Source organism: Delphinapterus leucas, chromosome X (genome assembly GCF_059928025.1).
Source record: "Delphinapterus leucas isolate spDelLeu-1000000601 "Yukka" chromosome X, BTC_Dleu_Yukka2, whole genome shotgun sequence".
NCBI classification, from domain to species: Eukaryota; Metazoa; Chordata; class Mammalia; order Artiodactyla; family Monodontidae; genus Delphinapterus; species Delphinapterus leucas.
In genome coordinates, this window is record NC_143150.1 from 17,251,691 (window position 1) to 17,395,869 (window position 144,179).

At 37.6% G+C, this 144,179-nt stretch overlaps 2 protein-coding genes and 1 non-coding gene across 8 annotated transcripts; all 3 read right to left on the reverse strand.

Annotated features, from left to right (window-relative positions):
• Window positions 1–3,177: 3,177 nt before the first annotated feature.
• On the reverse strand, window positions 3,178–35,048 carry HPRT1 (hypoxanthine phosphoribosyltransferase 1). 3 transcript variants are annotated; one of them, XM_022554280.2, is made up of 9 exons: window positions 34,867–35,048; window positions 25,464–25,570; window positions 23,876–24,059; window positions 13,744–13,809; window positions 10,401–10,418; window positions 8,239–8,321; window positions 4,654–4,700; window positions 4,431–4,507; window positions 3,178–3,914 (listed from the first exon to the last, which is right to left on the reverse strand). In XM_022554280.2, the coding sequence occupies exons 1-9, from the start codon at window positions 34,891–34,893 to the stop codon at window positions 3,867–3,869; spliced, it is 657 nt and encodes a 218-aa protein (XP_022409988.1). In that variant the 5' UTR covers window positions 34,894–35,048; the 3' UTR covers window positions 3,178–3,866. The 3 variants fall into 3 exon arrangements, 2 of the variants coding, with proteins under 2 accessions (XP_022409988.1, XP_089760197.1); XR_016391273.1 differs by lacking the exons at window positions 3,178–3,914; window positions 4,431–4,507 and having other exon boundaries at window positions 4,669–4,700; window positions 10,401–11,802; XM_089904071.1 differs by lacking the exons at window positions 3,178–3,914; window positions 4,431–4,507; window positions 4,654–4,700; window positions 8,239–8,321 and having other exon boundaries at window positions 8,339–11,802.
• Window positions 35,049–52,930: 17,882 nt separating this feature from the next.
• PHF6 (PHD finger protein 6) lies at window positions 52,931–105,490 on the reverse strand. Of its 4 annotated transcripts, none has more exons than XM_022554249.2 (11): window positions 105,327–105,490; window positions 101,218–101,401; window positions 100,880–100,981; window positions 87,255–87,388; window positions 86,945–86,988; window positions 68,882–69,051; window positions 68,569–68,712; window positions 67,098–67,202; window positions 64,486–64,619; window positions 56,413–56,542; window positions 52,931–53,560 (listed from the first exon to the last, which is right to left on the reverse strand). In XM_022554249.2, exons 2-10 carry the CDS (start codon window positions 101,353–101,355, stop codon window positions 56,413–56,415), a joined length of 1,101 nt encoding a protein of 366 aa, XP_022409957.1. In that variant the 5' UTR covers window positions 101,356–101,401; window positions 105,327–105,490; the 3' UTR covers window positions 52,931–53,560. The 4 variants fall into 4 exon arrangements, with proteins under 4 accessions (XP_022409957.1, XP_022409956.1, XP_089760198.1 ...); XM_022554248.3 differs by having other exon boundaries at window positions 52,931–56,084; XM_089904072.1 differs by having other exon boundaries at window positions 52,931–56,542; window positions 68,882–69,048.
• Window positions 86,707–86,813, reverse strand: LOC115803328 (U6 spliceosomal RNA). Its single transcript, XR_004024022.1, has one exon. It is a non-coding gene; the product is annotated as a U6 spliceosomal RNA (small nuclear RNA).
• Window positions 105,491–144,179: the final 38,689 nt, after the last annotated feature.

Genomic DNA, 144,179 nt, shown 5'->3' on the forward strand with positions numbered 1-144,179 from the left:
GGAGTTTGGCTTTTACTCGGAAACTGGGAGCCACAAGAAGGATTTGAGCCCAAGAGTGACTCAACCTAATATTTTAATTAGGATCACTTAGGCTGCTGCGTTGAGAGACTGTGTGTGTGTCGGTCAGGGGGAAGGGGGACAAGAATGGAAGCTGCTATTGCCATAATCCAAGGAAGAAATGATGACCAATTTGTCCACGGCAGCCTTCCCTCCACGAATTTGGCAACTGAACCTCTGAGATTGTCTCTTCTGTGAAGTGTGCTTACAATAGATAAAAATAATGTATATAAAGCACTGTAGCACAGCATCGGACACATGTTAAACCTATTAAATAGTAGGTATTATACTGGCTTTGCCAGTTTTATTCCTGAATCCTCTGCACCCACTTTCAGAACAGCTCCTAGAGGTTCTTGTACCTTTAAAAATGCAAATAAAACCTTATCACTCTCTACTTAAAAACCCTGAAGTTCCTTCCGTCTGTGGAATGCAGAAAATCCACCCTCCTGGTCACCGCCTACCAGGTAGGTGGTCCAGGGTCTGGCCCTGGCCTTCCTCTCCAGTCTCAGGGCCTGCCCCTTTCCTTGCTGGCTGACACTCTGGCCTTCCTTCTCTCCCTCCAACATCTCAGATGGCTTGTCACCATCTCAGTGCCTTTTGCATTTGCTGTTCCTACCATGAGAACTTTCTACTCCAATGCTTCATGCGGCTGGTTTCTCTCCCATTCAATCGCAGCTCAACCATGAGCTTCCCTGGCCTCCTTATCTAACATATGGCACCTACCCCTCATCCTCCAGTCCCCAGCACATTGCTGGTTTAGGTCCTTTACAACCTGCCACTATTGGAAATTATTTTGTTTACTGTCCCTTTCCCCAACTAGAATGAAATCTTCACGAAATCAGGAACCTTGCCCATCTTCCCCAGCACCTAGCACAGAGCGGATGCTCAGTGTATTTCTAGGATCTCAAATGCAGGGAAGGACATTAATTGATTAACTTTCCAAGCTAAAGAATTAAGGCAGTAGCCCAGGTTATCTATAAATCTTTTATACATGGAATTAAAATGGGGACCTAACTATATTTACAGGTATAATACATACAATATTCTAAGCATTCACAAAATGGGAACATATGAAGGGTTTGACACATGAATTTTCCAGGTTGCTAAGGTGTGCTTCTTCTTTAAGCATCAACATTCCCCTGGGTGGTAATACTCCTAAAACAGGGTCCACGTTGTCCTAGCTCCTAAAATCAAGCAAATGAAATTTCATTTTCCTTTCTTATGAACATCCCTATTGTAAGGGGTTGTAATGAAAGAGCAGCCCTGAGGGATTACTGGAGTGTGACATTTATGACCATTTGCGCCAATCCTCAATGACTACACGGCCCCAGAAGGCTACAGCTTTTTTCTTTTGAATACTTTTCCTCCACCTTGACAGACTGCTATCCTACAAATTACTGCTATTCCTGTCAGTATCTCCCCTCCCCTACCTTATAAACGGACTATATCTGATCTGTTGAAAATTGGTTAAAGAAATAAAATTGTTAGAACTGTATGCCCCAAAAGCAGGTTAAGTCAAGTCTGTCTGCACAATATTCTTAAAAGTGTGTGAGCTTCAGCAGGCCTTTCCTTCCTGGCTGTTACCTGGGTTTCTTGCTGGGTTTGTCAACCAGCTAAAACAGAACCACAAACTAAAGAGTCTGCACAAGTCAGAAGGGGAAATAGTTCAGCTTCTTCATGATATTGTACCAACAATCAGACCGATCTTGGTTTAATCCCTGACACTTACTAGCCATGCACCTATCTTCTCGAAACATTCATTTTTCTCAGCAGCGACTTACGTTTATGGAGCACTTGCTAAGCCCCAGGCCGCTGTCGTGTTGCACCTGTACTCTCCCATATAGTGAATCCTTACAGTAAGCCTGTGAAGGAGACAGCATTATCCCCATGAATCAGTTGAGAAAACAGGTTCCAAAGTTAAGTAACTCAATGTCACATAGCTAATAAGCAATGGTCAGGACAGTCTAACCCAGAACTCTTAGCTATTCATTCATTCAACAACCATCATCTGAGCTGCTACCACCTTTGAGGCACTAGGTATACACCTCAGTGAACAAGACAGATAAAAATTCTTGCCCTCCTTTATTTTATACATAGTAGCTTGAACCTCTTAATCTCCTCCCCTTATCATGCCCCTCCTCCCTTCCCTCTATACTACAATGAAATGAAGCAAGTCTTGCCCTCCTTATATGGAGCGTACATTCTAGAGGACATGAAAAGAAGAGACAAACAGTGAGCAACAAATACAAATGTAAATTATACTGCATGTTATTAGATTATACCACTCAAAATTGCCAACTGCCAACTATTTTGACCTACAAAAATGGTAATTTCATACGGTTCGACCTAAGAGAAGGTGGTAAGTGCAACTGAGAAGAGGGTGAGGAGGGTCCGCAGTCGGAGGCGGGGTGCAGTGGTGAGTAGGGTGGCCCGGGAGAGCCCAGTGAGGTGGCGTGCTGAGGAGAGGAAGCGGAGTTACCCTGGATGCTACACTCACACGGGGTAACACCCACCTCAGCCTCAGAGGGCACCAAGATCAAATGAGATAACAAAAGGGAAAACTTTTTGTAAACTAGGAAGTTCTAGGACTATAGCAAATTATTATTTAGTATCATTTAAAGTTCCCTGTTTTGCTGCTGGGAATTACAGCAGACTTTGTAAGGCATAAATATAGCTGGATGGCCTGCAAGGTTACTAGTCCATACCTTACCTGGAGCAGAGAAGCAATGAAGAGTTTTGGCTTAAAACTTTTCTGCCTGCTCCCAGAAAACAAAAGGTTTTGTTGTTGTTCTTTAGTCGATAGAGTATTCTCTACCCAAAGAAGGTAACAGTGTATGTGTGAAAAACTGCTGAACTGCAGGTGAGGTTGCGATGGAAGCAATTTAACAGAATTCCAAGAGAGAGCCATGTTATTTTAGCATCAGAAAATGTAATAAACTATATACCATGTGTCTAAAATCTGAGGTCTCTGAAGTAGGCAAGAATCTCACTAGCTCCACCAACCCATTCTACCAGATAATCATTATTTGCTCTGCTTGGTAAAGATTACAATTAAACTAGCTACTGAAATTTAACAGACAAGGAAAAGGTAACCAACAGAAAACTACACTAGGTTAATTTGTAGAGAAATAACAGGTATGCATAGTTTCTTTTAAAGAGACAGCCTTTATTTTAAGAATTTTTACATTGAAGACTTCAAAAAGTGGTAGGTTTTTAGAACATATTGACCTGTATTTAAAAGGAACTGTTGACAAAGATTCTCCAGAAATAATCTGAACAAGCGGGAAAATACAGTTAATACTACTGAAACCTACTAAAATAACTCCAGGACATATGGTTTATCCGACATAACAATACCTCTAAATGCTGTCACTGATATGAAACTGACTGCTTCTTTTCTAAACACACAGTGGTATAATTAACAATATTCAATCACTTCTGTTCTTTCCTGAATATATAAAAATTAAAATACCAATTAAAAAACTAATATATTCTCCTCTTTCAATGTTTCTTACAGATACAATTTCAATATTTTCATTCATTAGTGGTGTGGTTTAAGAGATTTTTCATTCACAAGTCAAACAACAATCCATCCAAAGGGAACTGATACTCTATAGGCTCATAGTGCAAATAAAGAGTTAGGGAATGCAGCAACTGACCTTTCTAAAATACAGAACGGATAAAATTCTTAGAAGATACATGCAATAAGCTCTACTAAGCAGCTGGCCACAGAACTAGAACATCTGATCATTTTCCTGGTGACTTCAAGGGGACTCCAGATGTTTCCAAACTCAACTTGAACTCTCATCTTAGGCTTTGTATTTTGCTTTTCCAGTTTCGCTAATGACACAAACATGCTATAAAATAAAAATCCAGAGATTCACATTAGAAAAGTATACTGTGAAGTGAAAGGCGACAACAGTACTTGGCATGTCTTCTATGAACAGTATTCTGCTGCAGGGGTTTTTACAAAACAAACGGCCTTCCTCATCTTCCTCACCCGCGTTCACAAACGCATTCTCGGCACCCCTGCTTCCAGAGGAGGTGGTGGGTATTTGAAGGAGAGTGAATTAAAAGACTTAAACTAGTTCATTTCTCGCTTACTTATGACCACATCTATCATCTGAAATAATAATGGGACAGTTACTGTATATTAAACCTGTTCAACTGTTTAGCCAGCAAGAAGTGTTACCCTAGCCTGGCCAAGTTACAGCTTTAAGGACGTCTGTACTTGACTACATCTTTATGTGACTAATGGGAACCATCAGTCTGTTCAAATTATGAGGTGCTGGAAAGAGAAAACAATTCTTCCCTTTTATAAATTTTTATATGGGTTCTGAAAAATGAGAATGAGGAAAAGAAGCATTACTTACATTCAAATCCCTGAAGTATTCATTATAGTCAAGGGCATATCCTACAACAAACTTGTCTGGAATTTCAAATCCAACAACTAAAAAGAATCACATCATTTAGATACAGAAAACATCACTTTCAAATCTAATACGTGCAAACATTCTCTAAAGTGACTCTAAACCATTTCATATAAAACTTGTTGGGTTAAAGCTGGTTAAATGATTGACAAAGTATTTCACTTACAGTCTGGTCTATATCCAACACTTCGCGGGGTCCTTTTCACCAGCAAGCTGTTAATTATAAAATGTGACATGTGACACACGGAGACACTGCAGGGCATTACAAAAGAGAATATTCATGGTTTGCAACACGGTTTCATCTGCAGTTTAGAATACTATGGTCAGTTTTAACAAACCCAAAGAAACACTCTGAAATGGAGAGAGCTAAATCACAGGGCTCCCTGGGCAGGGGCAGCAATGAGTTCACACTATAGATGAGGCCCTCGATTGATCTTCACCTGGAACACGATGGACTGTTCTGAGAGCTGCCCCCTGACTACCCACATGCCCATCAAAGGGCAGCTACTTGGGGAGGATGAACGGGTGGGGAATGCCAACGAGCAAAGATGACAAGTAAAGGCTTTCAGTCCAAAATCCCTGGAAAACAATCCCTAAGCCACAAATGGTGTGGGAGAGGTGAGCATCACCTTTCAAGACTTCTAGTAAATAGCTTACAAAGAGGAATGTTAGCTTAAAAAAGAAGTAGCATGCTAAAGGAGCTACTATTTGTTTTTGAGAGCAGAAACTGCAGGTAGGATGTGTCAACTCTAACGAAAGCTAATTTCATAATCCAAGTGCTGCCTGCTGAAAATTTTCAGCCATTAAAAAACCTGTAATGGTGCTCTGAAAGCCTTTACATATGATAAGGGCAGTCCCAATAAAACAAGATTTCATAACTTCCTAGATAAGTATATTAAAAGGGCTGGAAAGGACCTAAAGTGATTCTCAACCTTCACTGCACATTGGAATCATGTGGGAACCTTAAAAAATATATAAAACTCAGATACCCGGGCCATACCCCTCACCAATTACATCAGAATCGCTGGGGATGGGACACAGATGTAGGTTATGTTTTGTTTTTTAAACTCTCAGATGATACCAATGTGCAGCCAAAGTTGAGAAGCACTGGCCTAAGCCTTAGCCTCCAAGGGATCGTAGTCCAGGCAAGTCCCTTGAGATTCTCCTTCCAGTAATTAGAGGACACACTTAGACTCGGGATCCATTTAGAAAGAAAATAACAAACCAATCGCAGCAAAACCCCTTCCATCTACCTGAACTCATTCAGGAACAATCCAAAAAAGGTATCATTAAACTCAGTGAAAGCTGTACTAAGAGTTCAGGGGAACTCGGCACCTCATATTCCTATAGATCTCAATGAATTATTTTGAAATAATTGCAGATTCATAGGAAGTAGCCAAGAAAAAAGCACAGAGCGCCCGTGTGCCCTCTCTCCGGTTTCCTCCAGTGAACATGTCACATAACTGTAGTAGATTACCACAACCAGGACATGGACATTGGTGGACTGACCTTATCCAAATTTCATCAGCTTTCTGTGCTCATATTTATATGTGTGTAATTCTACGCAATCGTATCACACGTGTGGATTCGTGTAACCACCACCACAATCAGGATACAGAACTTTCCATCACACACGGCTTTCTCTTGCTACCTCTTTATTTATAGTCACAGCCACCCACCACCCCCTAACCCCTGGCAACCACTAATCTGTTCTCCATTCCTATCATTCTGTCACTTTAAGAAGGTAGTATAGGGGCTTCCCTGGTGGCGCAGTGGTTGAGAGTCCGCCTGCCGATGCAGGGGATACAGGTTCGTGCCCTGGTCTGGGAAGATCCCACATGCCGCAGAGCGGCTGGGCCCGTGAGCCATAGCCGCTGAGCCTGCGCATCCGGAGCCTGTGCTCCGCAACGGGAGAGGCCACAACAGTGAGAGGCCCGTGCACCACAAAAAAAAAAAAAAAAAAGAAGGTTGTATAAATGGGATCATACAGTATTTACCCTTTTGAGATTGGCTTTTATTGGCACAGCTCCGTTGAGTTCCTCCAGGTCGTGTGCATCAGCAGTTTGTTCCTTTTTAGTGCTGGGTAGGATTCCATGGTAGGGTGGACCACAGTTTGTTTAACCAGTCACCTACCAAAAGACATTTTGGCTCTTTCCAGTCTGGGGCTATTGCAAATGAAGCTGCCATGAACGTTCACACACGGGTTTTTGCGCGGATGTAAGTTCTCATTTCTCTGGGAGAAATGCCCAGAGTGCAGCTGCTGGAGTTGTATGGCAGTTACAGGTTTAGTTTCTTAAGAAACTGCCAAACTGTTTTCCAAAGTGGCTGCAGCACTTGACATGCCTGTCAGTTAATGGTTTTTTAATTTAACTTTTAAGTTAAAAAGCTTTCTAGTCATTCTTAACCCTGCTTTGTACTTAATCTTTTTAGGTATAAAGCACAGATACACATACATTACATAAATAGATACACAATATATCTGTGATATTAAATTTAATGGCAAGGAAGGGATTAGGAAAAGAAGGTTGAGAAACAACCCACTTGGGCCACAGCCCCATCACTAATGACCCTCACACCTCCAGCTACAGGAAGTATCTCTCTCGTGAGGCAGTCTATCTCAGTTTCACAGCATACTCCAGGAAAGAGGCACACAAGAATATCTGGAGGAGTATATGCCACAGTAGGCTGACATTTAAAAAACCCTGAAAGCATGTAGAGAAATGAGCAAATGCACTGATTGGTCTGCAGGAAACTGCTTAGTGCCCTAGAATGCATCATTTCTACACTCTCATCATGCCTGTCCCAAATCCATTTAAAGTAAAAACTCACTGATGATACACTGGCACCAGCTATCAGAAAAGCCCCAAAGGACAAACTGCTGACACACGACTCAGTAGAAGGCTTACTCTGATTCAAAGATGTTCGACAAATACTTTGATCCTTTAAAAGGGGTTTATAAAAACCAGTTAATCGTTTAGGAAATAAAAGTTAGATCATTATCTGACCCCTACATAAAAATTGCAGATTGGTCAAAAATTAAAAAGAAAAAAAAAACCCAAAACATCCAGGGACGTCACCTGACAAAAAAAATAGTAAGGCATGAACTCTGAGCCAGGTTGCCTGGGTTCAAATTTTACCTCTATAGTGATCCAGCTCTGTGCCTCTGGATAATTCCCTATGCCTTGGTATCCCCATCTGTGAAGTGGGAATAATAGTCTACCTCTGAGTTGTTGGGGAGTGAAACTATAATTAGGGATAAACACAGGTAGAACTAATAAGCCAAACAGCATAGGTAGGACCAGGAAGTGAGGCTGGCTTAGAAGAAAGGAAGCAGGCATTGTACATTTTCAACATGGCTACAAAACAAGATGCATCACACAGGACCACTACATCACTCAATTCCAGGAGCTCAGGATCTCCAGGGCCCACTCCCTCCTACCACCTCCTAACCCGTCTTTGGGATCCTTGGTCTCAGTTTTGCAAAGAGGCCCCAAATCCTCTGCCATGCTACCCAGGACAACTTTGATATCACTATTAGATTGGTGAAAAACCAAAGAGTAATAACATTGGGCAATAAGGTGACTGCACTGAAAGGCTTTAACACACGACAAATTATTTACAAAGGACACTTACTGAGTCTTACTTGAGATTATACTACTTTTTGGAGATAAGAAAATTTACCCTTACAAAGAAGCAATTAATCTTTTTTCAAATGAAGAAAGTATCCTATGTCAAAATGTTATTTACATACCTTGCAACCTTGACCATCTTTGGATTATGCTGCTTGACCAAGGAAAGCAAGGTCTGCATTGTTTTGCCAGTGTCAATTATATCCTTTAAAAAAAGAAAAGACATTTAAATGGTAAATAAAACTATCGTACCTTTAAATTCAGTCATCATATAAACACAAAAAAACAAAATCCCATGTATAACTGGAATAATGCCATTTTTTTTCGGTGCAGTGATTCTCACCACAATTCATACTGAGATATTCTGGAATCTGTAAGTCATCTGGCTCTCAGCAAGCAGTAGGAATGCCAGTCCTCAGGGCTGGATTTTATAGGCACCAAGAGATCAATGACAGCTAATTTAAGTATATATATGCAAGTATGTACACACATATTTTATTAGAGAGTTGTGGTGCTGCCCTTCATTATAAAAGATATTAGATTTTTTTTTATAAACTCAAGATCAGGATGCTCCAACTCTCGGATGCAGGTGGTTAAGAGACCACACCAAGAAACACTGCTTTATACCATCTTAAAAGTATCCAAAGTATTAAAGTTTTACCATATAGAATACTTTACATGAAAGTGAATCTTAGCTATTTAGTCAAAAGTAGGACATTATTCAAAAAAATCCTATCTCTAATTGGGAAAACATTTCTTAAACCATAACCCTAATGCTCTTCAATGAAAATATTCTCTACAGATGGTATAAAGCAGCGTTCACAAAGTGGGGCTGTAAGTCATCAGAAACATCAGGGCTGGGGATTTGTGAAAAATGCAGATTTCTGGGCTGTGGTAGACAGAATTCTGATGGCCCCCAGGACTCCTGCCTCCTGGTGTACACACTCAGAATAATCCCCCACTCCCTGAGTGTGAGTGGGACTTGCGAAATGATGGGGTTGTCAGTAGGTTGTGTTACACAAGACAGCTGTAGCAGCCTGGAGAGAGATTCTGCTGGTTTTGAAGAAGTCAGCTGTCATATGAGAGGGCCATGTGCTAGGACATGAGGACAGCCTAGCAAGAAAATGGGGCCCTCAGTCCTGCAACCACAGGAACTCAGTTCTGCCAACAACCTGAATGAATTTGGAAGAGTACCATGAGTCACAGGTGAGACAGGAACCCCAGCCTTGATTCAGCCTGATGAGACCTGGGGCAGAGGACCCGGCAGCTACCCTGTATTCGAGTCCTGACACCTGAAAACTGAGATAATCAGTGTGTGTTGTTTTAAGCGGCTTAGTCTGTGGTAATTTGTTAGGCGGCATTACTGCAGACAAAATGAAGCAATCTGAAGTGGAATTAGTGAATCTGCATTTTTAAAAAAGCAACCAGTTCCCAGGGATACTCATGTACACAAACCCTGTGAAAAGAGTGTTATTTGTTTATTTTTTAATCTATGAGCTAAAGTTTCTAAAAACCTTGGTAACAACAAAAAGTGAATCAGGGGTTACTGTTGCTCTTAAGCCTTACACCATTTTACATAAAAGAGTAAGAACTCATTCTATTGGTGGGAATATAAAGTACTTCGATGAGTAATTTGGCAACAATAGTAAAAGTGAAAACGTACAAATTCGAAAATCCAGTCATTCCACTTCTAAGTGCCTGTATCCAGAGGGAACTCACACACATGCACACAGGACAATGCAAAAGGATGCTCTTAGCAGCCCTGTTGTAGTAAGAAAAATTGGAAGCAAACTCCCTATTTGTAGGGCAATAAATAGGTTGATTTGTACACTGAAATGCTATGAAGGATTTTAAGGTCAACTAACTCTATATGTTTCAACATGAATAACCTCAAAACCAATTTTAAGTGAGAATAACAAGCTGCAAGAGAGAATATATACAGTGTAGCACTATATAAATTATCAAAAAATATATTTTGTATATGGTTATATATACGCAATAGAAGCATAAAAAGCATGGATGGGAATGATATGTGTAACTTTAAAAGGAACAAAAATATTTCAAGCCAAAAAGAGAGGGGTAAGAAATATGCCAAAATGTTTCCACTATCCGGTAAAAGTAAATTACTAAATATTTCTTAGAAAAAAAACAATCTCACTCCCTTATAACACAAGCCCACCATTAAAACTGATGAAAAGGAATTTCTTTCCCTGGGTTACCTCTAGGACTGTGCATACCAAGTTAGAAAATCATAAACACTATATTAAAAGTATGTAAAACTTACTTCAACAATCAAGACATTCTGGAAGAAAAAGAGAAATGAAAATCAGTACAATGAATCAGACAGTGTTTCCAATTATAATTCAAGTCACATCATAACAAACTCTAAGGATTTATCCAAATTCTTGCTTTAAGCTACTTTACTACATTGAACTCTGATTTAAACAAATGGGCCATCTGTTGGGATTTGGAACTCTTTAATATAAAATTTTCACTGCAGTGGAATTTTTAAAAATAAAATTTGACCCATATGTTCATTTTTTAAGAGTTTTCATTACTTAAACGGAGGTCTAATCTTGGGCAAGTCACGAAATTTCTCTGGGCCTCAGTTTCCCATGTGGAAAATGAAGGACTTCAACTAATATGTGTATTCCAACTCTAACATTCAAAACTATAATTTGTACAATAACTCCAAAATCATGCATTTAACTTACCATATGGAATCCAATTCAAAATGCATTTTCTCAGTAGGCTGAAATTGATCTGCATTTTCTGGATGTGTTCATATTCTTGGACTAAACTAAAAGATACCAATGCTTCCTCCCACCATAAACCCTTACCCCAATTTCTACCTCTCAGAATTTTATAGCTGTTAGAACGCTTAGAGAAAATACCATCTAACAATTACCTCCGAGGTAGAGAAGAGTCCTATGTCTATTCCTGGGAATGAGGCAGCATTTCACATACTGGTTATAATCATTGTCACAAGAAGATTCATGTTATATTGCTTATTTGTAGTTCTCATTTCTCTATCACATACCTACAAGCATCAGAATTTTAATGTTCTATATACTCTTCTAAGTCAGTGGTTATCAAGGTAGGGCACACAAGATCCACTGGGTTGAAAGAAAGAAAGATTAGAACTTTTTTTAAACCTCACCTTATGTAATCTATAATTTTATAACTGCATGCATTTTATAATGTACATTATATTACTACCATAGTTCATATGCAATTTACTCCTTTCCTCATATCACAACTAATTTCTCTCTTTTCAAAAGATATTGTAACCTAAATCTTCAGGAAAATTGAATATACAGTTGATGCTTGAACAACAAGGGGACTAGGGACACTGACCCTCCACACAGTTGAAAATCCACATATAACTTTACAGTCAGCCCTCCATATCCACAGTTCCTCCGTATTCACAGATTCAACCAGCCACAGATCGTGTAGTAAGGATTTATTGAAAAAATTTGCATATAAGTGGACCCACATAGGTCAAACCCATGTTGTTCAAGGGCCAACTGTAATCAATTAATGGACCAAATAATTGTTTCACCACCTACCATGTGGTTCTTTCCCAGCATTTCCTCTAACCCAGCTAGCACATCTGAAGGACATTTTCCCATCAGTGACTTTGGCTCACTGATGCAGCAATTTGCACCATGGGATGGAATTATAGTCTGAAAAGAGCACTGAATTATGAGACAAAGAAACTGGATTCTAGTCTTGCCTATAATACTAAGTAGCTGCAAAACCTTGTCTAAATCATAATCAAAGACTTTTACTACTATGAGGCTGAGAGATTAAATATTTGCCACACAAAATTATAGTATCCAGAGTATGATGTCATTAATGTTTAAAAAATAAAAGAATGAGAATTGCTACCGTTACCGAGAGCTTAGTTTACATCAAATAGCTACATCCTTACTTAATAAATGAAAAAAATGAGGTTCAGAGGTCAAATGACTTGCCTGAAGTCATAAAAATAGTCAAGTGGTAGAGGATAGATTTGAAGAGGGGTTTTCAGGGTCCAAAGCCCATATTCTCAACCATAACTGGAAAAAAGGGGAAAACTATTCATATATATATGTATCTGCACACACACAGTATCTGCCAGAGATAAACTGAAATAGAACGTCTAAATAATCCATAATCTCACCACCAAGAAACAACTTCACCCAACTTCTGCGTCTTGTTTTTTTTCCACAATAAATGTGCTTACTGTGACTATCATGAAAAGAAAGTTATTTTAGAAGCAGAGACCTTTTAAGATCACAGAGCTATGTAGTGGGACAGAGCCATTAGGTGGGAAAGGCAAGGTCAAATGGAATCACAGAGAGCTTTGAAGGCTAGGTCCCTTCCAGCACTAAAAACTGATTATAGGAGTAAGGTCTTCAAATGACTTCTAAATATGGGCAAAGCACGCTGAAAGGGAAGGAGGATAGGTCTGGCAGGAAGGGAAAAGAGTCAACAGATTATAATTTCTCCTTTGAAGTTTTCAAAAGATGTTGAGGAAGACAACATTAGTTTGGCACGACCCTGATATGGGACCATAGAATTTGACACAAGTGTTGCATGTTAAAGTCGCCTTACAGATACTCAGTGAAGTAAGCTATAAACATTAAAATCTAAAAACCAGAGGAAGAAAAGAGCTTTGGAGCCAGATAGACCTGCATTTAAATTCAAGCTCTACCACTTAACTGGCAGTGTGACTTTGGACAAGTCTTTCAACCTTGCTGAGTCTTAGTCTCCTGATCTGTAAAATGGGGATGATAATATCTACCTCAAGAGGATTCTTGTGAAGCTTTTATGAGATTATGCCTTTATATCTGGCACTGTGTCTATAAGCAAAAAAGTAACTGGCAGCTGCAAAAAAAAAAAAAAGCATTCCATCATTTATCATTGGTTACTCAAAAACCATTTCAGTGTATCTGAAGAATAATATTGTAAATATTCAAGTATTTTAATAGCTCTATTATCTCAGCGAAATGTCTATGCTGGAAGAATTTTGATGTATTTTAAACTCTTTTTTGGGATTCCTTAAAATAACAGTATGTTATAACATACTGAGTGTTCTAACTACCAGAAACTGTTTTAAGAGCTCTACATGCATTATATCACTCAATCCTCTTAACTCACTGAGATGACTGCCGGTAGCATCATATGGGAGACGAGAGGTTAAATAACCTGCCCAAGATCACATAGCTACGAGGTACTGAGCCAGGCTTTGAACCAAAGCTCTCCAGCTCTAGAACCCACACTTTCAGTCACTACATTATACTGTTTCTCTATCTTTTAAGAAACTATGTGCTATCTCTTTTTAAAAAGAAGACTGTCTTTTCCCCCATATATTCTTTTGAAGGATCCCAAATTAGATCCCCACAGAAGCATACCAGCAGTACTTGGCAACACAGACTTGACGTTTAACGTTGGATTTTGCTGCCTCTTTGCTATATGACCTAGAGAAAGGTATCTAACTTAGGTTGTTTCCAAGGGTTAAATAACCCTTGTTTGAGTGCATAAATAACTATCTAAACTGCCTCTTGGTGATGGATTGAAAGCACAGTGTTACTAATTGACTTGGTATGGAATGTTTTTTTCTTCCCCTTCAAGATACATACCTTTCCAGTTAAAGTTGAGAGATCATCTCCACCAATTACTTTTATGTCACCTGTTGACTGGTCATTCTAGTTAAAAAAAAAAAAAAGATAAATATGTATGTATATCTTTCCATGTATACACACACATTTCAAATTATCAAACACGAACTAGAAGATTTAAGAAGTTAGCTATCTAATGTCATAGCATTATGATAGTCTAAATGATACAAACTGTAAGAATTATGTCTCTAGAAATGAATGACTAGGTAACTTTCAACTAGAGATTAGTAAAAATTAAGAATTTCTAATTGGTCATTACTGATTTGATGCTTCAAAGAGTCCTAAAAATGGGGTACACCCATTTTTGAGTGGGCAGTATTACAGAGGCCACCCATCTTCAGTCTCAGTAATTTCTGAACCACGAAAGAAGTTATTAGCATGACAGGTGTCTGGTTCTGGCCCTGGACCATTCCCATGAGTCAATCAAGTTGTAGGGTCTCGTCTATATCACACTTGACTCCAAAGATATTTCCCTCAAAAGTCTAGCTCAGGCCCAGGTCATCTTCAGCACAGTCTGGGAAATCAGGTCTGATCAGTAGTCCTTTAAAGCATACCTCTTAGGCTCCCAGTTTTATGCTATCACAGAATCTAGTAGAAACCCTTAAAAGAGTTTCAAAAGGGAATGCTCCACACCCACTGTAGTTGGTGGTGATAATGATCATAATTTGCTGTGCTGGATTCAAGACAGAAAACTGGAGTGAAAGAGCAGGTGAATGAAACAGCTTAGACTTGCCCTACCAGAGAGCAAACCATACCAAAGCTGTGGCAATTACAATGGTGCTGTACCAGCACAGTAACAGACAAAGAGATCAAGGAACAGAATAGAGCCCAGAAACAGACCCAGAAATATATGAGGATTTAGTATATGATAAAGATGGTATTTCAAGTCAGTAGGAAAAAGATGAATTATTCAATAAATGGTGTTTCATCAACTAGTAATCCATTTGGGAAAAAAATAAAGTATGATCCCTACCTCACAGCATACACAAAAATAAATTCCAGATGGATTAAAATCTAAACGTAAAAAATAAAGCCATAAGCAAACCAGAAGAAAACGTAGAATATTTTCACATTCTCAGAAAGGTAAAAACTTAGGCATGACATGAACCTAAACTGAAAGAAAAGATCTGTAACGAGTATTTCTATTATACATTGGGCTCCAACAATAAGAATCCAACAGAGAAATGGAGAATGAACACGAGTAGGTAATTCACAGAAAAGAATGTCATAACATATAAAATGATATCTGAGAAACAAATAAACAACATGATTCTACTGTTCACTCATTCACACTGGCAATATATATATTTTGGCAAGAGTGACAGGAAACAAGCACCCTTGTTGGTGGTGAGAGTATAAATCAGTACACTGTCCTTCGAAAAATATATAGCCATACCTATTAAAATTGTAAACACGCATGCCATTTGCCCCAGCAATCCCACTTCCAGGAATCAAAGCTACAAAAACACAAGTGTGCAAAGGTACATACAAGGATGTTCACTGTATCAACTGTTATAAGAAACAAAAATTGGAGACAACCAGCATGTTTATTAACAGGGAACTATTTAAATTAAGTTCATCCACACAATGTAATACTGTGGAGCTATTAAAAAAAATCTGATAGGGCTTCCCTGATGGCACAGTGGTTGGGAGTCCACCTGCCGATGCAGGGGACGCGGGTTCGTGCCCCACTCTGGGAGGATCCCGCGTGCGGTGGAGCGGCTGGGCCCGTGAGCCGTGGCCGCTGAGCCTGCGTGTCCAGAGCCTGTGCTCCGCGGCGGGAGGGGCCACGGCAATGAGAGGCCCGCGTGCCGCAAAAAAAAAAAAACAACAACAACAAAGAATCTGATAATCTATACACACTGACATGAACAATGGTAACTAAAAACACCAAGTTATAGAGCAATGTGTTGCCTACGGAACCATTTCTGTTCAGCATTTTTAAAAAGCTTCTAACTGCAATTACCTCTGAGTAGTGAGAAGGGATAAGAAGACTTTCTACTTTTATATACAGGCATACCTCAGATATTTCGGGTTTGGTTGCAGATCATCACGATAAAGTGAGTGTCACAATACAGCAAGTCACAGGAATTTTTTGGTTTCCCAGTGGACATAAAAGTTATGTTTGTACTGTACTGTAGTCTATTAAGTGTGCAACAGCATTATGTCTAAAAAAACAATGTACAATACCTTAATTTAAAAATACTTTATTGCTAAAAAAATGCTATTGTTTATATGTGTAATCTAAAAAAATGGTACAAACGAACCTACTTACAAAACGGAAATAGAGTTACAAATGTAGAAAACAAACATGGTTACCAGGGGGAAAGGGGCGGGGATAAATTGGGAGATTGGGATTGACATACACACACTACTATATATAAAATAGATAACTAATAAGGACCTACTGTATGGCACAAAGAACTCTACTCAATATTCTGTAATGGCCTATATGGGAAAAGAATCTAAAAAAGAGTGGATATATGTATATGTATGACTGATTCTCTGTTGTTCAGCAATAACTAACGCAACATTGTAAATCAACTATACTCCAATAAAAATTAATTTAAAAATAAAATAAAATAGTGACGTCAAATACTGTGGAGGATGCAGAGAAACTGGATCACTTATACTTTGTTTATGTGAACGTAGAATGGTACAGCCACTCTGGAAAACATTTCAGCAGTTTCTTTAAAAATAAAACATGAAACTATGGTAAAACCCCACCCCACCCCAAATAAATAAATAAATAGATAAAAAATAAAAATGCTAACCATCATGTGAGCCTTCAGTGAGTCTTAATCTTTTTGTAATGGTAACATCAAAGATCACTAATCACAGATCACCATAACAAATATAATAATAATGAAAAAGTTTGACCTATTGCGAGAATTACCAAAATGTGACACAGAGACATAAAGAGAGCAAGTGCTGCTGGAAAAATGGCATCAACAGACTTGCTTGACCCAAAACTGCCACAAACCTTCAATTTATAAAAAATGCAGTATCTGCAAAGCACAATAAAGTGAAGTGCAATAGGGACTCCCCTGGTGGTCCAGTGGTTAAGAATCCATCTTGCAATGCAGAGGGCACCAGTTCGATCCCTGGTTGGGGAGCTAAGATCCCACATGCCGCAGGGCAACTAAGCCTGTGTGCCACAACTACAGAGCCCATGCAGTGTGAAAGATCCTGCATGCCACAACTAAGACCCGACACAGCCAATAAATAAATATTTTAAAAAATTACTTAAAAAAAAGTGAAGCGCAATAAAACGTGGTGCGCCTGTACTTCTAATTTTGTCATACACTTCTATATATGTGTCCGTATTTTATGGAGTGTTATTTTTGAAAATCACAAATGGGCCAACAGTATACAGTGTTGCAAACTAAACGTAAGATACATAAGTATGACTACCAGTATCAAAAAACTCTTGCATATTACTTCTCATCTTAAGGAAATGTCGGACACCTCTTATTCTAACTAACTTAAAACCTAGAGTTTCAAAGACAGAGAATTAATAGCAAAAAAAAAAAAAAAAAACCGTATGAAACCTGAAGCTTTCAATGAGAGCGAATCACAGTAGTAAACGATTTACACAGTAAATCAAGTTAAATAGCGACATCTTCTGTATAAATTTGGTATTACAGTCGACTTCAATTGACCCTTTTTTTTTTACAGAGAAAAGGAGTAAAGATCTGAGAACTGAAAAGTATGGAAAAAACCCTGTGATCCAAAGGCGATCGTGAGAGGGTAAGAGACAAGAGAACTACAAGCACGCAAGACACTGCTGCTGCACTAGATCTAAATCTCCATATTTCCGTTCGCCCCAAGGGTTTTAGCTTCGAGGTTCCTTTTTCTGGAAACACAGCCACCTTTTAAATGAAGGGTAATACAGAAGATTCATTTAAGAAAAATGTTACAGTCCACTGTGCTAGAATACAGGTATAAGTGCCCAAATTGCATACAAATGGCACCCATGAATCAATTACCCCACCAGAGGATTTTCCCTTGCTCCCTCCCTTCCTGTCTATGACAAGCTTCCCACTGTATCCCTGCTGCATTTCATTACTGAGTGACTCTTACGTGCTTCATCTTTAAGGAGATGATGGGACTGGCATGGGAGAGCCCAATCTGTCCTTAACTCAGAATGTCACTGTCAACTACATAAAATCCCCAGAGAAGCTCTTTGGGTCTACCAAATACATACCCTCCGTGTCTGTGTTTCCATTTTATCTACCTTTTCTCGAGTCTACGTGAAAAAAAGAGAAGGGAAATAGGAAGGAACTTTCTTATTTGTCTATCCCTAAAAATTGTGCAAACCTCCAGGTAGCAACAAGAACTGAAGCTTGGTATAGGAAAAGAGGAGAGAAAGCTGTGTGAAAACACGTTAATGAGTGGGCTGCAAAAGAACGGCTTGGAACAAACAGGTTGAGACCATAAGAAGAGAATGCAGAGAGGTTAATCACCAAAACTGGGCTCCCAAGAGGGTGAGACTAGGAGTATTACTGAGGTAGGAAGTCCAGCCTTAGCACTTAGTGGCTTAGCAATATGTGCCTTCCTTTTTGCAGTGAACTTCAGATCATTCTTTAGGACCCTAGAATGGAGTTATGGGGAAACAACTGTTCCTTCTACAACCAGCTAGGTCCCAAGTCCACCACACTCAATCATATTTTCTCTTCACATCATAATTTCAACCATCCTCTGTGTCCTTTAACTGTTCTCCTGTACCCTGATCAAATATCAACAAAAGTGAGAATATTAGAATCATGAACTTTTAGAGGTAGACTGCACCTCAGATGAAAAACGGCAGATATCCAATTTTCTAAAAATATATGCAGAAAATAATAAGTCTGGAAGGATATATGCCCAGGTAATAAGTCAATTTATTTACCTGTCATTTTAAACTTAAAATGTTGCTTTAAAGGAAAAAGAAGCTATTATCAGTTTTTAAAATGATGCTGATGAAGCAGGGCCCTTATAGATCATCTAATCCTGCACTATCCAATATAATAACCACTAACCACATTATTTAAAATTAAATAAAACTAAAAATTCAGGGACTTCCCTGGGGGTCCAGTGGTTACGAATCCGCTTCCACTGCAGAGGGCACGGGTTCAATCCCTGGTCGGGAAACTAAGATTCAACATGCCGCGCAGTGTGGCCCCGAAAAAAACACCAGATCCTCTGTTGCACGAGATATATTTCACAGCCTCACAGTCACATGTGGCTAGTGGCTCCGTACTAGACAACACAGACACAGAACGTTTCCATCATCACAGAAAGTTCTGTTGGTCAGCATTGCTCTACACACATCAAAGATATCATTTAGTACAACAGGGTACCAGAAAAGATGGAAGTGTTAGTGCTGATATTTAATATCTGGTATTTTCAAGTACACTGTTTTCAAACCTTCAGAAGTTATTGCAACCTGTCTTCTTGTTTTTCATTCCATGTCTGGTTTGGGACTAGGATCTGATAAACATGTTCAATAGAACCACTCTTCATGGCCTAAAAGACAGTACCTTGCATACAACAGGTGGTAATATGTTTGCTGAGTGAATTAATCAATTTCCTTAATTTTAAAAAATTTGTTTATTTATTTATGGCTGTGTTGGGTCTTCATTGCTGTGTGCGGGCTTTCTCTAGTTGTGGTGAGCAGGGGCTACTCTTCGTTGTGGTGCACGGGCCCCTCATTGCGTAGCTTCTCTTGTTGCAGAGCACGGGCTCTAGGCACACGGGCTTCAGTAGTTGTGGCACACAGGCTTAGTAGTTGTGGCTCGCGGGCTCTAGAGCGCAGACTCGGTAGTTGTGGCCCATGGGCTTAGTTGCTCCACGGCATGTGGGATCTTTCCAGACCAGGGCTCAAACCCATGTCTCCTGCATTGGCAGGCGGATCCTTAACCACTGCGCCACCAGGAAAGTCCCTCCTTGATTTTTTTTAAAAATAGAAGTTGCGGTTTCATGGGGCCAAACCTGACCAGTACCTTCATGTTCTACTAATCAGGGTGCTTACATAAAACCTAAGTTGTCCGACGAGGACTACATCACAGTGAAAATCCACAGGCAAGAGTTAGAAAGTATACTTTTGACTCTAGTTCTGTTAGTGTTTCCTTATACCATGGACAGTACACATCCCCATTCCTGCCAATTTAAACTGAACAAATTCTTTTCTCCATCCACATCTATGGTCTTAGTTCAATAAGCAGGAGAAAGGCATAAATCACTTCACTTCCTTTATATAAATAGATAGATTTACAGAAGATAAGCTTTAGACTATCTAGTGTCAACATCAAAGTGGTACGTTTACATTTAACTTCAACTGTTCTGGAGAAAAAAGCATACCTTAAAGCAATTGACTAAAAACATACAGAGAAAAGTGTCAGACCAAAAAAGCTGCTGACCTCTTCTTAGAAGAGACACTTTAAGAAACTACTCCAATATTTTCTGCATTTTTCTTCAACAAGCTCACTCAAAAAGTCAGCTTCTTACAAATAACAAATTGCTGTAAAGTAATTTGTACCTTTGACATACTAAACAGAGAGCCTAATCAAGCTACTAATCAAGTGACTTCCAAGATTAAGACTGAAACTTACAGCTTTCTGAACCTTGACCCTAACTGAGGAAAAATCCCATAGCTGGCAAAATGAATTGTTTGCATGCAAAACTTCTGAAGAAATAACAGGAAGCCCATATTAGAGGATCCAAGTCAGTTAAAAGTTTTCCCAAATAAGACTCTCAGTTCTGCACAGAATTAAAGGCCTGTGTTCAAATTGAACACTTGTATGATCCTGGGCAAGTCACTTAATCCCTCTGCCCCTCATTGTTCTCAAATGTACATGGAGATAATAATTCATAACTCAAAAGTTTTCTGCAAGATTTAAAATCCTAAGAAGAGGGACTTGCCTGATAGTGCAGTGGTTAAGACTCTACACTCCCAATGCAGGGAGCCTGGGTTCGATCCCTGGACTGGGAACTAGATCCCACATGCATGCTGCAACTAAGGAGCCCGCCTGCTGCAACTAAAACCCGACACAACCAAATAAATAAATAAATAAATATTTTAAAAATAATAATAATGAAGAATAAATAAAATAAAATTCTAAGAAGAATTTCATTTTAACGTAAGCCATTTAGTCTGGACACACCATAAATCAGGTTAATTTCTCCTTTGCTTAGGGCCCACAAAAAATATTCCCACAAAAAATTTACTTGTTGGACAACTTTCCCTCTCGAGACTTCCTCATTTTTTTTTAAAATTAAACTATTTTAGTAAAAAAAAAATTCACTGCAAAACTGAACTCACAACAGAGAAAATACATTTGCACACTTATCAACTGTGTCTTTTTTTAATATCACAGAGCCTTAGGGATAGAAAAGTCATTGAATATATAGTACTACATTTTATTGTTCTAAGATGTACATTCACATTTTAATACCCCTGAAACTGACATATTACAATCGACAGCAACTTACAACAATAACTGACAGCGTCTTCTTTCTTAGCAGTACAAAAAATAGTGGTAAATCTTAAAATCAGTGCTATCTAAGATTTAATGAAACATGGTATTTGGAATCCCCAGGCAATCTGTCAAGTAGGCAAATAAAATTCTGCCTAGCTACTCTAAGAGTATGTAAACTATAATGTGAGTGTGTATACACAGAAAATTCTTCAAAATATTAGAAATGAAAGTGGTAGTGGAATTTAGGGTGACTTAATTCCTTTATAACTTTCCATGGTTGTATGTTCTTTATAATAAACATGTATTTTTTAATCGGAAAAATACAATTTTCATTCTGAAGAAAAACTAGATGGGGTGTGTTAATATTATTATGGCTCTTCATAGATTCTGGGAACATTTAATAGTTCATGGAGCATTTCTTTAGGATAAGTACAGAACAGTTAATGTTTAATTCACTGTTTCAAAGTGGTCAAGATCAACATGTAAAACTGCATTAACATCAATGTTACTGATGCTGCAATTTTAAATTCCCATTTTATGATTATATCAAATTAAATTGCCTGTTTTTTTATAGGCGCATGTGAATATCTTCCACAACAAGCTGATGAATTATTAAATAGGGTAGAAATGTTACTTCAAATCAACAGAAAGTATATGGTTTTCCTAATTTCTATTGTTTAGTAGTAAATCTACACAGAATTTCACATAAAACAGAACAGATATTTTTTTCTCTATGTGAAAATTTACCTAAATGTTTGCTTTAATCATGTTGAATGTTCCAATGCTTTTTATCAGTTGAGGAGTTCAGCTTAACAATCCTCTAAGATCTGAAACTAATAGGAAAAAAACTAGGACTTCCCTGGTGGTCCAGTGGTTATTAAGACTCCACGCTTCCACTGCAGGGGGCACAGGTTCGATCCCTGGTTGGGGAACTAAGATCCTGCATGCCACGCAGCGTGGCCAAAAACAAACAAACAAAAAAATAAAAAACAACTAACAGGAAAAAAACTAAAAGTAGAAAATGGAATTAAAATGTCAAAGTGTTTCTACCGCTTCAAAATTGCTCTATAACTATAAAATACTCTTAAAAATATTAAACTCCTCTCAGTTTTTTAATGAGCTTTCTTTTCAAAGAAAGGACATTCTGCACAAGTCCCCAGAGCAATGAAGTATAAGTCATAAAGTAACAAAATTGATTTTTATGTGCACATGTGGGGGGTGGGGGGGGAGGTGCTTAAGAAGACCAAACAGAGAAATCAAGCCCTGGACTGTAAGCCCATGTTTTGCCTCTAAGCAACAACATATTAAAGCCTGGGCAGCTATACTGCCTAGAATTAAATCTTAGTGTAAACCAGCAAAATAAATAACTTCTGTTGAGTAAAAATCCAAATTTTGTATTTAAGCAAGTCTTTAATTCAAGTGAGACTCAGACAAGTTAAAAGGAGCTTATGAGTATGAAGTAATGTCATGATATATGAGCACAAAGGGTTTTAACAGGATAGGAAAAATGTCTATGATAATGCTTAAATGGCTGTCCAATCACCCACAGGACTGATGAAAATGGGGAAAAGGTCAAAGACTTGGGTCAAATAGATGATTAACGAAGAGAATGGAGGCTGAAAGTTAAATGTAGATAAGTGGTCTTATGCTCAATGAAAATGTAAACATAAGCCAAGTTTCTACAAAGATGCACTACAATACTGATTCATGAAAGAGCAAAGATCAGACATTTATTCTAATCCTTGAAGAAGCTAGGAAAAATCCTATTTTTAAGGAAAAGAGTAACTCTCAGGAACTACAATGACAACACGCAACCAGAAAAAAAGCAACAGTATGAAGTAATAAAAATCAAACATTCACACGATCAAAGAAATTGTGGATGATGAAATTCACGAGTAAAGATGACTTGGATTTTGGTTCACCACACAAGTGTCAATATTCTGAAGCATTTGAGATTGTGTGACACAGACAAAGCGACTGTGACTCAAAAGTGGTCTTTTCAATGTGCTAATGCTCTCGCTCCATACGCGCTTTCTAAGAGACAACTGTTGACCCACCTTATTACTCACACCTAACTCCAAATACGACTCCCCCTCAAGTCAATCTAGCTCCAGAGAGGACATCTGCCACCAGTAAGTACAGTCAAAAGAGTATATCCCCCAAGTCCCAAGAGCAATTCCGAAAACGGGTTTTTCAAAATCCAAAACAAAACAAAACTAAAGTAAACCAAAGAACCTTTAAAATAAGTATAGGCGACTAGTTTGAAAAAGACAATATTCACTTGGATATACAGTACTAGGGAATATATTAGAAACTCTCACTCTAACCAAGTAAAATGAACATGTAAGTATAGTTTGCAGAGCTTCAAAAACATACAGGAAAACCTACAGTTGCCATGGGTTTTTTTGTTTTGTTTTGTTTTTATTTCAGCAAAACATAGTCCTTCACGTCAAATTAATGTTAATTTGAATTCATATGGTTTTGTTTTTATCTATTATGTAGATCAATTTTGGTTCTTTAGTTGTATAAGTTATAAGCTAATGGAATTTATATATAACCAGTTAAAGCTCATACATATAGGACATATAATAAAAATGCCACGTTTATTTTAAACATGCATTAAATATACTTACACAGTAGCTCTTCAGTCTGATAAAATCTACAGTCATAGGTATAGATCTATCACTATTTCTGTTCAGTGCTTTGATGTAATCCAGCAGGTCAGCAAAGAATTTATAGCCCCCCTTGAGCACACAGAGGGCCACGATGTGATGGCCTCCCATCTCCTTCATCACATCTCGAGCCAGCCGTTCAGTCCTACAGAAATAAAATCAAGAATTTAATAGAAATTAAATTATATTATAAAAGGAACATTTAAACTTTACAACAAACATCCCTTAAGGATTAAACTTCGAATTCCCTGGCAGTCCAGTCGTTAGGACTCGGCACTTTCACTGCCGCGGCCCTAGGTTCGATCCCTGGTCTGGGAAACTCAGATCCCGAAAGCTGCGAGGCTCAGCCAAGCATTAAAAAAAAAAAGATTAAACTTCAACAAAACACATCCTTTGCCCCCATGAAGTATAATATCCTTGCTCATAAAGTGAAGATAAAAATTTCAAAAACCTTCCAAATCCAAGTGTACTGTTACATCTATCATAAATTTTAAAAACGCAAATTAAAATAAGATACAATTTTCACCTATCAAACCAGCAAATTCCAATAATACAATATTAGAAGAGATTGTGAGGAAAGAGCACTCTCATATACCACTGGGAGTATAAATTAATATAAACTTTTTGGAGGATAATTTGGCAGTATCAAAACATTCAATAAACACCTTCCCCTTGTCACAAAATTTCCCCGTGGATAAATTTGAGCAACTGCCCAAACATCTATAAAACGATGTTCCCTTCTAGTATGATCTGCAAAAGCAAAATAATGGAGACATCTTGCACCTAATCAATAAGGAACTGGTTAAATCAATTATGGTACAGCCAGAAAATGGAATGCCATGCAACCTTTAAAATATATGAGATAGTTCTGGATGTATTAATATGAAAAAATGCCCAATAAATTTTAGACCTATGTGATAGTAATACCCATGTGTTAAAATATATAGTATATGTACATGGCCAATGTATAGGGAGGAAATGTGTACAGCAGGCTGAGAGAACTTCACTCTTCTTGTTTAAGCCTCTATAGTTAGAATATTTTAGAATTCTAGAATATAGCTATATTAGAATAGAGTTATAATATTGATATTATAATTTTAAAATAAAAACAACAGCCAGACACACAAGGCAAGCATTTAAATAACAAGTAAAGTTTTTCACTGCAATTCATTTAACAGGAAATTTTCAAGCTAGACGTGCATAATCATCAAAATCTGACCTTGTCTTCCCGTGATTCAGCCCCAGTCCATTACCCTGTTCAGGGTTGAGAAATCAAAGACTTTGTGCCTAGAGTTCATTCTTCCAATCTCCCTTCAATATTTACTTTATTCTACTCCCTACAGATTCCCAGTATACCATGACTTATACTGGGTAATTAGTAAGCTCTCCCTTCCTCCCATTTTTGTCAAGAGGGCTTTTAAAACAGAAAGCATCTATTATGTGACAAGCTGGTCTAGTTCATGTTCAAACATCAACTACTTAAAACAGTTGCTGACACTTGAAATTAATATAAGAAAAAAACAAAATTTCAATTTAACATCGTACTAACCTGTCCATAATTAGTCCATGAGGAATAAACACCTTTTCCAAATCCTCAGCATAATGATTAGGTATACAAAATAAATCTAGGTCATAACCTGGTTCATCATCACTAATCTGAAAAAGAAATATGGCTGTTTTCAGTGAGAGCATTTCATGATACAAACACTTGATTGGATTTAGACGTTTAGAACCCTTAGCCTATCACAGAAATTTAGGTATGATATCAAGAACTTTCTGTAATTTCGTAGGCATGATAATGAATTAGTTATATAAGAAATCAACCACATGTTTTAGAGATGAATAGTTAAGATTACAGAAGTAAAATGACATGAAATTTTCTTTAGTTCAGCAGAGTAAAAGAAAAACTTTAAAGAGCTAAGACAAATGTGGCAAAATCTTGACAATATTATAAACGCGTGATGAGTATATGGGGAGCCATTGTATTATTCTCCCGACTTTTGCAAATGTTTGAAAATTAGTAAAAAATGCTTAACACAGTGTAGTCTAGCAAGTTAAAATATCACAGTGAGCAAGAAAAACTGCTGTTCCCCACCTCAAGCCCAAAGAGTCTCTCTCATCTCACAGTAGGAAAAAAAAATCACCAAAAAAGCTAAGTGATTCCTTAAAAATCCAAACTTCTAGAAGTCTGAGATTGTTATAATCAACTCATGAGATGCCTTCATAGTAGATACTCTAAGATTGTTTGAGTAGGACCACATATTGGTCGTCTTGATATGTCCAGTCCTTGTAATGCAAAATGTTTAATAACACTGATGGTGTGGTACCTGTGGTGGTAAAATGTACTATGATTACAGTTTTATAATTATATAATGGGCCTATAAACACAGAAAAAATATAACAAAATCATAAAAAACTTTTGTCTTGGGGAGGGGAGTTACAGCGATTTTATTTAGCTCTTTGTACTATATATCCCAAATTTTCTTCAGTGAGTACATATTGCTTTTTAAAAATATCAAGTCTTTCTTATAAATTATTTGTGGTAGTATGTGTTTTTATACATATATGTGAAAAGTATGGGGAAATTTTATGATATATTAAAACCAAATCTACAAACAAAAAAATTTTAATACAAAAAGCTAAAAAAAGAGGAGAGGGAGAGAAGAAGAAAGAAAGGGTGGGTATGGAAGGATATACCAAACAATAGTCAACTGTAAGAAGTGGGGACCTGCCACTTTCTACACTTTGACTTCTTTTTTTTTTTCCCACTGCCAATTTCACTTTTTAAAAAAATTATAGTTGATTTATAATTCCCACTCAGCATTATATTTAAAGCTTATTCAAAGACACAAACCACAATTCTAATACTGTCTCACATGACATTCAAGACTAAGTATCTTCCAAATCACATTCAAGAAGCTGATGACATGAACTCTGGCAGTTTGCAAGAAATACTGGTCAAACCATAATTAAATCTCACTGCATCAGTTAATATCTATTGAGTACCTCCTCCTTCAGTCAGCACTGTATTAGGTGCTCAAGGACAAGTAGCTTGGTTTTCAATAAATTTTTAAAATATATACTTAAGATACATTTATTATTCACAGAATTGATAATTATATTCTAAGAAATTTGAGGTTCACGTCATCTCTCTTTCAGTCCCAAGAGCTCTGAGTTTTCCAGACTTCGGTGGAATTTCAAGTACCATCATGTCAGACTGGTAGTAGCTGTGCACCGCTTCCGCTTGGAGCACGTGGCCAGGAGCCTGGCAGCGACTCAGGCAGGTGGACTGGGACATGCCCACAGGTAAGCTCCAGCAGCACATAGTGCACAGGCACTCGCTCGGCACGATGTGTGAAGTCAATATTGATTTGTTTTTTAAAAAACATGTATTACTTTCATATGCAGGAAAAAAAATCCTATTTTGAGGGGCAAAAGATTATGCCAGGTCCTCTAAGGTGAAGTACTAATGTATCTGCTAAACATTGTCATCAGGCTTATTTCAGAAGACATTTACTATAAAAAGAATGGGAGTGTGGAGGTTCCTTAAAAGACTAAAATAGAGCTATCATACGGCCCAGCAATCACACTACTGGGCATATACCCTGAGAAAACCATAATTCAAAAAGAGTCATGTACCACAATGTTCACTGCAGCTCTATTTACAATAGCCAGGACATGGAAGCAACCTAAGTGTGCATCAACAGATGAATGGATAAAGAAGATGTGGCACATATATACAATGGAATATTACTCAGCCATAAAAGAAATGAAATTGAGTTATTTGTAGTGAGGTGGATGGACCTAGAGACTGTCATAGAGTGAAGTAAGTCAGAAAGAGAAAGACAAATACCGTATACTAACACATATATATGGAATCTAAAACAAAAAATGGTTCTGAACCTAAGGGCAGGACAGGAATAAAGACACAAACGTAGAGAATGGACTTGAGGACACGGGTGGGGGAAGGGTAAGCTGGGACGAAGTGAGAGAGTGGCATGGACATATCTACACTACCAAATGTAAAATAGACAGCTAGTGGGAAGCAGCCGCATAGCACAGGGAGATCAGCTCGGTACTTTGCGACCACCTAGAGGGGTGGGATGGGGGGGCGGGAGGGAGGCGCAAGAGGGAGGAGATATGGGGATATATGTATACGTATAGCTGATTAACTTTGTTATAAAGCAGAAACTAACACACCACTGTAAAGCAATTATACTCCAATAAAGATGTTAAAAAAAAGAAAAAAAAGAATGGGACTAGGACATTTGTGTCACCTACAAGAGTATTTCAAGTAAGCATTACTTTTATAATGCTTCATAACAAGCAAGCATTACTTTTCTAAATTTTATAAACTGAAATTTAGTTAAAAGTTCTGGGAAAAGAAGAGCTAGACCTTGCTAGATGCTACGAGAGGACAAACATTGATATCAGGCTCATCAGAACAGATCTGCTATTACCTGACAAGAATGAAAACGTACCATTTCATAGTGCTTTTAAAGTCAAGATCCGGAGCACCAAAATGGCTTCCCTGAGACTTACTCACCCCTTCCTCCCAGTTACTCACTGCTTCTGCCATAAGCATAAACCAGGACCCACCCAGGACTCTTTGAAACATGCAACACTTATAAAGCCTACTGGTTCTGTGAAAATGGCTCAGTGCCTGGCTATGGGTTTTGCAGGCAGCCTAAGAACTTCAAGAGTCTTGTCTGTCTCAATCAAAGCCAATGTGAATTCTGCCCAGAGTTCATCCCAAACATGCAGTTTAACACAGACAGACCAGCACAGATGTACCCCCCCCCAAATAGGAATTCTCTCTCTGTCAACATGCTAAATTAATTTCCAATTCAGGGACTTCGCTGGCGGTCCAGCGGTTAGGACTCTGCACTTTCACTGCTGAGGGCCCCGGTTGGGGAACTAAGATTCCACAAGCCGTGTGGCGTGGCAAAAAAATGTTTTTTAATTTAAAAGACTCTTTTTTCCAATTCAAAAGGTTTTATTTTCAATCAATACTATTAGATTTATATATCACATTCAGTGTAAAAGGGTTGATATGTTATTTCAAGATGAAAAAAAACATGTCAATATAACTCTTCCCAAAAGGCAAAAATAAGAATTCATAAAACCTGTATCACTTGAGGTACTTTAGGCATAAATTCACAACTTTGTTATAATTCACTATAAATACATGGGGTGCATTTATGGGGGTCCCAATTTAAGAAACATATGATTTGGCCATGCATAGATAATTGTCAGAACTGGGCAAGGACTACATGAGGGTTCATTATACTAATATGTGTACCTGTGTATGTTTCAAATAAAGTTAAACAGGAAGCAATTTATTTAAATGATAACAAGGCACCAACATCACTTTTTCTCAATTTTACATTAATGAAAAATCCAAGTTTTAAAAATTCATATTTAATGTTCAAATATGTATTAGAATAGTAATTTTTAAATGGTGAGGACCTTATTCAGAACCTGTAATTCTTATCACTAACATTCAAATATTTATTGAGTACCTACTATGTTGTACATACTAGAGAGGATTAGATAAATTTGACACAACTACCCTCAAAGAGCTTACAGTGCAGTAGAAGATATGACATATACATGAAAAACCATAAGACAGTGTGAAACTATTTTAAAAATACAGAAAAAGTATTATGGGAGTTTAGGAGGGTACTCAAACTCTCACTCAGAAGCCTTGCTTGCACCTAGACCACTGACAATAAGAAATAACAGAAGATATAATTCAATAGACAGGAATTTGTTTTAATCATCCCAAGCACCAAAGCTTCATATTAAACAGGGCTAATAATCTCAATCTCTAGAAGAGCTAGAGAGAAATATACTTGGTGGCCTTTAATCTTATCAGCCCTTATTTGTTCCATCTGATATTGGTTAATATCTGGTATTAATTAACCCCATCTAACATGGATTAGTTAACAATCCAGTGGGTACTCTGATAGGAAGGGATTGCAATATGTTTAATTATATAAAAATGCATTCAGCACCCACCTTGATTAAGGTACTATGCAATAGATTTTGTAGGGGGATACAAAGATGATTATAAATTTAGAGCCTTCAAAGAGCGTATAATCTAATGGAAAAGACATATACACATACAACTAACTATACAGCACATTAAAGCTTATAATCTGTACCAAATCTAACTTCACAAGCCCACAAACGTGTGATTATCAAAAGTGGTTATACACACTAAAGATAAACATGGAACCCAAGGTCAGCCAGCACCAATGACTCCCTCCTAAAGCAATATCAAGCTTAAAGTAGTCATTATATTCTGTTGCCTAGGATATAAACTGAGTAAATTAGACTGGTATGTCTCTGATACTGAATTAGCACAGCCTTCTAAATCAACTAGGCAATAGCAATGCCCAACTTTGTATATGAGTATAAATCACATCTGTTTTATTATTTGTGACTTGGTGTTGCATGTCTAAGCACGTGGTTATTACCAACACCTTCTAAAAGAACTGCATTAGTCTGCCACAACAAAATACTGTAGACCGGGTGGCTTAAACAACAGTAATTTATTCCCCACAGTTCTTTAGGCTGGGAAGTCCAAGATCAAGGGGCCAGCAAAGTAGGTTTCATTCTGACGTCTCTTCTCTTGGCTTGTAGGCAGCCATCTTCTCCTAGCTATCTGTGTGCTGAGCGCTGGGGCTGGAAACTCTCCGGTGTCTTTCTTAAAAGACCAGGGCCCCACCCTCATGACCGTACCTAATCCTAATTACCTTCCAAAGGCCCCATCTCCAAATACCATCACATTGGGGGTTAGAGCTTCAACATATGAACTTAACATAAAATGGCTGAAGATCGCAAAGAAGGTCCTGGATGGCTTTGGGGAGGGCCCAACCCCAAAATATTTGGGGGAGAGCCCTGGAGGGGCTGGAAGTGGTAAACAAATGAAATGTGGTTTCTCTGCAGATCCACCTTTCCTACTCTGATTTCCAGTTCAGCCAGAAATGGCCAAAGGATAGGTTATTAATAGCTCTCAGTTACTTACCATTTACCCAGACAGTTCAGAAATCTGACTGCATCTCCTCAGAGCTTTAAAACATAGCTCTCAAATTCTAACCTATCTGTAATATACTTGTTAATGGTAAAATCTACAAGGCACTTTTATTAATATGAAAGATTATTGAAAATGTAACATTACTACATATCTTTTGTCTATTTGCTATCATAAATTACCAAAATAATTTTATTTTCCAGTAAAACTGAAGCCACAAATTCTTAATAACTATGTGTCACATCGATAATAATGGTTTCCATACATGAAAAATTTTGTGGTTTACACATGTCTAATTACAGAGATATACTATCTAAAATTACAGTAAGCATGGAAATTAACTCGAGCTAAGACAACACATGCAACATCAATTCATCATCTGTGAGCAGGATTGCTTAAGCCTGTTTGTGGTCAAAAAATGACAATGTTCCTGGGTCCAAACAAGACTAAATGGAAGTGAGGAAGCGAGTCTTTAAAAATATGAATTAAAAGATGTACAGTAATAGATAAAATACATTTTATTTTATTCCTAGTAACCAACAATAATTCCAAGCTTCTAGAATAGGCAGAAATGGCTAGGTGGCATATTTTTACCTTTTATATTCAGACACTTTAAAATTCTCAGAAAAACCCAAAGCAGATGTGTCATCCCCTTGGGATAATTTGTGACAACTCAGGATATCATAAGACCAAAATTATGAACTACTGATGCATTTATCCCTAAATGTGAGAAGAATTAAAAGGTTTACAAGAATCTAAGGGTTACAAGAATTAAAATCAGCATTCTATCCAACTCAGGGATAAATTATTACCTGCTTCTACGTAAGCGGGCCCATAACTACTATCTAATACTATCATCTTTCCTTTCCAGTGTGCACAGTGGAACAACAGGCATGTTAATTCTGGGCAAAACATAAATGCCTATCAATTATCAGAAGCACAGTGCTGAAGATAGTAGTTTCATAGCAATCTGAAGTGTTTGTTTGAATTCTTATTAGTAGCAAGTTATTCTAAATGTTTGTTAGTAATTTGGTAGCCACTGGCAGGAAAATAACAATCCAGTCTCAATATTAACGATGGTGGTTGACACTTTTATAGCATATAAATCTTACCAATGCACACAATATACAATTACAGATAGGAAGAAGAGCACACTAGCACATCTTTATCATCTCTTCACAGGGGAAAAGAATGACATGGCCCAGTTACTGCCTAGTGAACTACAGAAATCTAAAAGAGAACTTCAAGACCCCTCTTCTCTGCTGATCTGGTTGGTCCTTTTGTCTTTTTCCTACCTCCTGCCTATGGACTTTCTGTGACACCTAGATACAAAAAATGGACAGAAAACAATTAAGATGAATCTACAGTATGCATGTCACGTTAATCAATTTGTAGAATGAAACCCCCAAACTCAACTGCTCCATTTTTTGGTGGTCACCAAGAATAATTTTGGTCTACATTGTCAGTCTAAACCCTGATGATAACAATGATAGGGTTGTGGACCAAAAAAATGCACTATTTTATCAATTCTGTGAAAATTATTAGCAGGGTAAGATTTAAGTCCAGTTAATAAGGGTTACATTTCTAGCACTACCATCCTGAAATTTAGAAGATATTTTATCCACATAATGTATATCTGATGTTTCACAATAACTTGCAAAAATTCAGAAGCTTGTTCTTTGTTCAAGTGTGTCCAAGTTTACCCTGGAAGTTTAGATAGTTACAAGTAGCATGGGTCATATCAGGCAGATCTGCAGGTCAATTTCATCTAAGTGATACTGGGCAAGTTATCAATAGTTCACCAATCTGTGCCTCCAAGGTCACACTAGTGTTTATCTCTCTCCCTCCTATTATGTATCTTTAGGGCAGTTATATTAGATAATGTTGCAAAATATTTACTTCAATGCCTAAAGCATAGTAAGTACTAAATAAATATCTACTACTGTCACTATGAACCTAAGAGTGGAGAGGTTAAGAGCAGACTCTGGGGCCAGATAGCTTAGATTCAAATCCTAGTATTGCTGGGTAATCTTGGGAAAGTTACTTAACCTCTCTGAGCCACATAAATTTTTTAAATAAATATCAAACCAGTTAATATGTGTAAAGGGCTTAGTAACCAGCACACAGTAAGCACTATTTAAGTGTCCGTCACTGCTAACATGAAGACAATTTCTGGGATGGAAATAAAAAAAGGAACAGGAATTTGCAAACCGAAAACACAATGAATATCTTGATGCTCAAACAAAACTAACAGCCAGTTCTAGCAAAAATAATTCACTATATGCTGGTGCAGCCATTGGACCCCAAAGCTTAAAAGCATCTAACTTCCTCAGCAACTGAATAAAAACAGTTGAGTATCTACTATTAGCATAACATTTAAGTGTATGGGCCCTCCTTGAGAGAGACCTAGGTTTGAGTCTGAGCTCCTCTTAATAACTGTGTGACACTGGGTATGTTACGTTAAGAGGTTAAGTTACTTAACCTCTCACTGAGGCTTCAAGGATTCCTCATCTGTAAAACGATAATCATACTTTTGTTAGAGGGTTGTTTTGAGGACTAAACAGGACTATGTAGGTAAACACATCGATAGATATTATTACTATTCCCAGTCAGGAACCACGCAAAGGTTGTTCATTCACAAAGACCGGCTGTCCTTTCAATAACACCATGAGGTAGTTAGCACCTCAGTTATACATAAGACACTTAAATCCAGAAAGGTAGTTACCCAAGGCTACACAGCTAGTAAATAACCCACGCAAGCAGGATCCCAGGCCAGACTCCATTAAGAGCACTACTCTTTACCTTAAGTCACAATGCCTAATATGAACTAGAACCCTTCCCTTTTTAGGGCTCAAGTGGTTAATTATTTAATGTATTCATCCAACAGACCATCACTGAGAATTTCTTGCATGCCAGGCACTGTACTACACGCTGGGGTTACAGCGGTGATTCCTGCCCTTATAAAGTTTATGTTTTTGTGGGAGAGACAATCAACAGGTAATAAGGTAACTGCTAAAATAATAATAATAATAATAGCAATAATGCAGGCTAAGGCATTTAACTATTGAGAGAGGGTTGGCTATTTTAGCAAGCGTGATCAAAAAGGGAGGGTAAGGGGAGGGAGCAGCTTGGCTTGTTCGAGAAACAAGGAAAAGAACCAATGAGGCTGGAGACAGGATACCAAAGACGGATTATGGTGCCAATGCCCTTGAAGGTAAGGACCAGATTCGCATTTTTTGTCCCCTGCAGCATCAAAGTGCATAGGATCCGGATTCAAGCAGATCTGATTACGAGGCCTGGCTACCTCTGGGCCGTGGGAAAGCTACCTAATATCGGCTAACTACTTTCTACGTGTGTAAAAAGGTAGGCATGGTTACCGCTGCCAAGGCTGCCGTGAGGATGCAATGAGGCAATGCGCATTCCCACAAATAATCATTACAATGTCTGCAAAACTAGATTAAAATACCAGTCCCCGCATGCCTCCCATGTGGTCGTTTCCGTGCTCCTGGTCCCTCTCACGGAGCTGCCCCGAGGACCTCACCCACACACCGCAAATCGACAGGGAAGAGCCCCTCCTAAGAAAGCTCCCACCCTCACCCCGCCAGATCATTCCCGAACTGGCCCACGGCCCCTCCCCATAGCACGCTCGCAAGCGGCACATGTCAACCAAAACGCCATTTCCACCCTCTCCTCCCACACGCAGCCCTCCTTCCCGGGGCTCTCCAGAGGCGGCCACCCCGACCTCACCGTTCCATCCCCCCAACCGCCCGGGTGTGACGCGCGGCCGAACCCAGGAGGCTGCGGCCGCCCCCGCCCCCCGGCCCCGGGCCACGCCGACCCGAGCCCGCACTGCGGCCCCGCGTCTCGGGGAACGGCCGCCGCCGCCACGGGCCTGGCGGGCCAGGCTGCTCACCACGACGCTGGGGCTGCGGGTCGCCATAACGGAGCCGGCTGGTGCGCGGGCTGAGGGCAGTCTGAGGAGGAGGAAGCCGGTGGCGGGGCCGAGAAGAAGGCGGAGGCGCGGCAGGAGGCGGCGCCGCGCGGGAAAGCAGAGTAGTCCGCCCGAGCGCTCCTCGCCGCCGCCGCCGCCGCCGCCGCCGCCGCCGCCGCCGCTAAGAGCTCAAGCGCAGCAGGCCCCGCCCCCGCTCCGCCCCGAGGCCCCGCCCATAACGGCCGCGCGCTCCCCGCGCCCCTCCGTGGGAGCCTGCGGGTTTCCACGCTCCCGAGGTGGCCGTGGGAATTTTCTTCCCAAAGAAGCGGAGACTCCCGCGCAGCCTCTCTTCCTCTTTCCCTCAGTCTCCCATCCAGAAGGCTCCCAAATTCCCAGACCTGCCACCGCCCTCCTTTCTTCCCAGTGGCCCTAAACTGGGCGCCGGCTCTTCAGGTTCCTTGGACTGCATTGCGGCTTCCATTTTCCTGACTCGTGGCCGGATTCTAACAAAAATCTTTAACTGGATATAAGAGTTGAGACCTAGAGCCCTAGAGTCAGCCCGATAAGGGTACAAATGTGAGGGGAACCCTTAACTGTTCTGTGACCTTGTGCGAATCAGGCTCACTGAGCCTCTCTTTTTCGTCTCAGTAAAATGGGGATATTATTAACAAGGATCGTTGAGGATTAAAGAAGATGATGTGTACGTATATGGTGTGTGCATATGTGTATATATATATATATATATGGTACAGCACTTAGGACAGTGCACCATCAGTAAATGGGAACTATCACCTTTGCTGATCTATATTCTTTGCCACCACAATTCCCGATACGGAAATGGGTGAAAAAATCTTCCCCGACTCTCCAATAGGTCGAGTAAGCAAATAAGAGTTGTTCCATTCCTAACGTGCTCATCTGTGTAGCTCCAGCACCCACCACAGTGCCCAGCACAAAGTTGGTGGCCTCCATTAAGGCCACTGAGGGAAATGTGATGGTAGGTGATTTGTGAAACGGGGTAAGTCATTGAACTCGGAGCTTCAGTCTCTTTCTCTAAAAAATAGCGCTGCTATGAACTTTTTTGTTTTTTTACGTATCTTTTGGTGAACATGAGTGCATTTCCATTGGGCATATAGACTTTGAAGTTCGTATTAGCACATTTTTATTACTTATTCTTTTAACAATCATTGTTTCACTGGGAAATTAATTCAGAGAACTTTCGGTTATACATTTGGCCCCTGACACAAATGGACTCAGCCACCCACACTGGTTTCTCAATTAGATACCAACAGTTCAGAACCCTTCCAGCTTGCTTCTGGCTTGCAGTTTCTTTCTCCAGCCCCTATGGTACCACATACTCCTGTATTTTAACAGAGATTTGAAATAAATGGTGAAAGCCCAGTGACTTTAAAGACAAAGAAACAGTCATTATTTCAACCCTGTCATTCTAGGTGACAACTTGGAGCTTTTACTTGTGTTTAAAATTTAACACAGCAAACAGAGTGCAGTCTACAAGACGTAATCCTTTTGTTTGGTAAGTGAAAATCTGGTTAATGTATGAAATATTTTACTGAATTTGGACAATGTATTTAAAATTGAAATGTATTCTTTTAAATTTTTAATTGTTTTAAAACTAAAGATGAAATCAAGAAAATAATGGTTTTTACTAATTATTACAGAAAATAATTTTGTCAGACAAAATAATTTTCTCGTATAATTTTGTCATTCTGGGTGTCAAATATGCTATGTATGCCACCGATCTTTACTAGAATATCTGCATGAAGGAAGAAATAAGGAAAGCATGGGTATAACCCAAGATTCCCCTGCCCCACTCCTGACTTTCCAGAAACAGTTTTGTAATCCACTTATGTGGACATAATGAGGAATTATTTCTGTACCACAACCAGTTCTGAGTATATTTCTGCTCCACACATTTCTTCGCTTAGTAAAAACCTTGTTTTTACCATGGTGCTGTGGTCCACCAAAATTTGTATTTCTATTAAAAAAAATTATCACTGCAACAATACTTATCCTAGGGCTTCCCTGGTGGTGCCGTGGTTAAGAATCCACCTGCCAATGCAGGGGACACGGGTTCGATCCCTGGTCCGGGAAGATCCCACATGCCACAGAGCAGCTAAGCCCGTGCACCACAACTACTGAGCCTGCGCTCTAGAGCCCATGAGCCACAACTACTGAAGCCTGTGCACCTAGAGCCCGTGCTCCACAAGGAGAAGCCACTGAAATGAGAAGCCCGCACGCCGCAACAAAGAGTAGCCCCCACTAGCTGCAACTAGAGAAGGCCCGTGTGCAGCAGTGAAGACCCAATGCAGCCAAAAATAAAAATAAATTTATTTAAAAAATACTTATCCTAAATGTTGAATTTTCAAACTGAATTTACAATAGCTTTCTCAATGTCAGATGTTTCGCCTTCATCAGAATAAATTCCCATTAGCTTTACTTTGATTCCATGAATTGGATGACAAATTGAACCATTACTGGAATTAACCAATGTGATGGTTAATTTTTATGTTTCAACTTGGCTTGGCCATGGTGCCCAGATATTTGGTCAAACATTATTCTGGATGTTTCTGTGAAGGTGTTTTTTTGGATGAGATTAACATTTAAATCAGTGGACTCTGAGTAAAGCAGATTACGTTCCCTAATGTGGGTAGGCCTCATCCTATCATTTGAAGGCCTGAATAGAACAAAGGCTGACCTCCCCTGCAGGCAAGAAGGAATTCTGCCGCCTTTTTGGACTGGAACTGCACCTCTTCCCTGTGTCCAGCCTGTTGGCCTTCTCCATCAGATTTTGGACTCGCCAGGTCTCTACAACCGTGTGTGCCAATTCCTTAAACTCTCTCTCTCTCTCTCTCTCTCTCCACACACACACACACACACACACACACACACACACACACACACACATATCCTGTTAGTTCTGTTTCTCTGGAGAACCCTGACTGATATAACTGATTTTCGATTTGAATCATCTCACGATATCAATATAAAACTGACATCATTTAACTGTGAAGTCCTCCTGCAAATAGAGCTACTTATTAAAAGGTATTGTTTCACTTTTCATCATGTACAAGGAAACCTGAAATCAAAAATGAGTAAATGAATTTTGAAGAAGTTATTTGATCTAAAAAAAGTCATTCACGAGCAATATGAAGATACCCTCTCTGCAGCTGCATCTTGTTAAATCACCTTTGCTGCACGGCCTTCTTAAAATAAGTACAAACCTTTGAGGTAGATGATGCTGTCTCTGTAGACATGTCTTCTGGTTTTCATGTAGTCAGTGATAATAACTATCAAAAATGTTTTGTTCATGTTACACATTCATGATCAACTTTCTTGAATAACAAATTTGGTATTTTTTATCAGTTATGCACTTCAGTTTTTTGAACCCATGCTGAAAGGGTGGACTGCAAATTTAAAAAAATAAGGGTTGTAGATTTGCAACATATAATGAATGACATAACCATTGTACCAAGAGCATTCAGATTACTCGCTGTATTACGTTCTATGGCAGGACATATTTCTGCCTCTATTTCCTGAATGTATTTTACATACACGTAAATATGTAATTCCCTGTGTCCACTGGCCTACTGACTGGTGGCCTAGCAGCTTCTTGTATCTTGCAGGTTTTGGCACGGGCTCACCCAGCTGGCACATCCAGTGTCCAGCAAGGGGCACAGTGGTGAATACTGCCCGCCCCCAATCCCTACCCAGGACAAGAATGAGTCGGTTGTCTTTAACTCCTAGTGTCAGTGCACTTGCTTTGTTATCAGTGAACACCCAGCACACTGTCCTTGAGAGGGAGCTGTTAGTTACATTGTATTTGGAAAAACTTAGGAAAAGGGAGAAGAGTTATCACTGGTTGTTGTTTAGGTTTAACTCTCTGTTAAAGTGAGAATTTGGTTCTCTGTACATGCATCTCACAAGCTAGTACATGAGACCAAGGCAGAAGCTGGAATTAAAAAGTGGTGATGCAACAGACCCATCCTGGCTTATTTCAATTCAACTATTAATACACTTCGTGGGAAAATGAAAAATCTGGGACAAATGCTAAACTGGACAAGATGCCGGGATAACACATAAACTGGGAATGTTTTGGGCAAACTGGAACGTATATACCTACAATGTATATACCTACAATGGTATAGGGCCAGCTGGGGGATGCTTTCCAATGCTGCTGATGGCAGCTCTTCAACTGAAGTCCCCCAATTTCTGAGAGTTTTCTCCCTCTCCAGTTCACTTTGGCCACCTGCCTAATGTTAAGCATGCTTCAGATCCACGGGAGACCTCCAATTCCACGGTCTATCACCCTGTTCTCGGCTTCCCTTACATCCCTGACTTCCCAGTTCAGTTTGCATCCCACATGAACCACTCTCTCACCACTGCCAGAAGTCCTTTGTGCCCTTCTAATTCTGCTCTGCCACAATGGCAAAGCCACACCCTGGCTCAACCCACAGCCTGTTTTGTCTACCCGTTAGGCTGTGGAGGGCTGTAGGAGAAAACCCCGCAACCATGGGGGTTGGTTCCTCTACAGATTCACGGTCTCAAACCTCAACTGGGCCCTAAACACCCCTCCACAATCCTTCACAAGTGCTTGGTCAGCTCCCCGTCTTGTTCCCCTCAGTAATGCTCTTAACATTCATCCCTATTCAACCCCATCAAATTCACTCTAGAATGAAGACTCAACCCATTAACTTATGAAGAGAGGGAAGGAATCAGGCCTGAATCACATCAGTTCCTTCCACCCACATCTACACTGCTTCTTCCCCTTTATCCTCCAGGCCCAGAGGTGATGAGTCTCTCCATATTTGCTCTATCTACTTTCTCACTTCCCATCTCCTCTCAACAAACTTTCATTGTCTTCTGCATCCACCGTTGGACTGAAACAGCTTTGACAAAGAACACCACTGACTGCTATCTTGCCAAATCCGATGGGCACTATCTTTGGCCTTGTATAACTGTCCTTCACATTGCATTTGATACTGTTTATCACTTTGTTCTCTGCCATCTCTTTGGCTTCTGGAACACCACCTTCCTGATTCTCCTGCTGCCCTATTTCTTCTTGCTTTCTCTCTCAAAGTTTCCAGTATACCCTTCCCCAGTGTTAACATCCAATACAACCACACCCAGTACAATGATCAAAATCAGGAAACTCACATTGCTACAACAGTGTTAACTAATCTAGAACCCTTATTTAAATTTCACCAATTGTCTCGTGACTATCCCTTTCCTGGACCACGCTGAATCCAGGAATGCATGCTGCATATCCTTAAGTCTCCATCATTCTGGAACAGTTCCTCACTCTTTGTGATCTTGACTTTTATTTTTAATTGGAGTATAGTTGCTTTACAATGTTGTGTTAGTTTCTACTGTACAGCAAAGTGAATCAACTATACATATACATATATCCCCTCTTTTTTGGATTTCTTTCCCCTTTGGGTCACCGCAGACCATTGAGTAGAGTTCCCTGTGCTATACAGTAGATTCTCATTAGTTATCTATTTTATACATAGTATCAATAGTGTATATATGATCTTGACAATTTTGAAGGGCACTGGTGAGTTATTATTCTGTACAATTTCCCTCAGTTTGGGTTTGTCCAATGGTACGGCCTCATTAAATTTCAGGCATTCCATTTTGGGTCAGAAATACAGCAGCTGTGATGGTGTGTCCTTCACAGTGCTTCGTATTTGGAGGCATATGCTACCAATCTGTCCCATTACTGATGTTCATTTGGATCACTCAGTTAAGGCAGTGTCTGCCAGGTTTCTTCACTATAAAGATACTATTTTCCCCTTTGTAACTAATAAAGGTTATGAGGAATGATACTAAGACTATGTAAATATTGTTCCTCATCAAACTTTCACCAATTTTAGCATCCACTGATGATTCTTGCCTGAAGTAATTATTACTGGGGTGTATGTCAAATGTTGATTTTCCTATTAACATCATTCCTTCTTAGTTTATTAGCTGAAATGCTATTATAATGGAGAGCGTTCCCTTCTCCCCAGTCATTATTTATTAAATTATTTATATCATCATGGACTCACGGGTTCCAATTTTATCTTATAGGTAATGATCCATTAATAGCATTACTTTGTTGCCCGAATTGCCCAAGATTTGGCTGTTGGGAGTCCCTCTATGTTGGCTCCTGTGTCTTGATATTTCCCCTGAGCACTTTTTTTTTTTTTTTTTTTTTTGCCGCGCCATGCGGCATGCGGGATCCTTAGTTCCCCCAACCAGGGGATCAAACCCGTGCCCCCTGCATTGGGAGCACGGAGGCTTAACCACTGGACTGCCAGGGAAGTCCTGGGCACTTTCTTAATTTCTGGCACCGCATGATATTCTAGGCTCATCTTGTACTTTCCCTGCCCTAGCCTTGGAATCAGCCATTTCCCCCAAAAGCCCTGGTTCCTTTCATTGGAGAGTGGCATTAGAAACCAAGCTCTGGGCACTAGGTTGTAATTTAAATCATGATGATAAAAACCAAGAGTCTTATAATAAGCTTTTAAAGAGTAATTTATATTTATTCGTTTGTTTGTTTTGGCCATGCCACGTGGCTCGCAGGGTCTTAGTTCCCCGACCTGTGATTGAATCCAGGCCCTCGGCAGTGAAAGCGTGGAGTCCTAACCACTGGATCTCCAGGGAAGTCCCAAGAGTAATTATATTTTAACAACTACGGTTTAAAATGTAATGCCATCTATCAGTATTTAGTATGTGTATGTATACTTAAATCTGTATATTGAAATACGTACATTTTGAGGTATGTTAAATTCTTTTTTGAAAAGAGAACCTTATATAAAATAGAATTCGTAGCTCACAAAAATAAAAAGGACTACACATTGAGTATACAGTTTGTTCTCAAGGTGAGTCAATAAAAGAATTACTTTAAAAAAATATTTATTTATTTGGCTGCACCAGGTCTTTAGTTGTGGCATGTGGGATCTAGTTCCCTGACCAGGGATCGAACCCAGGCCCCCTGCATTGGGAGCGTGGAGTCTTAACCACTGGACCACCAGGGAAGTCCCAAAAATTACTTTCTAAATGAAGGCAGAGTTGTTGCCTCACCCAACATAAATCTGTACTCTTAAAAGGCCTACCTTCATGCTTATGTGCTGCATTTGAGTGTTTCTGCTATAGACAATTGTAGAAAAATCAGCAAATAAGACAGAAAGAATAATAAAGGGTTCCTTACTTCTAGAGAAGTTAAAATCCCTAAGGTTATGTTACCTGCTATTGTGGCTTTCAGAAAGCACTGTTGCTCCGGTTATTAATACAGCTAAGGCTGTGGCTTCTTGGGGTTCTCAGGTTATCTGTATGCTGACATGACATCTCTTTCTACTGTTGCTCTTTTCCAGGACCGGGCCCAAAATTCAGAATACTAAAATGGACAGGGTATTTTACACCAAACCATCTTTAGCACCCTCCTAGGTGGCTGCTAGCACCAAAGGCTTACTCCCTCATCTGCTGACCCGTGGTATCAGGATGGAGGGGTGTGTGTTAGAAATAATTAGGTATAATAGATATGCTTCATATATTTTTTAATGAGCTCAACAGTAAACTGTCTTATATAGTTCAGGCTTCCAACACAGGGAAAGTTTTAAGTCAAAGACAGAAGCTCAGGTTACTTTAGGTTAATTTTGTATAGGCCAAATACTACTATAGGAAATTGTGTACCTTTTCAAGCTGGGTAGTAACAAGGTGACAGATAAATTGACTTCTAAAGAAGATTTTTATGGCTGAGTTTAAAATAGCTCTGTTGTTTGAAAGTGATTATATAGCACACACTGTACTGGGACAGATTTTAACACCCTGAAGGTTTATCAAGGCCTTCTCTGTTCATAATATGTTTTTGCCTCAGGGTTATCATACACTAAGTTAATAAAAAGTTACAAGTAGGTCCATTCACTTGCGTACAATTCTCTAATAAGGCATTCCATTTTCCTCCATTCTGATACTTCTGGTTACTCTAAAAAATGAAACAGAACCATTCCATCTTTCAGCACTTGGTTTCTGCTCTCCCTTCACACTTACTTAAAGGGCCCTGCTATAAATTCGATAGAGCTGTGCCATCTGATAGAGCAGCCACTAACCACATGTGGCTATTTAAATCTAAGTTTAAGTGAATTAAAATTAAATAAAGTAAAACATTTGGTTCCTCAGTCCTACTTAGCCACATTTCAAATGTTCAGCAGCCAGACACAGAACATTTCTACCACTGTAGAAAATTCTGTAGGACAGCTCTGGGCTAGAGAGAGTCTTCTGGAAGGAATGGTAAAGAACAGTCTCAGAGCCTCGGGAGGAAGGAAGCAGGCTTTTCAGTGTAAGCTGATACTGCTACCAGGTGCATAAAACTGACAGACTGTTCCAGTGCACCTAAGACTCAGGATTCCCAGGACTATTCTGGTGCAGAGGCAGATGACTTCACAAAAGTAGACGACTACTCCAAGTGGAAATCGAAACAGGACTGAGTAAAACTGATGAGAAATCTAGTTGCGGTTGTCTTAGAATCTTATCAGAATTGCTTTTAATGCTCTATTTTCCGACAGGCATAGACAAAGGCCCCATTCTTTCTTTTCTGCTCCACTTCTAACCCTCAGTTTAGCAGGCTGTGTCAATGCCCTTGGAATGAACACATTTGCTTAAAAATTCACTATCAGTGGACTTGCAACTGAAACTTAAATTTCTAAAAGAAAAGCATAACTCTTTCCCTGACTGATACGTTATTTCAATTCTCTGATTTGTGGAGGGGGCGCTCTTAAAGAAAAACTCACAAGGGAGGAATCGAAGCAGGAGAGGGAGAGAGGTGAGCAAGGACACAGAGCCCTGGACTGGCCCGCTGCAGCAGTCCTGCCTTCAGGCCCGGGGGACAAGGATTTTGTATCCTGGAATCATTGACTACCTTGGAAGAGGGTGAGTGTAGCCTCCCAGGCTCCCAGCAGGCAAGGGCAAGAAACCAGAGGTCCCAGGTGTAAGGTGCACTCGAAGCTAATGTGGGATGGGGGCACAGCTGGTAAAGGGACCTGGCCAGGGCACCAACAGCAACTACCACATCTGGAGGAAAGAGTATAAACTGTATTTGGATCAGGTGGCCTAGAGAGGACCCCTCTCCTTTCCCATTCAGGAATCAGGGAATTGGGAATCAGGGTGATTCGCAACCTTTTCTACTGAAGTACACCCAAAATAGGGGAAATTGGTCTTTTGAGCTGTTTTCACCCTTTAGCTGGTCCACAGGCTATGCGAAATAACTATCAGTGGAAATGACGAATCATGGGATTTTCTTTGGAAACACCTTCCTAATACAGGAAACTAGTTTAAAGGAATAGTATCAGCATGGATAAAAAATAATGCTAATAATGACTTTGTTACTACATAATTAAGACTATGCCTAATTTCCACCATTCATTAGAAATTTAAAAAGCAATTGACTAGGCAACAAATTCATTGTTGCCTAATCAACTGCTTTTTAAATAACTCATTTTCACTGGCAGCTATTTCATAATAATTTGCTTAGCTGAATCCAGGTAAAACTCTGCAATTTACATGAATATATAAAACTGTTTCTACTCAACTTTGTGTGTGGACTTTTAAAGGCATGCTATCCGACAAATGTTTGTAATAATTATTTAGCAATTGTATTTTATCTGTATTATTTTGATCGTATATCCTAATATTCTTAAGTGTGTTTGGAGAGTTTAAATTAGCATTAAACTAGATTAATAAGCATCTGATTTTATACACTCTACCAGAATTGCCTGTAATATATACCTGTATAACATATAATATAGAGATAATTATATATAAAGTGAATTATGACCTTTAAGATGATTTCAAACAAAACCTCAAGAACTTCTGTTTGCTTCTCCCTCCTCAAATCTGTGAAAATTTAGATGAGAATAACAAACACTTAGCACTTACCACTGGAGAAACTTAAACACTGGAGGGGTTCAATAATAGTACTGTGGTTGTTATTTCTTAAAAGTCTTTGTTTTTTAGAGAAATATATATATATATATTTCTGTGGGAGAGGAATAGGTAGGGGTATATATGAAACAAGATTGGAAGTTAGTTAATAATTGTTGAAACTGGCTAATGTGTTCACAGTAAAAACTTTCTGCAGGGCATTTAGTAATATGAATTAATGGACTTTAAAAAATGTGCACAGAACTTTGACTTGGGAATTTGTTTAGAAATTTATCTTAAGGAGATAATCAGACAAGGGCAGAAAGCTATATGTTTAAGAATGTTCATCTCAGCATTATTTTTAAATATTTGTTACTTTGTATCCTATAAGAAAAAAAGAAATGTTACTTCAACAAAATGAAAAAGGAATCTAAGATAGATGAAGAAATGAGATACAAAGCATAACAGTGGCAGCTGAAGGGTGAAAACAGCTCAAAAGACCAATTTCCTCTATTTTGGGTGTACTTCAGTAGAAAAGGTTGGGAATCACCCTGATTCCCAATTCCCTGATTCCTGCATGGGAAAGGAGAGGGCTCCTCTCTAGGCCACCTGATCCGAATACAGTTTATACTCTTTCCTCCAGATGTGGTTCCCTAGTGAAATATCCTGATGGCTCACCAAGGCTTACTCCTATTTCCTTCTTCAGGCTCCCTTAACAAGAGCTGCTGTTTCTGCTGGTGTGTTTAACTTAAAAAAAAAATTCAAAATTACAGATAAGTTACAAGAATAATACAAAGAACTCCTGTATATCCTTCACCAAGATTTACCAACTTGTGACATTTTACCCTATTTGCTTTATGTCTTTTTATACATACACATACATACACACACACACACATTATTTTTTTGAACCAGTTAAAATGCAGACATGACACACCTTTACTCCTAAGCATTTCAGTATGTATTTTCTAAGAACAAGGATATTCTTATATAACAACAATGATCACAAACAGGAAATTAACATTGATACAGTATCATCTAATATTCAGTCCATATTTACATTTAGTTAAAAGTCCCCAAAATGTCCTTCATAGCACGAATTCTTTTTCTGAACCAGGATCCAACTCAGGATCGCACGTTACTTTTAGTTGTCATGTCTCTTTGGTCACATTTAACTTGGAACAGTTCCTCTGCCTTTGTTTTTCAAGACGTTGACTTTTTTGAAGAGTATGGGCCAGCTGTTCTGTAGAACATTCTTCAATCTGGAGTTCTCTGCTGTTTCTTCATGATTAGATCAGCACTGTTTGCACTAGCAAAATAATGGCCACAAAAAAACCTGCAAACAACTTAACTGTCTGATGATAGGGAAATGGTTAAATAAGCTGTGATACAGCCACAAAATGTACTACTATGCAACCAGTAAGAATGATAGACTGTATTTACTGACCTGTGAAGAAATTTCCAATTTTTAAATGAAAATAGCAGAATACAACTCAGTAGGTATAATATGAGCCCATTTTATATGATTATATAAACATTGAAGATTTTACAAAAAATATAATGGTGACCTATGGTCCACAAGATTATGAGGGATTAAAAAAATTTTTTTTAGTTATCTGTATTTTCTAATTTAGGTACGATGAGCGTCAGGTCATCTGTGAATAGTGAAAATATTTTTTTAAAACTTTAAAAAGTAATGGGATAGCTTCACTTTTATATCTGAAGGATCACTGTGTGGAAAGGGAATAGCTATTACTTTTCTGTACTGTTATCTACCATGAATCAGCTGATTTCACTTAAAATAACTTTATCTTATTTGCTCTTTAAGACAACCCAGTGGTTTAAGGGATATATATATATATATATATATATATATATATATATATATATAAATAACAAGGATACTATTTTGACAGATGGGGTGGGGCTGAGGCTGAGAGAAGGGGAGGTTACCTTGCTCAGAGTTACCACTTACTAGTGGTAAAACTAGGACTCAAACCCAGGTCTTCAGACCATAAAGCTCTTAATTTATCCACCTCCCTCTGCTCCTGTGTGGCCCCTTTTCAGGTGTCTGCTGCCTGATTCTATCTGCATAACAGGCTTAGAATTTTTACAGTTCCCCAGCTTTTGTCTCACCATTGTACCTCTGGTGATTTTCATAGGTTTTATAAGTAGGCAAATACCTTAACTTTGATTTTTTTCTACTAAACAAGAATTATATATGTGTATCTATGAACATAAATGCATTTTGCTTTCTGATGTGCTTCAAGCTTTGAGTTGCCTTTACCACGTGGCATTTTTCACAAGCAAGTTGGCTAATCAACTTCATTACCTCTTGATACCCATGGCCTCAACATCTTCCTTCTCTCAACTTTCCCTTCTACCCTTTTACCTCCCAGGTGCCTACAGTTCACCCCACTCTGTATGTGTAGGTCCTTTGCCAAGGAAAGACCAGATTGTGATTTTGCATAGGTACCTATTAAATCTCTGCTAGTGGGGAGGGGCTAGGTAGACAGTCCATGTACAGTCCCAGCCACTGGAAGGCCCTTTCAATCTTGCTCCTGTCACCTTATGAGTTACTCTTATCTTTGGGTCATCTGCAAAAGCAGGCTGGCAGAGAACCATATGATGGTGCTTGGACTGTCAGGGACATTAAACACAGTCAAGAAGTCAAGTAAGGTAAGAACTCAAAAGCGCCCGCCGGCTTTAGCAACAGTCACTGGTGAACTTTGCTCGAGTGGTTTTAATGTAGTTGACAGAAATGGAGACGTGTAGACAGAAGCGAGTACAGTGAGCTAAGGGATGGGTAATAAAGATATGTAAGTGGAGACATCAAGTGGGGACTTGACTTTCAAGAAAATTATATGAGAAGAGGAAAGAAATAGGGTAAAACTAGAAGGGAGCACAGGAACAAGGGACGGTGGATTAGGGGACGGATATCTTCAGTCTGGGTTCCCTCCTTTAATCCTCACAGGTCTATGCATGGAGTAGTATTTTCACCTGCATTTAAAAGATGAGATAATGGAGGTACAGAGAGAGTCAGCAACCTAGTCAAGGTTACATGGGATCTGAGCCAAGGCCACCAAAATCTAGAGTGCATATGTAAGTAAAAAGGATTGCAGACTGATATGGAGAATTGAGACTAAACACCAAAATTTTGGTGGCATCAGTCTGCATTGTGATGTCCTCTAGCAGGTCATCTTCCCCAGATGTAAGACTGGGGTGAACTCTAGGCAGAGGGGAGACAAAAAGGTGGAAGAGAATTACAAGAAGTGGGAAGTTGAGGCCAGTGGTGTCAAAGGGTAATGGAGGTGATTAACCATCTTATCCAAACTGAGTAGTTAAGGAAGCAAGACCAAAAACTGCCCAATAAAGAAAACGAAGGAACTAAGAGTCTGGTGAACACGGGCACAGAGTGGAAGAAGTTAGGAATCTTGGCAAAAAGTTAAAAAGAAAAACATACAAACAAAACCCAGTAGAATCCAAACTAGTTTATCAGCAGTAAGAATAGAGAGGATGGATCCAAAAGACAGAATGACAGATTCTAAGGAAGTAGATGTGGAAATCAAAGCAGATGAACTGTAGCACTATCAGGACAACTTGGTTTGAGACTCATGCTTGAGTAGCCAGCAGATTGAGTAAAAATGTCCAGGAGAATAGCACAGAGTCTCATTTGAGACTCAGCATGGAGCTTCAGCGGGTGGAGCAGACTGTGGGTAGGGACTGGAACTCATCAGCAGAACACACAGGTGACAGCTGGAGCAGTAGACTGTGGTGACAAGCGAGAACAGTACAAGAGGGCAAAGACCAGGACACCATGGAACACTTAGATCAGGGTAGGAAAAAGAGTCAGGAAAGGACTGGTCTCGAAGGAGTGGTATAGATCATGGAAATTAAGGTAAGAGAGTTTCCAGGAGGGCATCAAAGGAAAAAAAGAATAAAGATATGAATGTTCTAAATGTTTTGTGTCTATCTTTCTAGGAAGTGGCCTAAAAATAGTTGGCTGCATTTCCAAGTTTCATGGAATGGAGTGACCTCAGTTATTAAATGCAGTAAAGGCTACCTAAATCTCCTACCTTGCCTCTTTCCCAGGGAGAAAGAAAACCTGTCAAGTCTTTTCCCTAAGCGACATACGTTTTCCTTAACCCCTCTTCCTGTACCCCCACCCCCAGCATACTGGATAGCTGCCCTAGGCTGTTTGGGCACATGGGATGAGCTGAAATGCTTAAGAACAGCTCTTCTAAGGGAGGTCCGGAAAGACTGTTGTATTTGAGGATAATGCCAAAATTCCAGCTCTCTGATCTGCAAACTTTCAGACACTGCTTACCTTTTGTGCTTGCTCTCTGACCAAGAACATATGAGACCAGGGTCCAAGAATTATTGCTTCCTGGTAATACTAAATCAATACTAAATATAGAACATAAGCCTATTGGGCTTAAGGGTCAGGAACATTTGAAAATAAGCCTTTGTGTTAAGTTGTATGGCTAACCTCTGAAGTGAAAGTAACACGAGTCTCCATGATTGCTGCAGTTCAAAGTTACAGAAAGAACTCTCTAGTGTAGTCATCCTGTTTTGTCACCCCTCCTTAAAGACTTAATTATTTTATAAGCATATAAAAAAAAGGGGGGGAAGGAAACATGACCAAAGGTCAGGTTATTGGTAAAATACTTAAAAATTACTTTTGTAATATTATATATCTGACTTAAATCTTTTTAAGTAAAATAGTTGTTTGGCTAATGTCATAAATACCCAGTTAGCACAAAATGTGATTTTGAGAATTAGAAAAAAACTAACGGCATCATACGGCATCAATTCATCCTGACTACATTCAATTTATTCTTTATTTAGGAACTTTCTTGATAACCAAATATTCATGTTATTTTTACTCTTACTTCTTACTTTATCTTCAGACATGCAGGTAACTAACTGTTGCTTGAAATTCTTAAATGAAAAAAACAATTTTCTAGCAAATAAGCTAAAAGCATGATATAAATATCAAGTCAATTTTTCTAGTTAGTCTTAGATTTTATTCATACAAGGACAAAACAACTAGTTGAAAAGGTCAAGTGATTCTATCTTATTTTTACATAATTGACCAGTTGTTGGAGTCATGATTTGGGGAGTAAGAACCATCACGACAGATAAAGGTCATAGGAATTCTTCAACAAAACAGTACACAACCCCTTCAAGTACACTAAACTGAGCCATATTCGACCCTGGACACAAAGAGAAGCAGATCCATCTGGCAACAATGAACAGCTACGAGCAAGCTGTTACTTTTCAGAAAGCAGAAGGAAGGAAAATGATTCACCAATTACTACTGTTAATAATACATACAAAACAAAACCTTTTGACTTAATCTTTTCACAAATGAAATATAGTGTCCAGTTTCCCGAAGATAATTCTTATTCCACTTTGAGATATAGTCTATCTGGTCTTTACAGCAAAATCAAAACCCCATAGAATTTTCTGTAGAGCATGTATGGTTTTATTTTATTTTTTAAAAAAGGTACCACACCTCTTTTCATTAAAAAGCACTTCTTTGGAGTAGCAGAGCAAGGAAGCTTAATCCCTACAGGTGGACTTTTAAATTGGTACCAATTTTCTGGATGACAATTTTTATCAAAACTCTAAATGTACATGCCCTTTACTTAGCAGTTCCACTTCTGGAAATTTAGCCTAAGAAATTACTTGCTTAAGGACATGAAGATGCACGTGAGACTGGACAGAACCATACCCTACAATGCCATGGAGCCGCTAAACGGCATGTGAGAAATCTAGTTGTGCTGACACCTTGTGATGTTGTTCAAGTGAAAAAGACAAGGTGCAGAACTGTAGGTACAGCATGAGCCTATTTATGCTAAAAAAAAAAGCGCGTCTAAGTTATATCTGTACAGAGGCATTTGGCAGAATACACATCAAATACTGGGGAGTAGGCTTGTGGAACGGGGGGGGATTCTCACATTTTGCTTGATATATCTTATATTTTAATTTTGTACAATGACTACATATTTTTTTAATTGAGGTAAAGTTCACATAACATAAAATTCACCTTTTTTTTTTGGCCGTGCCGTGTGGCATGCAGTGGAAGCGCAGAGCCTTAACCACTGGACCACCAGGCAATTCCCTAAAATTCACCCTTTTAAAGCATATAATTTGTGGTTTTTAGTATAGTCACAAAGTTATATAACCATCACCACTATCTAATTTTCCTCACCCCCAAAAGAAATTCCATGCCAGTTACTCTCATCCTCCCCTCCCCCCAGCTCCTGGCACCCACTAAACTGCATTCTGTCTCTTATGAATCTGCCTCTTCTGGACATTTCATATAAATGGAATCCTACAATATGTGACACTTTGTGCTGCCTTCTTAGCCCCTTCTTAGCTAGCTTCATCCTGGCTGTAGCATGTATCAGTACTTCATTTCTTTTTATGGGTATATATATGACTTTTATACATAAAAAAATCTGGTGGTGGGGTGGTGGTGGTGGGATGAATTGGGAAATTGGGATTGACATGTATACATTAATATGTATAAAATAGATAACTAATGAGAACCTGCTGTATAAAAAATAAAATAAAATTCAAAAAAATCTGTAAATAGCTGTGATTTTAAAGCTACTCAAACAGAAAAACCTTACCCTTTTGTACAAATGACTTTGTAGAAACTCAACAGTCTAAATCCAATGTCCACATTAAAGTACAGTTTATTCTATCTCCCTGCTCCTAACACTCCCTTGAATATCTACTCTCTCAGGTTCCATTTAAAAGGTTGCCCTTCATTCACACAGCAGATCTAGTTAGCTCTTTGCCCAGCTGTACCTTCCCTATCTCCCCACTGCTACCCTCACCCCCAACATAAAAACACATTTATAGCCTATAGAGGTATAGGCAAAGGTAGAATTTGGATGTTTATGGATCTGCTATCTTTTGACAAAGACCCAGGTCTGGTTGACTAACTTCAGTACACTGACCACACGGAGAACACGTCTGCTACAGTTAACAAGGTAAAATACTATCATTACCTTTCATCGTAACTGGTATTTTATAGCTTTCATCTTCTGAAGAAAAATCAAGAATGCACCTTTGCCTTGTCCTTAATGTCCCAGTTACCTCATTATCTGAACAAGGCAAAATTATGTAACACTGGTTGATACATAAAGCAGCACTGTCTCAGGGACTGGGATTTTCCCTTAAAAACATGGACTGGCCATTTGCTGGCCATAGAATTTTCGTAGGAAATTCTAGCATGTTTATGCTTTGGAATGATCATCAGCAATTGCTGATGACTGCAGCTGAAAAAAGAAAACAAACAAAAAACACCCCAACCCCAAAGCCCAGCTGTCAACAGTTTCAATTAGGTAAAGAAAACCACATAATTCTCTTTATAATTTTATGGGGTAATTAAAATGAAACTAAGTAATGGATTTTCAACACACACACACAGACACACACACACTTGCCAAGCATGTGTGTAGCAGTTGCAATAAAGCACACTCTCCTATAGTTCCAGCATTAATCAGAACCTCTTACTTGATTTCTTTTTCCTTTTGAGTAGGAATGCAGGAACGCAGGTTAGGAATTGTATGTATGGAATGAGCAAATTCTACCAATTAAAACTTTGATTTCTGCCCTGGATAGGACCATCTCAATACGTGGGCACTACTGCTAGAAGTAAGCTGTCCAGAGTAAAGGGAGTACATTTAAATCTTTAAGGTGGAATCCCTTTATGACAAGGATATTCATCCTGCACCCTTATTAGCAAGCAGATAAATTGTACTACGAGTTTTGGTTTATTTTTAAAATCACATTCTAACTAGGTCCCAGAGGACCCGATTTAAGTTGTAGGTATCTTTATCATGGAATGATAAAAGAACCAAGATGTCATGCAGTTCTATCATACTTTTGAAAGATTGCTGATTCTCTCCCTGATAAAGCCTTATGTGTGAAACTTTGAACTAAACTCAAATTCACATTTTTCTCTCTCATACTTGTTTAACAACAAATTTATTAAACAAACTAGGTATTTCACCTTGAAATAAAAGCAAGACTAAAAGGAACACAGTACTATTGCTGTTACAAATAAGCTTCATCATACCCTTGCACAAAAAAGACATAAATACGAACATGAAAGTCATAACTCATTTATTGAATGAATAGTATATGCAAGAATACCAATAAAAGGAAACTAATACTACAAACTACAATTCTGAAAATAAAGCCAATATAACAGGAACAAAATATACATAACATGAGAGGAATGTTTGATTTTGACCCATAATGCATTCCTTATCTTTACAATTAACCTAAATGTCTGTTAGAACAAAACTGTATACCTTGGTCTAACTTTAGTGCTTTTTAAAAAAGCAACAACATTCTAGAACACTTTTCTTTTGCTTTGAGATATTTGAGTCACACATTTGTTCAAGTACATAGATTCTGATTCAACAGTAGATCTACATATCTTGTTATTCTCTTAATATCTTGAGTAGCATGTACTCCTGAGCAAGTACTATCTGAAATTCTAAAATGGATGATCCTTGAAATAAAATGTATTTCAGTTGTGGGTATTTAATAAACTGAGATGAAAGTAAAACTCACCCCTCCCATCCCCCCTCCCCCCAGGAACAAAGAGCTCTTATTAAAGTATAGAAACTCAAGTCTATCTTTCTACTCTAAAGAACATTTCTTACTAACATTTCTGGTAAGGCAATAAATGCTCCAGAATAATCTTCAATATACGCTTGCAAAGATTACACTGTTTAATATCGATAACGAAAACAAAACAAAAAAGGGAAAAAAAAAGGAGAAAAGAAAAGACGCTTCAAAATTTCAAGCTAAAATACGCATAAAAGACAGTCATGGCAGTATTTTTTGAAATGATGTAAATGTTATATACTTATCAAATAATGTCATGCTTATTAAAACTACAGTTAAGGACTTAGGAGATGAACGGTAAATACACTGCTGAGGTCCATTTTTCTAAATAGTCATACCACGATGTAATTACTACCCAGAAGATGATGATGCTACTTGGGAACATAAGTACTGTACAATTTTTACATTGTAAGGCACTTTTACTCAGCATGTGACGAAAACATGGATAGAGAATCAAAATATTGGAGGTTTACAACCAAAGGTGATTTTTCATGTGACTTCAATTTACATTTCAATTTTTAATGAAAGACTATTTAGCCAATCACACCACAGTGAGAAAAATAGGTAGCCAGCCACTTATCTAGCCAACCAAATGGTAAAGTGCTATTCTGGTTGCTAGTGGCAGAGAAAGGGTTGAAGAAACCCATACAAAGTCATACAGTTTATTACATAACAAATCCATTAACTGACAGCTATTGTATTTGAAGTCCATTACATGATTATTGACTGGCCATTATTACCCCCGGCACCTTCCATTTTTCCTAAAAACATCATTACAGTAGTTGTCCAAAAATGAAGGTGCTCTATTATTCCATGGGTAAGTCTATGGCACACAATGTAAAAATGATCTAGACACAGTGATTCAAAGATTTAAAATAATGGGTTTCAAGCTGCTGTAGGGAAATAAAGTACAGATCCTTTGGGAAAAGTCACATAGCTTGGTAAACAAACATCTAGATCTGTCGTTGCACTTCAAGTCATGGTGAATTTTGAAAATTCATCACATACACACACAAAAAATCCAATGGTATATTTAGAGCAAAAGGAGAAAAACATATAGGGCAATCCACTACTAAAGCTAGTTTCCTTCTAAGAATAATAAAAGATGGTTAAAATAAAGCAATCATCAAGTCCCTTGATTTAAGTAAATGTGTGAATACACACTTGACAAATGTGACTTTAAGGGACTAGCAGTTAAAAAAAATCAGTCATTAAGCACAGTGTAATTTTCCACCTGTTACATTTTTAAAATGCTTTTCCATAAGCTGCAGAATATCTCAATGTACAGTCAAGTTAACATGTTATTTCTTGTTGGCTAATTTGCTTTAATGTGGTAGGTTAACTAATAATTCAGAAATCAGAATCCCTACCCTTGATATTGAGGTGCTATGGTAATATTCGGCAGAACACAACTAAAATTTTTTGGTTTTGCCATAAAGAAATATATAAATGTGCTTCAGCAGGTAAGTGGAAGAAAATATCACTAGCTAGAAATGCCAGTGTGAAAATCCTTTCTAAAAAGCTGGGTTCTTAGGCTTTGAGGAACAATTCAGATGATCAATAAAACAACACTGAACCCTACCAGAAGAAAAATAGGACACAGAATCCTATTTTATAGATAAGCAAAGCAATGAATGAAAACATTAAAAATATTAAATAAAGTTTCTAAAATAGTGGTCACAAAATTAAAAATAAATACTGCTTTATGCAAAGACTGTTTTTTTTTTTTTTACTTCTACAGCACATGAGATCTCCTTACATACTTTGGGCCAATATATGAAGTGTTCCACAACAACACGGCACTTGAGAGGAACGGGTTTCAGACATGGTGGCTAAAGTCCTTAGTAAGTGGTAACCCTTTAAAGGTTAAAGAGGCTTAATTTGCTGTTGCCAAATGTTAGTTTAAACTTGAAAGGATCCAATCATTTTGCTAGAAGCTCTTTGTATGACATGAAAAGAGAAGAGGGTTACTGTCAAGAGAATTTTGCCGTAAGCACTGGAGCTCAGAGCTTATAATCAATCACCAGTTGCCTGAGTCCATGCTGGTCAGTGAGAACAACTTTAACAGGAACCAAATGAAAAGCTTTAGCACACTTCTTGGAAGAGATTTTTAGCATGTGCTGTCGAAGCCAAGAGAAAAAGAAGGTTCTCTTCATTTCTCGCCTCCATTACTTGAGTGCGGAAAAAAAAATCATAAATTCCCATGTGCTGCCACCAGAGGCGTGTTTGCACTGTAAAGTGAAATTTGCTTATGCTTTCCCTTGAGTATGAATCCACTAAACAAACTTAGACACTCTAAACAGTAGAACTTTGTTCAGTCCAGAAATATAGCTTACTTCATTTCAATGTCTGCTTTAACTGTTGACACTATACACAGGGTTAATAGTGTTTCAATTGCTTCCCAGAAACTGCAAACTACAGCTACGTAATATCAACATGTCAAACTCTGCCATCTAGTGAAGGCTCATAAAACAAACAAGATGTTTTTAGGCAGTTCAATGAAGGATCTAAGAGTTGGGCAGTAAAAAGTTACAAACCCTTTTTGATTTTAGAAAACAGTGAAAAAAGAATAGTAGTTATGGATGTCTTATTCATTCCCAGTTTTCTAACTCTGTCCCATGAACCTGTTTAAAAGATGATAAAAAAATGTAAAATATGATGCTTGAGGGGAACACAATAATATAATGTTATTGAGGAGCAAGAATATCTTATTGGTTTGACATTACAACTACATTTATTGATAAAGTGGATAGCTTGTGTTTATTATTACAAAATCAGCTAGTTAAAAGAAAAAAACTATGCAAGCCTACACACCCTCAGCATTCTAGTAACATGCTTAACTAAACATAATAGCATTAAAAAAAATCATACTGCACATTATTACCTCAATACGTATTTATCAGTGTGTATACTGTATCCTGACAACAGAGCCAATATAATTAACTTTCATACCTAGTTTCCATTAAGTTGCTGCTGAGTTAGTTGTTGCTGATCAATTTCTACTTTTCCCCGGCTTTTACTCTCTCGTTCCTCATCTTCTTCATCTCTCTCATCATTTCCACTATGATTTTTACAATATAGTCTACAATGATGAAAGATAAAAATCTCAAAATGTTTTGTCATTGTTGATGAGAATATATTTATGTCATTAGTGGATGAGGTCCATGCCCATTTAAAATCTGAGTTTCCTCATCCACACTAAAAAAACACCCCACAATTAGCTATAGGTCCATTTCTGTCTAAAAGATAGAAAGGAAAGCACTCTATTAATGAAATAATAAAAGTTCGTCTGAAATAAAACCACATATGTCCAAATATAAGGCAATTCCTCACTTTGCTCAATGAGATTAAAAAAAGTCCTTGGCCAACATGAAAATATCAACTTTTAGGTATATATATGAAATAATGAAATTCTATAATGTTTCATATACATAATTTCAAAGCACATTTTAGGAAATAATATAAATTGTATATATGCTGCTGCTTTCTGCTCACATTTCATGAAACAATTTTACTCAAACTCCTCAAGTACCTTTTCATCATTAGTGTCCTGGCCTTTACTAGAACACCTTTATGAGTCACCTAACAGTTTTCCAGGTACTGCATTTAGCTCTGTTTCTCATGATGTAGACTGGCTCCTTTAATTTCTTTTTTTTCCCATGACACTGACCTTCTGGGAAGAGTCAGACCATATGCCTCGTCAACTACACCACATTTTGGATTTATCTAACTGTGGTAATGTTTTTGTTTTGGTTTGGTTTTTAAGAGTCTTTTTTTACAGTTTTTTTTTTTCATTTTTTGGCCGCTCTGCACAGCTTGTGGGATCTTAGTTCCCTGACCAGGGACTGAACCCAGGCCACGGCAGCGGAAGCGCCGAGTCCTAACCACTGGACCGCCAGGGAAGTCCCTGTGGTAATGTTTTATTTGGTTTTCTCTCACCCTTTATTTCCTGTAAACTAGAAACAAGGTCTAAGGGCTTGGTTAAGTTTAGGTTCAACTTTCCTTTGTTAGTCCAGGATACTTTGTAGGTAATCCTGCATACCTCAGGATGCATGTAATTTCAGAATGTCCTGCTATGAGTGTGCTGTTTTCACTTGCTTAAGGTGGTAGAAACGGCCAGATTTCTCTATCGTAAGGGTAAGTATTCCCTCTTTGAAATTAACAAACCATCTCTGGAGGGATACTTTGACATCATGCTGTTCCGACAACCTTTTACTTGGGTATATACACTATATACTTGAAATTCATTGTTTTTAATGAAAATGGCAATGCAGGTGATTTTGAACAAAGGTTTAGGCCACTTTACTGTATATACATCAATATATTTTTATAGTTAAATACCCCTACAATAATCAAAGAAGGGTGGGAGCTGATCTGAGCTCAGTTTTAGGTCAATTATACACAAGATGACAAGATGGAACAATGCTTAGAAAATGTTCAGTGGATGCCCTCTTGTGGTCAGCAATGGACAGAAGATGATCACAGGAATTCATCTGCCACAAATGGTGTAAGACTAGGTTTAACATGAAAAGTTTCTAACAAGTGAGTAGAATAAATGGCAGGGGTGGGGCTGGGGGGGCAGCAATAACAACTGACTTCTGACCTAGTTTTGCTCATCATTTTCTATTCTTAAAACATTTTCAAAGAACTATGGAGAATTTCTACTCTTCAAACGCTGCATGTTAGGAATCACTTTTTAAATCATGAGTTCAATCATGAGTTCAAATATCAAATATCACTTCTATATAGTGCACCTATGAAGTATCTTCCCCCAAATATAACCTGAATCTAATTAAGCCTTTGAGCCAACTTATAAATTACAGGATATACAGAGGGGTAGAGGAATGAGGTAAATGACATCAGGAAAACGCAAATTGATAAATCTAGAATATGGGACTTTTACAGGACAACTTATCAGGGTTCCTTAACAGGTAGAAGGAAAAGGCAAGGGTGGAGTGGGGACTGCTCTATATTGAGAGAGACTTAAGAGACATCCATTAAATGCAATGTAAGGACCTTGCATGTATTGAGGTTTGAACAAATCAAGTCTAAAAAGACATCTTCAAGACAATTGGGGAAATGCCAAAGTGAACTGGGTATAAGACGATACTAAGAATTTACTGTTAATTTTATAAGATGTGATGATAGCATAGTGATATTAAAGTATGTAAGGATAAAATGACAGGAGATCTGGGATTCTGCTTTAACATACCTCAGAAAGAAAAAAAATGTAGATGAAACAACCACGGCAGTAAGTTGGTACCTGCTGAGACTGGGGTTGTTATACTCTTCTATTTTTGTGGGCTTTTAGAAATTTTTATAACAGAGTTTTATCTAAAAGGATGAGCCCTTTCTTGTTAGAACAAATTTTAATCTTTTTATCGGATTATTTTTCACTCAAGGACTATTTCCCATAGGCCTATTACGTGTCTTTCACCAGTCTGGACACCAAGGCCGCAGGTGCTGACCAGTCAAACAAGATCTCTGCTGTCACAGAACTTACTGTTTTATGGTGGGAGGCTGACATTTTAGAAAAATACATATTTAAATAGCTTAGAAATACAATAAAGACAATAAAACAGGATAAACAGATCACTATATAATCTTCCCTCGCCTTTTTAATATGAATATATTCAGGATCCAGAAAGGGCTGGTAAAGAAAGAAAGCAAGTCACATGTAGGAGGGAAGGAAGCCACTTCATTCAGAAATATTCCTCCTTGCATTTCCTTTCATTTGTCCATTCTTCTCTCCCCAAACTGCCTGCTTACGGACTCATTTGAACTCCATGGTCTCTATGAAAAAATCTGGAATCCACTTCTAAGCAGATTTAAGAAACAAATTTCAATGTGAAAAAGTAAAAAGAGCATTTCAAATCATCATGGATCCCAGTTCAAATACTTTTGTTTAGAAATGATCACTGCAACATGGTTTTCTAACAGCTAAAAAATAAAAGCCATCTAAATGTCTAAAAAGAGAACTGATTAAACAAACTAATACACCCATACACTGGAATACTATGCAACCATTAAAATGGTGATGCACAACTGTTTAACGTCACAGAAAAAAAATGCCTCTACTAAAGATATAGTAAGTGGAAAACAGGTTATAAAAGAGTATATATAAGAAAGTTTTGTTTTTATAAATATACACATATACACAATCACACAAATGTCTAGAAGAAAATATTCCAAAAGATTTAAAGTTATTATCTCTGGTGGTAGAATTAAAGTTGACATTTAGTTTTATTTTTCTTATCTACATTTTCCATTTTTTCCTGAAATGAAAACGGATAACTATTGTGAAAATATCTAAATAAAGTTAAAATGGAAACACAATAATTCTCCACATATCTAATTCTAAACATTTTAAATGGGCCTGTTATTTTAAAATATTATTGGCTACTTTTAAAAATAATGGATTGCTCATGAACCATATAAAGGAGAATATAAAATTGCCTCTTCTCCACCCCTATGCAACGAATGAGAGATGACAACTATTAAGTTTGCTGACTATGCTCCTAGAAAATTTTCTATGTATAAAAAACATACACATATCTTGTTCATGTGTGTACACATGTACTTTTTATATGCTAAAATAGAATCATGCAACTTTTCCCCCTGACTCAATCACTGAAATACCTCTCCACAACTCTACACATGGGTCTACTTTATTCTTTAATTTCTGCATAGTATTCCACTAGATGCATGTATGTACTAAAATTTATTTACTAAATCTCCTGATAGAATTCTGATTTGATTTTCTTTCTTTCCTTCTTTCTTTCTCTCTCCCCTTCCTTCCTTCCTTCCTCCCTCCCTCCCTTCCTTTCTCTCTTTCTCCCTCCCTCCCTCCCTTCCTTCTTTCCTCTCTTTCTCTCTTCCTCCCTCCCTCCCTCCCTCTCTCTCTCTTTCTTTCTTTGCTATTGTGGGTGAAAAGTTAAAAATCTTTTCCCATTCCACATGAGAATTTCACCTTTGGTTAACTCTTTAGCCCTCTTCCTCTAGCAACTTAACAAAAATTAGTGTGTCAACTATTTTACTAAGCTATGTTACCCGCCCCCCCCAGTTGGTAGACTGTACCTGGACTGGGAAAAATATGCATATTCTGATAAGAAGTCTTATCTTTGGTCCTCTTTCAGTGTGGTGTAACCTGAAAATTATCTATGCCTATATGACTGTATTGTTAAGAGGTGCTGACTCCAATGGGGTATGAGGCTTTTCCCCAATGTGGATCATATCTTATTGGACCTGAGCTGTACTGCTACAATGACTGCTGCAAGGACTCTCAGAGAAGACGAATATTTGATGCCACCCTGCTGGCAAGCTGCAGTTCTTGTCTATATTCTTCCTGAGTAGACTGATGCCATCTGGGGTAATCCTGTCAGTTTGAAGTATAGCTGAGTCTAAGAAGATGCCCTAGTGGGTGTTGCCACTATCACTAACGATAATGCAATGACACTTCTTGCACATACATCTCTGCACTGTTGTCTGCTCAATCCCTACAAGCACACTAGTAGCAAAAGATATATATTATTTTAAGGTTTTCATCTCCAATAATAAATTGCTCTCCTAAAAAGTTGTGCCAATTTATTATATTCAACCTTAACATGGAATAAGAATGCCTGTGTCTCAAAAACCTAGCTAACAGTAGATAGTCTAAATCCTATTCATCTTTGCCAAAATTGGTAAGATCTTGTTTTAATTTGCATTTGATTCATTACTAATAAGGTTGAACAGTTTTTCATGTGCTTATAACCCATGGCTATTTCTTCTATAAACTGCCTGTTCACGTCCTTTACCCATTTTTTAAACTGGGTTGTGTTTTTCGTAATGATTTGGAGGTCTCTTTAGGTAGTCTAATTTTAATGTAGTCAAATAAAAGTTCTGAGTTCCCTATCATGCTTAGAAAGGCCACCTATACTCAAGATTGTTTTCTTTTCTTTTTCTTTGTTTTTAAATTTTTATTGGAGTATAGTTAACTTACAATGCTGTGTTAGTTTCAGGTGTACAGCAAAGTGAATCAGTGATTCTTTTCCCATATAGGTTATTAGAGAATATTGAGTACAGTTCCCTGGGTCGAGACTGTTTTCTAAATGGAGAGCCAACTGTATAGATATCAGGTACTGAATTAATCCATTCTGTCTCCACATATATAAAATGCTACCATAATTATTTATAAGATTCCAACAAAGACACGGATCTATCTTCTGTGATCTTCTGTGATCTATCTTCTGTGATACTGTTTTAATTACTGTATGATTGGCTTTGATATCTAACAGGGGATTTCTCCTCTCAATTGCATTAAAAATTTTCTTGGCTTCATGTGATATACTAGTTGGCTACCCCAATATCTATCCCCCACCACCCTCCATAGTACTAAACCATATTTTGTTTGGGTAGCAATGTGTCCACTAAGAGTATACTTCCCAGCCTCCTTTGGACATATGACTAAATTCTGGCAAATGAGATGCTGAGCAGAAGCATGTATGGAACTTCCAGGAAGGCTGATTAAAGCCTGACTCAGCTGGAGCAACAGCTACTTTGTCCTTCCATCTTCCTTTGCCCTTGCTTCCTCCTGCTTCCTGTGGAAGGAAGCCCAAGGAGGAGACAGCAGAAAGACGCTAATGGGGGCCAATGATAACACTGAGAAGCTGCCTACCACATCTGCACTGCTTTCCTCTGGACGTCTTTTAGGGGAGAAACAAACTTCTATCTTGTTTAAGCTTCTATTTCTTTTCCTGTTATATAAGGTAACAATCATTACTAATAGACAATAATACCACATTTACTTTTTTAGATAAAACTCAAAAAGTTGGATTTCATTAAAATTGTATTAAGTATATAGATTAATTTGGGGAGAATAGGTATCTTTCAAAGTTGAGTCTATCAAGGAACATAATATATTTCGTCATTCATTGGGGTCCTATGTAAAATGCTACTTTTTAAAAAAGGTTCACCATTGGTGTATGTGTATGCACACGTGTGTGTGTGGGGGGGGTGGGATAGACATTTTTCCTTTACATTTTCTAAGTAGTTATCACTGGAATTGTTTTTAAAAATTCATCTCATATTCAGCAGCCTTACTGAGCTCTTATAAATTTTAATAAATTCAGAGTTGATTTCTTTGGATTTTCTTGGTAGACAGTAATATCAATAATATTGACAATTTTATTTTTCTCCTTCACAACATTTACTATACATTTTCCTTCCTTTTCTCATTGCACAGGCTTAACCCTCCAGAAAAAGAGTGAAAGTAATGTTGGCAGTTGGCACCCTTGTCTTGTTCCTGATCTGAATGAAAGTGTATTGATATAGTGGCTCTCAATTAGAGATGAACCTGAGAATCACCTGCGGAATCATCAAAATACACGGTTTGGGCCTCAACCCACTGAATTTAAATCTGAGGGTAGGACCTAGGCATGAACATTTCTAAAGAGGGCCATATCCACCTCCAGGCGATTCTGAGGCTCAGCTCTGGCTAAGAACCATGGTCCATTTACTTTAACACTAAATAAGCTGTTTGCCATTTTTGTCTCTCCTAACACTCTATTAAGACTCCTAGCTTACCACCAAGAGCACTCTTGCTACCTTACTTTAAAATTCAGAAATGGATGTTGAATGGTATCAAATGTCTTTCCACTATCCACTAGGATTTTTCTTTATTAATTGTAACAGGTCACATTTATATATTTCCTAATTTTGAATAATCTTTAAATTGTTAGACTACAGCCCTGGATTTGATTTTCTAATATTTTATTTCAGATTTTGGTACATATATTTATAAAAGTTAAGACTTGTCTCTAGTTTTAAAATTTTTGTTGTTAAATGCTGTCTTTGTTAGGTTTGGTGTCACAGCTATGCACGTGTTACAGAATGAACTAAGAAGTTTTCCATTTTTTGCTATGTGCTGGACGTCTTTAAATAACATTGGAATTATCTGTTCCTTCAAGGCTTGATAGAACTCGCTTGAAAAACATGTGCCTTTATTAGTAAGCGAAGTTTGGCCAATTTTATACTACAGCATTAGCACCTCACGCAATCACCCAAATGACTTGGTGACTGCTTACACAAACTGCTTTGTCCATGGAATAGGAGACCCTGAGTCACTGGTTTATTGCACGCTGGGAATGTGAGAGCAAGGAAGTGCTTTACAACTTGCAAAGGCAAACCAAATAAATATTCAGGGATCTCTACCAACTTATTCTCCATTCGATTAAACAAAGGGAACCATTGTAGATTCACATTGATAACACTAGCCCAACGCAGCACTGGTAAGTGGAGGCCCATAAAAAAGAGGGTAACATGTAATCCCAAATCTCCAAACCTTACTCTTTCATCAGTCTTCCAAGTGTATCTTTTCAACTTCTGCCTTCACAACTATATCCTATTCTAAGTTACCCACAATTCTCACCTGGACCCTCAGCAGTAGCCTCCTACCACCCACCCCCTCATTTGCTCCCTTGTTTCTCTCCCATCTTAGGGCCTTGCACACGCTGTTCTCTCTGCCTAGAACGCCTTCCCAATGCCCACATTCATTTCGCCCTTCATATCTCTGCTCAAGCACTATTTCCTTAAGGAAATTGCCAAACACTCCCCCACTACAGACTAGTAGGTTAGCTCCTCCTTGTTACATGCTGTCACAGCGCTTTGTAACATCTTTTACAGCACTTACGAAGTTTATGATTGTATATTTATGTGACCATTTAATTGATATATCTCTCTCCCACTAGACTGTAAGCTTTCATGAGGACACTGTCTCTGTCTGTTTTGATCACTATTGTATGCCCAGCTCCTAGCACAATGCCTGGCACACAGGAAGCATAAAAATACTGATTGAATGAATGCTAATCCAGGGATGTGTAGGCAGAGGAAAATGTCAATTGCAGTACTCATTTCTTATACAGAGTCCTTAGTATTCTACACTTGGCTAAACACCGCCTAAGAAGAGTGAGCAAGTAAACTAATGTCATCTATTTAAGGGCAGTTACTTACTGACAAGTTTAGGAAAATGGACAATTGTTCTCTTACTTGTAAATTCCTCGTGACATATTTTCAATGTATTTAGCTTTGTCTTGTACTCCACAGTGGTAATGGTAAGTCTTAACACAGGCTTTTATTTCACATCCAATAGTAGCACCGGGCTGACTGCAAAGTGTACATTTCTGTTTAAGGGAAGAGAAAGAATAATCATAAGCAGTATTTCAAAGTTTATGCAATCTTATTTCTTCTATTTTAGCTATTTCAGCCAAACAGTCCACGTTACAAAGAAAACAGCCAGTTTTTCTATTGAAAAAGAGTGCACTGAACTTATTGTATAGCATATGTATTAAATAACACTGCAATTTAAATCAAACTTTGATAGACTTTCTAATATGTAGTCACCCCTGATGTTTCCATTATTTAACTCTACTAACCATCAGAGAGCTGACATCGAAACATAAAGGGAACACTCCTTAATACTGCCAAACACACACACAAAAATATATTCTATATTTTAGTGGTTGGCTTCTTTTTCTCCCTGAGATCAGTTCCTTTCCTACTATGACTGGGGGGAAGAATGAGAAGATTCTCAGAGAGGGATTGCTACCAAGTAGGCAAAAGGGCAGAAACAGACTAAAGGGGCTGACATCTTTTTAAGACTTAAGGTGATTGTTGGAAGAAGGGTTTCATAGTCAAAGAAGTTTGAGAAATGCTAGTTTTCAACAGATTACTTGATTGCAGAACTTCTGACAGCCTTCCTCTAGGAAGGAGGGTATAGTAAACAGTTCCCAAGTTTATTGAACTCCAGATGCCCTTTTAACTTTGGAGCAGTGGGAGAGCATCCCGATGGACTGACTTCCTTTGGAGCACACTTGGGGAAATGCTAGGTTAGTGCTGACACTAAGATTCAACAGTGCAGAGGTAAATAAGTTGATCAAGAGAATGTGAATTGTTATCCTAGTCACCTATTTGACTTTAGCTGTATGACACAACATTGTGCTACATACGATGAAGTGATTTTTTCCCCTTTATTTTTTTTTTAGTACTCCACATTCTGTTTTAAAGGAGTTTCATTTTTAGAAGAGTAATCAAAGTATCAAAAAACTGAACTGGATTTAAATGGAACAACTGACATCAATAATCTTTATACCTTCAAAAATGCAGTTCCACAAAGAAAAAGTCATTTCTTATGGATTCAGACAAAGATCAACAATGCCTGAAACCACCAGATGAAAGATCGAAGGGGAGCTTCACAACGGAGGGATCAACTCACCACCTGAATCCAAGGTCAGACATTATGACTTGTCTGATGTGATAAAATATGGATGATATAGTCCCACCTGTGAAGTGTTCTTACCCCCCAAAATGTTGAAAATGAATCTAATCAAGCTTTACATCTAACTTCCACTTTAAAAGAAAATCTGGCGGATAGAGGGACAAGTTAAATAGCATTGTGAAAAAGCAAACAAATAAAACATGTGGGATATTCTACAGGACAATTAATTTGTTTTCTTCAACACGTCAATGGCATACAACAAAACAAAAACAGAAACAACAAAGACAGGGAGGAGGGAGTGCCCTAGATTACTTAAGGGAAATATAACAACCAAATGTAATATGTGAACCTCCTCTGATTCACACAAACCAACTTTAAAAAGATAGTTTTGATACAATTGGGGAAATATGAACTAGGTATTAAATAACACTGAAGACTCATTGTTAATTTATAAGGTGTAATGACATTGTGGTTAGGTAAGAAAATGTCCAACTTTTAAGAGATACATACTGAAATATGTAGAGGTGAAATGATATGAAGTCTCAGCTCTGCTTTAAAATACTTCAAGCAACAAGAATAAAAGGCATAGATGAAACGAGTGCCGCAAATTCTTGATAACTGATGAGTCAAGGTGATGGATAGACGTGTGTTACTAGTCTTTCTAATTTTGATGTTTGAAAATTTTCACAATAAAAAAATTTTTAAATAAAGTCATTTCTAGAGACAATTGCTGTCTTAAAGAAAAGATTCTGCATTCCAATGACATTTTATAATATTCACAGGCTGTAAAGGAGTAAGTCATCAAATAAAGATGCCATTATTTCTTAAAGCTATTTATTAGTAATTCAGTATGTTTAAAAACATGAGACTTAGGCACATTTTATAAAGGAAACTTTAAAGCTATGATAAACATATTAAAAGACATAACTATGTATGTGAACTTTAACTAAACAGAAGGCTCTGAAAAAAATCTCCTTTTATTTAAAAAAAAAGAATGAATAACAACATGGGGAGATTCTCAATGTTCTATTGGGGTCATGGAATTTTTCTTTAAGCGAGCTTAAACAATTTAACATTTTAAACTTAATAAGGTGTGTCATGTTCACATCTTCATTTATTTTACTAAAAGACTCTCAAATACCCTGAAGTATAAATCTCAGTATAATTGTCTTAGGTAATGAAGTTACATAGAAAGAAGAATAACTTTCAGTAACATCAGCATCCTTTATTATATTACAAATAAGTCAAATATATACTTCACTTTAACATATGAACTACTTTATATTAAATTTTTTGATGACTGGATAAATTTGAGATGTGTTCTAAATTTAAAGCACAAAGTCAGAAGAGTAATGTTGCATAGCATAAACATAAAAGCACAGACCATTCTTTTTCCTCGCTTAATCTCCTGAAGTACAGTTTTAATATCAAAATCTCCAAATTCTGCTCTTGATGTTGTTGTGAGCTGGACTGTGCCAGAAGAAAATAACTAGAAAAGAAAAATGCAGGAACATTTAATATTCAGAATCCTTGTGAGAAAAAGATTAAACAACTTAAGAACAAATATGTTACATTATTTTAATATCCTGAGAAAGATGACTTTTCCTTAATAATCAAGTACTGACTCAAATATTTTTTAATCTATTCACGTCTGATTAAAATATAACCCAAAATAAGGACAATGGAATAAAACTAAGGTTGCCAGTGTGGAGCCAAGATTAAATGCTTCATTTAACAAGGAGAGTTCAGCAGTGTCACCCTGTCATCTCAACTATTTTACATTTCCACAGTTTCAAAAATAGTTTAAAATGATAAATTTCCATCATAGATGCAGATGAGAATCACCTAGAGATTTTTTTTTCAAACTAGACATGTTTGGGATCTACTCCAAGAGTACATATTATTGAAAAAGCTCCCCAGGTAAATTTGATATGCATCTCTGGTTAAGAACCTCTGATATTAATAATATAATCTAAAAAAAAATTTTTTTTGGCCATGCCATGTGGCTTGTGGGATCTTAATTCCCCGACCAGGAATTGAACCCGGGCCCTTGGCAGTGAGAGCGTGGACTCCTAACCACTGGACCGCCAGGGAATTCCCTAAATAATATAATTTTTTAAAACCTAATCATAAATGGGATGAGTAATTCAATACAATCTAGTTCAAAAATGTTTACATATGCTATATGTCAGACCTGGATCTAAGGATGCAAAGATAAAATATAGTTCTTACCCTCAAGGAATTTAAGAGTCTATTAGGGGAAAGAGGCTCATAAATGAATAACTGCAATATAGTATACGAAGTGCAATAAGAAAGACTTTTACGAGGTTATAGTGGAGGCCAAACATAGCTTCCAAGACAAGTTTATAAAGCTGAAATTTTTACAGTTATGAAATCATTAATTATGGATTATCTGGAACATAGTAACTATACTTAGGATTACTTTAAATCGCACTAAATCATAAAGGCTATATTTTTTAAAATCTAGAGTTTATGAAGATTTGGGATTATAGAACTTCCCGTTATAAAATAAATAAGTCACGGGGATATAATGTACAGCATAGGAAACAGAGTCAATAATATTGTAATAACTTTGTATGGTGACAGATGGTAAGTAGTCTTATCGTGGTGATCATTTTGTAATGTATAAAAATATCGAATCACTATGTTGTATACCTGAAACTAATATAATATTGTAAGTCAATTATACTTTTAAAAAAAGATTTGAGATTATAGGATACACTATTCATAATTCTAAAACACTAATGCTGGGGAGGAAAGTTCTATATTTGGTTACTAGCTAAATGCTTTTCCAAAACTTGGGTTTAAAAGCACATAAAAAGAACCATACTTACCATGCACTTATAATGTGCAGCTGCCTTCTTGGCATTAAATATATGCAGTTTTCCTCTTGCTTCATTTTCTTCCTCCCCTACATGACAAAATCCACATTTAGGCCTGGTGTCACTAGGGCTGCTTCTGTGTGGAGACCTATCTCTCTGCAAATGTAAAAGAAAATGAAAACCTTGAAAAAAAATCCATGAAAATATGCTATCAGTACCTCAAGCTTAGTTAACGCTTCAAATGATTAACTTTGCCTATCAACACAGTTCAGATGAAATATTCATGGTGCAACAAAAAGGAAGAATCCAACATTTTTCTACTTACATAGGAACTACTCTCCATTTCATCTGTTCCATGGGAGGATGTGGACCTGGTATCTTCCGACAGTCCTTTAAAATTAGTTTTTCGCGGCCTTCCTTTGCGACTTTTCTTTTTACTTTTAGGTGATGAGGGCTCCAGTTCATGTTCATTAAAACTTTCTTCTAGATCAGCTGCTTAAAAATGAACAAAAGCTTTACATGGACCAATCTTAAAATGAGCATTAGTTCATGGGTCCTTAGAACATATGTTTCTCCTTAGAATAAAATCACCTCAAGATATGGGGAGAAATGATCTGTGGTATGTTTGATATAGTGGCCTAACATTTCATATAAATGCAACAAAAATGAAATACAAAGAAATAGTTTTACTATAATAACTGTAAAATTAATTATTTCCATCAAAGTTATAATTCTATGAAAATGAGTTTTGTGATCTTAACTGTGCACATAATTCAATAAACATTTCCAAACTCTAATAAGGGAATTTTTTAGAATTAGATCTTGTATAATTTTTTTTTTACCATAGGTTTCAAAGAGTTTTACCTCACACTGTTGGTGAAATCAGAACAATTACCCAGAAAATAAACTTGCTATAACTTGGAAAGCTAAATGAAAATAAAGTAGGTGTATCTGTGCTGTCCAATATAGTAGCCACTGGCAACATGTGGCTTTTTAAAATTTAAGTCATTTATAATTAAATGAAATTAGGGCTTCCCTGGTGGCACAGTGGTTGAGAGTCTGCCTGCCGTTGCAGGGGACATGGGTTCGTGCCCTGGTCCGGGAAGGTCCCACATGCCGTGGAGCGGCTGGGCCTGTGAGCCATGGCCGCTGAGCCTGCGCGTCTGGAGCCTGTGCTCCGCAACGGGAGAGGCCACAACAGTGAGAGGCCCCCGTACCGCAAAAAAAAAAAAAAAAAAAATTAAACCTTCAGTTTCTCAGTCACACTGACCACATTTCACGTGTTTATTAGTCACATGTGGCAAGCTGAGTCTCTACTGGACATCACAGATATAGAATGTTTCTATCATTACAGACAAGTTCTATTGTACAGCACTGCTCTAGATAGCTCTTTAAACTATCATGAAAATCAAAAGATCAAATTCACCAAGGAAGATATCTACAAATGAACTAACCAATTGATCAAGTAATTAAACAAATGTTAAGTATAAAAGGAATTTCTAACTTAAGTGGTAGAAAAGCTATGGTGCAGGTTGTCTGTGTATACGTTAATGGATTAAACAAAATTTATGGAGAAGTTTTAGAACTGTGCTTCCCAGTAATTTGAAAAGTATTTCTACCATTAATAGAGGTGCTTCATTCAGTTATTCACTAAAAATATTTATTGAGGGCCTACTGTATATAAGACAATGTACTTAGTGTTCAAAAAGGTATAAAAATCAAATATTCACTTGTCTTAGTGTCAAACTACAGAAAGTTTTAGGCATAGTTCTAATACCTACATTGTTTTTTCTTTTACCATAAATTATCGACTATAATTCCACGGACTAATTTCTTCCATGAGAAAGCATATCAACTCCTCTTCTCAGATGCTGATCTTTCCTAATAAATACTTTAAAGGGTTTTTTCCTAAGCAATAAAAGCACATTCATTATGATAAGGAAAGGGTAATTTAATCAGCATATTTGAATATATAAACTCTAAGAACTGAGAGCATTAGACCATTTGCGAAACAGTTAATAAAAATTTATATCAATGTAACTTCACCTAACTATGGTAGGATTTAAGGGAAGAAAAGGGGGGGAAGGTAAAAGTGGATAGTGTTTTATAGGCAATAAGACAAATTCATGTGAATAACTCTCCCTGTGAAGACAGACAAGTCAATTAAAGATAATTCTGATCTTAACACTATAGCAAATTTCACATCAGAACACGCCACCTACTTTAAACATTCAATCTGACAATTTTTAAGACACAGAATTTCATTAAAGCTATTAGAATTACTTGCATGTGCCAAAAATTAAAATGAAAAATCATAACCAAATGTTCCAATCATCCTGATATATATTACAGCATATATATGATATACATAATATTCTGTTATTTACAATGAAAACAAATAATCACTAGCACTATAATAACACTACATTGTTAAACACCTATAAAGAAATTACTTAACTGATTCCATTATCAGGCCAACATGGCTAGTTTTCCAGATGGCATATTTGTCTGTCCTAAACATGGAATCGTTCAGTATAAAATTTTAGGGGACTTTACCAGCAATAGTAAAAAAAAAAAATCACAAAAGATTGACAGATTTAACTATATTAGACTTTTAAACTTCTGAAAGTAAAAAAAAAGTGATAAAATTAGAAGGCAAACAAACTGGAAGAATATCTGCTGTACTTATGACAAAAGATTAGTATCTTTATGATCTGATAAGCTCATAAAAGATTAAGACCCCAACAGAAAAATGGGTGAACCGTATGATCAAATAATTCGTAGAACATAAGTAGTTAAATATACTTTTAGGGACTTCCCTGGTGGCACAGTGGTTAAGAATCCCCCTGCCAATGCAGGGGACACGGGTTCAATCCCTGGTCCAGGAAGATCCCACATGCCGCGGAGCAACTAAGCCTGTGCGCCATAACTACTGAGCCTGCACCCTAGAGCCTGTGAGCCACAACTACGGAGCCCACGTGCTGCAACTACTGAGGCCCACGCGTCTAGAGCCCATGCTCTGCAACAAGAGAAGCCACCGCAATGAGAAGCCTGCGCACCGCAACGAAGAGTAGCCCCCGCTCACCGCAACTAGAGAAAGCCCGCGCACAGCAACAAAGACCCAACACAGCCAAAGTAAACTTTAAAATAAATAAATAAATACACTTTTAGAAAATTTGATGTCTCTAAGTCAAAGAAGTGTAAATTAAGTGATACACCATTTTCACCTATCAAAACAGCAGTCTTTAAGTAGTTGTAAAAACCTTCAATAAACCCAACAAAAAATGTGTTAGAAATACAAATATAAAAGAAGCCCCACAAAAATGTTGAGATAAGCCATGCTTCTGGATGAATAGGATCAACATTAGAATGGTATCAGTTCTTGCTAACCTAATTTAATGAAACGCTGATAAAACAGAATTGAAAGTTGATTCCACAGTTTTCTAGAAGAGTAAATATATAATACGCAAGACTATCTTTTTTAAAAAAAGATATCAAAATATACCATAAAGCAACAGTAGTTAAAACACTGGCATAGGAATAGACACATGTCAGCAGAAGAGAAAGCCAGGTTGAAAAGAGACCCACATGCATATGGGAAATCAGAGTATGATAATGGTAGCATTTCAAATGAGTGGGGGAGAGACATAATGGCACAACTGGGTACCCATTTTCTAAAAATTCAGATTCCTTTTCTCATACTATATGAAAAAATTAGAGATGGATCCCAAAAATCTAATAAAATAACAAACCAGAAATGTAACAGAAGAAAATGGAAGAGATTTTTTTTTTTTTACAATCTTGGGGTTAGGACACCTAAGAAGCCATTTAGTGGCAGGGAATTAATATCTATATTTTACAGACAGCACTTCAAATCAATTTTAAAAAGACAAACCTTGAAAGAAAAACGTGCAAAGGATAGGACTGACAATTCACAGAAGAAATATAAATGACTGAAAAAACATGGGCAGAAGTACAACCTTACTAATTACAAGAGAAATGGAAATTAAATGAGATAAACAGATTCGTAAAAATTATAAGACTGATAATATCCAGCACAGTTGTAGGGAACTGGACACTGTCATACACTGTTGGTACATGTGACAGTACTGATTCCCAATGTTAAATGCACAGAGTCTCTCCTGGCATCCCCATTTCTAGGACTTTATCCTATAGAATCACTTGCATAAGTACATAAGCACATACGTATAAGGAAGATCAATGCAGTTTTATTCCTATTTCACATAAAAAATAAATATAACTGATTTTTATTAAGAGAAATCCTTAAATAAACTATGGTTCTATTTATTCTATGGGATGTAACACAACTGTTAAAAAGAATAAGGTTGATCTGTATGCACAGAGAAGGGTGTCTGATATATCACAGAATGAAAAAAACAAGTTGCATAACATTATCTATGTATACTCTGATGCCATTGTATTACAAATAGTGAGCATATGCATATATATGTAAGATTGTACGTATGTAAGAAAGGTTCTAGGAAGATTTACAAACTGTTAGTAGTAGGAACTCTACTACTACTGAGAGTGTGATTTGGGGGGTGAAGAGAGGGCTTTCTGAATTACATTTATAGTACTTTTGTACTATTTTAATTTTTTTTAACAATGGGCTATGTACTACGATTGTATTTAAAAGAATTTATAACATCCAGTGTGGTGAAAGGAGGGGGTAAAGTCAGCCACTGCTGACGGGAATATAACCTAGCACAATCTTTCTAGAAAGTAATATGGCAATGCATATTGAGAACCTTAGAAAGATTAAACCCTTTGACCCAGTGATTTTATTTTTGGGAATTTATCCTAGAAAATATTTGAAAATTATTTGCACATGAAAATGTGAGTATGAAGCTAGTCACAGCACCTTTGTTTAAATTTTTCATGGTTACTTATTATTTTTCCAATTCAAAACTGTGAAAATGTTTTAACATTCTTAAAAGTTATTTTTAATAATAATTATAAAAGAACTATCTGCATAAAAGTAGGGAAAATCTTCCTTTCCACCTTCCAATTCCATGTGCTCTGCACTCCCAGCTGGTACCCTAGCTTCCTTGCTTCCCTTTCTTCATACTCACTCCCTTCCTCTCAAGGTACCGTTAACTTAACGCTTCTTTTCTCAATCTCAAGGGTAGAGAGCCTGGTTTTGAATCCTGGATCTGTCACAGACTGTGTGTCCTTGGACCTGAGACCTACCTCAGAGGGTTCTTGAATTAAATAAGTTAGTTCCTGTAAAGTACTTAATCTAGAACAGGGCCTGGCACATAAGACACTCTCAATAAATGTCAGCTATTATTTTCTATGCATATGCAAATCCGTTTTAAAAGCATATACAAACAAATGGCATTCTAAGCATACTATTCTGCATCTTGCCCTTTTCCATTTAATATGTAAATGCAAATACCCAAAATATAAGAGCTAACATTAGAGCTTTTTGAGTTTTGACTATACAGGATGTGCTATGCAGTTTACATGCATTATCTTATTCAACCTCAAAACAGCCCCATGAGGTTGTATCAGTCTCCATTCCCATCCTCCGTTTTATAGATAAGTAAATTCAGAAAAGTTAAATAATTTTGCCTAAGATCATAAAGCTAGGGAGTAGCAGAGTTGGGACAAACACATGTCAGTGAGTCACTACTATATGCTTTGGAAGTAGTAATACCCACTATCATGGAAATAAACATCTTCATATGCTCCTGCAAGTTAGAAAAAGGATAGCTATACATATGCTTATGTATGCATTGCTCTGGAAGGACACAAAAGAAACTGATAGTAGATGTTGCTTTTAGCAAAAAAATTTGGAAACTGAGATACAAGGACAAGGATGAGAGGAAAGCTTACTTACAGTCTACACTCTTTTGTATTGCTGATTTTTGTACAATGTTCATATACCTATTCAAACAAAAGAATATGGGAGAAAATAAAACCTTACCCTTGTATTCACAACTACAATTTCTAAAAATCCAGACTTGATAAGGTAGGTAGCAAAATAAGGTTGTCCTCCTTTCCTGTGCCACCAAGTGTTCCCCACCTTTATGAGTACAGATGTCCATGTCACCTTAGAATGGCCAGGCCCTTCTCTGTTACCCTTCTGATTGCCCCTATGCGACAGGGGGGTGACCAACTTACCAGGAAACCAACTCTCCCCTCCTCCTAGTATTGTATAAGCCCTATCTGTCCCTTTACCAATTCTCTTCTCCCTCCTAATCAATGTTTTCCTCATCTTATATCTTCCTGGTTTAAGCCCCATTTCCTTCCTTCTCCTAAATTCTCACATCACTTAACAGTATGAAGTAGAAAGGACCCCTGGACAGAAAGTCTGAAGTCTGCCACTTTCTAGGCCTTAACTTGGTGAAGTTACTTAACACTCGCAAGTCTCCTGGTATATCAAATGGGACTAATAAGAACACCTTCCTGAAAAGGCTGCTTTAAGAAAATGTATGAGAAAAGCACTTTATAAACTATGAAATTCTATTCAATTGTTAATTATTACTTGTCATACCTTGTGTAGATTGTAAGCTCTTTGTCCACAAGAGGCTTCTTTTCTAAACTCCCAATGTGCCCACACCCAGCAGGCACTCAATAAACATTTGTCGGAATGTTTTTTTTTAAGAAAAAGGCCAAGCATTAAAGTTGGGGTAAGCATTACCACATCTGCTTTGAATCTTTAGGGCAGCTACAAAAGCAAGACTGGAGGTCATCTGCCCTGCCGTCTCCAATGGGAACGTGGTAAGCACTTGCTCTGCATGCCCCTGGTCACAAGCAAACTCTGCTTTTCCACTAAAGTTATCAGATAAATGATTTCTTTTAGGCATATGCATATACATATATAAATATGTAACATACATAAATATATTATTCTTAATTAAGTGTGCCAAAATGAAATATGATAGCTGGGATTGAATTTAAAATAATCCAGGTGGAGGAAGTGGGTAAGGGTATAGATGAAACAAGACTGGCCAGGAGCTGACGGTTACTAAAGCTGGGTGATGGGGCTTTTTTTTTTTTTTATGCTCTCCTCATGTCCCTACATTTTTTTAAATTTCTTAATTTTATTTTTTTATACAGCAGGTCCTTATTAGTCATCAATTTTATACACATCAGTGTATATATGTCAATCCCAATCGCTCAGTTCATCACACCACCACCACCACCCCCCTGCCGCTTTCCCCCCTTGGTGTCCATACGTTTGCTCTCTACATCTGTGTCTATTTCTGCCCTGCAAACTGGTTCATCTGTACCATTTTTCTAGGTTCCACATATATGCGTTATATACGATATTAGCTTTTCTCTTTCTGACTTACTTCACTCTGTATGAGTCTATAGATGCATCCATGTCTCAACAAATGACCCAATTCCGTTCCTTTTTATGGCTGAGTAATATTCCATTGTATATATGTACCACATCTTCTTTATCCATTTGTCTGTCGATGGGCATTTAGGTTGCTTCCATGACCTGGCTATTGTAAATACAGCTGCAATGAACATTGTGGTACATGACTCTTTTTGAATTATGGTTTTCTCAGGGTATGTGCCCAGTAGTGGGATTGCTTGGTCGTATGGTAGTTCTATTTTTAGTTCTTTAACGAACCTCCATACAGTTCTCCATAGTGGCTGTATCAATTTACATTCCCACCAACAGTGAAAGAGGGTTCCCTTTTCTCCACACCCTCTCCAGCATTCGTTGTTTGTAGATTTTCTGATGAAGCCCATTCTAACTGGAGTGAGGTGATACCTCATTGTACTTTTGATTGGCATTTCTCTAATAATTAGTGATGTTGAGCAGCTTTTTGTGCGCTTCTTGGCCATCTGTATGTCTTCTTTGGAGAAATGTCTATTTAGGTCTTCTGCCCATTTTTCGATTGGGTTTTTTTTTAATATTGAGCTGCATGAGCTGTTTATGTATTTTGGAGATTAATCCTTTGTCCATTGATTCATTTGCAAATATTTTCCCCCATTCTGAGGGTTGTCTGTTTGTCTTGTTTGTAGTTTCCTTTGCTTTGCAAAAGAATCTACGTTTCATTAGGTCCCATTTGTTTATTTTTGTTTTTATTTCCATCATTCTACGAGGTGGATCAAAAAAGACCTTGCTGTGACTTATGTCAAAGAGTGTTCTTCCTATATTTTCCTCTAAGAGTTTTATAGTGTCCGGTCTTACATTTAGGTTTCTACTCTATTTTGAGTTGATTTTTGTGTATGGTGTTAGGGAGTGTTCTAATTTCATTCTTTTACATGTAGATGTCCAGTTTTCCCAGCACCACTTATTGAAGAGGCTGGCTGTCTTTTCTTCATTGTATATCCTTGCCTCCTTTGTCATAGATTAGTTGACCACAGGTGCGTGGGTTTACCTCTGGGCTTTCTATCCTGTTCCATTGATCTATGTTTCTGTTTTTGTGCCAGTACCATATTGTCTTGATTACTGTAGCTTTGTAGTATAGTCTGAAGTCAGAGAGTCTGATTCCTCCAGCTCCATTTTTTTCCCTCAAGACTGCTTTGGCTATTCGGGGTCTTTTGTGTCTCCATATAAATTTTAAGATTTTTTGTTCTAGTTGCATAAAAAACGCCATTGGTAATTTGATAGGGATTGCATTGAATCTGTAGATTGCTTTGGGTAGTATAGTCATTTTCACAATATTGATTCTTCCAACCCAAGAACATGGTATATCTCTCCATCTCTTTGTATCATCTTTAATTTCTTTCATCAGTGTCTTATAGTTTTCTGCATACAGGTCTTTTGTCTCCCTAGGTAGGTTTATTCCTTGATATTTTATTCTTTTTGTTGCAATGGTAAATGGGAGTGTTTCCTTAATTTCTCTTTCATATTTTTCATCCTTAGTGTATAGGAATGCAAGAGATTTCTGTGCATTAATCTTATATCCTGCAACTTTACCAAATTCATTGATTAGCTCTAGTAGTTTTCTGGTGGCATCTTTAAGATTTTCTATGTATAGTATCATGTAATCTGCAAACGCTGACAGTTTTACTTCTTCTTTTCCAATTTGTATTCCTTTTATTTCTTTTTCTTCTCTGATTGCCGTGGCAAGGACTTCCAAAACCATGTTGAATAACAGTGGTGAGAGTGGACATCCTTGTCCTGTTCGTGATCTTAGAGGAAATGGTTTCAGTTTTTCACCATTGAGAATGATGTTTGCTGTGGGTTTGTCGTATATGGCCTTTATTATGTTGAGGTAGGTTCCCTCTGTGCCCACTTTCTGGAGAGTTTTTATCATAAATGGGTGTTGAATTTTGTCAAAAGCTTTTTCTGCATCTATTGAGATGATCATATGGTTTTTCTGCTTCAATTTGTTAATATGGTGTATCACGTTGATTGATTTGCATATACTGAAGAATCCTTGCATCCCTGGGATAAATCCCACTTGATCACGGTGTATGAACCTTTTAATGTGTTGTTGGATTCTGTTGGCTAGTATTTTGTTGAGGATTTTTGCATCTATATTCATCAGTGATATTGGTCTGTAATTTTCTTCTTTTGTAGTATCTGTCTGGTTTTCGTATCAGGGTGATGGTGGCCTCATAGAATGAGTTTGGGAGTGTTCCTTCTTCTGCAATTTTTTGGAAGAGTTTGAGAAGGATGGGTGTTATCTCTTCTCTAAATGTTTGAGAGAATTCACCTGTGAAGCCATCTGGTCTGGGACTTTTGTTGGAAGGTTTTTAATCACAGTTTCAATTTCATTACTTTTGATTGGTCTGTTCGTATTTCTATTTCTTCCTGGTTCAGTCTTGGAAGGTTATACCTTTCTAAGAATTTGTCCATTTCTTCCAGTTTGTCCATTTTATTGGCATAGAGTTGCTTGTAGTAGTCTCTTAGGATGCTTTGTATTTCTGCAGTGTCTGTTGTAACTTCTCCTTTTTCATTTCTAATTTTATTGATTTGAGTCCTCTCCCTCTTCTTCTTGATGAGTCTGGCTAATGGTTTATCAGTATTATTTATCTTCTCAAAGAACTTACTTTTATTTATTTATTTATTTATGGTACGTGGGCCTCTCACTGTTGTGGCCTCTCCCGCTGTGGAGCACAGGCTCCAGACACGCAGGCTCAGCGGCCACGGCTCACGGGCCTAGCTGCTCTGCAACATGTGGGATCTTCCCAGACCGGGGCACGAACCCGTGTCCCCTGCATTGGCAGGCGGACTCTCAACCACTGCGCCACCAGGGAAGCCCTCAAAGAACCAGCTTTTAGTTTTACTAATCTTTGCTATTGTTTTCTTTGTTTCTATTTCATTTATCTCTGCTCTGATTTTTATGGTTTCTTTTCTTCTACTAACTTTGTGTTTTGTTTGTTCTTCTTTCTCTAGTTCCTTTAGGTGTAAGGTTAGATTGTTTGAGATTTTTCTTGTTTCTTGAGGTAGGCTTGTATAGCTATAAACTTCCCGCTTAGAACTGCTTTTGCTGCATCCCATAGGTTTTGGATCGTCGTGTTTTCACTGTCATTTGTCTCCAGGTATTTTCTGATTTCCTCTTTGATTTCTTCAGTGATCTCTTGGTTATTTAGTAACGTATTGTTTGGCCTCCATGTGTTTGTGTTTTTTACGTTTTTTTCCCTGTAATTCATTTCTAATCTCGTAGCGCTGTGGTCAGAAGAGATGCTTGGTATGATTTCAATTTTCTTAAATTTACTGAGGCTTGATTTGTGACCCAAGATGTGATCTATCCTGGAGGATGTTCCATGCGCACTTGAGAAAAAAGTGTAATCTGCTGTTTTTGGATGGAATGTCCTGTAAATATCAATTAAATCTATCTGGTCTATTGTGTCATTTAAAGCTTGTGTTTCCTTATTAATTTTCTGTTTGGATGATCTGTCCATTTGTGTAAGTGAGGTATTAGAGTCCCCCACTATTATTGTGCTACTGTCGTTTTCCTCTTTTATAGCTGTTAGCAGTTGCCTTATGTATTGAGGTGCTCCTATGTTGGGTGCATATATATTTATAATTGTTATATCTTCTTCTTGGATTGATCCCTTGATAATTATGTAGTGTCCTTCCTTGTCTCTTGTAACATTCTTTAAAATCTATTTTATCTGATATGAGTATTGCTACTCTAGCTTTCTTTTGATTTCCACTTGCATGGAATATCTTTTTCCATCCCCTCACTTTCAGTCTGTATGTGTCCCTAGATCTGAAGTGGGTCTCTTGTAGACAGCATATAGATGGGTCTTGTTTTTGTATCCATTCAGCGAGCCTGTGTCTTTTGGTTGGAGCATTTAATCCATTCACGTTTGAGGTAATTATCGATATGTATGTTCCTATGACCATTTTCTTAATTGTTTTGGGTCTGTTTTTGTAGGTCCTTTTCTTCTCTTGTGTTTCTCACTTAGAGAAGTTCCTTTAGCATTTGTTGTAGAGCTGGTTGGGTGGTGCTGAATTCTCTTAGCTTTTGCTTGTCTGTAAAGCTTTTGATTTCTCCATCGAATCTGAATGAGGTCCTTGCTGGGTAGAGTAACCTTGGTTGTAGGTTCTTCCCTTCCATCACTTTAAGTATATCATGCCACTCCCTTCTGGCTTGTAGAGTTTCTGCTGAGAAATCAGCTGTTAACCTTATGGGAGTCCCCTTGTATGTTATCTGTCGTTTTTCCCTTGTTGCTTTCAATAATTTTTCTTCGTCTTTAATTTTTGCCAATTTGATTACTATGTGTCTCAGTGTGTTTCTCCTTGGGTTTATCCTGTATGGGACTCTGCGCTTCCTGGACTTGGGTGGCTATTTCCTTTCCCATGTTAGGGAAGTTTTCTACTATAATCTCTTCAAATATTTTCTTGGGTCCTTTCTCTCTCTCTTCTCCTTCTGGGACCCCTATAATGCAAGTGTTGTTGCACTTAATGTTGTCCCAGAGGTCTCTTAGGCTGTTTTCATTTCTTTTCATTCTTTTTTCTTTATTCTGTTCCACAGCAGTGAATTCCACCATTCTGTCTTCCAGGTCGCTTATCTGTTCTTCTGCCTCAGTTATTCTGCTACTGACTCCTTCTAGTGTAGTTTTCATTTCAGTTATTGTATTGTTCATCTCTGTTTGTTTGTTCTTTAATTTTTCTAGGTCTTTGTTAAACATTTCTTGAATCTTCTCGATCTTTGCCTCCATTCTTTTTCCGAGGTCCTGGATCATCTTCACTATCATTATTCTGAATTCTTTTTCTAGAAGGTTGCCTATCTCCACTCCATTTAGTTGTTTTTCTGGGGTCTTATCTTGTTCCTTCATCTGGTACATAGCCCTCTGACTTTTCATCTTGTCTATCTTTCTGTGAATTGGGGTTTTTTTTCAAACATACTTTTGCGTATGTTTCAAACTTCCTATAATGAAAGTTTATAAAGTGTGCTAAAACAAAGATGAGTGTAAATAATGCCTAGCACAGCACTTTGCACATGGGTAGTCAACAAATCTGGTGAATCAAAGAAAGAAAATGGAGTCAATTCTAGCAAAGAGCACAGTATGAATGCACTACTAAAATTTTCCGAGTTAAATCACACAGTTTAAATTCTATTATCCTCCAAGGAAGAGCACATGAAAAGATGAGTGGTAAGAGAGGTAGGTAGAGTTTTCAAGGAATAATGGTTACAACCATAATGATACAGAATGTAGTATTTACTGAGCAACTTACTATGTGCCAGGCACATTGCTAAGAGCTTCACATGCATCATTTCATTTAATTCTTACAATAATCCTACAAGGTGGGTTTTTTTTAATCCCCATTTTACAGATGCAGTATTAAGGTTCTAAGAGATACTAAATAACTTGCCCAAGATCACGTGACTAGTAAGTGGCAGAGCTAAGATTCAAATATACATCTGAATTCAAAGCCCATATTCAACCAGTGTACAAAACTGCCTTTCCAGTACCTAATAAATCTATTCAATGCACCTAAATTAAAAAGGTTTTTAAACACTTTGATACCATATTAAAATCTCCCTAAACTTCCACTTAATAAAAGTAATGAAGATTGGAAACTGCAGCATAATCTAGAGAAAAAGAACAAGGGAAAGAAAATATTAAGGGAGTATTAAACCAGGCAAAGGCTTGAATATATACTTCAACATACTTCCAATATAACTATTTCCTGAAACATAAACTGAGTTATATGATTTGACAAACACCTCTAATAAAGCTCCCAAATTGTCCATTAGGGGCTCCACCAAGTCCCTGATTTGTTTACACTGTCTCAGAACACCTGGGATTTTATGGTCACTGTAATTGTGGCACTTATCACTAATTTCAGACTTATAAAAATCTGTAAAAAAAAATTCCTATATACCCTTCACCCAAATGTTAATATCTTACCATATATACTTTATCATTCATTCTCTCTATCCATATACCTTTTTCTGAAAGGTTAAAGAGTAAGATGCAAACATGATGCCCCTTTATCTCTAAGTACTTCCATGTATCACCCCTGTATTTTAATCAGTTAGTCACATATGTGCTGCTAAATTCTGTAACTCCCCCCAGAGTGAAACCCTGTTTTATTAATTCATCTTTCTCTACTGACACCCGGCACAAGAGAAGCTACAGGACAAGAAGTATCACCCCAAAACAAGTGACACGTTAAATACCGTTCTTAGTTTCAAGCCAAAGAAAATGAATAAGTTACAAACATTTCTTGAGTACCCATCCCATGCAAAACATTCTATATTGGGTAATTTAAGAAGTATAATAAACCACAAGTTTGGCTCCTTACAATTAAGAATTTAAACTGAGCTGAGGTTATGTTTGTGATGATGACTTACATTCTACACATTCTTGCTGTGAATATCTAACAACCAGCATCTACTCTAGATACTGTTTTCTATCTCTTCACAGATTACTTTGCTCCATATAAATTATTTAATGCAAAGACCTTAATACCCTTAATGAAAATGATTTTAAAAGAACCACCATTCATTTGTAATCACAGTTCCTTATAAGTAGTCATATGTTTAGTGATGACAAATTATCATATTAAAGTACTTCTACAAAATACAGACTGGCATCTGTTACAAGCTAAAGCTATTTGCTATTGCCAACATTTGACATTTTTGAAATATTGCTTTAAAAAAAGGTAAAAGGGCTTCTCTGGTGGCACAGTAGTTAAGAATCCACCTGCCAATGCAGGGGACATGGGTTCGAGCCCTGGTCCGGGAAGATCCCACATGCTGCAGAGCAACTAAGCCCGTGAGCCACAACTACTGAGCCTGTGCGCCACAACTACTGAAGCCCGTGCACCTAGAGCCCGTGCTCTGCAACAAGAGAAGCCACAGCCATGAGAAGCCGGCACACCACAATGAAGAGTAGCCCCCGCTCACCTCAACTAGAGAAAGCCCGCGCGCAGCAATGAAGACCCAATGCAGCCAAAAATAAATAAATAAAATAAATTAAGTTATTAAAAAAAAGGTAAAGGATATACCTATTATCTAAACACAGGCCAACGGGGGGGGGGAACATAAGATGTAGGATTTAATTCTGGCTATTCCTGTCCATTTCTAACATATAGGAGGGCACTACACCATTTTAAGCACTCAATCACCACATGTGGCTAGTGGCTACCATATTGGACAGGGCAAATATAGAACATTTCCATCGTCACAGAAAATTCTGCTAGGCAGCATTGTTGAGCCATTAATTCTCCATTCCCTTGTAAAAAGCCCTGCACCTTTGAGGTCCATGTCATTCAACTAAACCACTGCTTCCCAAATTAATATGCATACAAACCACCTGGGATCTTGTTTAAATTCCTATTAAGTAGGTCGGGGTGGGGCTTCAGATCAGGCATTTCTAACAGCTCCCAGATGACGTCCATTCTGCTGGTCCACAGACTATGCTACCTTCTTCCTCTCCTTCTTGCTAATAATTGCCAACTCCCAATCATTCCACTCACACATCACTTTCTTTAGCACACAGCTCACAGCCCTCTTCTCCATCCTGACCCCTGCCCATCATGCTGGGTGATTTCACTATCCACATGGACAATCCAAGCAACACCCAGCCATTCAGTTCCTTAGACTTCACTGATGTCCTCCATCAACCACCTAATCCCTATAATCATACCCAGATACCTCATAATCACCTAAAAGGATTCTACCTCTGAAATCACTATATCATACTTTGGGACCACAGATGATTGCTTTCCCAAGTACTTTCATTCTCATTGTTCTTCAATCTTACCAGGACCTCCAGTCTATTAATTCCTTTCAGTTTCTTTACGCTCGCAAATATTCTAAACTCCCTTATCCCTTTACTCTTATGTTGAACCCACTTGGAAAAATTCCGATTCTGAATGAACCAACTAGATACGTTCTCTATTCTACACCCAGGATCCTGTACTGCTGTAGGAAATGTCACACAAACTGACTGATGGCATCACTTTATAAATTCATGGTTACCAACCTCAACTGGTCCAATTCAGTCCAGAAACTTTACATTTCTCTAGGCAAACTTCCTCCCCTGGTCTTCACAACTATTCTTTCAAAACAACTTCTCTCTCCTTCAACTTCCAACCCTCACCCCTCCCCCTACATTCTCCCTCACAGAGAAAACAGACCTGATAGGAACCACTTATCCTCTTCCTTCTCTCCTATTACAGTGGAAAGGACCTCCTTATCACAGGGCAATTGTTCCACTTGTGCACTGAATCCTCCTTCTTGTACCTTCAATCTCTTCTCGTTCATTGGATCCTTTCTTGTAAGCATTAACAACTAATCCCCCCCCACCAAAAAAAAGGCCAACGAAGTGAAAGAAACCAATCTGAAAAGGCTACATACTGTATGATTCCAACTATATGACATTCTGGAAAAGGCAAAAGTATGGAGATGGTAAAGAGATTCTCAAATTTAATATTTCAAAGCACAGTTCATGTTATATCAAGCTAACATGACAGACTGAATTACATAGTATTTATCGTTTTAAGTATTAGCAAAGTAGGTACTGAGCCACAAATGGCAAAAACGATCAAGAAATCGCCAAAGGTATCAATTCCTCTTTGCTGTATAGATTAGTGCCATACAATTCTCAAAGACAGTCCCTGAAATACAATCCTATAAACCCCCAACATAAATTACAATCATAAAGTAGAATATATGTTTCCCATTAGAATAATGAAATAATTGGAAGCTCTGTTTCTGACAAAGCATTCAATATCTAATAAATTCAAGCTAGATGAATGTGATAAAAGTCAAAATTCAATAAACAGAAACTCTGTCATACTTTTAAACTGTAATATTATCCTTTCAAGTTCTACAAGATGAGTATAAACATACTACATGTGTCAATAATACAAGGAACCCAAATGTGCTGCCAAACTATACACTGAACCCAAAATTCAAATCAATCGTATCACAAATTTGAATTGTAGTATTCCTGCCAGCTATATTGAAAGAAAAGTCCTCTTGGGACTTCCCTGGCAGGCCAGTGGTTAAGATTTCACCTTCCAATGCAGGGAATGCAGGTTTGATCCCTGGTCGGGGAACTAAGATCCCACATTCCTCAGGGCCAAAAAACCAAAAGAGAAAACAGAAGCAATATTGTAAAAAATTCAATAAAGACTTTAAAAATGGTCCACATGAAAAAATCTTAAAAAAAATGGAAAGCCCTCCTGAAAAGCATGAATTTAGATCTTCCTCATTAAAAAGTTTCTCAAAGCAAAAAGGTGGTCAAAATTATTTTTATGTAGTCTGCACTGACATATCTCTACCACTAGATGGTACTATCAGCCTCAGAAACTGAGGGAATAAAAGGGGAGATGACTATATTAATCATCGTTGCCACCCTCAAATATCCTGCCCCAGTATGCTGACACACTTGTATTCGTCAGATTATTAAGTCTCAATCCTTGCCTTTTCATATATGCTCACTACAATTGTGAAGAGAATCAAATAAATCCGCTGTTAAAACCTGAAGCAATGAAAGGTGGGAAAGCTTACTGTTAACCTTTCACGAAAGGTTTTTCAATTCAATTACAGAATTAAGTGAGGAAAAAACTGAAGGAAAACACTATAAAGTTTATCAGTTGTACTTTATCACCTCAAAAACATTCTGTTCTTATTATTTGTCCAATATGTTTACCTTAATGACAAGTTTTTGCTAAACACTGAATTTTTAACCAGCACTTCTAAAGTATTTAGACTAATCTGGTCCTGAAGGGGAAACAATACTATTTTGTATTATAAAACCAAGATCTAAGAGATCAAAAAAGGGCCACAAATTTTAATATGCTAACACTGATAACTAGGTAAGTCTTTATAAAAGCAACAACTTCCTAAAACAACAGGCTCAAACCATTCTTAATTCTAAGCAACACGTTCTCAGAAGCTAACAAAAACTTTAAAGATCTCTAATCTAAATGTAAGGATAGAACAATCTCAGATTAAATCTAAGCCTTTTTATATTGCTAGTAAAAGTATCAAAACCATCTGTTTGAAAAGGTTTGAAACAAGTCAGAATTCAATTTGAGAACTTTCCCATACCTTTTAAAGACCAACTACAGCTTGGCTAACTATACATGAACATGACTATCCTGGTTTTGTATAAATTTAAGTGGAAATAAACTATAAAACAATTTTAAAACTTTGTATTTTAAAAGTGATTACCTCTTATGAACATGTCTGTATTAAGAAAAAGAAGTACTACAATGTGAATAAAAATTTAACAGAAAGCCTGTTTATCACAAAATGCACTAGTATCCCCAGTTCACGTTTTCTTTATCTGACAGTAGCAAGGTTTCTAATTATTACCTTTACAATCTACTAACATACTTACCTGAACACAGAAATCTGTAACCACTAGCATCATTTCCCCCTAAAGATAAATACATTCTCAACATACTCTTCATAAGAACTTTGAGGTAAAAGTTTTCTTAAAAATTCAGATCTTTTTCACTATGTACATTAATTTATCTGAATGCTTCTCTCTCTATTTTCCCCCTCATAATGGTTCATTCATAACTTGAATAATTTTTATAGGGCTTAAACTTAAAAGCGAACAGAACGTGTTCTCTATACTTAAATATCTTAGTTATAAATCTTAATAATAGGAATAAAAAGGGAATTAATTTACAGATATAATAAAACTGCTCTCGAAAGGCTTTGAATCTCTGTAGGAACTGGGTTAAGCATTCTATTTTTTTTAATTGAAGTATAGATGATTTACAATGTTGTGAAAAATATGGAACGCTTCACGAATTTGCGTGTCATCCTTGCACAGGGGCCATGCTAATCTTCTCTGTATCGTTCCAATATTAGTATATGTGCTACCGAAGAAAGCACCCGAATGCTTTTAATTCTTCAAAATGTATTCAATATTGAGATATGTCTTGTGGTAAAAGTCAATATAGTATAATTCACTCATATTTTACTCAAATTTCCTCTTGAAATTGAAAAGTGGCTGAATAACGTACCTTCAGAGTTATGTGCAGTTTTCTTGTGTTTTCGGCAATAAACCCTACAAAAAATGAAGAAATTAAAAGTAAACAAACCAAATTCATTTTTCAAATTAAGAATGAGCAGTACACTTCACCCCATTCACAAGCTGGGTTCCAAAAACCTTATCATTAAACTTTCTATGCCATTTCTCTAAGCATTAAATTCCCTACCAAGAACACCCTTTACGATGATGATGAAATGCTTTGAAATGGGAACAAATTTTTACAAAGGCCTAAAGAAAGTATGACTGTTTTAAAAAAACTAAAAGAGAAATTAAATAATTACATGTAAATTCCTTGTGAAGGTTTCTCTCGTATCTGAGCTTTATCATGCAATGCACAGTGGTAGTGGTATGTCCTGTGACATGTTTTCACATCACAACCAATTGTAGCTCCAGGACAATGGCACAAAGAACACATCTACAGGAAAACAATAAAATAATATTATTAGTGTGTGATTTTGCTATGGCTATGAAATCAGGTTAGAGGCATATCAAATCTCTGTCAAGGAAAACAAATTGGTTATTGAAAAGTTCTGTAACTAATAATGCTACTTTTCTTGTTTTCTCACCTAGAAATAATTCAAATCAAATTCTACTGGGAGTATTTTTTCCCATGTTAAACTATGACAAAATTAATGGAATATTATTAATATCTATTGGTTCATTGTGGTTAAGAGAAAATCTGAAATGTTGCCAATCAGGAATGTAAGCTGTAGACCTTTTCACAATCCAGATCTTCCTGGAAATGAGTAACTGGAGAAAATAGCTCATTCCAGAAAAAATTCTTTCACATTTCCACTTATCAATGAGAATTTTTAGAAAAAAACTCACATACTATTTGGGAACCTGGTAAAATCAATTTCAAGTGAGGGAAGGAGAGAAGATAAAAGAATTAGGTAGATTTTCAAATACCTCGAGCCCTAAAAATATTCTGTGATGTCAAATTGATTGTGAAAACATGCTCATCTATTTTAATTTAATCTGTTACTTACCTCTCACATTATGAATTCAAGGAAGTAGATAAAACAGATTCTTTCAAGATATTTTAATATACCTTACCTTCTGACTTTATTGGATAATTCATACTGTTTAACTAGCTCATGTCTAAATTTAGAAACAAATTCTTTAAGAAAAGTACATAAAAATGACTGTTAGTGGTTTTGATTAACATATCATAGCATACTGTACTGAGTGGACTTTTAATCAGGCTGTCTCCTAAGCTATAAATGCCATGCAAAAATAAATTCACAGTAAGGTAAATCTTAAAATCTGTTCATTTGTTTCTTTGTTGCTAGATGCCTCATTTGGAACTGTTCTCGTTCCTCTTGATTAATTTTAACATAAAGAACATCCTAATTTTTGCATTACTTGGCTCCTAAGCAATTTTAGTGTACCAAGAGGCTAATGTAAATTCTAATAAATTGCCTTACATTTCTCTAAGCAAGTCAAACACTCAACCTCTCATTCAAGCTATCATTTAAAAAAGACTCCTATGTAAGTCAGAAACAAACATTCTCAATACAGGTACTTCCCAGAAAACATGATGGCCAGTGCCCATTATTAATGCGAAAGAAATACACCACTTCCTTAAATAAATATAGAAACTTCAAAGCAATACTGTAAAAAGAAACACTGTGCCAAATTATCAAGCAGGGAAAGCTGTTAAATGCTTTTGGGTGGCTTATAAATTCTTGAGGAGGTGGAGCATTTGTACTACAACTTATTTATGAGGTTCTATTATTTTAGTAAATTATACTTCTAATCAAAAAAATCATAGACTTACAGAAATTGTGGAAAACACGAAAGAGCACAACGAAAATTAAAAGATCACTCATACTCACCAAGTGTAGACACCATTACAGTGTTGCTATGCTTACGTGAAAGTATTTTTCTATGTAATTTTGTACGTACTGTCACTTGGTTTTTAATTTAATAAATTTAACATTACCATTACTTCATTAAGAACTGTACTGCAAGTAGCTCATTTTGAAATTACATCGAAAATGTGTTTGCATGGGTACATTCTGAAAAAAATTATTGAGTTCAATGAGCAAGCAAAAATAAAAGGAGAGGTACTGTTAAAAATCCTGTAGAGGCTCGGCACTGGCAAACACAGTGAGATGGGCACTCTCAGATACTGCTGGAAATTGGTATACTCTCTGGACAGCAACTTGCCTTATTTATCTTAGAACTTATTAAAAGTTTATACTCTCTGATCCAGTAATTTTCCTTGAATTAATCTAGTCTACAAAATAAATCATACTTAAACGATTTATATGCAATCATGTTCACTGCAGAGTTGGAATAGCCCAAAATGTAAAACCACCTGTGGAAAACAACCACTGAAAAATGTTTCAATAAATTACAGTACAACCATATGTAGGAATGTTCTTTACTCTTTTCAAAAACATTTTAATGGCATGGGAAAAGGTTTATGTATAACATTAAGTGAAAAAATAAAGCAGGATACAGAGTTAGGTATGCTAATTATGTTTACAACATATACTCTGAAAATAGGTGGAAGTAAACATAGCAAAATGCTGAGTGACTATCTGTGTGTGATTGGTTTTCTTCTTCATCATTTCATATATTTTCTGATTTTTCTACAAAGGGGAAATTACAAAAAATTATTTAAAAACCATTGGAAATACTCTAGCAAATGATTTCAATACCCATCTCTCAGTTTACTGAGAATAAGAAGGAAACCAAATGCCCAAAATATATCAAAATGTGTTTTGGCTGGTTATAAATTCAAATCTGCCCAAAGTATAACCAGTTAACTACAGCAACTCAGAACAAATAAAAATTTTTTAAGTGAGAAAAAGCTTATTCTCACTTTTATTTTGTCAGTTTATCTCAAGGAAGAAAAGAAAGAGGAAGATATCCCAATAAAAATGTTTTCAGAGAGTGGAAGATTCTTCTCAAGGCTAGGAGTAGGAATTTTTCTTAATTAGAATTCACAGGATCTATTTTATGCAGCATTCATACACAAGCAGGTATTTCTGCTTGTATATGAAATTCTGGCAAAGTACTAAGAAAATACCAAAAAAGTGTCCATAATAAAACTAAATATAAAATGTATATCTGCTTGTGTACCTATGAATACAGAATGGGAACACTACTGTGTTCAAGACATCACTACCATATTGCAACACCTGAAATAATTCTTTTTACTTGAATGCCTATGGGACTTAAGATAGAGTATTCATTTTGGCTCTTACCATTTTACTTCCTTGTATGACTAATTTATCTTTATAAATGTATAGACTTTATCCATCAAGTGCTTCTAGAACGAGTTTTTTGGAAGACAAACACTGTGACTTACCATGTAGTACTCAATTATAGAGAATGAGAAGGAAACCAAATGCCCAAAATATATCAAAACGTGTTTTGGCTGGTTATAAATTCAAATCTGCCCAAAGTATAACCAGTTAACTACAGAAACTCAGGTTACTCTGTTATTGAAGATTTTAATATCATATGGCATATTTTTTTCTCATTCACGTTTCTAATACCTGCAGACTTGACATAATTATCTTAAAATACATCTAAAAATATTTTAAAAGTCTGATTTGGAAAGGTGAAAATGCGAACAATCCAATTGAAGGGACACAGAATGAGGAGAGAGAATCAAGAAGAGATAAAAAGAAAATTAAAGAAGTTGAGAAAATAGATAGGTGGCTAGTATAATTTTCTTTAAAAAAAAGTATTATGGAAAATAAAACAAAGAGGACTTCTATCGAAAAAAAAGTAGAATAATAGGAAAACGGGCCCCCCCCCGACACAGCAAGGCACCAGTTGGTTGGACCTGAGTGATGTTATCCTGTTTTCCTCTTTACACAAAACATTTATTTGCCCTCCAATCTGTCACAGGCCCTACTGGGCCCTCAGCAGAACGAGTGTCATGCTTGCACTGTAGCCAGGTTGCTCTCCATGTGGGCAAATCAAAGTTAATCTGACAGGAACACATTTCTCAAGGACAATGGCGGACTTCCTCCTCCCTGAAAAAAGGTCTGTCCCACATATCAAATATTCTGTTGAAGGCCAACTTCCTGTCTTCAATATAGGTATAAACGTCAATTCTCAGCTTATCCTGCCTATACCCTGATTTCAAGTTCTTTAAATAGAGGTGAAAATTTCTTTGTTGTTAATGATTTTTCTTTTACTTTTATTCCTCTATTCAGTTTGCTACCTAGTAGACCTAATAAATTTCAATAATCAATTACTTCTTCCAAAATGGGGAGATTAGAAAAAGAGACTCTTATAGATGTTTGCATATCATACTATCTTTTTAAAAAATGTTAATAAAAATTATATATATTTAGGATGTACACCATGTTTTAATATACATATACATAGTGAAATGATTACTAGAGTTGAGCTAATTAACATATCCATCTCTTCATATAATTGCCATTTTTTTAGCGCATGTGGTACAAGCACCAGAAATCCACTCTCAACAAATTTCCAGGATACCATAGGGTATTATTAACTACGGTCATCATGCTGTACAGGAGATCTCTAGACTTATTTATCCTACATAACTGCAACTTTGTACCTTTTGACAAACATCTCCCATTTCCCCCACCCCCTCCTGCTCCTGGTAACCAGGGTTCTACTGTCTGTGAAGCTTTACTATGTTAAGATTAAGTTGTGCCACACAAGCAGAGTCTCAAGGAGCTGATCCACAGACGAAAGAGGAACTAAGTCACGCATGAGAGGAGACAAACGGAACTGAAAGGACTATGACTTAGCTAAAGTCCCGCAGAAGACAGAGGCTGGGACATACCTGCTCCTCAGTCAACTGAAATAGGCCAGGACTGAAATTCACTTTGCAAAAGGAAGAAGTCTTAAGTAATAAAAGGAAAAATACTGCTTTCTTAGTTGCTATGGGGGAAGCTCAGGGAAAACTCAACTAAGACCACAGACAGAGACAAGGCAAAACAAATGAGATTGCCAACTTCTAGGACAGGCAGAAAGAGAAGGCTCTTGGGGAAAAGCTCTAAGTCTTAGCTTGCTCAGCTTAACTGCTGTATATCTACTATGCATGTCAGTAACTGACCACCAGTGTATAAATATAAATTCTCACAGCCAAGTACTTACTACTCTCAAGATACCTGCTGCAAGAAAACTGCTACAAATGTACAGAGAATGAAAGAGGTTTCAAAAAAAAAAGTCTGTAGGAAAAAAAACAAAAGCAAAACAAAGAAAAATCAGAGGGACTTCCCTGGTGGTCCAGTGGTTAAGACTTCACCTTCCAATGCAGGGGGTGCGGATTCCATCCCCGGTTGGGGAGCTAAGATCCCACATGCCTCGGGGCCAAAAACATAAAACAGAAGCAATATTGTAGCAAATTCAACAGACTTTAAAAATGGTCCAGGTCAAAAAATCTTTTTAAAAAAAGCACCTGGGAGTTGGGAATAGGGTACCTAGGATATTTTCACAGGAGAAACGAGACAAAAATAAAGTGAGAGTAGTTCACCTTACACTGGTGTTTGTTATTCTGTGTTATTTTTAATAACAGAAAACACTACCTCCGGTTAAAACTAGAATGGAGGACAGTGCGGTTGGGGCAAGTTTTCAGAGCTGCCTAAAAAATGCTCCTAACTCCAGGTTCATTACTTTATATAGAGTAATACCTCACATATCCAACACAGTCAGAAAACAGAGTAACCTCTGAATTATCTGGTTAGCAGATGCTGTCCACTTGATTTGTTAAAAACCCCTAAAAAAAAATTACCACTGTCCGGAAAGGTGGAACATGAACTCAACTGTTTCTGGTTTATCCTACAGCTACAATTAAAAAATATATATATACAGCATTTTGAAGAAGGTTTCAAAAAACACAAACTTAATAAAATATTCTTAATAAGGGTTATATAATAAAATAATTAGGTCTAAGTAGAAAGCTAGAAAGCAAAAATGAAATCTGAAAGCTGTCAAAGTCACTGAAAAGTGACTTGATAGATTAGGACCTTAAATTCCAAGTGCTTCTAAAAAACAGGGCTACTGAAAAGCACTTGTTTTTTACTAAAGTAATAGATAATTCTAAGCAGTTACTGAATAAATAATTTCAGAAGTCTTTTGGAAATCAGAGGGCAAGTAAGCCTGTCAAGCTCTTACTTAACCTAGTCTCCTGACCTAGCTCTCAATATCACATACTCCAACTCCATCCAACTTTATGAATCATCATTATGAGGAATATCAAATTATCTTATCGGAGCTTTTGAAGTTTGTTTTATTCATCTGAAAGATTCAGAGTTTTTCTGAGCTCAGACCTTTTTGTTTAAGCTCTTCTAAGACGTAGGTCTTTCAGGCTGAGGGTACTCTAAAGTGCCACGCTGCTTACTATACTTAATCTGTGAAGAACACCAACTACAATCCATGCTCAAATAAGTACCAAGACATCCCCCCAAAACCAGACATAGATTATTTTATACTACTGGCTTGGGTTCTCTTCCATTAGCACAAATAAGCGAGAAGTGATTATATAATGACATAAATTTACAGTAGTCTCAATTACAAAGAAGTATCAATATTCAATGAAGGCAAAGGAAAAAAATTTGTGAATTTTTTAAAAATCAATTTATTCAGTAATAGTCAAAGACCTGATTTTCTCCATCATTAGATCTGAAGTTTCTCTTTGGCCTCACATTCATTCTCCTTAATCACCTCCAAAGTAAAACAAAGTTCATTTTATATAAACGACAGGTAAAGTATCTGCGCACATTTAAATTAATCTGCATGCCATAATGAGCTTTCAAAAAATTCACATTTATACGAATACATTCATGATGCATGTACACTTAGTTACACAGATGACAACGAAGCCAGTGAACAAATCTTCAGGAAAAAATTTACCTGTTTTCCCCCCAAAATACTGTAAGGCAAGGATCCTGCAAGCTCAATTCGGCCCATCACCTGTTTTCATAAATAAAGTTTTACTGACACACAGACATGTTCACTTCTTTGTGTATAGTCTGTGACCGCAACTGAAACAATATGGCTAGCAAAGCCTTAAATATTTATTATCTGATCCTTTACACAAAGTGTCCCAACCCCTGTCCTAAGGCAATGGTCCGTAACGGAGAATGTTCATCAAAAATCACTTGGGAATCTTTTTCAGAAAATACCTATCTGCAACCCACCCACACCCCTTTCTGGTTTAATAGTTGGTTAAGTACCAGTGCTCTAAGGATTTGGTAGCACCATTAATTACCTGGCATCTTCTGCTTCTTTGTATGTAGTAAGCAGTAGTTGCGTTCTATACACTTTGGGTGCTCCATTTTACCCTTACGGAATGCCAAATAAGCCACACACACTCTACTTTAAATAGCACTGGCATTTAATATTCATTTAATACTTGTCAAAAGTACTTCCTCCTCCTTGAAACTCTTCCCCCTTTGAGTTCTACAGCATCATTTTCCCAGTGGAACACACTTCAAATGTCACTTTCTATGAAGTCTTTTGACTTCTCAGGTAAAATTAATTATGGTCCTCTCTCCCAGCTGCCCTGTGGCATTCTTTACATACTTCTAAGGCTAAAGTACATTTATTCATGATTGCATACAAAGTGTCTAGCATTGTGCTTGGTACAAAGTAGGCACCCAATTAAGTGTCTGATAAATGGACAGACAGATGATTTCTAGAATCTAGATGGAGGCCTTGACGAATACAATGCCTGAGGAAAACAACAAAAATTTAACACCCTACTGGTAGAGTGATGGTTGAAGAAACATGAAAACACCCTTGTTTGAGGCATACACAGCTCTCCACCATCCTGAACAAATAACCAACCTGATTTTTCCCTCTAGATTTCTCTCCTTCCTCTTCAAACTGCTAGAGCTGCAAACAACACTAAAACACTGATTAACCAAAACACAGGAATTTTATGCTTATACTATTACTTCCGTGGTCAATTTACACCTAGCCCATTATTTAAGCTTCACACTACCATCCAATTGAAGCCCTTCCCTCCTTCAAATTCAGCCAACAGTTAATGAGTGCCCACTTACTAGAGTATAACTGAGCACAAATGATACGCCAAGCATCATGCTAAGTGTTTTCCATGCATTTCCCCCACTTAATCCTATGCTGGGCAAAGAAAATACAGTCTGCTCTCCCAGAGTTCACAACACAGTGGAGAAGAATGGCTTGCACACGTGTAACAAATACAATGCATATTGTTAAACTCTATGACAGAGGTGAAGGTTGAGTTAGACTCAAAAACAGACAGAAGTTCTGAGAGGCAGCTAGGAGATGAATAACATCTGTACATGCACAGATATGGGGACAAGCAGAGGATACTTGGGAAACCGAGAGGAGAGGGGATGACATTAGGAATGGAAAAAGTGGGTTAAGGTACGACTTCTGAAGGGCAGATATTATTTTGTAGGCAGTAAGGAATCAGTAAAGGTTTGGAGTCAGGAAGTGAGTGATACTAGGTTATAAAAGTAGAGATCAAGTAAATACCAGCAGTATGTTGGAAGGATGGGAAGAGAAAGACTGGATACAGGGTCGCAGTAAGAAAGACAAGAGGGCTGAGACATCCCAGAAATAGAATCGATGTGACTGATGTGGAAGAAGGAAGAACTGAAGGTAAATGATTCAGAAAGAGAATCTGGTTTCAGGGTAGGGAGATGATAAATACTGGTTGAGCTTAAGATGCCTGCAGGACATCTATGTACAGCAGACAAATATGCTGCCATTATTATACTTCATCCTCCACAATGACTACTGTGTATCACCTGTCTCCTGAAAAATCCTGCTTTACCCCTCCTATCTAAGTTGAAATTCCTGTCTAATGTTTGAAGACCCTGTAATCATCCCACCTTTCTCAATTCTAATCCATTACTGCCAGTCTCAATGACCCATTCTGTTATAGTTAACCTATTTCATGGACTCATCCTTTTTTTTTTTTAAACTTACCATCTCTAGGAAGTAGTGTTAACCACCTAAATTGTCAAGACCCCTCCCGCACAGAATAAAAAGGTATATCTATAAATTGTCATGTAGGCAGATTCATGGCATGCCCAATATCTAGATCATGAACTCTCAAAATGAGACACCCTGTTTGGGGTGCCAAGCACTCTACTGGTACCGAGTAAATAAACTAAACACTATGTAAAATTTGTCTTTTTATTTTCAGAGGCTACAAAAAGTATCTTGAGGGCAATAGAGACTTGGCATATTCTTACACAGTATGTATGTAGGATTTTTGTCCCCAAAACAATGATATTAACAGAATATATTAATAGGAGTCTGATTATGTCCTAAATTCAGTACTATTTCCATCTTTATTAGAAAACTTCTAAGCTCTAATTATTACATTTTTTAAAATGTGATTTTTGGTTAGGTAGCTTAAAAGGCAGTCTAGTATAACCTAGAGAGTAAGAGTTCTGGCTTTGGAGATTAAGAGTTCTGGCTTTGGAGTTAACTGGCCCTGGATTCAAATTCCAGCTCTGCCACTTACTAGCTATATGACCATAGTCAGGTTACTTCTCTGAGCCTCAGTTTCCTAATCTGTGAAGTGAGAATGAATACCTTCCTATCTCACAATATGACTGTAAGGATTAAAAAGGTTCATGTATTTAAAGTACTTAGCCCAGCTCCTAGCACATATTAAGTGTTCAATAAATGTTAGCTATTTCTGCTACTGAAAAAAGCAGGAAAAATGTTCAAAGGATTTCTTAAGACATGTGAGTAAAATTAAGTTTGAAAAAGGGAAAGTTCAGGAATGACCTGAGGATAGTCATCAAGTTTATGAAGGACTTTTCATTTTTAATATAGAAAAAACCAAATATTTCCTTTAATGGAAAGAGGCAGACCTAGAATAAATGACTCTAACTTAAGTGAGATACTTGAGTTATACAGGAGGATGAATTTCGCAACTGTGAAGAGTGTTATATAATACTGGTCCTGTTTCAGGTTGCTTGGGTAGAATCACAATTTCTTGATATATTTAAAATAAGATAGACAAAAAAAATCTATGTTACATGGCTTTTAGGTAATCTTGCCTAAGGGGAAGGAAAGTGAACTAAATGGCCTCTCAACTCCTTCTGTTCCTAGAGTCTGTGATATATGTGACATAGGTACCAATTTTAACAGTAACTATCTGATGTGGATACTCTTTTTCTTTTCTTTTCTTTTCCTTTTTTTTTTTTTTTTTTTTTTTTGGTGGGATCTTAGTTCCCTCACCAGGGATCGAACCCTGGTCCCAGCAGTGAAAGTGCCGATTCCTAACCACTGGACTGCCAGGGAATTCCCCCGATGTAGATACTCTTAATGGTCTCACCACCTAGTTTCATCCAGCAAGAGTACGTTCTTCAAATATACTCAAGTGTCTCCTTAAACAAAATGAAAACAGCAACGATAACTCATAATCTTACTTGGAAATTTGCATTTCTTGGCTAGATGGCTGGAGAATAAGCGTAGATGGTACAGATGTGGTGTCTCCACATATGAATTCAAGAGGAACTAGAAACCATTCTGGAAAAAAAAAATCTGTCTTAATTGCAAAAACAGAGTCTCAAATTATAAAAACCTTAGTAGGCTGGCAAATTCCTCCTGGTCCATCTTGGTGCTTAAAGGTGATGTAAAAGAGATGAATATGTTCGTGCGGAATGGCTTTCCTCCCTGATCCTTGTGGCTGACATGAAAATCTTGGAAAATGGCCTATGGCAGCAAGAACACACTTGCCACCCATACATACTTCCTGCTCTACTGTGAATTCCCATCCTCTCAAGACTCTGACCCATCTGGCCGCCTATATACTTTCACCTCAAACCCCAGACTCTTCTCTTTATACTTTTCTTTGGGGCAAGTGAGAACCTCTGGAGCCAGCACGAGATACAGACTGGAACCTGTCTTAAAAGCACCCATGGACCAGCACTCCTGTTTTTCATTATTTTCAACGGGAATTCATGACCCACTTTTCACCTAAAATCTAGATGAACAGGAGCCAGGGCAGACTCACAGGATAAAATGCCTTAAAAAGTCAATTATGGAAACTGATTATCTAGTTTACACGTAGCTTACCTACTTACATGAAACTCTTCACTTTTTTTCTCCCTTTCTATTTGATTTATGGCCCTTTTATTGCTTAGACAAATCTACAAAGGGAAAAGTAAATAAGAAAACCAAAATCTGGAATTTTGGTTACTTGATAGTACTTCACGTAAAAATGATGTAATGGAAGGGACAAAACTAAAGGTTAAAAGGCGACTTAAAAATTATTTCAAAATTAAACATACAAATGCTACTCCAGTCCTAGCCCCTATGTAAATTATTTAAATTCTGACATTTTAAGAGAAGGAAAGGGAGCAAAATTATATACCTGGCTCAAAAGTTCTCTCCTTCTGCCACTATTCCTCAATGCTGGATGCCCACAGCCTCAAAATGGCTACAAAACACCTTTCCTAAGGGAATTCCCTGGTGGTCCACTAGCTAAAACTCCATGCTTTCACTGCCAAGGGCGCAGGTTCAATCCCTGGTCGGGGAACTAAGATCCCACGAGTCATGCGGCACAGCCAAAAAAGAAAAGAAAAAAGAAAAAACCCACACCTTTCCTAAGGTAACTCTTTATATCTCTTATGGCACTCTTTAGTTATGCAACATCACTGTTTAGTAAGCAGTGATACAGCGTTATCCGTTTACTGTTGGTGACTTGTCCTAAGTTATATAATGTGTCAATGGCAGTTATTTAAAAACAGGCCTCATGAATTCCCAGCCCAGCATCCTTTTCATTAGCCTACAACAATATTAGCAGGATCTTATTATTACTTACGAACAATAACTACAACAGGGGCTACCATTTATCAAGTCTTAACCATGTACCAGGTACCATGCTAAATCCTGTATCGTCTCTTTTTTGATTCTCACAATATCCCTGGAAGGCAAGTACTACCGTTATCTCCTTTTGGCAGGCGAAGAAAACATGATGTAGAGAAGTAAATCAACTTGCCCAGGGTCACCCAGCTAGTTAGTTACTAAAGCTTGTGGTCTTAACCTCCAATACTGTTCTACTCCCTAGATCAAGGAACAAGCTTAGTTATTTATAACTCACTACACTTGGGCAAAAAAATTAACTCCCTACACCATACCATTAAAAATTAATCAAAACCATTTATAATAGTGAAATCTGTACAAAGTTCTGATGCTTTCTGCACAAACAGGTACAAATAAATTAAATCTCCATTGAATTCAGCAATACTGCCAGATGTATGCTGCTGCTTCATATAAAACTAGGCACTGCATTTGTTAATAACAGTAACATCAGGGACCAAAACTGCTCCTGTTCTGACTAGAGAAGCCATGTCAAATAACAAAAATGCTAACAAGTCAGGATGTAGATGCATTTTCCAGGAATATTCATAATGCCAAGGAATAAATAATGGGGTGATAAGGGTTACAGTACAACTAGCTTCAAGTATATAGTATTCTTTCTTTGTACCCAAAGTTGTTTTTAAGGACTAGGAAATAAAAACATAACTGCTCTGGTTCTCAAAACTCAGCAAGCCACAGTAACATGAAGAAATCTAAAACCACCAAATTAAAAAAAAACACATTTTTTAAAAAATGCAGCATTCTATTGCTATCTACAGTTTTGAGGGTGGGGAATATAAACATTTTCACAGTTAAGGTCTCACTACAACAAAAACTGTCTGACCTCTGAATTCCCATTTGTGCCAATACTGATTCTAGGGTTTGAGACTATTTATCCTTAAAACAAATCTCAAATGTTATCTTTGAACTTCTTCATATTGCTTTTCTTTTTCTTTTTTTAACTAATACTAGAAAACTGACTACTTTTCAAAATAGATTATTCCTGACATCAAAATGATAGCCCCCGGGCTTCCCTGGTGGCGCAGTGGTTGAGAGTCCGCCTGCTGATGCAGGCGACACAGGTTCATGCCCCGGTCCGGGAAGATCCCACATGCCGTGGAGCGGCTGGGCCCGTGAGCCATGGCCGCTGAGCCTGCGTGTCCGGAGCCTGTGCTCCGCAACGGGAGAGGCCACAACAGTGAGAGGCCCGCGTACCGCAAAAAAAAAAAAAAAAAAAAAAAGATAGCCCCCCCTTTCCCATTAGATTCTTTACGAAATATGAGATTACTTAGTGCCTAAGAACATAGATATATGTTCTGCCAAACCCATCTTTAAAATAATGAAACACTTGATAGTGTAGCTACTGAAGGTACATTTACAGATGTAATTTCAATAAAGAGTTCAGAGGAGAAAAATAACCAAATGAGAAGACACTGTCTCAATGTAAACCATAATGTATTAAATAGCAACAGAGACGACACTACCTCTCCAACAGAGCAATACAGTATCTTGCCAAACTGGTTACTTGGTAGTGAAGACAACTGTAGGAACATTACACTTAGCACAGCTTCAGAAAAACTGTAAGATTCACCAAAAGTTATCCAAAGTCAGAAATGCTGTGTTGTATAGCTGAACCATGGTAAAATACGTTGTGCAGCAACTACTAACATTTTCCTGTTGAAAGGGTTCTGTCATCTTCATTTGTAATGATCACAATTACTTTATTAAGGGGAAATGAAAACATTTCAGAATTTTAATTATCAAAATATACGTGAAGACTTTAACACATGAAATATTCAAATTAAGCAAACTGCTTGTTTTGTAAGTCAACATGGCCTCCAAGAAGATTTTAATTCTTTTTGAAAAGAAAAAAAATGGATAATATACAAATTGATTCACTCCTTTTTCACTGATTAACAAATAAGTTAAACCTAGCCTTGCAATTTGCTGATTTGGGGGAAAAAATAAGACTGCAATTAAAAAAATTACACTCAGTTAATAACACGATACACTCTAAAATAAGCAATTTCCTCCTTAATGAGCTTAAAGTAAGTTTTATTCTCAAGAGGCAGAAATACCAACTTACCAGCTTCGTGCCTCTTTTAATTTCCTTTTGGACATCTTCAATAGAAAATCCACCAAGACTTTCGTTATCAGAGTGTGATGATACCAAAGCAGATGAAAAGAGCTATAAATTACATTTAAAAAAAATTAAGGTTCATATATAAAGAAATTACAGTGAAACAGTGAATAAGATGCTAAATTTAAAAGGAAATATTCAAGTAAAAATGGCATAGCATTAGGGAGAAACCATTTCTTAGAAGTTTAACTGGTTTTGCTGTTTTGTTTTGTTTAGTAATCAGGAATATTCATTATTAAGATTCTCATGGTTTCAGGTCTCTTGGTTGCTGCGGGCATACTTACCATGCACTTATGGTGTGCTGCCACCTTCTGGTTTTCAGATATTAGTAACTGTCCACATTCCTTGTCTCTATTTGACTTACAAAAGCCACATTTGCGCTGTCTTGTAGGCCCTTTTTTCTGTTCAACTGAGCTTGACATGATTTTTAAATTGCCTTTAGAATGCCACTTTATGTCTCAAGAAATGCTACAGAGAATAAGAAGGGCAACAAAATGGTTAATTTTGTTTTAAAAATCAGTTTACACAATAATATAAATTGCTTAATATTTGACCTAGGTCTTAATATATGCATTTAAAGATAGCTATTTAGTATAGACAAATTAATATTCAAACCTCTGTAATTTTAAAAAATGTACAGCATATGCATAAAGATAAGTTAATGAAGTACTGAGAAAAATCAAACTGCTCTCAAATTAAGGGACATGTGAAATAATTAGAACTATTTCTGCATGGATAAATAAAACACGAACAGTGTATGATATTAAAATAGTCATCTTCTGACATAATTAATGAAAAACATTTTTCATGTATAGCTAGCTAGGTGCCCCTTCAAGGAGACAAAGAATTATACATCTAAGAGCAGAGCAAAAACTAATAAGAGAACTACACAATATCCAGGGTGAACAGAATTCTATAACTGCACAACTCCTTGAAGCTCACATATTGATAATCCAACAAATGAGAAATTTACATAACCATGACTTTGGAACACTTATTTTTAAAAGTTGAATTATTTTCAAGTTTAAAAAAATCATGTATACATCTTTATTAGTTTTTGCTATTGTATTCCTTTTGCAAGTAAGGAAAACATTCAGCTTTACACCAGTCTATTCAAAAACGTAGACTTTAGGAACCAATCATTTATAAAAACAACTGTATTATCTGACTCTGAGATTTACTCCAAAAATATGCTTATTAAAGTTACAAACTGACAGTCGTGTTCTAAATGTAGTAACTTTCATACCTTAATTAGTAATACTGTATAAAGAAAGGGAAATTTTTCTGAATGAGCCTTAAATTTAGTCAAATTATAACTATAGGTAGTATAGTCAAACAAAAAAAGGGAAGAAAAGCTCTAACATGGAAGGTTTCAGATTTAGATCATCAATCTCAACATGGATTCTTCAGAAGACTATAAACAAATGTAAAATCAGTTATTTGAATTGTGTAGGTTTCCCAAATCAACATAACTAAGCAGTTCAGGACCCAGGTTACCACAACACACATTACAGTCAATAAAATCTCAAATTTTTGTGTTAACATTTACTAAATTCTTTCCATTCCTCCATACATTTGAACATTTTCAAAATATGTTGAAAAAATGGACTAACACTACACTGTTTCTTTCTGAGAAGCACTTGCTCACCAACAAGAACAGGAGCAGTTGGAAGCCAGCAAGGTGGTAGCTGCAAACCATTCAGTGCTTTACAATGTAACAATGCAAATACTTAAAACTGAACACGAAGTCACAAAGAAACAGGTCTTCTCAGCAATTTACATCTAGGTTTTTCTCTTTAATGAAACTTCAAAGGCCCTGACAGTCTCTGCATTGATGGGTTTAACAAACTCTTAAGGCTATTTACAATTTTAAATACTTCACTCTTCCAAATGGCATCGGATACTTTACAACAGTACTGTATTCATAGCACTGGCTATAAACCGTGAAACTGATTGAAAACAGGCAGCAAATACTTTTAGGATTAAAGAAAAAAAAAAGAACATAACAGAGAAACAAAAGAAACAAAAGGGGAAGTGTGTTTGCATTTGCTCAGGCAAATATGTGTTCAGTTGCTTTATCAAGAATGTAGCTGCCAACATCTTTAGAATTAAATATGCAAAACATCAAAATTCATAAATAGCTCCAGAATTTGCTACTTGAGTTCTAAATTAGCTTTCTTTACTACTGTGCAATGAACAGTAAGCACTCTGAAAGCACTGTAATGTATTCAGCATTTCTCCTGGTCATCCTTGGCCAGCTGAAAGGATGGCACATTATGAATCCAATCTATACAGACGTCTTAATGTGTAATTTCTGTACAACCTTAGCATAAGCTATAAAAACAGCTTAAGACAAAGTAAATTCCTAGATTAGAACATCACTTTTTATTCTTAAAATTAATTCTGAAAATGGTGTCCCCAAAATTCTACCCATATTGAATCCTGCCTCTTTCCATTTATAAACAGATAAATTTCTCATCCTAATTTTGAGAACCTACTTTTCTAGGTATCAAAGACCCCAAAATCTAAAAGAGAAAAAAAGGTACACTTTACTTTGCATTCAAAAATACTCTAGTGTATTTTTCCTGTGATCAGTTTAAATATAATTTATAAAGTGAACAGAAACGCACATAAAAGTGCACCAAACCAATTAAAAACTTTCCCCAACGTGCAATGAGTAAATGGATTTTTCCACTAAAATTCAAATAATGCATCTGTGCATATCTTGCTAATTTTTTTTACAGCCTCCTTGTAAAACATGAAGTGGAGAACATCATGGAAACAATGACTCCTAGTAAAAATGTCTTTATCATAAAAATGCAGATTTTTATCTAATGCTGTCACATTTGTGGTCTCTACTTGAGGAGAATAAGGGCATTCCAAGGACCAATATTAAGGGGTTCATAATGATCCATACAGTATATGGCATTTTAATTTTAGTCTAAAAGGTTTTTCAGGGCATGCGGAGATCAAACTTTGATGCTTCCACCCAACAATGAAACCTTTTCCTTAAAAGAAACATAGCATTATGGATAATGTTATAAAGCAGAAATAAAGAGGCAAAGATAATAGCGTGAGAAACATAATTTAAATGTCCGAAAAAATATAAAAACCCGATTAGTTAGGCTGAAGCAATCAGTGCATTTCAGATTTTCCAAGATGCTTTAAAGCACCAAGGTGGAAATAACCTGAAACATCAAGGAGAGCATTCAAGAACCAACTCGAGAGCTCATTCAGTGTCTGATATCTGAAAGACCATTTTCACGGAAAAACAAAACAAAACAAAAACTGCAGTTCCGGAAGATCAAACAATTCCACACGCAAGGAAGTTGAAATATACAGATCAAAATATATAAACATGATCCAAGAAGCAGTATTTCTGTCAGGAAAGTTACACTGGAGAGAAATAAACGAATAAGAGATGAACCGGAAGGGCACCTGAATTTGGTTGCACGATATTATTACATGCTTCGCACTGCTTTTTGCGGTTATTCAAAAGGAAACTAAAGGAATTTTCCAGTTGTTTCAAACCCAAGGGTAGAGAATTTGAACTGTATGAATAAGACCTGATATTACGTAGTAAGCCGATAAAAAGAAAAGGTTTTTCGAAATTAAAGGATTTTTCAACTTCCACGCAGAATATCGAAACGAAGAAATTTCAAAAGAATGCCGTGTTGCTCGTCCATATAATAAAGGATGGTACACATAACGTACCGGAGCCTCTCCGTTATTTATTCCTCAATACACACTAGACTCCAAGATCTCCCTCTAATCAAGCGCTAGATAAACTCGCAAAACTATCTTCCAATAAAGCACTTTAGCAGGTTCCTTTCGGTCGTAAAGTCAGGGTCCCCTAATTGTCCTTTTCCAATCCTCCTGGATCCAGGAAAATATCACCCTACCACTTTCTTTAACCCTCCTCCCGCCAGGAGTTCGCCCTCTAATAGTCTTCGTTTCCTATCTCAGTTTCACCCCTAATTCCCCCCACCCCGGAGTTTTTCCTCATTCCGTATGGTTACCCTTCTTGCCATCCTAACAATTCTTCCTCTCACTCTTCCCAAACTGGGAGTCTCCCTCCTTCCCAAATATGTCCTAAGCGATGGCAAAGGCTAAAAATTCCCGGTATTTTGTCCTCCTTAAATGTTGCGCCCCCTCCCCCGAAGTCTAGGCTTAAACCTAACCTCTCCCTTGGCTCCTCCGAAGCACTTTTCTCAGCAGCCTCTCTGCCAAGCGCCTTCAATGAGCGGCGCTTCTGGGGTCCCTGACAATAAAGCGAGACCACCAAGAGTCCCCCTTAACAACGGGCAGGGGCGGCGGCCTGGCCACCGCCATCCTCCTTGTCTTCTCCCGCCGGGCAGAGAATGGGGGGCCCCAAGGTACCGTGGGGACTCACCGGCGGGGCCCAGAGGCGAACGGCAGGGGAGAAGCGCCAATGAGGGGAAAGAGAAAGAACTCGGTCTTGGTTCTCCGGCAGCGCCTGGGAGCAGGGTTCTGTCGCCGGAGGTTGTTTCCTTTCATTCGAGAACAGACGGGCTCGCGGAGCGCCCTTACGTCGCCCCCCTCGCACGCAACGACTCACATAGCGTTAATACGTCTCGAGCGCGCCGCGGGCCCTGATTGGCTGCAGCGAGGAGGCAGCTGAAGCCGTAGAGCCACAACGCATGTGCAGAAGCCACCCCCGGTACGGATCGGGGCGGCAGGCCCCGCCTCCTGCTCGCGCGCGTACCTTCTATTCTCCGGTCCGCCGCTCAGCCAAGTGTTTGGGGGCAGGATCCGAGGAGATAGAGAAAGAGATTCAAAGATATCGCTGTGGGTTGGGCGGAGAAGGGGCTGGGTTGGGACTAGAAACCGTTGGCCAGAGGCCCCGGGTAACCAGTTTTCAACAGTGATTCAAGTGGGTAGGCCTTATCCCTTGCACTTGTTCACCGAGGCCTTTTCATATCCATTATTTCATTGTACTCTCGTGGCATCCCTTTGAGGTCCCCCGTTCTCTCGTTTCACTGCCAGGAAAGACTGAGAAGCTCGTAGTGGAGTCAGTCTGCCTGGATTTCAATCTTTGGGCGAATAATTTTTCATCTCCGTGCCTTAAATTTGTGTCTTTAAAATGGGGATAAAAATAGTATCTCACGGGTTTATTTTGAGGAAGAAATGAGATAATGCCAGTAAACCGTGTATTAGCGTCCCTGGCGTATAACAGGCCCTGTATAAATTCTGAGATTTTTCATAATCAGAAAAGATAAGTGATTTTCTTCATATTTCACACAGGTAAACCTGACACCTAAACTGAGCGCTTTCCTCTGATGTATGAAGCCAGATTGTGTGGGTTTGAATCTCAGCTCCCCCACTTCTAGCTCTATGACCTTGAGCACGTTGCACATTACCTCTGTCCCTCAGTTTCAGCACATCCAAAATGGAGATCACAGTGGTGTCCATCTCATAGGATTGTTAAGAGAAATGAGTTAATATATGTAAATCACATAGAATAACGCTTGGGCACATAGTATGCCCTATGTAAGGGTCAGCTTTTGTTATTTTCTACTGGGCTCACAGACTGCTAGCCAGTGGTTTAAAAGAAAAGAAAAGAGGTTTCTAACAAACCAATGAAATTTTAAAGATGCCCTTCAAGTAGCTATTTTTCCTGTAAAAATAAAAGGGGGCGGGGGAAAGCAGTGGATTTTCATTGTTTTGATCCACTGCTGTTTCTATGCTACTTCATCATTCTTTTTATTTTTCACTGCAATGACAACATTAAATTGTAATCCTCAAGGGAACAGTAACCATGTTTGATGTAACCTTGTATCCCATACGAACAGGTACCTAATAAGGGTGGATAAAGCAGCACCCTTAGCCCTTTCACCCAGGCCCTGTACCCTTGAAAGGGAGTGGCTGGAAATTTACATAAGAAGATCCAGAATGTGTATTCCAAATATTCACAGTGTGTTTGAAAACAGGTCCTCCCCCCAGGCCCAGCATCATTTTCCACCAACTTTACACACTTACTGATGTCAGGATGAGACTGAAGATTGTGTAATTGACAAAATTTAGTGCCTGTGCAGTATGTCATCTTTTTAGATTTCTTCACATATCCCCATATTTTACTCTCTTTTATTCATTCTCTCATCCATGCATTCCTTCTAACAAAATTTGATTGAATAAACATCTGCACAGCTGCTAAGTTCCAAACACAAGAGAGACATAGATCAACTCAATCCCTGACCTTGAGCTCATGGTCTAAAAAGGGAGACAGACAAGCAAACAAACACAGTATGATGTGATAAATGCTATATTAGGTGTGTGCCTGGTACAGACATCCTCTATTATGTACAAAGCACTATGCTAAGGTACAATGCAACAGTGAATAAGACACAGCCTTTGCCCTCAACTATTTACAGTCTAACAAGGAAAAGACAAATAGCTACTATAGAGGATGGACTGCAGCACGTGCATTTGCGGTGGAAAGGAAGTGCAGGGAGAGTTCAGGAGAGGAAGAGATCGGTGACTCCAGTTAGTTTCAGGTCCCAGGTCTGGTAGCCAGTTCCAGTTAGCATGACTGATAGATGCAGCCTGTTATTTCAAGGGCTACAGAAAGGAGTCAGATTGTGATAACGTGCTCTTAACAATGCCTGAGGCTAGAGCACTGGATCTCTTCATCTCTTATTGATTCACCAGCACACTTCCACCAACACTCTTCCTTTTCCTTTCACTTTTTGCTTCAGGCCCTAGATCCTGCTTGTTTTTGTACCTCACTCTCAGCAAAGTTTTTAACTTCCTGACTTATTTAGAGTAGGGCCATCTGAGCTAAGCTACTTTATCTTGTACACCCATCCTCTCTGGCTTCCTTCAAGGTTCAGAGAGAGAATTGTCCTTTCTGCTTTTTAAATCTAAAGCTGTGGCTTTAATCACATCTTTTCTGTACTCTGGAGGAACTGATTCCCTACTTATTTTCCGCTCCAGCAGCATCAATTGCCCTGCTCTCATTTACCTTCAGTGCTAGACTCTACCTTCACTGCCAGGCTGTGTTCTTTCCCTCCCATTGCTCTCCCATCACTCATTCGCCAGACATTTGCAGATATTTTCTGTATGCCAGGTATTATGCCAGACATTGGACATTTGAAAAGGAGTAAGACACAGCTCCTGCCTTCAAGGAATTCTCAGTCTAATGAGAAAGAAAAACAGGTATTTCTAATGAGAAAGAAAAACAGAATTTCAGTGCAATAGGTGAAATGCTATAATAGAATTACATACGGCAAAGTTTGGTGGACTCTGTCCAGTGGAGCAGGAAATACATCCCTGGGGAGGAAATGTTTTGAGTTGGGTCTTAAAAGACAGGTCCAGATCCAGAAAAATCTGGATCCCATCTTCACAACTTTTCTCCGTCTTCATTCTTGATGCCTCTGTTACATTTGACACTTTAGGCCATTTACTTGTTCTGAAACTTTCACCTTCCTTGTCTTGTAACATGGACTCTGACTCTGGCTCCCTGGCTGCTATTTCAGTCTCTTTTGTAGGTTTCCCTTCTTCTCTTTTTAAATGCAGGCTTCTCCCTAGACAGAGTCCTAGACCCCCACCCCCTTCCAGTCCAGCCAGTCTTAAACTTTGGAAGTTTGTTAAAAATGCAGATTCTTTGGCACCACCCCGGAGGATTCTGAAGGTTTGGGTCCAGGAATCTACCTTCTTAAACTGCCCAGATACCAATCTGTTGAGGACCACACATTAAGAAACTTCCCTCATTCCTTTTTTTGTAGAATTGATACAGTCTCTTGACTTTCACTACCCTGTAAACAACCATTTAGCAACTGCATCTGCTCTGGTTAGATTAGCCCTGTCCTTGAGCTCAAATCACTATGTCTAGTACAAGCAAGTTCATCCTATCCAGCAACTAAAAAGTAATTTTTCCCCATCTTCAGTGTTTTTGTGTAAGATACCGCTAGCATTTCTGCTCCTGCCTAAGCCAAAGGCTAAATTCACGTAGCGCCTAAATTCACTCCCTTCTAGCTGTAATCAACACCAGTGGATTATGCATTCATTCATTAAGTACCTATTGATCACCTACTATGTGTTAGATAAATATGGACATGGTTCATTTGGGTGTAGTGGGGGAGAAAGACCTTAATCAATTAATCACATAAACCACTGTAAAATTATGACAACTTTTGCACGATTGGTTCAGAAGGAAGCAAATGTCACTTACATGGAACTGAAGTCTACTTGTGTTTTGTATGTTGGATACATTTTATATTTTTTATTCTTTATTTTTAAAGTTGATGGATTAAGTATATTAAATGTTTCTGTGAAAAACGATAGAATGCTATATATTTGTGTGAGATGCTGCATAAGAGTCAGAAGACCTGGGTTTGAATTGCTGGCCTGTCACTAACTAGCAGAGTTACCTCGGGTTATTCATTTGACTTCTCTGAGCCTTTGTTTATACATAAGTCAAATGAGATTACTGTTACTTGCAAAGCTGTTATGGGGCACAAGGACAGATAATGACGTACATTAAAGTTCTTGCTCCAATAAATATGAAGGACAATTATTATTATTCTTTGTATCCCTTAACTGCCATATCATCTGTTTGGTCTACCTGCTAATGTAGGCTACCAGCATTTGGTGCCTATGCTCTTCTACTTAGGTTGTTTTTTCTAAGTTTTTTTAAAAATGAATTTATTTTATTTTAGGCTGCATTGGGTCTTGGTTGCTGCGTGCGGGTTTTCTCTAGTTGCAGCGAGCAGGGGCTACTCTTAAATGCAGTGCGCAGGCTTCTCATTACGGTGGCTTCTCTTGTTGTGAAAGCACGGGCTCTAGGCGTGTGGGCTTCAATAGTCGCGGCACAGGGGCTCAGTAGCTGTGGCTCGCGGGGTCTAGAGCACAGGCTCAGTAGTTGTGGCGCATGGGATTAGTTGCTCTGCGGCATGTGGGATCTTGCTGGACCAGGGCTTGAACCCGTGTCCCCTGCATTGGCAGGCAGATTCTTAACCACTGCGCCACCAGGGAAGTCCCTTTACTTAGTTTTTGTTGTTGTTGGCCACCCTACGGAGCTACCCTAGTACCTAAGTGAGGAGATGGGGGCCTCGGGAGACTTTGTGTTGATGTCTTTCCCTAGTTTAGCAATTTGAAGCTGGGTGTGGAGAATGGACAGTGGAAAAGAGAGTAGAAAATGGACAATGGGAAAGAGACTGTAATGAAGAACAGGGAGAAGTGGAATTGGAATGGAATGACATCATCTCAAGAGTTTGTTAACAATACAGCAGCCCAAGCCCCCCACCCCAGTAATTCTGGCATAGATATGAAATGGGGCCCAGCAACTATATTTTTAGCAAGCTCCCCAGGTAAGACTGTGATAGACACGAAAGTTTGAGAACCACTGACCTATAGCCATCAAGCTGAAAACAAGAAAAAACAAACTTATCACTTGGGCATGTCATCAGTTTCATCTGAGTGCCCAAGAGACTTCATTCTGATAAATATCATTCTTAAACATAGATGTTAGTGAGGACATGTGAGGTCACGTCCTTATAATTGGCTTTGCCATTGGGTCCCAGGTAATCTTGAGCATCTTTGTTCCTTGGCCCTATTTTTGCTGTTGGTTAAATAACATGATCAGACAAGTCTACACTAATCTCACATATTATAATAATAAGTCTAAAAACTAGAGGAATTATATATGAGTAAGATTTGTGGGGAGCTAATATTCACAATGAGATATGGTCTGTGCCAGGAGACAAAAACCAAATGGCCTGGACAAAAATCCGAGTTTCAGGTTAATTTGTCAGTTACTTTAGCCTTAGTTTCCTCATCTGTAAACTGAGGAGGATGGAAGTACCTGTCTCAAGGATTTTTTTTTGAGGATTGCTTGAGATAATCCACATCCAGCATCTGGCACAGTTCCTGGCCCACAGAGCTCAATAAACATTAGCTACAAGAGCTAGCTTTATGGGCAGCAATATGGAGTGTTCTACTTAAGAGTAGCTATAGCTGTCTCCAGGTTTTCTGATAAGTGGAATAGGGAGACAAAAGGCCTTTGTTTCTTTATTTCTGCTGTTCTTGCTTCCTACAACTCCTCTGACAGCTTTCTTCGACTTGCTAGGACCTAGCAGCCTTCAAAACCTGGTTCAGGTGTCAGCCCTTCACTTCCTGGAAGCTTTAATTACCCTTTGATTGGGTGAAGCTCCCCTCCTCTGCTTCCATAGCATCCTGGCCAGACCTCGATCTCATCATTTACCACATTATATTGAAATTATATGTACTTCTGTCTTTCCCACTAGACAGTGAGCTCTTTAGGAGGAGAGACCATGTCCTAATCCTTTTTCTACCCTTTTGCACCTAGCATAGTGCTTGTCCCATAAATGTTGGCTGAACTTTCTCAGAGGAACATGCCAGGGAGCCAGTGGTTACTGCTGTTGGAAGATGTTTTCCTGTCTGAGACTGCTGTCTTGTATTCTGGGCCTTGGCTCCTACAACTCTCTGTTGCACTTAGAATCATTTAATGCAATTTAGCAATTAATTACACACTGTATACACTATGTTATTCTCTAATTGCTTCATATGTTAATCTACCACTTACTTCCTCTTCCCTCGGGCATTAAGAGAAGAAATTGCTATAGATGGAAAGTGGATGATCTAGCTGTAAGCCACACCCAGTTGTCCATCAAGTCTGCTTATTGAATGCCCAGGGTATCATGGATGCTACTATTAATCACCAGACGTGAATGCTAATGAAAAAGTAGCATAGGGCTTCCCTGGTGGCGCAGTGGTTAAGAGTCTGCCTGCCGATGCAGGGGACACGGGTTCGTGCCCCGGTCCGGGAAGATCCCACATGCCGCGGAGTGGCTGGGCCCGTGAGCCATGGCCGTTGGGCCTGCGCGTCCGGAGCCTGTGCTCCGCAGCGGGAGAAAAAAGAAAAAGTAGCATAATTTACCACAAGTGCCTAGAACACTTAGACACTCAGTGTTTGTTAAATGAATGAGTGATTTAGTGAAAAACAGTAGTGAACTTGATTAGACAGAAATCAGGAGCCCTGGCTTCTAATCAGATCTCTATCACTTCATGTTGAACTTGAAAAGTCACTTCATCTTTCTGGGACACACTTTCAGGTTCTAAAAAACATGATGAAATCAGACTAGATTATCTTTAAGATCTCTTCCAATTTTAATATGCAATTCTTCCTACCAATAGTTAGAAGACTCCTCAAGAGTCAACAAGGTAGGTATCTCTTATATTCTCCATAGCACCTAGCACAGCGCTGAGCACACAAGAGGACATGAGAAATACTTAAAGGCACAACCTTCACCAAAATTTTAAAAAAGCACAACCAATGGATACCAAGTATGCCATGAAACATGCCTCGTCTCTAAAAATGGGACCTAAAAGAAAAGTAGGAGAAAACCTGGAAACTTCTTCTAATTGTTGCATTGCAAAATCATTAAAACGTTTATGATTTGAAATCCTAACTTAGGCTCCAGTTGACAATCAAGTGATTTCCTTTCTTTAATCCAAGGAAAAACTTAAGCACATGCAGAGTACAATTGCAGCTTGATCTTAGACCCTGTTCTCTCTCTTCCTTGGTAATCATTCACACCCACCACTTTATTTACCACCCACTGGGACTGACAAAACATTCATTTAGCTCTCTAGTCAACATTTCTCCTCTGAATTCTAGGGCCATATATCCAACTGCCTATTTGAAATTGCTTAGTCACCTCAAAAGCATCTCAAACTCAGTATGTCTGAAACAGAACTGGTGATCTTCTCCCTATAAACCTGGTCCACTGTTTGCTAACTCACTGACTGGCACCTCTATCCACCCAGTTCTTTAGGCCATAGATCAAGGAGTCATCCTTGACACCACCCTCTATTTCACTCCCCCCACTCATCTGTACTCTATCAGTAATCGTGGCAATTTTGACTCCTAATTATCTCTAAAATCAGCCTACTATTCATTATCTCCACTGTCTCTACCATCTCCTACCTGGACCACTCTACCAGTTTACTGACTTGGCTATCTGATTTAATTTTCCCTCTTCCAATTTAATCTCCAGCACTCCTGCAGGTGTCATTAATTCATTTATTCATCAAAAAATATTTATTGAAAAAAAGAAAAAAAAATTTATTGAGTGCCTACGAATGATGTGCGAAGCACCAGAGATACAGCAGTGGTCAAAACAAGCAAAAATCCCCATTGTCATGGAGTTTACAGTTTAGTAAAAGAGAGGCACACTAAAAATAATATGTAGTATACATAGTATGAGAGATTTATTTCCAGCATGATAAATTAAGAAAGTTAACACATCTTCTCCCCCCAAAAGCAACTATAAAGCTGGACAGGGGCTTCCCTGGTGGCGCAGTGGTTGAGAGTCTGCCTGCCGATGCAGGGGACACAGGTTCGTGCCCCGGTCCAGGAAAATCCCACTTGCCGCGGAGCAGCTGGGCCCCTGAGCCATGGCCGCTGAGCCTGCGCGTCCGGAGCCTGTGCTCCACAACGGGAGAGGCCACAGCAGTGAGAGGCCCGCGTACCGCAAAAAAAAAAAAAAAGCTGGACAAAACTGACAGAAACAGCCCTTCCAGTGTTCTGGAAGGCTACCAAAGACATAATAGGGTGACCAATTATCCTGATTTCCTTGGTACTGTCCCAGTTTTAGCACTGAAAGTCCTGCATCCCAGGAAACTCTTCCCCAGTATGCAAAAAAATCAATTTTCAGCAATGGTTGCTCATGTTTGAGGGAAAGATACCAAACCCATACTGTGGCTCCAAAAGCAGGGGCTGAAAGCAATGATATTTTCAGTGTCCAATGGCATCGATTATCTATCCGTAGTCACTGTTGCTGTCTTTAACCCTGACCACTGATGTTGGCAACCATGATCCGCTGTTCACAATAGCCCATCATTCATTGTTGTATCACTCAGAGGAATGCAACTTTGTTTGTAATTTACATGTATTTCAGTCATGATTTGTAACATTCTGTCTTTGACTTTGCCTGTGGATTAACTGTTGCAATTTGTATGGAGATAGTGGTACTTTAATTTTTAACATTATGAACATTGTGCTCTGAGTGGTCAGATAAAGAAAATGAATACAATCACAATACCAACTCCAGCTTGACCCAGAAATCACCCAAAAAGAAAACTAAATAAATGACTATGTTATTTTGATGACAGATAGAAGGGCACATACAACTGGCTTAGGGAGGTAAACAACCAAAACAGAACATAACTGTGCAATAAACTGAAAAGAATTTGGGACTGGGCATGGCAGAGAACAGGATGTGTAAGCATATATGGAGATTGAATATCACAAGTGAAGTATAAGACAGATAAGTGCTTATAAATCAATTAGATGCTTTGGGTCTTCCAGAAAGACACTAATGTTCAGCTGAAATTTGTGGCCACTGATTTACCCTAGATACACCATACCAACAAACATGCATTATTCTTTCTCTTCATTGCTCTTTGAATAAAGTTACATTTCCTCATTCCAAGATAGCAACTAAAATGTCCTGTGGGTGAACAAAAGGGGAAATTTTGGTACAAGATGGGTTGGCCCCTAGCAGTGTGGAGTTGATTTTGTCAGATCTTACCAAGGATCATGCTTTCTACAGTAAATCAAATGATGTGTCAAATCATGGCAACTGAAAAATGTTCCTCCTAGCTTTTAGATACTTTGATTTAAAAAGGAGAATTTCAAATCATCTTCTTGATTTCTTTTAAGATCATAGTGAAGCTGCAAAAAATATAAAACTAAAGATTGTTGATATCTTATCAACTTTGCTCATCGTTCTGCATATTCAGTAGACAGTGCCAATGTAAATTTTGGAAATCAGATGGCTTTAGAACTCAAAATAAAATGTCACCCAGTAAAGGGCAGTCAAATTAAACAGTGCTTCCTCAATTTCTTATGAAAACTCTAACTTATTTGGAATCCAATTTTGATTTCAAGTCACCTCTGTACTTTTTTTCCCCGAGAACACTTCTCCTGAGAAAAAAAGGGTTAAGTTTTGATGACAACCAGAATCCTTTGTGATGAGTAAAAATTATGGGCATTTTAAGCATGGATAAGCCTATACAATGAATTTATAGGTGCAAAGGACCTGATTGCAAACAGCTAGTCTAACAAAGGTATCTTGAAGATAACAAAGTGAATGAATGTACATTTTTGGAGAGCTGGAAACTAATTCCTGCAAGTCTAGAAACCTGATGTTTCTACTTAGTAAAATCTACGTATTCTGTGCTCAACACTTTTGTTGAGAAGATATTTTAGCTCTTACATTTAAGTCTTTGATCAATTTTTAGTTAATTTTTGCATATGGTGGGAGGTAGGGTTTCAACTTTATCCTTTTGCACATGGATATCCAGTTGTCCCAGCACCATTTGTTGAAAACACCATTCTTTCCTGATTGAATGGTCTTGGCACCCTTGTTGACAATCAGTTGACCATAAATGTAAGAGTTTATTTCTGGACTTTCAGTGCTCTTCCATTGATCACACTGTCTTGATTATTATAGCTTTGCAGAAAGTTTTGAAATTAGGAAATGTGAATCCTCCAAATTTGTTCTTCCTTTGCAAGGTCGTTTTGGCTATTCTGGGTCCTTTGAAGTTACAGATGAATTTTAGGATCAGCTTATCAAATTCTGCAACAAAACCAGCTGGGTTCTTGATAAAGGATTGAGTTGAATCTGTAGATCAGTTTGGAAAGTATTGCCATCTTTGCAATATTAAGTCTTCCAATCATGAATGTGGGATGATTTTTTTGAAAGTGTTCAAATTTATTTAAATATTTCATTAAGCAGATTTTTAGGGATGATTTTTAATATTTTAGGTTTTTAATTTCTTTCATCAGTATTTTGTAGTTTTCAGTGTACAAGTCAGCACATCTTTTGTTAAATTTATTCCTAAGTAAATTTATTCCTTTTTCTCCTTGATACCATTGTAAATGGAATCATTTTTTTAAATTGAAGTATAGTTGATTTACAATGTTGTGTTAATTTCTGCTGTACAGCAAAGTGATTCGGTCATACGTATATATACATTCTTCTTTATATTTTTTTTATTATGGCTTATCACAGGATATTGAATATATTTCCCTGTGCTATACAGTAGGACCTTGTTGTTTATCCATTCTATATATAATAGTTTGCATCTGCTGGAATCATTTTCTTAATTTCATTTTCAATATGTTCATTGCTAGTATATAGAAATACAAGTGATTTTTGTATTTTGGTCCTGTGTCCATGACCTTGCTGAACTCATTTATTATATCTAGTAGGTTTTTAGTGTATTCCTTAGGATTTGCTACATACAGGATCATGTTATCTGCAAATAGAGATAATATTATTTACTTTTTCATTTCCAATCTGGATGCCTTTTTTTTTTTTCTTGCCAAAGCCCTAGTTAGAACCACCAGTACAATGTTGAATAGAAAAGACGTTGTTTAGGGATAAAAACTTGCAACTAGTAGGTAAATAAATCCTGGAAATCTAATACACACTGTAGTGAATATAGACAACAATATTGTATTATGATTATCAAACTTGCAAAGAGACTAGATCTTAATTATTCCCACCACAAAAAAAGAAATGATAATTATATGATGTGATGGAGGTGCTAACTATCCCTACAATGAGAATCATATTACAATATATAAATGTATCAAAACAAAATGTTGTATACCTTAAATTCACACAATGTTATATGTCAAAAATATTTCAATAAAAAATGTTGAATACAAGTGACTAGAGCAGACATCCATGTTTCACTCCTGATCTTAGAGAAAAACTTTCACCATTAAATATAATGTTGGTTGTGGGTTTTTTCAAAGACGTCCTTCATCAGGTTGAGAAAGTTTCCTTCAATTCTTAGTTTATGGAGCATTTTTATCATTAAGGGATGGTGAATTTCGTCAAATACCTTTTCTGCATCTATTGAGATGATCATGTGAGCTTTGTCCTTTATTCTATTTATATGGTGCATTACAGTAATTGATTTTTGGTTGTTAAAACATCCTTGGAGGGCTTCCCTGGTGGCGCAGTGGTTGGGAGTCCGCCTGCCAACGCAGGGGACACGGGTTCGTGTCCCGGTCCGGGAAGATCCCACATGCCGCGGAGCAGCTGGGCCCGTGAGCCATGGCCGCTGAGCCTGCGCGTCCGGAGCCTGTGCTCCACAACGGGAGAGGCCACAGCAGTGAGAGGTCCGCGCACAGAAAAAAAAAAAACAAACAAAAAAAAACAAAACATCCTTGGAATCCTGGGATGAATCCCACTTGGTCATGGTGTATAATTATTTTTATATGTTGCTGGATTCAGTTTGCCAGTATTTGGTTGAGGATTTTTGTTTCTGTTTTCATAAGATATATTGGTCTTTAGCTTTCTTTACTTGCTATGTTTTTGTCTGATTTTGGTGGCAAAGTAATACTGGCCTCATAAAATGAGTTAGGAAGTGTTCCCTCCTCTTCTAGTTTTTAGAAGAGTTTATGAAAAAGTGCTATTAATTCTTCTTTAAATATTTGGTAGAATTCACCAGTAAAGTCTTTAAATCCTTAGTTTTGTTTTGTTTTGTTTTTTTCCTTGTGGGTAGTTTTAAAATTACTAATTCAGTCTCTCTGCTTATTATAGTTCTATTCATAATTTTCTATTTCCTTTTCTGTCAGGTATGGTAGTTTGTGTCTTTCTAGCAATTTGTTCATTTTGTCTGTTATCTAATTTGTTATATAGTTGTTCATAGTATACATTTATAATCCTTTTTATTTCTGCAAGGTTGGTAGTAATGTCCTCTATTTCATTCCTGTTTTTAGTAAATTGAGTCTTCTCTTTTTTTTCCTGGTTAATCTAGTTAAATGTTTTTCAATTTTCTTGAACTTTTCAAAGAACCAACTTTTTGTTTCATTAATTTTCTCTATTATTTTCCTATTCTCTATTAATTTCTACTCTAATCTTTATTATTTCCTTCTAATTGGTTTGGGTTTAGTTCTTTTGTTTGTTTGTCTTAAGTTTCTTAAGGTGGAAAGGTAGGTTATTGATTTGAATCTTTCTTCTTTTTTTTTTTTTTTTTGCGGTACGCGGGCCTCTCACTGTTGTGGCCTCTCCCGTTGCGGAGCACAGGCTCCGGACGCGCAGGCTCAGCGGCCATGGCTCACCGGCCGAGCCGCTCCGCAGCATGTGGGATCTTCCCGGACCGGGGCACGAACCCGTGTCCCCTGCATCGGCAGGCGGACTCTCAACCACTGCGCCACCAGGGAAGCCCGAATCTTTCTTCTTTTTTAATGTAGGTGTTTACAGCTATACATTTCCCTGTAAACACTACTTTGTTGGATCCCATAAATTTTGTTTGCTGTGCCTACAGTTTCATTTATCTCAAAATATTCTGTAATCACTCTTGTGATTTCTTTGGCTCATTGTTTATTAAGGAATATGTTGTTTAATTTCCACATGTTTGTGAATTTCCCAGTATTTTTATGTTATTAATTTCTAATTTTACTCCACTGTCATCAGATAACATTGTATGGTTTCAATTCTTTTAAATGTATTGAGGCTTATGATATTGCCTAATATATAGTCTATCCTGAAAAATGTCCCATGTGCACTTGAGAAGAATGTATATTCTGCTTTTATTTTGTGGAGATAGATAGATAGATAGATTGATTGATAGATAGATAGATATACATATATATCTGTATATAGCAATACATATATATCTATTAGTTCTAGTTGGTTTATAGTGTTATTTAACACTTCTATTTCCTATATGCACTCCTATGTTTACTGCAGCATTATTTACAATAGCCAAGATATAGAAGCAACCTAAGTGCCCATCAATAGATGAATGGATAAAGAAGATATATACAGTGGAATATTACTCAGCCATAAAAAAGAATGAAATCTTGCCATTTGTGACAACATGAAGGGACTTAGAAGGTATTATGCTAAATCAAATAAGTCAGAGAAAGACAAATACTGTATGATTTCACTTATATGTGGAATCTAAAAAACAAAACCAATGAACAAACATAACAAAACAGAAATAGAGCTATGGATGCGGAGGACAAACAGGTGGTCTCCAGAGGAGATGGGGGTGGGAGGAGGAGAGAAATAGGTGAGGGAGATTGAGAGGTACAAACTTCCAGTTGCAAAATAAATGAGTCACAGGGATGAAATGTACAGTGTGGGGAATATAGTCAATAGATATGTAATATCTTTGTATGGTGACAGATGGTAACTAGACTTATCGTGGTGTCCATTATGAAATATACAGAAATATCAAATCACTGTGTTGTATAATGGGAACTAACATAGTGTTGTAGGTCAATTATACTTCAAAAACAAACAAACTCATAGAAAAAGAGATCAGATTTGTGGTTACCCGAGACAAGGGGTAGGGGGAAGAGGAATTGGATGAAGGTGGTCAAAAGGTACAAACTTCCAGTTATAAGATAAACAAGTACTAGTGATGTAATGTACAACATGATCAATAGAATTAACATTGCTATATGTTATATATGAAAGCTGTTGAGAGAGTAAATCCTAAGAGTTCTGATCACAAGGAAAAAGCATTGTTTTTCTATTTCCTTAATTCTTGTATCTCTATGAGACGATGGATGTTCACTAAACTTACTGTGGTCATCATTTCATGACGTATGTAAGTCAAATCATTATGCTGTACACTTTAAACTTATACAGTGAGAAATGTCAATTACATCTCAATAAAACTGGAAGAAAAAAAAGACTATTTCCTTTTCATCTTCTGCATAGTTTTTCTATCCATTATCAGAAATGAAATATTGAAATCTTCAATTATTATTGTTGAATTGTCTAATTTCTTGTTTCACTTATGGCAGTTTTTGCTTCATGTATTTTGGGACTCTGTAGTAGGTGTATATGTTTATACTTCATATATTATTTTTTTTTAATTTTATTTATCTTTGGCTTCATTGGGTCTTTGTTGCTGCACACGGACTTTCTCTAGTTGCGGCGAGCAGGGGCTACTCTTCATTGCAGTGCGCGGGCATCTCATTGTGGTGGCTTCTCCTGTTGCGGAGCACGGGCTCTAGGTATGCGGGCTTCAGTAGTTGTGGCTCACGGCCTCTAGAGCGCAGGCTCAGTAGTTGTGGAGCACAGGCTTAGTTGTTCCGCAGCATGTGGGATCTTCCAGGACCAGGGCTTGAACCCGTGTCCCCTGCATTGGCAGGCGGATTCTTAACCACTGTGCCACCAGGGAAACCCTTCATATATGATCTTGATGGAGTGACTCTTTTATCAATATAAAATGTCCTTCTTTGTGTCTAGTGATGATTTTGTCTTGGTGTCTACTTTGTCTGATATTAGTATAGCCACTCCAGCTTTCTTATGGTTGCTACTTGCATGATGTATCTTTTCCCATCCTTTGACTTTTATCGTATTTGCATCGTTAAATCCAAATTGTGACTCCTCTAGTAGACAGCATATAGTAGGATCTTGTTTTCTTTTCTCAAGACTGACATTCTCTGCCTTTTGATTGGCTTGTTTAATCCATTCACTTTTGATTTTATTATTGATATAGTTGGACTTTCATTGATATTTCCGGTTTTGTTTACTATATACGTTTGACCTTTGAACAACATGGGTTTGAACTGTGTGGGTCCACTTATACGTGGATTTTTTTTCAATAAATGCATATACTACAGTACTACACAATCCCTGGTTGGTTGAATCCGCTGATGCAGAACTGTGGATACAGAGGAACTGCACATATAGAGGGTTGACTATAAATTATACTCGGATTTTCGACCGCAGAGGTGGGGGAGTTGACGCCCCCTGTTGTTCAAGGGTCAACTGTAACCTCATGCCTTTTATACTCCTCTATTCTTCCTTACTACTTTCTTTTGCATTAAGTATTTCCTAGTGTAACAATTTCATACTTTTAATGATTTTTTTATTCTGCTTTTAAAGTTGTTTTCTTACTGGTTGCTCTAGGGCTTATCATATACATCTGAACTTACCAGAATCTACTTTACATTTATACTAACTTAACTCCAGCAACATATAGAAGTATTATACTCCTATACGGCTCCGCGCCTTCTTCCCCATTTTGTGCTATTATTGTTATACATATCACATCTATATATGTTACAAACCCAAACATGCAATGTTACAATTATCACTTTATATAATTTTATGTGTAGTATTGAAGCTGAGAAAAGAAAAGAGACAGGGACTACCCTGGTGGTCCAGTGGTTAAGACTCTGCGCTCCCAATGCAGGGGGCCCGGGTTTGATCCCTGGTCAGGGAACTAGATCCCACATGCCGCAACTAAGAGCCTGCATGCTGCAACTAAAAAAAGATCCTAAAAGAAGATCCAACATGTGGCAACTAAGACCAGGCACAGCCAAATTAATTAATTAATTAATTAATATTTTAAAAAGAAAAGAGACAAAGTATATATTTATAGAGTTTGTTACATTTACCTTCTTATTTGCTGTTTCTAGTCCTCTTCATCTGTTCTGTGGATTTGAGTAACCACCTGGTATCATTTCCTAACCCCAATACAACTTGCCCCCGCCCACCTCCTTTGTGCTGTTATTGTCAAATGTATTACGTTTTTACATGTTACAGGCACAACAATACAATCATACACATATTGCTTAATACAGTTGCTCTTTAAATTAATGAAGAGAAGAAAGGAGATGAAATATGGATTTGTACTGTCTTTTATAGTTACTTAATTACCTTTACTAGGGCTCTTTTTTTTTTTCATGTAGATTCAGATTACCTTCTGGGGTCACTTGCTTTCAGTCCGAAGAACTTCCTTTAGTATTTCTTGTAAGGTGAGCCTGCTAGACTATATCCTAGGTGATAAAACAAAACAAATTTGATAGAATTGAAAATTTCTCTGACCATAACGGAATAAAACTAGAAACCAAGATAACAACAACAAAGGAAAAACTTCCAAGCTCTTAGAAATTCAGCAACAGATTTCCCTATAATCCATGAGTCAGAGAAAATCTGAAGGTAAATTAGAAGATATTTTAAATGAATTACAATGAAAAATACAATGTATCAAAATCTGTGGGATGTAGCTAAAGCAGTGCTAAAAGAGAAACACCTCTTCAAGTCTTTTCTCCATTTTTCTGCCGCCTTCATAATTATTTGTACGAATTCTTTATATATTTTGGATAAAAGCAAGCCCTTTGTCAGTTATATAATATACAAATATCATTTCCCACTTTGTGCTTTGCTTTTTACTCTCTTAATCAACAGAATCTCTTAAATTTAATGTAGTCCAGTTTATGAACTTTTTCCTTTTTAAAAAATATTTTGTAAAACTTTACTTGGTAAACATTTTTGTGAAATTTATTTTATAAAATAATTTGTAAATTTAATTTTATACATTAATAATGATTTCTAAAGAATAACATGAAAGTCAAAGTTCAGTGTCTGTAAAGTTTTATGGGAACAGAGGCACACCTATTCCTTTCCACATTGTTTATTTTATGGTTAATGCCTTTGGTCTTCTTCAAGAAATCACTAATTTTGCCAAGATCATAAAAATATTCTTCTTTACTTTCTTGTAGAAGTTTTGTTGATGTATCATTCTCATTTAGATCCACAATATGTCTGGACTATTCCTGACCCTTTGCTTTTCCATATAAATATTATAATCAATGTGTCAATTTCTTAGTGGAATAAAAGCAACCTGTTGGGATTTTGATTACATTGAGTTTATGGATCAATTTGGAGAGAACTGACATCATTACCATATTGAGTTGTGTAATCCATAAACAAGGTGTATCACTCTATTTTTTGTCTTTTTTTAAATTTTTCTCAATATTATTTAGTTTTCAGTTTAAAGCTCTTGGGCATCTTTTGTTAGATTTATTCCTAGTTGTTTGATGTTGTTGATACTACTGTAAACGGTATCTTTAAAAATTTCATTTCATATTTACTTGATGCTATTATATAGAAATACTCGATTTTTTATATTTTTTAGATATAAACTATCAAGTAGCTTTACTAAATTTGCTTATTAATTCTAATAGATTTTCTGCAGATTCTTTTGGAGTTTTTTTTTTTTTTTTTTTTAGTGCAACTCATGTTGTTGTAAATAATGACAGTTTTCTTTCTTCCTTTCCTACCATATACTCTTTATTGCTTTTTCCTGTGTTATTGCCACTGGACTCCAAGCTTTGTTGAATAGAAGTTGTGATAACAGACTTCCTTGTCTCAGTCCTGATCTCAGGGAGAAAATTTTCAATAATTCATCATTAAGCATGATGTTTGATCTGGGGTGTTTTTTTTTTGTAGATACACTTTATATGATTAAAAGAGTTCCTTTCTATTACTAATGTGCTATGAGTGGTTTTTTCCTAATCATGAATGAATGTTGTATTTTTAAAGATTTGCTCTCCATCTATCAGATTGTTCTTACTGTGGCTGTGGATTTGTCTATTTTACCTTTCAGCTCGAACAGTTTTTGCTTTTTATCTATTATGGGTGCATATGGCTTTAGAATTTGTAATATTCTCCTAGTCATTTGATTCTTTTATTTTTACAAAATATTCTTCTCTATCTGCGATCATGCTTTGTCTGGTATTAGTACAGCTCCATCAGCTTTCTAGTGGTTAGCGATTGCAGGATATATCTTTTTTCATTCTTTAACTTTCAACTTATATTTAAGGTGTATCTTTTGTAAGCTGTATGTAGTTGAGTTTTATCTTTATCCAGTCTGACAATTTTGACCTTTTGATTGGTATATTTGGTCCATTCACTTTTTAAAAATTATTGAGATATAATTCACATACTACACAATTCACCCATTTAAACTGTGCAGTTCAGTGGCTTTTAGTATATTCATAGAGTTGTGCAACCATCACCACAATCAATTTTTGAACATTTTCATCACTGGTCCACTCAATTTTAATGAAATTAGAAATATGTTTAGATTTTTACCTCCCACTGTTTTTCTTCTGTTTGATTCAGCTGTTTTATGTTCCCTTCTCTTTCCTTTAATGCCTTCTTTTACGTTAATCTTTGTGGTTGTTATTCAGATTTTCTCTTCTATTAGCTTGTTGCTTGTACATTCTTTTTTTGGCTGCGTTGGGTCAAAGGAATTGAAATCAGTCTCCAAGAGATAGCTACAACCCCATGTTCATTGAAGCATTACTCACAATAGCCAAGATAAGGAAACAACCTGAATGTCCTTCATCAGGTGAATGGATAAACAAAATGTCACATTTTCCTTATCCATTCATTGGATATTCATTGAAATGGAATATCATTTAGCCATAAAAAGAAGGAAATCCTGCCATTTTCAACAACATGGATGAATCTGGAGGGCATTATGCTAAGTGAAATAAGCCAGACAGAGAAAGACAAATATTACAGGGTATCACTTGCATATGGATCTTTTTTTTAAATAGATCTTTATTGGAGTATAATTGCTTCACAATACTATGTTAGTTTCTGTTGTACAACAAAGTGAATCAGCCACATGCATACACATGTCCCCATATCCTCCCTCTTGAGCCTCCCTCCCATCCTCCCTATCCCACCCCTCTAGGTCAGCGCAAAGCACTGAGCCGATCTCCCTGTGCTATGCTGCTGGTTTCCACCAGCCAACTGTTTTACATTCGGTAGTGTATATATGTCGGAATCTTTTTTAAAAATCTGATTTCAAAGAAACAGAAAGCAGAATGGTGGTTGCCAAAGCTTTGCAGGAGGGGAAAATGAGGTGATACAAGTCAAAGGGTACATATTTTCAGTTATAAGAAGACGCGTTCTGGGGATCTAACATAGAGCATGGTTACTATAGTTAATAATGCAGTATTGTACACTTGAAAGATGCTGAGAGCATTCTCACCACACACACAAAGGTAGCTGTGATAACTATGTAAAGTGAAGGGGCGTGTTAATTGTCTTGATCTTCGTATCATTCCACAATGATATATATATATATGATCATCACATTCTACACTTTATTTTCTTATAAATTTGTTCATTTATTTATTTATTTTTGGCTGCATTGGGTCTTCGTTGCTTGTGCATGGGCTTTCTCTAGTTGTGGCGAGTGGGGGGCTACTCTTTGTTGCGGTGCGTGGGCTTCTCATTGCAGTGGCTTCTCGTTGCGGAACACGGGCTCTAGGCATACGGAGTTCAGTGGTTGTGGCACGCGGACTCAGTAGTTGTGGCTCGCAGGCTTAGTTGCTCTGCAGCATGTGGGATCTTACTGGACCAGGGCTCGAACCCTTGTCCCCTGCATTAGCAGGTGGATTCCTAACGACTGGAGCACCAGGGAAGTCCCCACTTGTACATTCTTTTGTCATTCTTTTAGTGGTTGCCTTAGAGGTTACACGTGCATCCTTGACTTATTGCAGCCTAATACAAATTATTTCTTTTCTACTTTACCAATAATGTTATAATCTGAAGGTTCTTTAACTCCGTTTACACTCCCATTTTGCATTATTGTATTCATACTTTTAAAAAGGAACTTAATTAATACACATAATTGCAAATTTCAGAGATAGGCTAACTTCAGGTATGGGTGGATCCAGGATCTTAAATCCAAAATAAACCTCTGTCCATCTATCATCTCTGCTTCCTTCTGTTCTGGATTCATTTCAGATAGGCCATCCCACTGTTAAATTAAGCCTTGGAATCTCAAGGCTTGCAACCTGCTGCTTAGCAACCCCAGTGGAAAAAAATGCCTATACCATAATACTTCCAGCTAAAGTTTCAGGGTTGGTGCTTGCTGGTTTGTTATGGGTTCCTCTTTGGTCATATACCCCTCACTCAACCAATCATCATTTTATTGGCCACACCTGTATGACATGCCTAACCCTGAAGTTAGAGATTGGAATGAACCCCACCCAAACTCCATGGTGTTGTCATGCATTTTGTTTATTTTTTAAAAATACTTATTATTTATTTATTTAATCTATTTTTGGCTGCATCAGGTCTTAGTTGTGAAATGTGGAATCTTCGTTGAGGCATGTGGGATCTTTCATTGTGGCGGGAGGGCTTCTCTCTAGTTGTGGCGCGCAGGCTCCAGGGCACATGGGGTCTGTAGTTGTGGTGCGGGGGTTCCAGAGCCCATGGGCTCTGTAGTTTGCCACATGCGGGCTCTAGTTGAGGCACATGAGCTCAGTAGCTGTGGCATGTGGGCTTAGTTGCCCTGCGGCATGTAGGATCTCAGTTCCCTGACCAGGAATCGAACCCGTGTTCCCTGCATTACAAGGTAGATTCTTTACCACTGGACCACCAGGGAAGTCCCTGTCATGCATTTTAATTTTCTATATATTTTAAACCGTACTAAGCTTTACTATTACTGTTTTGTACAATTAAATCGATCTGTTTTTACTCATATCTTTACTTGTCCATAGCTCTTCATGCTTTCCTGTGTTTTTAGTATCCATCTGGGATTGTTTCCTTCTGTCTAAAGAATTCCCTTTAGTGTAGCCTTGCTGACTATAAATTCACTCAGATTTTGTTTGTCTGACATAAGTATGGCACCTTCATTTTTCAAGAATATTTTCACTGGTTGTGGATTTTTGCTTTGGCAAGTCATTTCCTTTCACACTATAATAACACCGCTGTGTTTTGGCTTCTATGGTTTCTGTTGAGAAGTCAGGGTTTTTTTAAAATGCAATATTTTATTTGCAAATTGTATAATTAAAATGGCATGGTGTTTACACTTTTTCATGCACCACCAATTTGGAACTGAAACTTTTCCCTCAAAACGTGTTATTGTTTATAAATGCACTCAGGATTGAATATCTGTATTTTTTTAAGTGTCATATAGTACATTGTTTTGGTGTGTTGGGGCAATATACTTCCATTTATAGAGATTTGAATTTATAAATCCAATTTTTCAAGTTCTTCAAAATGCAATGCTTTAAGTATATATCTCTAAATGCACTGTGTTTGTCTCTGTGTATGTTTGTTTTATTCAGTTTTTTCTTAGGTGTCTTCTTCTGACCTCAGATTTTACTTGCTCAAAAGCACCATCTACCATTTCATTGTTAACTTTCCACATCACAATTCATCCAGTCACCCAGGACTGACACTTTGAAATCATCTTGGAATCCTTCCCTTCCTCCATCTATTTATATTATATCAAAGAATAAAGGAAGCAGGCAACAGTAATGCATCAGGAGAGATGCTTATGTTTTAACTATTTATATTGAAATGTGTAGAATGGGACTATGTAATAAAGCAAACGACGTAAGATGTGAATGTAACTCAGTATTTCGAATTGTCTTCTTGAGAATTAGAAAAACTTTTGCCTGACTTTCTGTTGCATCTGATTAGAGTGTCTCAGTCTTCACCTTGAAACAGAGATGAAGATGTGCTTATATTGGGAGGATGGGAAACCTCTGCTCTGCCGTTTTCTTTGTTTGTGTTTGCATTATTAGCATTCACTTCAACCCATGGCTTCCTTGCAAAGATCTTCTGAAACATTTTGTCCATTATATTAAAGTTGGTTTAGCTCAAATTAGATAACATTATGCATAAACATATTTAACCCTCCACAAGTAAACTGCAAAACTAAAAGGCTAAGAAATGTGGGAGAGCACCGCTGCAAGTCATTTGCTTTGTGGAACTCCCCTCTTACCCACGAATCCTCCAGGCCTTGTTTGTGACCATCTGATATATGGATCCAGGGAAGGTGCTGATGTCAGTTTGCATATTAAACATTAGTGAAGCTGACTTTTGAAAATTTCTTTGGATTAAAAACTATTGTTACAAGTTCTAATATTCTCTTACAGTACCCAATGGAGTATTTTGCACCTCCCCTAGGGATATGCACCCCATTGGGGATCATTACAATCTACTGTCCTGTAATGATGGCTCATAAATAGCAGAGAGGAACCTCACCACAGTCAGGCAAATGACAGTCTGTATTTTTCTTCCTCCTTCCTATCTCAACCCTAAAGTTCTCGTTGCAGAAGAGGGAAGAGAGACAAGAGAGAAGGAAACCCCCTACTCTGCTCTAGACCCATGTTGGGAACTCTCCCCTGAGAACAGAGACCTTTGTATGAAATCAAAGGCTAAAGCTTAGAAATCAGCATGACTGAATCTTAATTACTGAAATGAAACTCTGCTACTCATTGAAGGGGTTAGAAACTGGTAGGATTGGACCAAGATGTCATCGAGACAAGTGAAAAGCGGGAAAGGGAAGTTCAACCTAGTAGAATGCTCACCACATAAAAAAAAAATCCTAAGGAAATGTCATATTTTGAGACTTCAGAGGTATCCAGTTGCGGACAAGTCCAAAAAGCAGAGAATGAAGGAACTACGGAGAAAACTGGGCCAGGCTAGTGGAAGGAGGCATGGAAGCAGTATCACTGTGGGGTGTGACACAGGCCTTCCAGATGGATAATGTAGATAGTCTTGCCAAGAGCCATGGCCAGCCTCGCATAAATGAGTGGTGGGGGGTCATCTAACATCCCAAGCACAACTTCAAAGGTGGGGACATATTGGTTTGGATCTGGGCTCTGCCATTTCCACTTTAAGCATGTTGCTTATCCTCCTTAAGCCTCAATTTCCCCAACTGTAAAATGGGAATGATAATAGTACTGGTTTTATAGGGTTGCTATTGGGGTAAATAAAGGTAAACTGGCACATAGTAAGTGCTCCAATAAATGGCAGTTAGAGTCATCATCGTCACCACCATCATCTTTATCAGCGGATGGTTGCAGTTGCTTCTCCTGCTGAAAGTGAAGCATTTCGTAAGCACTTTACCTGCTCTGCTGAAAATGCTCCATCTTGAAAGAAGATATTGGCTGATACAATGGAGAAAAGACAGCCTCTTCAATACGTGGTGCTGGGAAAACTGGACAGCTACAAGTAAAAGAATGAAATTAGAACACTCCCTAACACCATACACAAAAATAAACTCAAAATGGATTAAAGACCTAAATGTAAGGCCAGACACTATCAAACTCTTAGAGGAAAACATAGGCAGGACACTCTATGACATACATCACAGCAAGATCCTTTCTGACCCACCTCCTAGAGAAATGGAAATAAAAACAAAAATAAACAAGTGGGACCTAGTGAAACTTAAAAGCCTTTGCACAACAAAGGAAACCATAAATAAGAGGAAAAGACAGCCCTCGGAATGGGAGAAATATTTGCAAATGAAGCAACTGACAAAGGATTAATCTCCAAAATTTACAAGCAGCTCATGCAGCTCAATAAAAAAAAAACAAAGAGCCCAATCCAAAAATGGGCAGAAGACCTAAATAGACATCTCTCCAAAGAAGATATACAGATTGCCAACAAACACATGCAAGGATGCTCAACATCACTAATCATTAGAGAAATGCAAATCAAAACTACAATGAGCTATTACCTCACACCAGTCAGAATGGCCATCATCAAAAGAATCTACAAACAGTAAATGCTGGAGAGGGTGTGGACAAAAGGGAACCTTCTTGCACTGTTGGTGGGAATGTAAATTTATACAGCCACTATGGAGAACAGTATGGAGCTTCCTTAAAAAACTAAAAATAGAACTACCATATGACCCAGCAATCCCACTACTGGGCATATACCCTGAGAAAACCATAATTGAAAAAGAGTCATGGACCACAATGTTCATTGCAGCTGTATTTACAATAGCCAGGACATGGAAGCAACCTAAGTGTCCATCAACAGATGAATGGATAAAGAAGATGTGGCACATATATACAATGGAATATTGCTCAGCCATAAAAAGAAACGAAATTGAGTTATTTGTAGTGAGGTGGATGGACCTGAAGTCTGTCACACAGAGTGAAGTAAGTCAGAAAGAGAAAAACAAATACGGTATGCTAACACATATATATGGAATCTAAAAAAAAACATGGTTCTGATGAACCCAGGGGCAGGACAGGAATAAAGACACAGACGTAGAGAATGGACTTGAGGACACAGGCAGCAGAAGGGTAAGCTGGGACGAAGTGAGAGAGAGGCATGGACATATCTACACTACCAAATGTAAAATAGACAGCTAGTGGGAAGCAGCTGCATAGCCCAGGGAGATCAGCTTGGTGCTTTGTGACCGCCTGGAGGGGTGGGATAGGGAGGGTGGGAGGGAGGGAGACGTAAGAGGGAGGAGATATGGGGATATATGTATATGTATGGCTGATTCACTTTGTTATAAAGCAGAAACTAACACACCATTGTAGAGCAATTATACTCCAATAAAGATGTTAAAAAAAAAGAAGATACCAGCTGCCTTTCACAGAATTCCTATATTATAACAGGTACTGTGCTAAAAGCATTTCTCACATAACTGCCACACTAATCCCACAAGATGGATACTGTCTGAATTTTACAGATGAGAAACATCACCAAGGTTTAAAGAGCTTAGTGAACTTGCCCAAGGTCACAGAGCTTGTTAGAGGCAGAGCCCTACTATTTCCACCATACCATACTCCCATTGAGCATGGACCTCATTCTAGAGAATCTGCTGATAATATGGAAATGTCAGTAACACAGAGAGAGAGTAACTGGGTTGACAGCAAGTTGCAATTGTCCGAAAAAGAACTAAAGGCATACTCATAAATGTAACCCTGATTTTAGGGGAGTCATTTTCAAAATGTTCCAGGTTGGGCTGGGGAAGTCATTTTTAAGACTTCTTTTGCTTTTTTGGAAGGTAATTTGTCTTTTTCTCTTTGGTTGCTTTTAAGACTTAGTCTCTGACTTCTGCAATTTTACTCTGACATGCCTATAAGTGGTTTTTTGTGTGTTTGTATTTAGGCTGTGTGTGGTTGCATCTGTGTATTAGTGTCTTTACTCAGTTTTGGAAAATGCTCATCCATAATCGCTTCAAATATTAGTTCTGCCCGATTTGTTCTCTCTCCTCTCCTTCTGGGACTTAAATTACATGTATATTCGACATTTTGTCGAATTTGTCGAACAAACAGACTATGTGTGCCACATGTCTGTTCTTTTCTCTATTTTTTATTCTTTTTTTCTCTCAGTACTACGATTTAGGTGCTATGTAGTTAACTGTCTATCAATTCACTGATCCTGTGTTCTGTCAGGTCTATTTTGTTTGTAAATGTTTCTAGTTACTTCTTAATTTCAGATATTAGCTTTCAGTTCTATAATTTCCATTTGATTCTTTTCTTCCAGCTTTACTGAAATATAATTGACATAAAATATTGTGCAGGTTTAAGGTGTACAATGTGATGATTTGATACGTGTATATATATATATTTATATATATATTTCCATATATTGTATATGATTTGATACATGTATATATATACATATTTTATATACATATATGTATATATATATATTTTTAAATATATATCTTATATATATAAGTCCTGCATTAGGTCTTTGTTGCTGTGCGTGGGCTTTCTCTAGTTGTGTCGAGCGGGGGCTACTCTTTTTGCGGTGCACGGGCTTCTCATTGCGGTGGCTTCTCTTGTTGCAGAGCATGGGCTCTAGGAGCTTGGGCTTCAGTAGTTGTGGCATGCGGGCTCAGTAGTTGTGGCTCGCGGGCTCTAGAGCTAAGGCTCAGTAGTTGTGGCGCACGGGCTTTTTTGCTCCACGGCATGTGGGAACTTCCCGGACCAGCGATCGAACCCGTGTCCCCTGCATTGGCAGGCAGATTCTTAACCACTGGGCCACCAGGGAAGTCCGATACATGTATATATTACAAAATGTTTACCATGATAAGTTTAACACATCCATCACCTCACACATTTACCATTTTGTTGTTACTGTTGTCATTATGGCAACAACACAAGATTTACTCATAGCAACTTTCAAGTTTACAATACAGTATTGTTAACTACATTCACCGTGCTGTACATTACATTCCTGGAACGCATTCATCTTATAACTGGAAGTTAGTATCTTTTCACCAACATCTTCCTATTTCTCCACCACCCCAGCCCCGGTAACCATCAATCTGCTCTCTGTTTCTATGGCTTTGATATTTTTAGATGCCATATACGAGATTTACAGTATTTGTCTTTCTCTGTCTGACTTATTTCACTTAGCATAATGCCCTCAAGGTCCATCCATGTCACAAATAGTAGGGTTTCCTTCTTTTCATGGCTGAATAGTATTCCATTATATATATATATTATATATATCAATCACATTTTCTTTATCCATTCATCTGCTGCTGCATACTTAGTTTGTTTCCATGTCTTGGCTATTCTAAATAATGCTGCAATGAACATGGGGGAGCAGATATGTCTTCAAGATAGTAAATTTCTTTCCTTTGGATATACCCAGGAGTGGGATTGCTGGATCATATGGTAGTTCTATTTTTAATATTTTGAGGCACCTCCACCCTGCTTTCCATAGTAACTGCACCAGTGCTGCAGGATCCCACCACAGGGATGTGCATGGCCATGGAGGTTGGTGTTGGAAGTTGGGCTGGGGACGTGCAGTTGCACAGCTGGAGAGGTTAGCCTTGAGTGTGTACATAATGGCAGGGATCAGCTACAGGGGTTTAGGTAGGGAGCTAGCAGGGAGGGACTCCAATGGCTGGTGTCTTCCAACATGATAACCCGTGGGGCGAAAGCCGGTGAAAACTATGCTGCCCGGTGGCAGAAGCTACTGGGGTCTTCTGCAAAGCAGGTCACAGGGAACTGCTGTTGTCCCCACTATGTGGCTGAGGCTGCTAGCCCCTGCCCTTCTTCCTTGTTCCCAGCCATCTCAGTTTTGCTGGTCTCTGGGTGGGGTGAAACCAAAGTGAGTCCTTCATGTAGTGCCCTGAAAGGCTGGAAAAGCTGGTCATTCACCTTGCTCTCCCTTTCTTGGTGAGGGAACGCTTTCTAGCTGGGGAGTTCCCTCTTGGCACTGAGCAGTGTCAGCCTGGAGGATGGGATGATGCAGGCAAAATGAAGCTGTTTTTCCTTTTTTTGTGTGATTATTCTCAGGTTTTTTCTTGTTCTACTGTGTTGCTGAAGTTTCTCAAGTGGACTCCAAGAGCTCTCCCAGAGCTGTTTTTGTTTGTGATTAGCTGTCTAACTGTTGATCTGTATGGGAGGATGGATCCTGGGGACTCCTACTCCACCACCTTGATTCTTTATTACAGCTTCCAAGTCGCTGGTGAAATTCTCCACTTATCATCTATTTTCTCTCACACGTTAATCACCGTTATTTTACAGTCCTTGTCTGTTAACTCTAATTTGTAGATCCTCTGTGGGTCTGTTTCTACAGTCTGTTTTTTCTCATGGCACACAGTAATTTTTAGTTAAATGCTGGACATTGTGTATAAAAACTGTGGAGACTCTGACTCCTGTTGATGTTCTTTTCCTTCAGAAAGTGTCCATCCTTTTCTCTGCTAGGCAGATAGAATGGATAATCAATCATTTTAGCCCAAGCAGAGACTGAGCTGGTTAAGGGTGGTTTGCAGTTTGCTAGTGCTTTGGTTCTCCCTTGTTTCTAGAGCATAGCCCTCCAGGGCCTGCAACGTTAACCAGGGCCCTCCCCCTGGATAGTCCTTAATGCTGATCTTTGCCTCTTGAGAACCAGGAGACTCTAGAAAACTCTGCTTTGATTTTAAGAGGTTTTTCTCTTTTTAGCTTCTCACCCTGTGTGACATTCTCTTCAATGGTCTTCACACTTTCACTCTTTCTTCCCCCACCCAATTTATTCGCCACCTTGCTTCCAGATTGATTATAAAATAAACACGTATGTCATCACATGATTCCCCTGCTTAAAATCAAACACTTCTATAACCTTAGCATAGCTTACAAGGTTCTTCATGATTGTGATCCAGATGACTGTTTCCACCTTCAAAATCAGGTATTCCTCTGCTTCCACTCTCTAGTCTAGCCATACCACATTATTCACATTTCCTGAAATAATCCAGCTTTCTTTTCTTTCCTGGGCTTTGAACGTGTTAGTCTCTCTGCTGTGAATCCATGTCCCTACCCTTTTCTCCAAGCTTATTACTTATCCCTTAAAATTCAATTCGTATGTCAATTCCTGGAAGATTTCTATGGCCCTGCCTTCCCTACCTCTGCTCGCCCCACTGTGCATCCTTAATTGGGTTAAGGTTAGTTTTCTCTCCTCTGTGTTTCACAGAACTCAGTGGTTTACATTTATCACAGCACTTTTCACATTGCAATATAAATACCTTCTCAACTGTCTTTCTCACTTGACTATAAACTCCATGAGGACAAGAACCCTGCCCATCATGTTTACCACCATAGTCTCAAAGCTTAACCCATATGATACTCAGTTAAGGCTTACTGATTGAATGAGTGAGTGAATGAAAACTGGAAGGCAAGGACACATATGCAAGGAAAAATATACAAGAGGGTGTCACAGTTCATGATGAATAATGACAAGAAGGAGCTCTAATGATCTGAGACTTGCAATAAACGTTGAAAACAACAACAACAAAGAAAAACAACAAAGAAACAAAAAACCACTCTTAGGGAATTTATAGTCAGAGAAGACAGAGAAGGAAGATTAAGAAAGGTATACAGCTGGTGCTTAGGGCTAATGTTGCAATTCGATGGATGACGTAGAAGAGGAATATCTCTTCAACTCTTACTGTGCTTCTTTCTTCTCTGATTGAGGAATTGTTGGAGAAAAGAGGTGTTCAGCAGGGGTGGAAGTAGGCAAAGTAGCTTGGAGGAGTAAATGTGGACATTAGAACCAGACAACAGTGTGATGAATCCTGACTCTGACATTTACTACTGTGTGGCCTTGGTTGAGTCAGATAAATAATTCTCAGAGCCTCAGTTTTTTCCATATGTAAAATGAGAATATACCTAGTACACAAAGTAAGAGTCTGAATAATAAATGTTATCTGTTTGATGCTTAATATACTATAGAGCTTTCCCCCCAAAGAGAAGAAGGTAGATATCTTAAAAATAATTTGTTATTAATACAATGGTTAATTCTAGCAAGGATTATTAAAGGAAAATGTTTTTGAATTTTTTTTTTTTACCATTTGGCTTGTGGGATCTTAGTTTCCCGACCAGGGATTGAAACTTGGCAGTGAAAACGCCAAGTCCTAACCACTGACTGCCAGGGAATTCCCTGTTTTTGAATATTTGGATAAAGAAGGGACCAACTGATATGATACGTTTATATATAATCTGATTATATTTATATACAGGAGAGGAGAGGAGATAGATATAGATACAGATATCAAACTAACTTCGTTTCTTTCTTTGACAGCGTAATTTAGGCAGGTTGAATTGGATTACCAAATTGGTTGATCATAAAGTGTAGACATATGGCCTCTCTAGACTTCAGCAAGGCATTTGACAAAGGTTCTTTAACAAGTGGAGAAATATGCGCGGACTGTTTTTTTTAAAGTGTGGTAAAATATACTGTGATTTAAAATAAAAAATATGTATTCGGTCTTCATCCCCATCTCTGGCACAGAGCTCCAAACCCTTGGAACTTCCTAAGTGATAAGAGCCATAAAGGTGTGTTTTGTATGTTAATGAGTGAATTTGGAACTCACCTAAGGGTGGGTGCGGGTTGTCAGAGGAACCAACCAGGATTAGAGGGTTGGAACTTTCAGTCCCACGCCCCTAATTTCTGGGGAGGGGAGAGGAAGGATGTTTCTAGTGGTTTGCCACAGGGTTCTTTCTGCAGCCTTCCTCTGTTCATCGGTCTTCTCAAGAAAATATAGAGAGCATGACCGGCCCCTTGTATTTCAGCAAATGCAAACCTGGGGGAATGATAACTATATTAGATAGCAAGATTAGAACTCAAAGAGATATTGACAAATTACAGAGACTGAATGAATCAAGAAAGATGAAACTTTACAGGGGCAAAATATAAGGTCATATATTTGAGCTCAAAAAGCCAACTGCATGAGTACAGGTTGAGAATGCTGTCGCTTTGAAAGAGTAAGCTTAATGTGTGCCGATAATATGAATTGTCCCCTCCAAACATTCAATTGATGTTAGGCTACATTCGTGGAAATATAATAACTAAAAAGGAGATCATAGCCATACTTACTTTGGGCCACACCTAAGGTATTGGTGTTCATTTCTGAGCAGCACTTTCAAGAATGTAGAATAGTGTGATGTGGGTTTTACTGTCACAACTTCCCTACTTCACATTCCAGTTTTGTCTACTTTTAATTCTGTGACCTTGGGTAAGTTACTTAACCTCTCTGTGTCTCAGTTTCCTTAACTGTAAGATAGAGATAATAATAAGGTCGTTGTGAAAAGTAAATGAAGTAACACATAGTAAGTACCCCATAAATATTAATTTTAAAGTGATGTAGTCAAAACAGAATATATTCAAAGGAAAGAAACCACTTGTTTATTCATCCCACAAATATTTATTAAGCTCCTCCACTGTCCTAGGAAGAACATTTGAAGAAACTAGGGATGTTCAGCCTAGAGAAGACATAGCATGGCGGGTATGAGAGCTGTCTTCAAATATTTGCAGGACTGTCATGTGGAAGAGGCATTAGACATTTTCTGAATGGCCTCAGGGAGCAGAACTAAAACAAACGGCTGGAAACTACAGATTTTGCATCAATGTAAGAAAAATGGAACTCTCTGCCTTCTGAGATAGTGAGTTAACTGTCATTGCAAGTATCCAAACAGAAGCTAGATAAAGATTTGGCAAGGTACTGTAAAGGACATTCTAGCATCACATGGGTGACTTGAGTGGATGACCTTTAATTCTCATTAATCCTTCCAGACCTGAAGAGTCTATGACGATATGAAAGTGCTTTTTCTCTTTCTTACCTGTGGGATTGTATAAGGTCTATATACCTTCTACCTGCTTCCAATTTCTTTGTCAAACTACATTTGGACCTAAACAGAATGACTTGAAGTCAAATGCAGGTCGACCTGGGAAATCTTGTTTATTTTTTAGCTATTTAGTTTACAAGTGACTCTTTTGTAACCACATCACTCAGAGTCTCCAGCCACTACCCCAACCCCTATATCTAATTACTGAGCAAAAAGACGGCACAGACTTCCTGGGATACAGAGGCTGAGGGAAGTCTGATGAATCATTAAAGAAGTTTTTCAAATGTTCCTAAGTGCTTCTTAAAATATGTGTCATTGGGGGAAAATATGTACATTTAAAATTTCAACCATAGATTCAGGAATGTCGTCTGAGAACAACTGAGGTTTGGTAGAGTTTTCTGAAGAGTTGAGAATGAAAAATAAAGCTTGTTATTTTTATAGACTAGAGTTTAGGAATTCATAAACTGTAACTGCTGTCATGAGAAAACCTGAATCCGGGAAGTTTGACTTAGCAAGTGGCTCAAACATGCTTTTTGTTTGTCATCTAAATTAAAATGTGAAACAGGATGAACCAAAACAGAAAGTTACATAGAAAAATGTATCATACTTTATTTTTCATTACTTCCTAAATGAATAAGGATGAACTAGAGATCAAAGGAACTAGGTAAATCTACTAAATAAATGAATAAATTGTAACATGACCTTGTCATTTAGAGGGGACAGCTAGCCTTTATCCACAAAATACATAAATAACCAGGCGATTTAAATGAATCTATGACATAGATTAGACTCACATACATAAAAAAAAAGGTTGATAAGTACATTTTAAAATTTCACACCCAGTTTTCCTGGCACTTTGAGGTAGTGTCTTAAGAAATACAGAGAAGGGGCTTCCCTGGTGGCGCAGTGGTTGAGAGTCCGCCTGCCGATGTAGGGGACGCGGATTCGTGCCCCGGTCCAGGAAGATCCCACATGCTGCGGAGCGGCTGGGCCCATGAGCCGTGGCCGCTGAGCCTGTGCGTCCGGAGCCTGTGCTCTGCAACGGGAGAGGCCACAACAGTGAGAGGCCCGCGTACCGCAAAAAAACCCCAAAAAACAAAACAGAGAAATATTTGAAATGTAAGCCAACAATATAGACTTTATTTCCATTTCTGGATTATATGCTAATGGATAGTATCAATAATTCTGGAGCCCAAAAAAGCATATACTGATTCGGCTACCCTCGTTTTTATTTGTAGGTAAATTGCTTTCCAAGTGATAAACAAAAATCTTAGTAGATTTTGTTTGTGGGACTTTTTTTCTCACAGTAATTATTTTCTTACCAAAAGATAATTCACTTTCAACAGGCTGCTCAGGGAAAGGTGAAAGAAGGGACAAAGTGCAGAAGCACTCTACAGTTCATGGACTACATTGATATCTCATAAATCTATTTTTGAATAGCTACAGAGAATACTATTGGCATTCAGTAAGTAACAAAATCATAGTTTATAAAACCAAGTCAAAGTACACTAGAACCATTTTCCCTTGTTGTCTTTGAGCCACAAAATGTATAATACCATCTGATATACTTGTGTAGCACCTCACTGTGTACAAAAGCATGTTCACACCCCTTCTCATTTGATCCTCATAATAATCCTATGAATAGACAATATTATCCAGATCTTGCAGACGAGTCAAACACAAGATGGCTGACTCTGGGATCTTTACCACCCCAGAGCGGTTATCCTTTATCTCCTGAAGGATACCTTCAGCCCAGAAGTGACAACCTATTGCTCCATTAGTAACTAAACCATTCCGATTAAAAGCCCAAAATACAAAACATTTCTTATGTTGATTTCCTCTCCTACGGAGTTATAGCAAGTGTTAGACAATTTTAAAATATCAATATTTTGAGACTTTAGTTAAGACTTCCCAGAATGTGTGTGAATACATAACATGAGAATAGATAAGTTATGTGATTGTTTCTTCTGGGTACCTGAATTAGGCACAAAGCCCTATTTATTTTTCTTACTTGTGGAATAAGCAATATACCATAACTATATGACTTGGGTCACTCAGTAATAGTAATTACACACAACAACAATAATACCTGTTAGATATTGAGCAACTACAGTATGCTGGGCACTCTATGTACACAACCCTGTGAGTAACACAACTATTACTCTCATTTTATAGATCAGGTATCCAAGGTTCATAGAGATTAAGTAACTTGATTGAGATCACATAGCTAATAACTGAAAGCTGGGATTTAAGCACAGACTCTCTGACTTCAAAACTCATTCTATTAACCAATAAACTACCCTACTTCTAACATTAAAAAAAACCCATAACTTCTACACTACTTTCTAACATATGAAAACATGTACGGTTTCAAAAATAAAAGGCTATTTTAGGGACTTCCCTGGTGGTCCAGTGGGTAAGACTGCGTGCTCCCAATGCAAGGGGCCTGGGTTCAATCCCTGGTTGGGGAACTAGATCCCACGTGCATGCCGCAACTAAGAAGCCTGCATGCCGCAACTAAACGTGCTGCAACGAAGATCCCACATGCCGCAACTAAGACCCGGCGCACCTAAAATAAATAAATAAATATTTTTTTTAAAAAGAGAAGAAAAATAATAAATAAAAGATTTAAAAAGTTTAAAAAGATACTAAAAGAAGGAACACTTAGTTAAATTCCTGGTTACTTTGAAAACAACTTTTTAGGGATCATTTCTTTTTTTGTTGTTATTGGAGTATAGTTGATTTACAACGTTGTGTTAGTTTCAGGTGTACAGCAAACTGAATCAGTTATACATATACATATATCCATTCTTTTTTAGATCCTTTTCCCATATAGGCCATTACAGAGTATTGAGTAGAGTTCCCTGTGCTATACAGTAGGTCCTTATTAGTTATCTATTTTATATATAGTAGTGTGTATATGTCAATCCCAATCTGGGATCGTTTCTTAATCAGTAGTTATACAGATATCTCTCATTTTCTCTATACAAATAATACTTTCTAGTAGAATAAAATATAATCTGTGTATGCATTAATGTAAACATATACATATATACATACATACAGATATATTTAATACTTTCTAGTCCACATTCCAATTATTTTTCCTTAATTTTGTAGAAATTGTGAGTGCATACTGATACTTCTAATTCCATTCCAACTCTACAAGATATTTCCTGCTTGCATCCATTTTAAAGGTTTTATCTCCCTTCCTCCAGCAGAAGTCTGGTTTGCAACAATATTAACTCATTTTCTCCAATACACATAAAATAGTTTCAGAATTGATGCACTCATACTACTATATAAAAAAATCTGCTTAAATGGGTTGAAGAGTTGTATGCAGTTCTTTTTTTATCGCTCGTCCAGGGATATATAGACCAAGTACTTTGTTCAAAAGTTATTTGGATTGGTTATTTTCCATGTGCTTACATTATTCATTTGAAACACAGTTAGATTCATTTGTTTCTGTTTGCATTCCGTTTTAGTTTTCTCCCCCAATCCTGTTGATTCAATTTCATCTTGGAAAATGTAGAACAACGGCAAGATTTCAAAAGTCAAAACTCTACCAAAATGCATCCTCAGAGAAGTGTGACTCCCTCCCCATCCTTTCCAACCTGCCTCTGCCCCCTCCTCCCTGAAAAAGAATCTTAGCCATTACAATGATTTGTAGCTTTCCAAAACTCAGCCCTACTTGATAAAATCTTATTCCTTGGTATTTCATTTGGGGGGAAGCAATTAGGAAAAATTGTCTAAAAACTCTTCTTAGGGGGGCCAAAAATGAAAAAATGGTTCTGAAACACTGATCTGTTCTCCATCTTTATAATTTTGTCATTTTTATAATGTTAAATAAATTGAATCATATAGTATGTAAACTTTTGAGATTGGATTTTTTTCACTCAACATAATGTCTGTCAGACCCATCCAGGTTGTTGTGTATATGAAACCTTATTTCCTTTATATTGCTATGTAGTGTTCCATGGCATGAATATATCAGTTTGCTTACCCATTCACCCATTGAAGGTCTCCTGGGTAGTTTCCAGTATTTTAGAGATTGTGAATAAAGCCTCTACAAACAGTGGGATATAGGTTTTTGTGTGAACATAAATTTTCATTTCTCTGGGATAAGTGCCAGGAGTATAGTTGCTGGGTTGTATGACAAGTGTATGTTTAAGTTTGCAAGAAACTGACAATTTCCAGAATGTCGGCACCATTTTAGATTCCCACCAGCAATGTATGAGAGATCCAGTTTCCCCACATCTTCACCAGCATTTGCTTGAATTATTATTTTTAATTTTAGCTATTCTGATAGGTATGTAATAATATCTCATTGTGGTTTCAATTTACATTTCTCTAATGGCTAATGATGTTGAACATCTATTCATGTGCTTATTTGCTTATTTGTAGTTTTCAGCACACAGATCTTGTACATGTTTTGTTAAAATGTTACTTATTTCGTTTTATTTGATGATTGGAAGTAGTATTGTTTTTAATTCTGGTTTCCACTTGTTCAATGTTAGTATATAAAAATACAATTGATATTTGTGTGTTATCCTGTGCCCAGTGACCTTTGGTCTTGCTGAATTCACTTATCCTTAGTGTTCTCTAGTAGATTCTGTGGGATTTTATACTTAGACAAGATGACATCTGCAAATAGGGACAGTTTTATTTCCTCCTTTCTAATCTGTATGCCTTTCTTTTTCTTGCATGTTTGTACTGTTAGGGCTTTTGTACCATGATGATAAAGAGTGGAGAGAGTAGAAGGCATCCTTGCCTTGTTCTTATTTTCTGGGGAAAGCATTCAGTATTGCACCATTAAGTGTAATGTTAGCTGTAGGGGTTTTTGTAGGATGATCTTTATCAAGTTGAGAAAGTTCCCCTCTATTCTTAGTTGGGAGAGAGTTTTTCTCATCGATGTTATGGGCTGAATGTTTATGGCTCCCAGCAAATTCATATGTTGAGGCCCTAATTTCCAATGTGATGGTATTTGGAGGTAGGATCTTTGGGAGGTGATTGGAGCTAGATTAAGTGATGAGAGTGGGTCTCTTCCCATGGGGCTAATGCCCTTATAAAAAGAGGAAGAGACACAAAATCTCTCCACCATGTGAAGATATAGTGAGAAGTCAGCCATCTATGAGCCAGGAACAAGTTTCACATCTAATCAGCCGGCACCTTGATCCTGGACATCGAAGCCTCCAGAACTTAGCAGCCCAAGCTAAGGCACTGAATGAGTTTAAAATTTTGTCAAATGCTTTTTCTGAATCAGTTAATATGATGACATTTTTTTTTGTCTGTTGTTGAAATAACTTTCTAGGCCCAAAGTGGAGTCACTCCTGCCTGGGGTGCCACATCAGCAAACTGAAACTTAGGTAACTTTCATGTCCCTGTAAATGCTCCACTTGACCAGAAATGCAGTACATTCAGTCAGCCAATCCCCAAATGCCAAGCAAACTCTGGGCTTTCTCACCCACACAAAGCTGGCAATGTGACTCCAGCCAATCAGATATTTTCTAATTGTCTCTTTCTTGTTCTTTATTTTGTATCCTATAAACTTGCCTTCCACTCCATTTTGCAGTTCTCTGAAGAAAGACTGTTCACTTCATGAAGAGTCAAATAAAGTTTGTATCACCTGAATAGCTTCCTGTAATCCTTTTTTTAAAACACTGTTAACATGGTAGATTATGTTTTGACTACTGAACCAGTCTTGGATTCCTGGAATGAACCCCACTTGGTTGTGGTGTATAATTCTTTTTACATATTACTGAATTTGCTTTGCTAATATTTAGTTGAGAATTTTTATGTCTAAGTTCATGCAAGATACCAGTCTGTAGTTTTCTTGTTTTGTACTGTCTCTGCCTAATCTTGGTATGAAGGTAATATTGGCCTCATAAAATGAGTTAGGAAATGTTCCCTTTTCCGCTATTTTTCTGGGACGATATTCTGTAAAACTTATGTTGTTTCTTATTTAAATGTTTGGTAGAATTCTCTGTTTGGGGCTGGAGATTTCTTTTCTTTCTTTTTTATACCTAATATTTTGTACTTCTTAATCTCCGACCCCTATATTGCCCCTACCCCCTTCCCTCTCCCCACTGGTAACCACTAATTTGTTCTCTACATCTGTCAGTCTGCTTCTTTCTTGTCATATTCACTAGTTTGCTGTATATTTTAGATTCTACATATAAGTAATAACATACAGTATTTGTCTTTCTCTGTCTGACTTATTTCACTTAGCATAATGCCCTCAAGGTCCATCCATGTTGCTACAAATGGCAAAATTTCATTCTTTTTTATGACTGAGTAGTATTCTATTGTATATATTTACCACATCTAATTTATCCATTCATCTGTTTATGGGCACCTAGGTTGCTACCATATCTTGGCAATTGTAAATAATGTTGCTATAAACTTTGGGGTGCATGTATCTTTTCAAATTAGTGTTTTGGGTTTTTTTGGATATATACCCAGGAGTAGAATTGCTGGGTCATATGGTAGTTCTATTTTTAGTTTTTTGAGAAATCGCTATACTCTTTTCCACAGTTGCTGTACCAATTTACCTTCCCACCAACAGTGTACAAGTGTTCCCTTTTTCCACATCCTTACCAACATTTGTTATTTTTGTTCTTTTTGATGACAGCCATTCTGACAGATGTGAGGTGATATCTCATTGTGGTTTTGATTTGCATTTGCCATCACATCAAAAAGGGATTCCCTGGCAGTCCAGTGGTTAGGGCTCCATGCTTCCACTGCAAGGGGTGCGGGTTTGATCTCTGATCAGGGAACTAAGATCCCACATGCCATGCGGCAGAGCCAAAAATAAATTAATTAATTAATAATTTTAAGAATTATAAATCTTAAAAAAAAGAGTTGTTCATAGTAATCTCTCAATATCCTGTTAATGTCTTCAGAGTCTGTAGTGATAGCCTATCTTTCATTTCCAATATTTGTAATTTGTGCTATCTCTCTTTTTCCACTGTTAATCTGTCAAGAGGTTTATCGATGTTATGGGTCTTTTCAAAGAACTAGCGTTTTGATTCATTAATTTTCTCTCTTTTTCTTTGTTCAGTTTCACTGATTTCTGCTCTTTATTATTTCCTTCCTTCTGCTTGCTTTGAGCTTATTTTGCTCTTCTTTTTTCTAGGTTCTTGAGGTGAGGACTTGATTAATGTTTTGAGAGCTTTCTTCTTTTCTAACCATTTAGTGCTATAAATTTCCCTCTGATCACTGCCTGAGCTGCATCCTACAAATTTTAATATGTTATGTTTTCATTTTCATTCAGTTCAGTGTAATTCTGAGTGCTTTGAGCCTTCTCTTTTAGCCATTAAATTATTTCAATATGTGCTGTTCAATTGCCAAGTGTTTGGAGATTTAACTATTAGCTCTCTGTTCTGGTAATGGTTGCATGATGGTCAGAGAACAATTTCTGTATGCTTTCAATTAATTTAATATTTTTGAGGTTTCTTTTATGACCCAGGATGTGGTCTATTTTGGTCATTGTGCCATGTGCTTTTAGAAAGAATGTATGTCCTGCTATTGTTTGGTGGAGTATTACAGCCAGTTAGCTAATGGTTGGAATCAGTTTTCTGCAGCTGC

Excerpts from the sequence above, each read along its gene's own strand:
- PHF6 (XM_022554249.2), bottom strand. The coding sequence starts at position 101,355 with ATGTCAAGCTCAGTTGAACAGAAAAAAGGGCCTACAAGACAGCGCAAA. Across the intron at positions 100,982-101,217 it reads CAGCACACCATAAGTGCATG|CTCTTTTCATCTGCTTTGGT; the intron begins GTAAGTATGCCC and ends TGTAATTTATAG. Across the intron at positions 67,203-68,568 it reads CTGCACATTATAAGTGCATG|TTATTTTCTTCTGGCACAGT; the intron begins GTAAGTATGGTT and ends TTTCTTTTCTAG.
- HPRT1 (XM_022554280.2), bottom strand. The coding sequence starts at position 34,893 with ATGGCGACCCGCAGCCCCAGCGTCGTG. Across the intron at positions 24,060-25,463 it reads CATGGACTAATTATGGACAG|GACTGAACGGCTGGCTCGAG; the intron begins GTTAGTACGATG and ends TTATTTCTGTAG. Across the intron at positions 13,810-23,875 it reads TCAGACTGAAGAGCTACTGT|AATGACCAGTCAACAGGTGA; the intron begins GTAAGTATATTT and ends TTTTTTAACTAG.